Raw genomic sequence first — 144,179 nt, forward strand, 5'->3', positions numbered from 1 at the left:
ATCCTGCTCAGTGATACTCACCTTCAACGTCTATAAACAGAGATGAAGCATATAACTCTGATCCCTGCCTGAATTGGCTCACCTACTTGATAAAAACCTCACCTCCCAGGTGGCCTTTGGAAATTTTTAAAACAAACAATCATTTGAATGAAAAAATATGTCAAGTGTACAAAAATGTACTAAGATCTCCAGCTAGATTCTAACTAGCTAAATATGTGCAATAAAAGAGTGTTTTCTCATTTAAAAAAAAAAACAACTTCTTTTATAGAAGTAATGCAAATAAATGCATTTCTCATCGAGGAAAAATCACAAGTGCTACAATCTAAACTGAGATCTTTGTAGATGTGACTTCAATTACAGTATGTGCAAGGTAATCAATAATTATAGAAGGCAACTTCTCTAAGGCAATATTGGGCTTCAGAACTAGGATTGAGATTTGAAATTTAGAACACCCTCTACTCATCCCCTGGAGTTAATTCCACATGCAGGGCATAGACTTTGGTCTCAAGAACGAACAGGGAGCAGAAAAACACTATTTTACTTGCACAAGTTTTAAAGAGGAATCACGTACAGGGTGGATGGATATTTTTTATTTATTGAATGTTCTCAGCATTTCTCATTGGTGTCTCTAAGCAGCAGCACTTAGATCAATAGGAAGGCATAAAGTTGCAAGATGGGAATGAAAAATGAGATTAAGAGTAATGTTTGTAAAAATACTAAGATAGCTGCTTGAGAGACAGTGGAGGCTGCGTGACTGACTCTTTCAAGCTCCCTCACTTCTTGCATGATGGCACTAATGCTGTGGACTCCTTAAAGGAGCTCTTTCTAAAGTACAGAATAATATATGGCATTGTGGAAAGTGAGACAGTGATGGAATGCGATTTCAAGGGAAATGACCATTTGGTCAAAGTTGAGATATTTGTCACTGTCCTAAATACGTCTGACTATAAAGTAATCTTTTCTTTTCTTTTTTTTTTTTTTTGGCTTAGGTCTGGTTTTTCACAAATATGCTAATACATCCAAATTAATGTTTTCATTCAAAATAGTCACCTTAACAATGTGTGCATGATAACATAGTGGCCATTGCTTAAAACATCTTTGGGATTGTCTTTATTCCTTGAATATATTCAGAACTAATAAACATGTGTCTGTTGATTTCTGGAAACTGCCACAAGCTTACAAATGCCAAGTTTGGTGAATAAAGTCATGATTTAAGCAAATCATATTTTTTCTTGTTTTCTTTATTGTACAATTGCTAATTAAACATGGAAAGTCAATGTAAACTAATGGAATTGATATTCTTATATGGTTCACAAAACGATGCTGAAAGCTTAAGAAAGAGTTGAACACTGACAACAGCAAAAATAGAACTTCTGAAGGTGGCTATTATGAAGGGTCTAATATTCAAGTACATTTGGTTATTTTTGCAAACACACACATATATATACAAATCCACACAGAGCTTGCATACAGGTTGTACTATTTTCAATTGTCTTAGTTGTGTAAAAAAATTTAAGTTTATATGATTCAACTAAATATACATTCAAGACTGGTGAAAGGAAGATGGCGGCGTAGGAGGACGCTGGGCTCACCGCGCGTCCTGCTGATCACTTAGATTCCACCTACACCTGCCTAAATAACCCAGAAAACCGCCAGAGGATTAGCAGAACGGAGTCACCGGACCCAAGTGCAGACGAGAGGCCCACGGAAGAGGGTAGGAAGGGCGGCGAGGCGGTGCGCGCTCCACGGACTGGCGGGAGGGAGCCGGGGCGGAGGGGCGGCTTGCCAGCCAAGCAGAGCCCCCGAGCCTGGCTTGCAAAAGCGGAGGGGCCTGACGGACTGTGTTCTGACAGCAAGCGCGACTTAGCGTCTGGGAGGTCATAAGTTAACAGCTCTGCTCGGAAAGCGGGAAGGCTGGAGGACAAAGGGAGGGTGAGCTGCGGAGCCCCGGGACGACAGAGCTCAGTTTGGCGGGGAACAAAGGCGCTCGCCAGCGCCATCTCCCCCGCCCATCCCCCAGCCAAAATCCCAAAGGGAACCGGTTCCGGCCAGGGAAATTGCTCGCTCCGCGCAAACACCCAACTCTGTGCTTCTTCGGAGCCAAACCTCCGGCAGCGGATCTGACTCCCTCCGGCAGCCACAGGGCCCCTCCTGAAGTGGATCACCTAAGGAGAAGCGAGCTAAGCCTGCCCCCCCCCGCCGCCGTGCACCTTGCCTTCCCACCCCAGCTAATACGCCAGATCCCCAGCATCACAAGCCTGGCAGTGTGCAAGTAGCCCAGAAGGGCCACGCCACCCCACAGTGAATCCCGCCCCTAGGAGAGGGGAAGAGAAGGCACACACCAGTCTGACTGTGGCCCCAGCGGTGGGCTGGGGGCAGACATCAGGACTGACTGCGGCCCCGCCCACCAACTCCAGTTATACACCACAGCACAGGGGAAGTGCCCTGCAGGTCCTCACCACACCAGGGACTATCCAAAATGACCAAGCGGAAGAATTCCCCTCAGAAGAATCTCCAGGAAATAACAACAGCTAATGAGCTGATCAAAAAGGATTTAAATAATATAACAGAAAGTGAATTTAGAATAATAGTCATAAAATTAATCGCTGGGCTGGAAAACAGTATACAGGACAGCAGAGAATCTCTTGCTACAGAGATCAAGGGACTAAGGAACAGTCACGAGGAGCTGAAAAACGCTTTAAATGAAATGCAAAACAAATGCAAACCACCACGGCTCGGATGGAAGAGGCAGAGGAGAGAATAGGTGAACTAGAAGATAAAGTTATGGAAAAAGAGGAAGCTGAGAAAAAGAGAGATAAAAAAATCCAGGAGTATGAGGGGAAAATTAGAGAACTAAGTGATACACTAAAAAGAAATAATATACGCATAATTGGTATCCCAGAGGAGGAAGAGAGAGGGAAAGGTGCTGAAGGGGTACTTGAAGAAATTATAGCTGAGAACTTCCCTGAACTGGGGAAGGAAAAAGGCATTGAAATCCAAGAGGCACAGAGAACTCCCTTCAGACGTAACTTGAATCGATCTTCTGCACGACATTTCATAGTGAAACTGGCAAAATACAAGGATAAAGAGAAAATTCTGAAAGCAGCAAGGGGTAAACGTGCCCTCACATATAAAGGGAGACCTATAAGACTCGTGACTGATCTCTCTTTTGAAACCTGGCAGGCCAGAAAGAATTGGCACGAGATTTTCAGGGTGCTAGACAGAAAAAATATGCAGCCGAGAATCCTTTATCCAGCAAGTCTGTCATTTAGAATAGAAGGAGAGATAAAGGTCTTCCCAAACAAACAAAAACTGAAGGAATTTATCACCACTAAACCAGCCCTACAAGAGATCCTAAGGGGGACCCTGTGAGACAAAGTACCAGAGACATCACTACAAGCATAAAACATACAGACGTCACAATGACTCTAAACCTGTATCTTTCTATAATAACACTGAATGTAAATGGATTAAATGCGCCAACCAAAAGACATAGGGTATCAGAATGGATAAAAAAACAAGACCCATCTATTTGCTGTCTACAAGAGACTCATTTTAGACCTGAGGACACCTTTAGATTCAGAGTGAGGGGATGGAGAACTATTTATCATGCTACTGGAAGCCAAAAGAAAGCTGGAGTAGCCATACTTATATCAGACAAACTAGACTTTAAATTAAAGGCTGTAACAAGAGATGAAGAAGGACATTATATAATAGTTACAGGGTCTATCCATCAGGAAGAGCTAACAATTATAAATGTCTATGCGCCGAATACCGGAGCCCCCAAGTATATAAAACAATTACTCATAAACAGAAGCAACCTTATTGATAAGAATGTGGTAATTGCAGGGGACTTTAACACCCCACTTACAGAAATGGATAGATCATCTAGACACACGGTCAATAAAGAAACAAGGGCCCTGAATGAGACATTGGATCAGATGGACTTGACAGATATATTTAGAACTCTGCATCCCAAAGCAACAGAATATACTTTCTTCTCGAGTGCACATGGAACATTCTCCAAGATAGATAATATACTGGGTCACAAAACAGCCCTTCATAAGTTTACAAGAATTGAAATCATACCATGCATACTTTCAGACCACAATGCTATGAAGCTTGAAATCAACCACAGGAAAAAGTCTGGAAAACCTCCAAAAGCATGGAGGTTAAAGAACACCCTACTAACGAATGAGTGGGTCAACCAGGCAATTAGAGAAGAAATCAAAAAATATATGGAAACAAACGAAAATGAAAATACAACAATCCAAACGCTTTGGGACGCAGCAAAGGCAGTCCTGAGAGGAAAATACATTGCAATCCAGGCCTATCTCAAGAAACAAGAAAAATCCCAAATACAAAATCTAACAGCACACCTAAAGGAAATAGAAGCAGAACAGCAAAGGCAGCCTAAACCCAGCAGAAGAAGAGAAATAATAAAGATCAGAGCAGAAATAAACAATATAGAATCTAAAAAAACTGTAGAGCAGATCAACGAAACCAAGAGTTGGTTTTTTGAAAAAATAAACAAAATTGACAAACCTCTAGCCAGGCTTCTCAAAAAGAAAAGGGAGATGACCCAAATAGATAAAATCATGAATGAAAATGGAATGATTACAACCAATCCCTCAGAGATACAAACAATTATCAGGGAATACTATGAAAAATTATATGCCAACAAATTGGACAACCTGGAAGAAATGGACAAATTCCTGAACACCCACACTCTTCCAAAACTCAATCAGGAGGAAAGAGAAAGCTTGAACAGACCCATAACCAGCGAAGAAATTGAATCGGTTATCAAAAATCTCCCAACAAATAAGAGTCCAGGACCAGATGGCTTCCCAGGGGAGTTCTACCAGACATTTAAAGCAGAGATAATACCTATCCTTCTCAAGCTATTCCAAGAAATAGAAAGGGAAGGAAAACTTCCAGACTCATTCTATGAAGCCAGTATTACTTTGATTCCTAAACCAGACAGAGACCCAGTAAAAAAAGAGAACTACAGGCCAATATCCCTGATGAATATGGATGCAAAAATTCTCAATAAGATACTAGCAAATCGAATTCAACAGCATATAAAAAGAATTATTCACCATGATCAAGTGGGATTCATTCCTGGGATGCAGGGCTGGTTCAACATTCGCAAATCAATCAACGTGATACATCACATTAACCAAAAAAAAGAGAAGAACCATATGATCCTATCAATCGATGCAGAAAAGGCCTTTGACAAAATCCAGCACCCTTTCTTAATAAAAACCCTTGAGAAAGTCGGGATAGAAGGAACATACTTAAAGATCATAAAAGCCATTTATGAAAAGCCCACAGCTAACATCATCCTCAACGGGGAAAAACTGAGAGCTTTTTCCCTGAGATCAGGAACACGACAGGGATGCCCACTCTCACCGCTGTTGTTTAACATAGTGCTGGAAGTTCTAGCATCAGCAATCAGACAACAAAAGGAAATCAAAGGCATCCAAATTGGCAAAGATGAAGTCAAGCTTTCGCTTTTTGCAGATGACATGATATTATACATGGAAAATCCGATAGACTCCACCAAAAGTCTGCTAGAACTGATACATGAATTCAGCAAAGTTGCAGGATACAAAATCAATGTACAGAAATCAGTTGCATTCTTATACACTAACAATGAAGCAACAGAAAGACAAATAAAGAAACTGATCCCATTCACAATTGCACCAAGAAGCATAAAATACCTAGGAATAAATCTAACCAAAGATGTAAAGGATCTGTATGCTGAAAACTATAGAAAGCTTATGAAGGTAATTGAAGAAGATTTAAAGAAATGGAAAGACATTTCCCTGCTCATGGATTGGAAAAATAAATATTGTCAAAATGTCAATACTACCCAAAGCTATCTACACATTCAATGCAATCCCAATCAAAATTGCACCAGCATTCTTCTCGAAATTAGAACAAGCAATCCTAAAATTCATATGGAACCACAAAAGGCCCCGAATAGCCAAAGGAATTTTGAAGAAGAAGACCAAAGCAGGAGGCATCACAATCCCAGACTTTAGCCTCTACTACAAAGCTGTCATCATCAAGACAGCATGGTATTGGCACAAAAACAGACACACAGACCAATGGAATAGAATAGAAACCCCAGAACTAGACCCACAAACGTATGGCCAACTCATCTTTGACAAAGCAGGAAAGAACATCCAATGGAAAAAAGACAGCCTCTTTAACAAATGGTGCTGGGAGAACTGGACAGCAACATGCAGAAGGTTGAAACTAGACCACTTTCTCACACCATTTACAAAAATAAACTCAAAATGGATAAAGGACCTAAATGTGAGACAGGAAACCATCAGAACTTTAGAGGAGAAAGCAGGAAAAGACCTCTCTGACCTCAGCCGTAGCAATCTCTTACTCGACACATCCCCAAAGGCAAGGGAATTAAAAGCAAAAGTGAATTACTGGGACCTTATGAAGGTAAAAAGCTTCTGCACAGCAAAGGAGACAACCAACAAAACTAAAAGGCAACCAACGGAATGGGAAAAGATATTTGCAAATGACATATCGGACAAAGGGCTAGTATCTAAAATCTATAAAGAGCTCACCAAACTCCACACCCGAAAAACAAATAACCCAGTGAAGAAATGGGCAGAAGACATGAATAGACACTTCTCTAAAGAAGACATCCGGATGGCCAACAGGCACATGAAAAGATGTTCAGCGTCGCTCCTTATCAGGGAAATACAAATCAAAACCACACTCAGGTATCACCTCACGCCAGTCAGAGTGGCCAAAATGAACAAATCAGGAGACTATAGATGCTGGAGAGGATGTGGAGAAACGGGAACCCTCTTGCACTGTTGGTGGGAATGCAAATTGGTGCAGCCGCTCTGGAAAGCAGTGTGGAGGTTCCTCAGAAAGTTAAAAATAGACCTACCCTATGACCCAGCAATAGCACTTCTAGGAATTTATCCAAGGGATACAGGAGTACTGATGCATAGGGGCACTTGTACCCCAATGTTCATAGCAGCACTCTCAACAATAGCCAAATTATGGAAAGAGCCTAAATGTCCATCAACTGATGAATGGATAAAGAAATTGTGGTATATATACACAATGGAATACTATGTGGCAATGAGAAAAAATGAAATATGGCCTTTTGTAGCAACGTGGATGGAACTGGAGAGTGTGATGCTAAGTGAAATAAGCCATACAGAGAAAGACAGATACCATATGGTTTCACTCTTATGTGGATCCTGAGAAACTTAACAGGAACCCATGGGGGAGGGGAAGGAAAAAAAAAAAAAGAGGTTAGAGTGGGAGAGAGCCAAAGCATAAGAGACTGTTAAAAACTGAGAACAAACTGAGGGTTGATGGGGGGTGGGAGGGAGGGGAGGGTGGGTGATGGGTATTGAGGAGGGCACCTTTTGGGATGAGCACTGGGTGTTGTATGGAAACCAATTTGTCAATAAACTTCATATATATAAAAAAAATAAAAAATAAATAAAAAATAAATAAATAAATAAATATACATTCAAGGACACCATTACTCCCTGGTTATAAACATTACAAGCTAAGTCAATTCTGAGTTTTCTCTATTTCTAGTCTAAGCGCCATCCAGTCATAATTTCTGTTTTTTCCTGGGGCTAATCTAAGCTGTGATGTTTCAACAGTCTGATAGCAATAGAGATGGTATTTACGTGTTGGTCTTTACCTGTCCTGCACTGGTTTCTCCTGAAATATGCAGTTGTCCTATTTGGTCTTCCATGCTGCTTCATACTTCTGTGCCCTACCATCAGACTGCAGGATCCATTTGGGGACACTTGTTCTCTCTCTTTCTCTCTCTCTCACACATTCTCTTCTCTCTTTCAGAGCTAACATCAGTATCCTGAAAAGGTAAGGAAGAAGCAAGAGTCAGTGTACCTCCCACACCTTTTGGAGTGTTGCAGACTTGGAGAAATCTGGGACCCTCTACCCCAGGCATCCCATGAAACCATTTAGCTCCACTGCTGTCTTGCTTTAGTGGTGTGGGGGAGGAAAAAGCCATATAAAGATGTGCCTGCCCCAAAACAAGGATCCCTATGAAACCACTGACTGAATGAATGCAGATGTTGTTTCCCAGAGTTCCAGAAGGGAAGTAGGGAATATGTTTTCTCTTCTTTTGGATTCCCCAAACTAAACACAGGTTCTACTCTTTTCTGCAATCTCTTTGTAACTATTTCTGAAATGGGAATAGAGGGAAGAGGATGAGGGCCCTTCTAAGAAACCTGGAAAGAATAATTCTAGATCTCCAAGGACTCTCTGGATCAATGTAGTCATTTGAGGAGGCTGCCAAGAGTCCCATCTTGTTTGCTTAAATGATACTTACCTTTTAAGGTCTAGATGAGGTCTATCCCTTAGTTCCCCTCTAGACTGTATGTTCCATGAGACTTTTCTGTTATTATCACCTTTGTATTACCAGGTACTGTACTTGGCATATGAGCAGCCAATACATATCTTTGAAATAATTAATGTAAATATGAATAACTGAACTATTTGAACCAGTATATTTGGACATTTCAGAGAGTTGGTGGTATTTTCTAGATTTGGTAGTTCAGTTATATAAGAAGACTGGAATTGTCTTAGTCCTGGCTACATCTTTGCAAATCTGGAGATAGTGGATTAAGAGGGAAGTGTTACTATTCCCAAGTTAATACCCCTTATTGAGCTCAAAACTCAGGGACATGATCCGGTTTTAAGATGCCATTTATTTAACTTTTCAGGTAGTTAGTTAACAAATTTATTTTTGCATACATTTAAGGTCTTATTAGAGTGCTCTGGGACAACTTGAGATCTGATAAAGTCAGTAATCATATGTAAATTTTTGGTTATATAACCAACAATCCATTTCTTACAGTCCAGATTCCTCAGTGACAATAAATGACTTTGAAAGGAAGAGTAATCCTCACCAACTAGTACAGGGAAATCTCCAATGGACACTTTGCACAGTGAAGATTAGGAATGGCTGGTAAATCTTTAATGGGCAATTGGCTGCGCTCTTCATGGGTTTATGAAGAACAGCTGCACCACGCTTACTAAATTGAAATGTTCTGCATTTTGCTAAGAAGGGTCAACTTTTGTCTTTCTTCCCTCCTTGGTTTCTTCTTTTCTTTCTCCTTCCCTCCTTTCCTCCCTCTAGTTTTTCTTTCATTTGTTCCTTTCTTCTTTATTTTTATTTTCCCTATCATACTTGTAGCCACTGTGTATTTAGCCTAGCTAACAAGATTTGCACAGAAGTAATTCTACGTGATTGGCATATGATGGGGAGAGAATAGTGCTTATTTCCACTTGTTTAAACCACATCCATATTCAACTCAGCTATACATGGGAGCTAAATTTTTTTAAGGATAAAGATTATATTTCAAGGAAGATACCTGTTGTCTGGGAATTTCTTCCTTTTATCAGTTACCAAAGTCAGAGAGTTATTATGTATCCTCAGAGTGGGTCAATCACAATGACACAGCACAGTCAACATGAAGGATGGGAATTAGATGTCAGTCCTTTATCTTAGATTTGGGAAAGATTATTGAACTATAGTTTTGAAATCTGGAGCTTCTTTCACTGGGGCAGACATGCATTCAATTTTTTTTTTTTCTTATTTCTTTTCCCTTAGTTTTGACAGAGGATCTACCAAGGAGATGAAAAAAAAAAAAAAAAACAAACCTGGATTATCAAGAAGCACCTTTTAGGCTACTAATTATACATGTCGCTGACATACTGATAATATTTATAGCACATTTTAAACAAAAGTTTTAGTTTGGAATATTTTAAACATACACAAAAATAGCGAGGATGGTATAATGAACTCTTATGCACATAATCTCAGCTCCAATATATATCAACTGATAGCCAAATTTGATCGATCTAAATTCTCACCATTTCCCCTCACCTTAAGTTATTTTGAAGCAAATACTAGACAATATGGCATTTCATCCATCTGTATTTCTATGTGGATATTTAAAAAGATAAGAATTATTTTTTAAAAATCACATCATGTCAATGTTATACCTAAAAATTAACAATATTTCTTATATTATCAAATATTGTCAGTGTTCAGTTTACCTCATTTCTTTATATTTGTGTATTGAATCGGGATCTAAGTAAGCGCAAACACTGGAATTGATTGATATGATTTTTAACTTTCTTTTTAAAACTTTTATTTTGTTGTAGTAAGAACACTAACACGGGACCTATCCTCTTAACAAATTAAGTGTACAATACATTATTGTTGATAATTGGTGCAGTGTTTGACAGCAGATCTCTAGAGAATATTCATCTGTTTAACTGAAATTTTATGCTGATTAATAACTCCCCGCTTCCACTTCCCTCCGTCCCTGGTAATCACCATTCCATTCTTTGTATTCTATGAGTTTGACTATTTTTGATACTCTATCCCATTCTGTAGGTTGCTTTTTCATTTTGTGTATAGTTTCCTTTGGTGTGTAGAAATTTAGTTTAATATGGTCCCGTTTGTTTATTTTTGTTTTTGTTACCTGTGTTTTTGATGTCATTTCCATAGAATTATTGCCAAAACAAATGTCATTAAACTGTTCCCATGTTTTTTCTTAGGATGTTTCACAGATAGAGGTCTTACATTTAAGTGTTTAATTCATTCTGAGTTGATTTTTGTGTTTACTGTAAGCTAAAAGTCCAACTTCATTCTTTTGCATGTGGATACCCATTTGTTGAAGAGACTATCCTTTTCTCATTGTTTGCTATTGGCACCCTCGTCAAGGATCAGCTGATCCTAGATGTGTGGATTTATTTCTGGGCACTGTACTCAATTTCATGGGTGGGAATACTGTGGTTTTGTGACATATTTTGAAACCAGGAAGTGTGATGCCTCCAGGTTTGTTCTTTCTTTAGTTGGATTTAGCTATTGATGGTATTTTGTGTTCCAGTAAATTTTAGATTTTTTTTTCTATTGCTGTAAAAATTGCTATTGGGATTTTGATAGGCATTACATTCAATAATATTAAGTTTTCCAATCCATGAATATGTTATTTCTTTCCATTTGTTTATTTTTTGTTTAATTTTTTCATCAATGTCTTGTTTTTAGTATACAAGTCTTTCCCTTCCTTAAGTTTATTACTAAAAGTATCTTATTCTTTTTTTGTTATTGTAAATGGGACTGTTTTTCAAATTTCCTTTTCAGATAGTTTGTTGTTAGCATATGGAAACAGAACTAATTTTTATTTGTTGATTTTGTATCCTGCAAATGTATTCAATTGGTTTATTCTAAAAGTTTTTTTGTGGAGTCTTTGGGATTTTCCATATATAAGAGCATTCCATCTGTAAACAAAAACAGTTTTACATCTTCTTTTTTGATTTAGATAATTTTATTACTCATTCTTTCCTATTTGGTCTGGCTACAATTTCTAATATTACATTGAATAGAAATGGTGAAAGGGAGCATCCTTGTCTCGTTCTTGATCTTAGAGGAAAAGTTTTCTGTGTTTCACCATGAATTGATGTTATCTGTGTACTTTTCATATATGGCTTTTATTTTGTTGAAGTAATTCCTTTCTATTCCTAGTTTGTTGAGAATTTTTATCATGAAAGGATGTTGAATTTTTTCAAATGCTTTTGCTGCTTCTTTTGAGACAATCATGTCATTTTCATCCTTTATTATGCTAATGTGATGTATCAAATTAATTCATTTTCATATGTTAAAGTATCCTTGTATCCCAGGGATAAATACCACTTTGTTATGGTGACCTTTTTAATGTTGCTCTTGGATTTGTCTTGCTAGTATTTTACTGAGGATTTTTGCATGTACATTTATTTGGAATATTGGCCTGTAAATTTCTTTTTCTGTGCTCTTTGGTTTTGTTGACAGGGTAATTTGGCTCCATGAAATGAGTTTGACGTATTCTCTCCTCTGCAAGTATTTGAAAGTATAAGAAGCATTGGTGTTAATTCTTTAAATGTTTGGTGGAATTCACCAGTGAAACCATCTGGTCCTGAGCTTTTCTTTGTTGGGAAATTTTTGATTACTGATTCAACCTCCATACCAGTTATAGGTCTCTTCAGACTTTCTGTTTCTGTATGACTTAGTCTTGGTGGATTGTATGTTTCTAGAAATGTATCCATTTCCTCTAGGTCATCCAGTTTGTCGGTGCATAATTATACATGATAATCTCTTATTTTGCCTTTATTTATGTGACCCCATAGTAATGTGTCGGTGCATAATTATACATGATCATCTCTTATTTTGCCTTTATTTATGTGACCCCATAGTAATGTGTCTTCATTATTTTCCCTGGCAGAGGCATCTGCCTTACTGTAGGCAATTGTTGCTATGAATTCCCCTTTGTGCTGCTTTTGTTGCAATCCCTAAGTTTGGGTATGTTGTGTTTTTACTTTCATTTGTCTTGATATAGTTTCTAATTAAAAAATTTTTTTCTTTGACCCAATGGTTGTTCAAGATTGTGTTGTTTGTATAACATGATGTATAAAATTGTCAAATCATTATGTTGCACACCTAAAATTAATGTAACATTGTGTGTCAACTATAGTTTAACAAAAAAAAGACCTTGTTGTTTAATTTTTACATGTTTGTGAGTTTTCCAGTTTTCCTTCAACTATTGATATCTAGTTTAATTCCATGCAGTCAGAAAACATATGGCAAAACTGTAATCATTTTTAAATTTGTTAAGACTTATTTTGTGACCTAACATGTGATCTATCCTGTAAAAAGATCCACATGTGCACTTGAGAAAAATGTGTATTTTGCTGCTTTTGGGTTCAATGTTCTGTATAGGTCCAGTTAGTCAATAGGGTTACTCAACTACTTTGTTTCCTTATTGATCTTGTGTTTGGATATTCTATCCAGTATTGGAAGTAAGGTATTGAAGTATCCTACTATTATTTTATTGATGTCTGTTTTTCTTTTCAGTTCTGTCATTGTTTGTTTGATATATTTAAGTGCTTTGATGTTGGGTGCATATATATTTATAGTTGTTATATCTCTATGCTGAATTGACCCTTTTTTCACTATGAAATGTCATTCTTTGTTTCTTGCAACAGTTTTTGTCTTAAAATCTATTTTGACTGATATATGTATCGCCATCTCTGTTTTATTTTGCTTACCATTTGCATGTAATATCTTTTTCTAATAGACAGCATACAGTTGCATCTTGTTCTTTATCCATTCAGCTTCTCTATGTCTTCTGTTTGGGGAATTTAATCTATTTACATTTAAAGTAATTATTGAGTAGGAAGGATTTGTTACTGTCATTTTATTTTTTTTTTCTGTCAGTCTTTTAGTTGTCTCCTTGTTCTTCTCCTGCCATATTCTTTTGTGTCTTGTTGATTTTTTTATATTGATATCTGTCTTTTGCACAGGACAAATAAGATAGTTGAATGAGGATGTGTTGGTAATCACCACACTGTGTCTTTCAAGTTCTTGATTGTGGCTCTAATTTCTTCAGTTCCTCCAGGAATGTAGTATTGCATTTGGTTTACTATTTTCCTCCATAGAGGCCATTCTAATGGTTTCCACTTGGCATTTCTCACCATAAGAACCCTTTCTCTCCAAATCATAGACCTAATGTGGGCCTTATGCCAGCTGGTAAGTATGTCTTTTCCAATTATGCATTCTGGTACTGGAGAAATACCACAGGATGGGCTTGGGGACTCACAGGACCCACTGTGAGATAGACTTGAATTATAAGCTCCATTGATCATCTGGCATCTGTTAGTCCCTACTCTGTCTTGTGGGCCAAAGTGATATTTTGGGTCTCTTGGAGCAATCAATTCAAAGTCAGTATCCAGTAGTCCCCCTAGTGTGTGAGTATTTCCTTTTCCCCCATGTACAAGTACTCTGGTAAAAGGTCCCTTTTTGGGAGAGCTGGAAGGGAGGAAAATTAACAGTGTTGCATTTCTGTAGTGTACTGTGGTTCTGTCTCAAGGGGACCTGGACTCCCCTTCATCCAAGTTCTTCTGAGTCCGTAAACTGGCTTAAGCCTGAAAACTGACTGAATGGCTGTGACTCTCTGTTTTACAATCCAGGTTATATTTTTGTTCACTTGACCTAGAATTATAGAGGTTGAATATGTATTTGGTATTTAATGTATAAGAACATCATGAGATCAGTTACTCAGTGCCCCAATTGTTCAGGCTATTACGATTGTCACTTTGACTCTGCTGTCCGTTATGGTAACTATGCCCCTCTTGTCTTTGGTGGCTGAGTGCTGCCAGTTGGCCCCTGACATGCTGAAACCCAATCACTCCTATCACATTTAGGTTTCCCAATGACAGTTCTCACTGTAGATTTTTACCTCCTGAGAAGAGTGATCACAGAGCCCTTCAAGGATATTGGAGCTCCCTCATAAACTTATTTCTCATAGTATCGGTGAAAAGTATGTATCCTGGATCCTTCCACTGTGTGTGAGTTGGTCTTAAATGACAAATCCACATTAATATTGCAGTCTCCCTAAGCCTTTGAATCCCTTCTTACACATTAAGCCAAAGCAGGCTGTACTTCTCCAGTTTGTTCACTATGGGCCATATTTGGTTTGTGTTTCAGCCAACTAACTGAAGAAACTGTTATAAAGCCTTTTCTAACTTTCTGAGATGCAACTTTCTGAGATGCAACTTCCTGAGATGCATGCAGAATCTTGGCTGAGTGAACCCACATCAATAAATTCTACCTAACCTGACTTTATATTCCTTCTATAATTGTCTCATATCCTTAGTGTCCATAGCCACAGATGTGTCCTGATTTTCTGTCTGTATAAATTAGAAAACTCATGTAGTCCTTCTGGAATGTAGTGCATCTCTTCATGGGATACATATTGTACCTCATCTTAAGGGGTCTACTGGTACTTGATATGCTTATAGACTAGAAGTAGAGAGGGGCAGTAGGGCAGGTCTCGAGGATGCTCAGCATTAGCTTGCAAAGAAACTGCCTCAGGGGAGGCCATTGCAGTTTCTTCAGGCAATGCGGACTGAATGGGAAACGTCAATGCTCTTATGGCTGAAGAGGTTGATTCCACTGAGGGTGGGGAGAAGCCCTCTTCCACTGGCAAAGACTTCAGAATTTGTTTCAATGTCCCCAGTTTCATCAAAGTCTTCCCACATGTCCCCATTTCAGTCTACAGGATCTCATTCTTTCCCAATAAATGCCCTCACATTAATAGTAGACACCCTGTGAGGCTCTGAGTTCCACTTGCTTTGTAACTCAATCATCAAAATCACAGGATGATTCTGCATTTGATTTTCAGCAATTTCAGCTCTGCAGCTACAGAATATAGGGGACTCCTTTGGGGGACATAAAGAAACTCTTAGGTCATTTATTGGATGCTTTAATTGGGAATTCGAACCTCTTAGCTCATCTTTTTCTTGTACTACTTTGTCCAGCAACATTAGGAGTAACCAACCAACATCATTATATTCATTAGTTTTTCAAAAATACTAAAAAATATCGTTACAGAGTTACCTCGCTTCTTGATTCTTATAAGTGGTTGATTAGGTGTATCCTGTGCAGATGTTTTGGGTAGGTCATGCTGTGGACTATCAGTGTTCTCTTTACTATTGGAAACAGAGTCATTTGCATCTTTAAATCTAGTCAGGTTAGAGAGCCAATTCCAGAAAACCTGGGATCAATTCAAGAAACTCATTCTTAAAATTCTGTTTCTCTAGAATCACTTTCAGTACTAAACTCTTTATTAGTCAGGGTTCTGTCGAGAAACAGAGCCAATAAGATATACATATGGAGATTTGTTATGAAGAACTGGCTCGCACAATTATGGAGGCTGAGAAATCCCACAACCTGTTGTCTATAAGTTGGAGACCCATGAAAGCCAGTGGTGTGATTCCAGTCCAAGTCCAAAGGCCCAGGAACCGGAGGTGCAATGGTGTATATCTCAGTCTGAAGGCAGGACCAATGTTCCAGCTCAGTAGGCAAGTAGGAAGGGAAGGAATCCTCCCCTTCTCCTTTTGTGTTTAATGTAGGCCCTCGATGGATTGAATGATGGCTATTCACATCAGGGAAGACAATCTACTTTACTAAGTCCACTGGTTTAAATGTTAATCTCATCTGAAAACATTCTCATAGACATGCCTGGAAATAATGTTCAATCTGGGCATTTTGTGACCCAGTCAAGTTGACACATAAAATTAACCATCACAGTTTCTTTCCATCTTATATACTGATTATCTGTATGACATTCCAACTCCATTTATAATTCAATTATGAGTACTGAGGAAGTGAAGACATGTTAATTGTGTATCTGGAGAAATTCCAAATTCCATGCAGTCTTGTTATGATGAATCAACAGGGCCTTTTTGTTCTGATAAATGAGATTTCTACTTCTCCATCTCTTCTAGCTCCCAAATTGGAAGAATTCAGGGTCTGGTATCAAGGTGATTGTATTAATAATTTTATTTTCAATAAAATAAATAGGAAAGGTGGAATCCTTTTAATTTTCCTGAAATAATAGTGAGGAATATCATATTAATTAATACATATCTGTGAATGGTTTGGGGAGTATAGGAGATGTCCAGTAAATAATTGCTGGTTAAAGAGGAGGAAAAAATAGTAGGTAACTAATTTTTATTAGTCATAGAAAGTATGGTGAAGTACTGTGAAGAATATGTTCTTACCCTATTATGCAGACGTAGAAGCTAAGGCTCAGGGAGATTAAATGACTTGTCAAAGGCTGCTCAGCTACTTGCATATGGATACTTAGTTCAATTCCAGTCCTAATTTCAAAGTCTATGTATTTTTTACCCTACCAGCATTTCCAATGTATAGAAAAGATCAGTGCTGAGAAGTGTTCTCTGAGTAACAGATTGTGTGGCTACATGAATTTAGAAAACTCTGGATAGAAAACTTGTTTCTTAGCAATTCCCAATGTGCATAATAACGCTTCTGAGAAGTCCTGAAGAAATCAAAGTAAATTGTTTGCTAAATCTAGCATTTGACAATGGACACTTTCGCTCTTTCATAATAATTCTTTGGGGATTCCATACTCTACTGAGCTAGACTGAGAGAAGTCATGGAAGCTTTATATCTATATCTATATCTATATCTATATCTATATCTATATCTATATCTATATCATCTATATCTATATTCAATCTTCATCATCTATATATCTACATCTATATCTATCTATATGTACATATATCTAGATATAATCTAGATATTATATCTATATATATTATAATTATACCTAGATATAATGTCTATCATCTATCATTTATCTATCATCTATCTATCATCTGTCTATCTCTACAGAGAGAGAGAGAGAATGGGAGAGAAAGAGAGAGTGTTCCAGCTAGCAGTTGATGCTGGCTACTGGCTAGGAGCCTCTGTTCCTCTCTATGTGGACTGTTTCATGCTGTCTCTCTACATGGGCTACTTTGGGCTTCTTTGGAGCTTAGTAGCTGATATCCAAAGGCAAGTATCCTCCCGTCCCAAAAAACAAAGCCAAACATAAATCCTATTGCCTTTTATGACCTAGCCTCAGGGACTACACAGCATCACCTACACTGACTTTCTTTGTTGAGGATGTCAGAAAGTCCTGTCTATATTTAAAAAGAGAAGAAATAGGCTCCATCTCTTTATGAGAAGTAGCAAGATCCTAGAAATTCACCTGCAACCAAAAATGTTGTTGTGGACATTTTCGGTTTAAAGTTGAACAGATATGTTTTAGGCAAAGGGCGGTGGCAGGAGCATTTCTGGTAACATGAGAAAGTGGCACAAGAAAATTACTGAAGTGTGAAACAGCACAGCTTATTCTGAAAACTACAAGTAGTTTGGACTTTTGACTGGCACAGTTGTTTGACTGGAGTGCAAGATGCAAGGGCAGAATAATATGACAGATTTGTGATTCAAAAAGAATACTCAGTCAGAAATATAGAGGATAAACTGGTGAGAACTAGATGAGTTAGCCCAGATTGGACTATCTATATCTATACCTATATCTATTTATCTATATCATCAATTATAGATATACAGAGATAAATGCATATATATAGAAAGAGAGAAAGAGAAATATGTATATGTATAGAGAAAGAGAGATATGATATGCATATATATGTATATCATATATATGTCTGTCTGTCTGTATGTATATATGTGGAGATAATATAGCTCCACAAAAATCTCTGCCTTCATGGACCATATATTCCCCATAGCCTTGTGGCCGTGTATAGGAAATAAGGATATTATAGTAAAAGAGATGTCCTCAATGAAGCAAGAAGAGAGGAAAGTATCCTTTCACATAGATTTACTCATTAATGTGAAAAATCATTTACAGTTTAGCATGAATTAGAAGAGAAAGCTGGAAGGAGAGAAGCCCTTGGATTTTTTCCACCTGCTCATCTAGCCAGTGAACTTCATGGACAGTTATGCATTCAAGCTTCTTTGTAATTTAAGCCTTCTCTCGTGTGCTGCATATGGCGATCTGGGCTAGCCGTATGGGATGTGACTCCTGCTTCAAGAGTAATGCTGAAGTTTGTAGCACTCACTGCCGTTGTGGGAAGCAGACTGTTGTTGAAGTGTTATTATTAATGAGGATTACTGCTGGACAGCTTGAACTAGAGGATAATTTATTCTCCGTGAACTTCTAATTGCAGTAAAATGGTTCATTCACTGCCACACTTGTCCATCTTGTTTGTTCCTGTCTTTCAGGCACGGTTGGCTGCAATGAAATAAGGCAGAGCTGCACAGGCTGCACAAGAAACAAAAGTCTGCATTTCTGGAGACACCGTGGAAACTGGTCAGAGAGGCTTAGCTCATTTAAGAGAGGCATGGGAAAATGATGAAAGGCATGCTGGCATTCTCAAGGGGGTGATAATCAATTCCTGTGAACCAAGGCACCTACTATGTGCAATACATTATGCTAAAATGGGAAATGAGTTTCCAGATGGCCTTCCTCTGATCTCACTGTTGAAGCTCACACTTTCCCTCTGGCATTTCCAATCGAGAGCTCTTTCTCTTATTTTAAAATTTAGCATACCCTTTCCATTCTCTCATTTTGCTTCAAGAGATTGCTTTGGGAAAATGAAAACTGTCCATGATGATGACATGTGTACTTTCTTGGTAGTATCTTTGATGTTATGGTGACTTCCTCCTGATTTGTGCTGAATTTCTGCCTCTCACTGATTCCATTTTTTCTCCATCTTTTATCCCTGGTAGAACTATAGCCTTGCTCTTTGCATAAATGTTGTTAAATGTGCTCCTGGATTGCTGCTACCATGGTAATAGACACTTGTCGTAGACTCATTACTGTATTTATAAAAGATTTGCTCACTGGTGGTTTAGCATGCTTAAGAAACAACTGGATTCCCAGCCAGTAGAAGGAGTCAAACCTGTCTAAGATGGATGAAAGATTAGGGTTTGGGTGCTATTATTATTTGATAGTTAGCAAGCTCTCTGAGTGGACTAGTGACAGTGTATCACCTAGGGAAGTGATCTGGGCTGTCAAATAGCATCTATTCTACTGTAGGCAATCTTACTGGGACACTCAGCTAGAAAGAGACAGAAAAAGACAAGGTATAAGAGACAGAGAAAGACAGAGACAGAGATAGGTAGAGAAAGACAGAGAGATTGAGTCTTGCCATCACTATCCTTGATTATCTTTGACAATTTCACACTTACTAGATAACAAGCCTGGAGGAATCCTCAAAATCTATACAGATGCTAAGGAAGTGGAGAGTCTAGTTGACCTCAGGTTCCAATCTTGACCTAGCAAGGGATGTTTTATGTGAGGAACAGATGGCTCACATGTGATTTAAGGATCACTGGGAAAGTAGCCATACAATAGTTATTAGATAGATGTACCAATCCACTGCCACAGTGCATGAAGTTCTTTTTTTTCTTTTTTCTTTTTAATGTTTATTTATTTTGAGGGAGAGAGAGAGAGAGAGAGAGAGCATGAGTGTGCGTGCACAAGCAGGGGAGGGGCAGAGAGAGAGAGAATCCCAAGCAGGCTCCACGCTGACAGCAGGGAGCCTGACTTGGGGCTCGACCTCACCAACCATGAGATCATGACCTGAGTCAAAATCGAGAGTCGAACACTTAACCGACTAAGCCACCCAGTCTCAGTCCCCTGAAATTCTGCCCATAGAATCATGCCTTTGGGTTTAAGCAGAAGGCAGTAATTATTCACAGAGGGGGAGGATGAGAGCACAACTTAGGGGTGTTAAAAATTTCTCCTTAAGAATCAATCTGGCAATTACCTATGGAAGAAGTCATATTCTTATGTGTTGGGACAGAAAAGACTGAGATCCATTAGGCTAAGGCATTGCCTTCCCTGGAATCCCCTTGAGATTATTTAAAAATCTACTACAGACAACAGCTATACTGAGAGGCAGTATACAGAGAAGGCTAGACCCTGGATTTTGTAGCTAGACTCTCCAGGTCCAAATTTTTACTCTGTCCACAGTATATGTATAACCTTTGCAAAGTCATCACCTTCTCTATGCTTCCTATTTCTTATCTGTAAAATGGAGTTAATAATTGTACTTACCTCATAGAGTTATTATGATGATTAAATGAACTAATATACCCAAAACACCTAGAACAGTGCCTTACCCTTAGCAAGTACTACCGGAGTCTTCACAATTATTAATAATATTTTTGGAGGTAAATTTGTTTTCCTCGAATTGTTTTCTAAGGCAGTTTGGAATGGATTGTAGCACATCCAGAGCATTTTGATGAAAGAAGGAAAGGATGTTTTTGAGCCCAAACCCCTGCCCCCATGGTCACTCTGGGTCTTTTCAGTGGGGTGCTTCTGACACCCTAAGCTCCACATGAAGACAACACATTGCTCCACAGAAGCTGAGTGAGGGGGAAGAGATGTTAGAAAGATCCCTGTTTTTTGTTAACCATTTTGTCAGGGTCTCTAACCCCGCCATGGTCTTTCCTTTCATTCTTGTTTCCTTTTAGATGATGTAGAGAAGTGTTTCGCCTAAGCGGTTGGGGATGTGCCAGTGTTGGTGACATTATGAGTGCTGTTTGTAGAAGGAACTGGCACTTTAGAGACAGATAGACCCAGGTTCAAGTTCTGACTGTGACATCTACTATCTCTGTGAGTCTGGATAAATTACTTAATGTCTCAGAGCTGCAATTTCTCATTTATAAAACAGGCATGCCAAAATGTGCCCACCTCCCAAAGGGGTGGCGCTAAGCAAATGTGATGATATGCGTGACACCAACCTATAAACTGTAAAGGGTGACATAGATGTGAGTTGTCATTAGTCGTGGTTCCTTTAATATCGCTGTTCTCTACAAGCAGACCTACATTTCACACCTGCATTTCAGGTGTGCTGTCATCGCTTGGCTGTTGATTTTATTTGAGGCCTTCACTCAAATGAGTGAAGTGAGTCTGTGACTGGTAGTTGTATGCAGCTTCTCTTGCAGTGGAGATGGTATATGCCCACTGCTGGACCCGTTCAGGGAACTAAGGCTGAAGCTCTGTGTCCATAAAACAATGAATCCTGACAGTGTTCAGAAGGGGTGCTTTTCTTTCCTCAATTTGTGAATCGCATGATATTGATAGGAAACTTTTTGGAATCATGAGCTGTTCTTTTTGGTGGTACTGTTACTCTGATGGTCGATAAAACAAGTTCAGAAACCAAGAGAATCAGAGGTTGGCCGGGGTGGAATGAATGCTATAAATCAACATTACCTGAGGGGATATGAGAGATAAGGGATTAAGTGGAGTAAAGAGATAACAAGGGGGAAATATCCAAGGAGATTGGAAAAATTTAACAACTTGCAAGAGCAGATTTTTGGGTATTATTAAAAAAAGTCATTCTGGTGGAAACACTTTCACTAGCAAATTCGTGAACTAAGGATATGGTTTTCTTGATGTTGAGTTCAATGTAGTGGCTGCGTTGGACTGAAGTGCTACAAGAAAAAATGGAAGAGGAAAGAGATGTCACTGTTGTGGACAGAATCAGATGGGGTCAGACCTGTGCTCTGCGGGCCACAGAAAACATTTTCAAATACCTTGCCTTTCAGGTCTCACTCATGGACAAAAATAGAGCACAGAAGGTGCTTTTTAGGGAAGACTTCATTTTCTCAATCTTTCACAACTGAAAAATGGAGCAAATGAGTGTCTGGGTACAGACCCTTGGCACCAAGTGACTGGGAGTAAATGGAACACTGCAGGGACCCAGAACTTTGCCCGCCACTGAGCATATTATGGGAGAAATACAGTACAGACCCAGCAGGCTTCTGCAAACAACACATCCCTTTAAGTTAATTGGTGTTATATAGAAGCTGAAATGCTCCGCTTATTTACAAAGCTACAGATTTATGTAAAGCAAAACCAATTACACTTAATGCCTAAACTATTCCAGGTGCTCAATGATAATGTTGCTAGGCTCTAGAGAAGAAACTGCCGTGTGAATGTATCCTGTTCCGAATGGAAGCATGTGTAGTTACTGCAATTTAGCTAATCGCAAGTGTCAACCCCAATGTGAGAATTCTAAGCTCTTTTGGTGTTTGCTTTGGGTCAACTTTATAAGTCTGTAGATCTCTTTTCATCTCTAAGGAGGAGTGAAAGCGTAATGAGCACTTTTTTCTATTACCGTGTAGAAATTGGGGAAATGAAGGCAAATTTTTTGGGGGGGAAAAACACAACATAACAAAATAAAACAGACCCTTTTTTCTAATAGTGGGAGAGACTGCCAGAGCTACTCACTTTGTACTAAGGTGAGGTGTTCAAAGGTTTCTTGATATTTTGGATGTTCATTAAACCCAGATTGCAAACGTGACATTTAACCTTTGCAGCAAAAAAAACCTGTAAGACGTATCCAGGGGTTGGCCTCACTATTTTTTCAGATCTCACACACACACACACACACACACACACACACACACACACACAAATAGAGAGAGAGAGAGAGAGAGAGATTTGGAAAAGTTACAAGGCAAGAATTTATGTCTGCAAGAGCTAGTCGTTTTATTTGTCCTCCAAACAAACAAGCAAACAAAAAATTGAGTATGAGAAACACCTGGTGCTTTACAGCTGCTCTTTTGCAATTAAAAATGCATATCATATCTAATCAAGATGAATAAATCTTTTATTCTACAGATCTAAAATATTTTAGGTATACACAAGGGAAGGTGCTTAATTGCAGAGTCGTTTGCAATCAGCTGATAAACCCAGCTATCCTATCCGCTGTGAACTGTCCTAGAAAGCAGTGGCACTTATACTTCAGGGAGAATGAGAATGATTGGGGTGTGTTTGTTAAACCCACTGATTCCTGGAAAAAGATTTGGGTTAAAGCAGTCTTTGGTAGGAGCCAGAAAGATTCTCCTAAAGCAGGTGATCCTCAACCAAACTTTGACAAGCATTGCTACAAAGGTAGGGAGCATTAGTTTTGTTTGATATTGGTTTATTATTTTTTATATGAGTTTCCACATTTCTTTGTTGATTCAAGGGATAAATGTTATTTATGTCTTTTGGAAGACGATCTTCTGAATATATCTGAATTGGTAGCATTGAAGACCAAAAGGTGTCATTTGAGTTAGGGATCCTCTTTAAGCTTCTCTATTTGATTCATCAATTACTCTCTCAACACTCATTTAATCTTCCTCAATTTTCTTTTTTCCTTTAATCAGAATAATTCCGTCACTTACCTTTATTTTATAATGTCTTCAGGATTGAATATCCTTTCTTTGTTAAGGGCCTCAGTTTTAGTTAACATTGCTTTTTAATTTCGAGAAAATTTCCTTTATATCTTGATAGGATAATATGAAGATCAAATATAGTAAAATCATATATAGATTTATTATTTAGTCAGATATAGATGGCATATGATCACAAGGTCTGGCACTGTAATAAGTGCTCAATAAATGTATAGAAAGGAGGAATGTTAACATACTATTATTTTGATTCTATTGGCACATTAAAACTAAAAATAGCATTTATATTGCTTTTAATGGCTGAACCACCATTGTAAAAAGTTATAAAATATAGTAATGTTTAGGACCTAATCATTTTGTTGTCATGGAGGCAACACAGACTTTGAAATTACTTTATCAATTGTAATGTATAATGTGTTAATGCAAAAGCATAATAGTTCACCAGAAGAGTCATGATTAGTCTTTATAAATAAAGTACACCGATAATATTCCTAAAGTCACTGCCATCCATATTAGTTCTTAAACTAAAATGCATAAGGTGTTCAGGTGAAGAAAACGTGAATACTTTGCTCATAGGATGGGTAGAGTCAAATGTAGTTTCATAGGGCTGTCTCCCAAAGATCAATACTTGAAGAAAATTCTTGTGTACTGCCATAAAATTTCTGAGACTTTTCATGGAGGAGAAGTGTTTCTTCAAGATTACTTCCACTGATGTTCTGGGCATTAAAATGATTTAGATTACAATACCTAAAAAAGAAAGAAAGAAAGCTTTTTTTAGGACCAGATGTAGATGACTTGATAAATCATTTGCTTTCTTCCTGTGCTGTCTACCTTTTATTACGGGTCCATAGATACTGGCACAACAGTGATGATTATTTAAGAGCACTGCGTACCAGAACAGTCTTTATAAAACGACAAAGGGAGTTTCAGGAGATGTTAAGTTGTCTCATAAGGACCTTTAGATGGCGCTGTTTTACAACTTGCACTGACTCTGACAGAGCGAGATGGGGGAAAGTCTGAAACCCTATCAACTTTACAGTTTTCATGGAGACCAGGACTCATGAAATACTTCAGATGCACAAGAGATTTGTAAATTCAGTGTTGAACCCATGTAGAAAACACTGTTGTCAAACAATCCATGAATACATTTCTAGAATGCATACCCTATACTCCTGACCCAAGGAACACGTGGCTTTCCTGAGTGTCTGTCTTCTAAGTGCCAGGCATCATGCGAGGGCACTATACCCACCCTCGCTTAGTGAATTCTCACTACAACCCTAGAAGGATGAAATCATCCCCATTTCACAGATAGGGAAACTAAAATTCTAAGAGGTTAAATGACTTCTTTGGGGTTCATATGAATAGTAGTTGGCAGACCCTAGGCTGGGAACTCTCTTATTCAAAATTCTGGCCTTTTCTCCCTGTAGCACACTACTTTTAAAGACACATTATTTTCTTGGGGCACCTGGGTGGCTAAGTCAGTTAAGCGTACGACTCTTGATTTCGGCTCAGGTCACACTCCCGTGGTTTTTGAGTTCAAGCCCCACGTGAGGCTTTTTGCTGTCAGCACAGAGTCTGCTTTGGATCTTCTGTCCCCCCTCTGCTCCCCCCCTGCTCGTGCTCTCTCTCTCTCTCTCTCTCTCTCTCTTAAAAATAAATAAATAAACAAACATTACAAAAAAAGACAAACACTTCTGAGAAAGTTTTAGGAGGATAGGAATTTCAAACTGCTTTATTCACTGCTGTGTTCCTAGTGCCTGGTGCATAGCACATGCTCAAAAATATGTGTTAAATGAATGAGTGAATATGGGCTATAAGTTCGGTTTTATCAGATACATGTAAGCTTCTGAGGTCAAACATCTACTTCTGATTTGTGAAAGTTTCCAAAGTGAATTTTACCTGCTTTTCCCTCTCAATATATTGCTAAAAGTAACTGTAAGAGAAGAATAATGCTTGAATAAGTGGTCTTTTGTCTCTGGTTTATGTTGCTTTCAATAATTATGACAAGTTATGCACAGAAGACTATGGTATCATTGACAAAGTTGGGGCAATGGTATCAACTTTAAGATGTGTTTTACAGAGGTGCCTTGGTGGCTCAGTTGGTTGAGTGTCTGACTTTGGCTCAGGTCATGATCTTGCAGTTTGTGAGTTTCAGCCCTGCATCAAGCTCTGTGCTAATAGCTCAGAGCCTGCACCCTGCTTTGGATTCTGTGTCTCCCTCTCTTTGCTCCTCCCCTGCGCGCTCTCTCTCTCTCTCTCTCTCTCTCTCAAAAATAAATAAACGTTAAAATTTTTTTTTTAAAAGATGTGTTTTACCACACTGGAAGGACAGTGGTGTTGAGATAAAGACAAACACCCTTTTGCCCTCCCTCCCTAAAACATCTGTAATATCTTTTTATTTCAGCATCCAATGTGGGATATATATTTTTATCCAGCACTATAGAGATGTTTATGTAATACTTTTCAGCTAGGGAAAGACATTTCATCTACCTACATCCTTCACCCCCAACCTGAAGAGCCTCAGGTATGACATGTTACCATTGCTACTTTTAGATTTGATTGAGGAGGACTCTAAGACAGACAGAGGCAGAGGGCTATTTTTTGTTTTGTTTTGTTTTTTTACAAATGAAAAATAAATCTTGCCTGATATTCATATATAATTCCTAATGGTACTCAGGTGATATCTGAGTGACCCTGGCAAGATTCTTTTTTTTCTAGGACTTAAACTCGGATTGTATCACACTAATATAAAAATCATGGTGGGGGTACCCTCAGGTGCCAACAGAGACCTAAGGTCAGCTGTGTGTTGGTGAAGATGCTGTTTCATAATTAATATGCTGTTCTCAAAACTTTAAGAACAAGAATAACTTGGGACTGTCTTGTTCTTGATAGATTTGTCACTGTTATCTGGCTCTGAACACCATTGGGTTTGGTAAAAATTGAATTGTGATGAAATGTTTATTGCAATCAAACACTGACTCCTAAATAATATGTTTCAATAATACTGTCTCTAGAACACCTGTGTTTTCTCCTGTTTCTTCACATACTTACTGTTTGTTAGTGTTTGACAATCACACAATCAGTATAGAACTAAATCAAAATCATTCATTCCTCACTAGAGACACTGATCTCCTACCATAAGTTCCATATAGTTTCTTGCCTAACTTCTGGCTTGGACCGTCCCACCCCAATGGGCAATAGATACCCAGGGTAATGTGTGACTTTGCACTAATGTAGTTGGTTTTAGCTGCTTGATCTCTGCTGGCAAATTTTCCACTCTCTTTTCTTCTGATATGTGACACCCATTCTTTCCCGGTGGAGTGGCTGATCGGCAGGTGATGGTGGGTATGGTTACTTTAACTGAAGGGATGGGTTTCTTCCCTACCCATCAGAGTCAAGGGGTTGTTATAGAGTAGGTAGAGAGCTCTTCTGTGGCACTTAGAAACAGTATGCTGGTAGGAGAAAGTGTGTGAGCTTTATAAAGATACACACATGGGTTTGAATCCTAGGTGTGTGAACCTAGTCAATTTACTTACCTAGATTCTCACTTTAGTTTTCGTATTTATAAAAAGTGATAAGATTTCTGTAACAGGGAGGTGGTAGAGATTACATGAGGTTATGTGTGTGTGTGTGTTGCATACTGCCCAAGATAGGAGTGCTTAACACTTGGAAAATTAATTTCCTCCCTTCTTGCTTTGTTTTATCCTGTCTCTATTATTCCCCCTGTCCTCAAAAAGTAAACAGAAAAAAAGGAAAAGAAAATGTAGGGAAATAGAGGATTTGCTAAGAATCAGATTTATTTCTCAATAAATCTTCTATTATCACTTAGTCCCTTCCCACTTTTGGTTCCTCCAATATTTGGTGCTTTGTACCATTTTATTCTTGTCTCCTTCTCTGCACCCCACTCCACCATCTGTCACTTCTTTGTAGTAACTCACTTGTTCAACAATCACAGAGAAAGAATCACACTTAAATAATTGAATTTGAGTACTAAATAGTAGCTCATATAGACTGGTACTTTGCTGTCTTCAGTTTTTTTTTTTTTCTAGTGCCTGGAACAATGCTTAGTATATTGAATGAATGAGTGAATGAATGAATGAATGAATGAGTAAATCCCCGAGCTAATAGAGTCTGGTTCCAGTGCTAGTTCTTCCATGAATTCAGCCCATAATCCTGGTCATTTTTGCCACACCTCTGCATGAGTCTAGAAGAAGAATTAAAAAGGAGGAAGAAGGAGGCATAAGGCAAAGCATGAGGTCATTATTATTACTATTGCTAACACTTTTGAGCATTTACTCATCCTCACAACAATTTTACGGCACAATTGCTATTCTTACTGTTTTCACTTTACAAATGAAAAAAATGGGCTTAACAAAGTTAAATAGCTTGCTGAAGTTTCTACAGCCAAGTAGTGGAAGTGGATTCAACTGGGCTGACTAAAAAAATTACCTTTCAAACTACTTTATGAAAAGACAAAGGTCAGATCTTACAGTGGGAGAAGATGTAAGAAGTGCAGGGTTTATGAGAACTGGAAGATGAGCACCACTTATGTGTTTGGAGGCAACGAATGGAGGGGAAAGAGGCTTTGCCTTCACCTTCGGTTTTCATCGATGACTCTATTTTGCTCCAAAACTGAGGATATTCCCCTTGGATCCTTCTGCAAGACTCTTTGATATTCTAATTTGGCTTTCAATTCAAGAATGAGATAGGTATTTATATTGTGGAGGATCAATTCAACAACTTATATACTTTGGAAGGTAAGAAATATAAAAATTCAGGGAGCCATTAAAACTTTTGATTTTGTCATTAATTCTGCCTTGCATGAAATTTAAGTGCCTCTCTTTTATACTGAACCATAAGCTCCGTGAGAGCAGGAACGTAATGGCACTAAACATTTATTGACTTACTGACTTTGTGTCCTTCTAGTTTACTATCACATGTAGTACCTACCGCATGACTGGTGTTCCAACAGAGATTTATTCAATGAATGAAAGAATGATTTAGGCAAGGGAGAAGTGACAGTGATGAGATAAAATATGACTAAATAGATAAGTGAATAGAGGGAAGTGAGAAAAATAAAGATCTCTGTAGTTGACACAACATGACAGGTACTGTGCTCAGCCCTTTACCAAAATTCATATGCCTAAAGCCCACAAGATGTTGGTTTTCTTGATTTTATTTTACAAATATAAGAACAGAGGCTCAGAGAAGTTATACAATTTGCTCAAAACTACACAGTCATCCAAAAATACATCAGTGAGAGAGAGAGGTGGGCTAGCAATGGATGGATGGTAGATGATACATAATAAGCCACTGACTGGTCTCAGGTGACTGACTAAATGATTTTGCAGTTTGTTATTGACCTTGAAATGGTCACTGCTGATTGAAAGGCCTGAATGGAATCCAAATCTTAAGCATCATTAGATTTCTAGCTATTTGTTTAATGATATTTGCTTTTAATGATAATGACTCATTCATTCTTATTATCAATATGGTTATTTCTAATTCTAAAGTGGTGCTATATAGTGGAGAAAACATATCTTCTTTCAGAACATGTTTTAGAATCGAGTAAAGCACTATTTTATTATAAGGATCAATGGCAAAAGTGAAGTCTAAATTGAAATTTCTTGCTCTGAATAATCTGTTAAATTTCTCTAATATGCTAATTTGTCCAGTCATGGCATACAGGATTCCCGTTGGCTCAGTGATAGTTCCCAGATCAATATTTCATGGACTCAGAAATTGCTCATCTTACCACAAACTTACCTTTGTGAAACACTCCAGAATCCCAGGACGTTCAACAACGTTAATGATGCCAAAAAGAAGAAGAAGCTTTCTAAATTGCCTTTGTTTAATGTGTTTGGAAACCAATTGCCTGTTTGGAACAAAAGTAATTGTTATTCAACTGCAGAGTTGTAAGTTTTTGTGAATATTTTATCATTCCACTATTCATAGAGATTTATTCGCTTCAATAATATCTACAAAGCAAAAAAGCTCATCTGAAACTCATTGTCAAGACTCGTTTAATTCTGTAATTAATGGTAAAATAACAAGCAAAGTACCACAAATATTTTGAAGGTCAAAAAAACCTTAATTTGTATAACGCAATATAGGTTCAGAAGAACTGAGCTATAAAAGTAACCCTGATTATGCTAACTTAACTGGAACCGTGTACCTATCTTATTCATCCTTATATATCTAGTACCTAGAGTGCCTGACACATAGGAATTATTCAGTAAATATATATTGAATAAATGTAAAATATTTACCACAGCCAGTTCTAGCTGTAAGGTTAGTGACATAATAGACGTAGATGCCAGATGTTACATTATTTTGACATCTTAGATAAATCTAATATTACGTTATTATAATATCACAGAACCTATTTATCAAACTACTTGAAATCTCTAGTTGACATGAAAGTACTTTTTGACCTGATAAGTAATTCCTTCAAATTAATACTTCTAAATCAGATATCCCCCTCTTTCTTATGATGTCAAACTTCTATACACAAAACTATTACATCAGTATATATGAAACTATTTAGGATTCAAGGTAATTGCTCTTACTTTGCTCCTAAGTTTTAACTTTTGTTTTGGATCTTTGCTATAATTCTCTCTCTCTTTCTGTACCCAAATCCATATCTATATCTATATGCATTATCTCTATTTCTACACACACTCAATTTTCCTTCAGTGGGTTTTGATACATTATTATTTAATACATTATACGAAATAATGCATTATATATGCAGCACTTATTTTTTGCAGTACTTTTAAAACAACAATAGAATATTAGTATTAACAAATATGTTATAGATACATAGTATTACAGAATATTAAAAAGATTGTTCAAAAGGCAAAACCTATCACCATGGACAAAACTTAAATTCAGTGGGAGTTCTGAATGGGCAGAGTCTTCCCCCAAAAAGTTATACATTATGAGAACAGGAATTGATCTTCTTTGAGCAGTCAGATGCCAAGGTTTGGGTATTTTCTTGCTTTTTTATAGAAGTTCCTACAGTGGGTTGTAAAGAGAGGTGTGGGACGAGAGCAATCAGTCCATGCGCTGATACACTCCATCTTCAGTAACATCTTTGGCACATGGGTTGTGAGTTGCTTCCTGAGCTAGAAAATGGTTCTTGGCCTCTCCCTTGACAGTGCATACTTTTAAATGAGATTTGAATTAAATGTTCTGTTCAGGGTTGATAGTCAGCAAGTACATAAGTATGACAGCTGTGATTAATTGTGCCACTTCCCATTTAAAGCCGTTTCTCTTCTGTCATTTAACAATGACTATTATTACGGACCAACCATGAAAATTAGCTTGTGTCTTGGACCTATAATTGAAATCTGGTATTGAGTTTAAAGCTCTTTGGCAAGTTCTACTTCCCCATTTTATTAATTTGTGTTCCATTACAATAGAAATGCATGGTGTTATTGCTATATTGACATAATGCCTTCATCTGATAGGAGTAGTTTCACACAACGTTTCCGTCTGTGTCTGTCTATTGGGTATTGTGTAGCCCTCGTGTGTGTGTGTGTGTGTGTGTGTGTGTGTGTGTGTGTGTGTGTGTGTAGAAACCAAGCATTTGATTGTACTTGAATGGGGGTAGTTCGGGTGGAAGTCAAGGTAAGGTGAGATAACATCACACATGTTTTCAGGAAGAACTAAACCACCCTGCTAACCTTATTCAAACGGTCCTATTTCCTTATTTCTCCTGAATTAATATCCCAATCATATTTCTGTCCTTTTCATTTCACATCAGCACTTTGCATGTGATGCGTTTAGACCATTTTATCACTGTGTTTCTCTGGCTAGAATGAGAGGAGTTTGTACAGAGTATGCGAAGCCTCAGAATTAACATGACATTAATTCTTCTTGGAGCATGAATTTTGGTCCATAATAAGTAATTGAAAAGGCTATCTTTATATTATAACAAAGTCAGATGAGGGAGAAGAATATAAATTTTGTAAGATCTTTAAAGGTAAAACATAACATTTCTAAAAAATTATGCAATTACAGCAAATACCAGCCTATCAGGATAGGCTCCAGCCCATCAGGATAGCACCAGCTCCCCCTGCATGTGCCATTGTATCTGTCACTGGGTAAGGGGAACAATCACCTGAATTGATAGCACAGGACACACACTAGCATCAAGTTGGACAGAGGGATACTTCATGAAATCTAAAATTTGTTTTATTTATATAGAGATTTCACCCAAAGGTATCTCTTTACATAGACTGATAGAAAGAGAATGGGCTTGGGGGTGGAGAGATTTTGAAGTCAAATATTGTCTCTGTTATTTAATAGTTTTGTTTTTGGGCATTTGTCCAATTGAACCACTTCAGCCTCAGTTTCTCCTCTCTAAAATGACAGCAACACCTTTCTCACTGAGCTGTTATGAGAAGTAAGGATGTCAAGGGTTGGACACAGAGGAGGCGCTCCATAAACTTTAGATTATCACTCCCACCCACACACACTTTAGAAGTAGCTCATACAAAATCATGTAGCCTGAACTTGATCTCGGGCCCATTTCCTGTCAGATATTTCTTCATGTTCTGTGTGCCACTTTTTTTTTTTTTATCATTATCCCAGGACTGGTTGTAAAATGTTCCATTTAACATTGTCAGTTGACTCAGCTCTTAGGTACTATAACTTTATTTTAGTAGCTTATAAACTTTTATTGTCGTAATTCACATTTGTGCCATTTTTCACCTGACATTTCTAGTAGCTGATTGAAATCTGGAGCATCCTTGCCAAAGGAGACAAAGAGAAGACTTTAGGTCTAAAATGGAACAAACTAAACTTCTCCAGATCTTAGCTTGGGAAGGTAAGGAAGTTTAACAACATGAGAAAAGAATGTGCTACATAAACAGTGGTAAGTGCCATATGTTAATGCTCACAGTGAACCCAAGTTAAGTACTTTAGTAGAATAACCAGCTAGTTAGTAATGAAAGTTAGACCACTTGGTAATAGAACAGTCACGAAGTATTTAGCATTGCTCAGAAGTTCTCCACATATTTCTTGTTCAGTTAGATTTATTCGTTCATTTGAAAATCATTTGTTAAGAAATTTTCATGTATCATAAAACGGGCATTTCAAGTTGCTTAAGAAAAAGAGCTCATAGATTTGTAGAAGAGACATGCAAATAGGTAATTACTCTGGAGTATTAGACCTTATAGACACTAAGTAAAATGTTTTTATTTATTTTAAACTATCATGGCCATTTTAGAGACAAAAGGACTATAGAATTATCTAGACTAGTTCTTGTATTTTACAGATTAAAGAGTGAAGGTGCAGAGAGGTATGTTGAGGCATTGCTCAGTAGAATCCTCATCTTACAAACTGCACTACTAAAGCCCCAATGATGCTAATAGAATTATGTTACTATAAACAGCACAAAGTCACTAATATGAAAGAAGAAAATGCTTTATTCTTGTCCCATATTATGCCTTGTATTGTAAAGCCCCAAATTTCATATGCTGTCTTTATGTCTTTGAACCTCACAGGGCCCCAAAGGCCTAACCGCATAGTTCTTTGCCCTTTCAGACATACTCCTCACCCCAGGGGAAGGCCTCCCTCACCTGGTTAGTTCCCCTATTAGTCAGCCCAGCTGCCTGCTACTGGTATTCACCCTAAAGCTCTCACCTCCTTCTCAGACCTCAACATCAAGCAAACAGGAAGTCACATCCTCCTGTGGGATCCAGGAGTCACTCCCTGTTTTGTTACTACCAGGCTCACCCTCCACAGACCTTTGTTGCTCTATTCTCAAGTTAGTCCCCATATGGCCCTGTGTGACACATTCTCCTCCCCTGACCTGTGAGTGTGTCTGACTAATAAGCTGCTGTCAGCCCATCTCTCCAGTGTCAGGTGTCATATTTTCAGCCACCTTATCCTATTTAGGTTAAGGACCCCTCCCACACTGACCAGGTGAAGAGGAGGTGATGAGAACATGCCCCTACACAGAAATCAAGGTCAGTTCTACACAGAATTCTAGTAGCTTCTGTGGCTCTGATGCATGATTACTGTTTTGGGGAGAAGAAGGAGCAGTTCCATATTCCATTCTAACCAGTACCCAGTACCAAGTAGCTCTGCTTCTAAACTACATCAGGCAATATGACTCCTTTAAAACAGAAGACAGGAAGTAGTGGGTGCATGGCAGTCAAGGCACATTGCTTTCAGGTAGCGTAGCTCCCAAAGAAAAGCATTATAGGTGAATGTGGGCGCTAGGGAGCACTCAATAGTCATGTATGCTTGAGACCAGTTTACAATCACATTATTTGATCAGATTATTGGACAATAAGAAAATGGTGTCAAATTCTCACTCCAGCCCAGCAGTTTGCTTATCACGATTACTTGGGTTTTAATGGGGGCACTTTCACAGAAAACTTCATTAAAAATATGGAAAGGGACATAGGCTAAGGGAATCCATACACATTCTTAGTTGGTAAATAGTGCCTGTCAGTAAATTTCTCCTATTGAGGATGACTAAATACAAAAAAGGTCAAAATGAAGAAGGAAAAGGGACTGTATACATATTACAACTTTTGCTTATGAAAAAACACCCCTAACACACAATGACAAAAGTTCAAATAACAATAATGATAATAATAATAATAATAATAATAATATAGGATATCATAAGGAAGAGACAAAAATTAAAAAATAAAAAATACTAATTTCAGGCAAAGTTGAATTCAAAGGAAAAATAGTGTCAAAGAGACACTGAGGATTTTTTTCTATTTATAAAAAGCACAGTCCAAATTGAAGACAGGTCAATGAACATCCTTTAAGTAATGAAAATATAACAAGTCTGTTGGAAACTTGGATAAAAACAGGTAGATCAATTTTTGTGAATGACTGTCACATTTTGGTCAAGTTTTGATAGAAAAAGCAACAAAGAAAATGATGTAGAGGATTAGAATAATGTGATTGATAAGAGTTTAATAAAGATTATACTATTGTTTAGTAAAAAAATACTCTCTTATAGAAGTTTAAATAACATCAATAGCAAACCAAATCTCCTAGAAATTAAGATACTGCCCCTACATAATCATTTGGTCAAAGAGAAAAATGAAACCCACAACCACAAAGTATTTGAAAATGAAGTGATGAAGAAATTGCATTTATAAATTTAGGGATACAGATTTAAATTCTATTCAGAGGTACATTTAAAGGCACATATTTTTTCAGTTTGAAGGAATGCAAATAAATGAACTAAACATTCAGCACAAAAGAACCCTAGAAAATAAATAAGAATTATAAGGAAAGTCAAAGAAAAAAATAAAGATGACAGCAGGAAATCAATATATTAAAGAATATTAGATTTAATAATTCTAAGGCCTGATTCATTGCAAGAAAATGTAACAACAACAGAAACCCTGACAAATCCAAAGAGAATAGATAACAAAAGAGGGGCCATAACAATATTTATTTATAAGTGTGCTATATTAGTTTCAAAAATCTTATGGAAGAAGGAAGGTGTGGTGTATACGTGTATGTGTATCTCATTATGTATATGATGGAATATTACTCAGCCATAAAAAAAGAATGAGGAGCACTTGGGTATCTCAGTGGGTTAAGCGTCCAACTTCGGCTCAGGTCATGATCTCACAGTTTGTGAATTTAATTAAGCCTCTGTGCTGACAGTGCGGAGCCTGGAGCCTGCTTTGAGTTCTGTGTCTCCCTTTCCCTCTGTTCCTCTCCCACTCACACTTGGTTTCTCTCTCTCTCTCTCTCTCTCTCAAAAATAAATAAACATTTTTTAAAAAATGAAATCTTGCCATCTGCCACAGCACGGGTCCATCTAGAGGGTCTAATGCTAAGTGAAATAAGTCAGCCAAAGAAAGACAAATAATATGATTTTACTCATATGTGGAATTTAAGAAACAAAACAAAGGAATAAGGAAAAAGAGAGACAAACTGAAAAACAGACTCCTAACTATAGAGAACAAATAGATGGTTCCCAGAAGGGAGGTCGGAGGGGGATTGGTGAAACAGTTGAAGGGGATTAAGACTACACTTGTCCTAATGAGCACTGAATAATGTATAGAATTGTTGAATCACTATATTGTACACCTAAAACTAATATAACACTGTATGTTAATATAATTGAATAAAAAAATAAAACTAAAAAAGTATATTATGGAAATGGGATGATTATCTAGGAAAACCTTAATTATCTAAATTGAACCAAGAAAAAAGAAAAAATCTTACTGGCAAGAAACAGTGGGGAAAAAGTTACCAGGAAGTATCTTCAAAAGAGATAATGCATCCTGAATGTACCTTTTAATTTTCATGGAAGAGATGACTCTTTCCCCTGGATCTTTCTAGAAAAGCAAAGAACCATCAAATATTGCTACTGCCAGCTGTTGTCTATCTCATGTATGTGAAGATGATTTAATATTGAAAAACCTATTAATTAAATATACTATAATATCAGGAATAGTAAGAAAATCGAGAGGTGATCTCAAGAGCTACTTAAGAAGCATTCAATAAAATTTACTCTGATTTGTTTAGATCTTAGAAAACAAGAAATAGAAATTTTCTTATGATAAAGAATATCCTTTAACATTATAGACCTACAAATATGTTTAAAAAAATAGAGATTCAAATTAAGATTATGAACAGGGTAAAATGTGACTGTCTTCTGGTATTAACACTGTTCTGAAGTTCTTTGTCCTGATAAAGGTATAAAGCATCAGAGTTAATATTGGAAATAAGGATTTTTAAAAATTATATTTAAGATTAGATAATTTTTCTGTAAACTGAAAAAGATAAATACTCTCATAAATTTACTAAGAAAGTTTAAGAAGTTGGATGTAAGATATAGACATAAATATTAATACTCCCCCTATATGATACATAATTATTATCTCAGTGAATTTGGAAGGAGGGAAAGGAGTCAGTTCATAACAGCAAAATGAGAAAGAGCATAAAATGCCTACAATAAGTCCAACAGAAATGTTCAAGACATGGATGAAGAAAAGAAAATCTAACTGAACTGAATTTTTTAACATTGAATAAATAAAAAAGTTATGTTATCTACTTAGAGGGAACACTAAATATTATAAAAGCATTTATTTATTTATTTATTTATTTATTTATTTATTTATTTATTTTTAAAAAATCTTTTACTTCTTTTTGAGAGAGAGAGAGAGAGAGAGAGACAGAGTGTGAGCAGGGGAGGAACAGAGAGAGAGGGAGACACAGAATCTGAAGCAGGCTCCAGGCTCTGAGCTGTTAGCACAGAGCCGGACACAGGGACCATGAGATCATGACCTGAGCCGAAGTCAGAGGCTTAACCAACTGAGCCACTCAGGCACCCCGAAAAGCTTTATTGTTTTAATTAACAAGTAGTACTTATTTCATTACCATAAACACGAGATTTGGGGAAAATTGATAAAATGATTCTAAAATTCACCTGGAAATGTACACTATAGGAAATAAGAGCTTTACAAATGAAGAGTAAACCATAAGGAGAAGTATGACTAGCAATAGTTGATATATATCATAAAGTCATAATAATTAAACAGAGGGTGATACTAAGCTAAAATCAAGAGGTAGCTGACAGGAACAAAATAGACAGCTCTAAAATAGCCCTACAATAGCCTAAGAACTAAGAATATATTAAAGTATATATTACTAACTGATTAGTTTCATTCCACTTATCCTATGGCTATGAGGTATTTATGGTTTAAGTAACTTTTTCACAACAAATATCAAGTTATGCTGTGAAATTTGGTTATTTGAAGGAAATGTGTATTTACCTAACATAAAAAAGTCCACATGGATAAAAATATGATTTTCAAAATATTAAACTACTAAAATTTCCATAACCATAGATAAATGCAATGATATTGCATGTTCACAATGCATGAACATGTTATTCATGTTCACAATGAAAAAGGTTAATAGGTTTGATTACCTATATCAGCAAAACTTGTGCAGACCAAACTCATCTATGAAACTAAAATGTTGAGTTAAAATAGGACAATATTAGCAATATATTTGACTAAGTGATAATATCCTTAAGGTTTTAAAAACATATAAATCAATAGGAAAAAATGACAAATAGACCAAAAGAAAAATGGGCAAAGAATATGATCAAGCATGTCATGAATGAGTAAAGATAAAAGTGTTCATACATTAAAAATTTCAATTTTCCATTCTGAAAAATACAAATTAAAGTAATAATGGAATATAATTTTTGCCAATCATATTCACAAAGATCAAAATACTATTATGCTCAGGGTTGCAATTAACATCTTGAGACAAGTATTATTCTATCACAATGGTGGTATAATTGATGCAGCCTTTTAGAAAACAATAGTCTTTAAAATATTTATCCTTATTGAATGAGTAATTCCATTCCCAGGATTCTGGAAATAAAAAGAGTCTTTTTGTTTGTTTGTTTTAGAAATTCAAATGACACGGAAAGATCCTCATGATATTTTCAAAGGAAAAAAAAGTGGGACTTGATATAATTTTTTATTGAGCATTCCTCAGAAGTTATTCAGACTACAATTTTGTTTAAAATATCTCTGTATATAATTTTTTTAAGTTTATTTCTTTTTGAGAGAGAAAGAGAGAGAGAGAGAGCAAGCAGAGGATGGGCAGCGAGAAGGGGACAGAGGATCTGAAGCAGGCTCTTGGTGGACAACAGTGAGCCTGATGTGGGGCTTAAACCCATGAACTGCAAGATCATGACCTGAGCTGAAGTAGGACGCTTGACAAATTGAGCCACCCAGGCGTCCCTCTCTATATAAATTTAATACCCCCTCCCCACATGCACACAAATTAAAAAAAATTGGAAAAAATTTACCCCAATAATAATTGCCATCATCTTTTTGGCCTTTTCCCCTCCTCCTTTACAGTTTGGATTTATCTGGTCATACATTACCTTAGCAGCAAAAAATAATATTTTAAAATGATTTCCTCAAGCATACTTCGGGAAAACTCTGACTTCTAAAAATCATTTCTGGTTTATTATCAAACAACAGAAAAGGGTGGTTTTCTCTCACAACCTACTCTTCTTCAGCAATTGAAGTATTGAATAGCAGCCTGGATGTTGTAACTTGGAAGTTATGTGCTATTTATAAAACTGTCCTAAGATATCATTTTGGAAATCATAGTATCCCAAGTAACAATAACCAGTCTATTCTGAAACCTAAGATTCACTCACTTCAGTGATCTGTCACTATATTCCCTACTGAAATCCTAGATTTACCAACTATCTCAAATATACATGGCATTATTTTAAGGGCTACGGCATGTTGCTTTTGATGAGAGGCAGATTTCTGCTATGTCTTTTTGGAGAAAGATTCAATATTTCCCCTTTTTACCAGCTACTGTTTTATTTTGAATGTAGTGGACCTTTGAAAATATTAAATGGTGCCTTTTGGAATCTCTTCAAATTAGAGTTGAGCACAGTAAGCAATTATTTTCCCTGAGACTTTGGCAATATATTTTTAAAGTTATTTTTTGTAACACTGGTGATGTGGTAAACCTCCAAAATTGTTGAGACAAAACTGAAATGGCTTTTATACCTAACTTTATCTTAGGCACATCTATCACTTCACTATGTGCAAAGAAGTATGTAATTAAAGACATGTAACAGTCATTCTCCAGGGTGGATATACTTCTGTGCCACGGGAAATAAACCCTGTGCAGCAAAAAGAGCTTGGGAATCAGGAATCCACCACTGTTGTAAGATTTGGACAACTTATATAACTTTCCGAGTTCATTTTCCTTTTACATGTGATGGGGCTACAAATATCCACCCCCAAAGAATTGTTGTGAAGATTTAATGAAATAATATCTTTGTGAAATACATATAGCAAGGTCTGCATATAACTGACACTTAATAAATGTTAATTTCTTTCCTTCCTCTATTCAGTAACCTGATTTAAATGCTTCATTTGAGATTCATAGCTCTCCTACCTGAGTTAATTTTTAAAACACATTAATTTTCATGATACCTGAAGGAAATAATATCTAACAACTATATTCTACTCTGGCTTTTCTACCACCTTTTCCTATTTGTCGAATAAGTACTCAAACTATTATTAGCTTCAATTTACAGACGAGGAAACAGAGGCATGGAGAGGCTAAAGTGTCTGCCTGAAGTCATGTAAAGGAGACAGAATAATTATTTGTTGATCGAATGGGTGAACTGAGGTTGGGCCCCAAATCTGCACGTACTCAGTTCCTGGCTCTCCTAACAATGTCTGCATGGAGACTTTAATTTGCATTTGTTCTTCCTGGGAATTGTGAATAAAAATGAAGTTAGGTTGCTGTTTCCAGGAAGGGATGCCGTGTCTTTCAAAATTGTAGAGAAAGCGCTATGTGCATTGTTCACCTGATCTGCAAAAAGAATGAGCATGGGATGATATTTGGGAAAACACGCTTTCTTATAAGGGTGAGTTCATTCTCTTGAAGAGCACTGGGAGGTAAAAACCCATCAAGATAGTGTGTTCTCATGATGATTTCAATGAATTATCATGGAAATGAGTTTTAGAAGAGAGGTAATGCTTTGTGATAATAGCCCGATAATGCCATTAGCTATGAACTGTAATTGTAATAGCATTAGTCAAATGAATATATCTGATATTAATTTGAGTGTCAAATATTTCTATAAGATTCTTCTTGTTAATTAAACATCAGCCGTGGTATTATTAATTCACTATCTAGCCAGTGCTCGCACATAGTAGGAACCCAATACGTATTTGTGAACTGAATTTATAAGTCAACCTCGAAGTGGAACTGTTTAAAATAGTAAAATACTGAATTTAAATAATATCATGGATAGGGGCGCCTGGGTGGCGCAGTCGGTTAAGCGTCCGACTTCAGCCAGGTCACGATCTCGCGGTCCGTGAGTTCGAGCCCTGCGTCAGGCTCTGGGCTGATGGCTCAGAGCCTGGAGCCTGTTTCCGATTCTGTGTCTCCCTCTCTCTCTGCCCCTCCCCTGTTCATGCTCTGTCTCTCTCTGTCCCAAAAATAAATAAACGTTGAAAAAAAAAATTTTTTTTAAAAATAATATCATGGATATAGCAGGAACTGATTTTTCCCAATATCTGCTTATTTGTACAGTCTGTTCTCTATTGTAACTTCAGTTAGCTAATGATGTAGACTTGTTTATTTCAGAATTTGAAAAGATATCCACCCCCCTCTTGCATATTTGGAGGGAAATCACATGTGAGGTTTACTTCAAATTGCTTTAATTCAAGAGTACGGTTTGTGCCTTTCTTCCTCTCTTGTGGTTTTCAGACCATTTTAAAATCTACCAGACAGCTTCATAACTGCATTGGATATCTGACTATCACTGGACAAAATCATGCTTTAGGTAGTTTGGTATTGCTCTTTGTAATGACCAGTATCAACTGGGCCTTCAACACTGATGGCAATCCTAATTTTCTTCTAAATCATCTCTCGCTCCTGTGACAACACGTTCTTAGCTCCCTGCTCTTCCTATTCCTCATTTTCATCCTAATCCCCCTCTGCTCTCATGAATGGCTTGCTGCATATGTCATAAAGAAAACTGAGAGCCTTGAACAGTAGGAGTCAGCATCTTTCCAATACCAGGACCACACCTCCCCATTCTCTCTTCTGTTTTAGTGCAGGAAAGAAGCATCCACCCTCCAGTAAGAAGTCAATCTCTCTTCTTTCTCTTGCATTTTTAGCTTCTCCATCTACACCAGATGTTCTTATCGGTTAAATATGGCCAAGTATCTCTGGAAATAAAAAAGTATCTTGAACTCACACCTAACGTCCCAGATAAAACACAGGACCCATCATTAAATTTGAATCTCAGAACAACAACGAGTTATTTTCTAGGGTCAGCTCTGTCATAAATATCGTACAAATAATTTTTTGGTGTAAAGTATGCTCACAGTATTGCGTGAGACATGCTTATACTAAAAGCGAAGTATTCATTGTTTACCTGAAAGTTCAAAAGACTCTGTGCTTTTATTTATTAAATCTGGGGGCGCCTGGGTGGCGCAGTCGGTTAAGCGTCCGACTTCAGCCAGGTCACGATCTCGCGGTCCGTGAGTTCGAGCCCCGCGTCGGGCTCTGGACTGATGGCTCAGAGCCTGGAGCCTGTTTCCGATTCTGTGTCTCCCTCTCTCTCTGCCCCTCCCCCGTTCATGCTCTCTCTCTGTCCCAAAAATAAATAAACGTTGAAAAAAAAAAAAAATTTAAATCTGGCAAATCTACCCACATGCTCATCTAGCCACCACTTTGTCTTTTAAATCTTCTTTAGTGCCAAGTTCCTCAAAAAGGTTGTTAGAATGTGATACCTTTAATGTTTCACTTACTAGATATTCTTCACCCTATTCCAAACTTGTCTTCATTTCCTTCTTACCACTGAAATGACTCTTATAAAGTTTTCAGTGATAATGATGTTGCCAAACCTGCAGATACTTTCCATTCTTCATTTTTATTTGATCTCACAGTAGGATTTTACCCAGTTTACCATTTCCTGTTTGAAACAATCCATATATATATATATATATATATATATATATGCATATTTATTTATCTATGGTTATGGAAATTTTAGTAGTTTAATATTTTGAAAATATTAGAAATATTGAAGATACAGAACTCAGGAAGGGAGTAAAGAATTTAGCTGTTTGATTCCCATCAAGATCATTTTAAGTTAAAAATGTGATCTTTTAAAATTCTCATTTAAATATCTGTGATTATTGAGACCACTGACAGCCGTGTTGCCATGAAACTCTGAGTCGCTCGTGAAACAGGAATTTGTAGTTGCAGTAAACTTGAAAGAAAATATTTATGCATCTGGAAAACTATTTAACTGGATCCCATAAGTCCATGCCTATTTTCTTAAAGATATGTTTCTTCAAATTCATATCAGTGCCTCAGGTCCAGCTTCATCTGGGTTTTGAAATGAGATTTTTAGACCTAGGAAGGGAAAATGGCCTGCTACCTCATAATTTATCTTTAGCCAGGCCATTCTCTACTTGTCTGTCAACTGGTCTAGTGCCAGCGCTCCCATAGCTTACTTGGTGGGCCCACAATTCTCACAGGCAAATCGTGCTCATGGTGTTCAGTCAGAATTAGATTCAGAATCCTCCTTGTACAATGGGGGTATGTATCTCAGATATAACTTGTTCTACATCCTCAACCTTTGGCTCCACAGAGACCTTTGAAGCTGCTCAGAGGCCTTAGAGTTCATAACAATATCAGGGCAGAGTTCAAAATATCTCTTAGACGATGGAAAGAACTATCCATTGTTATTGGCTCAAAAGAGATAGAAAGGGCAGATCTTTGAGTCAGACAAATCTGAAATTCAACTCAGTTCTTAATAAGCTGTGAGACCTTGAGCACAATACTTAACTTTTCTGAGTCTCAATTTCTCCTTCTCTAAAATGGTGTCACTAATAACTTAACTTCCAAGATTTCTATGAGAACTAGAGGAAATAGATGTAAAGCACCACATTGATAAAAGTACACAAAAGTAATGGTTTGTATTGTTATTGTACATCTACAATATACAATCAAACGGCTAAATTCCTTACTCCCTTCCTGAATTCTAAGAGGAAGGACTAACAGGGACAAGAAGATGTATTCCTTGACTTCTTGATTCTGCCCAATTATCCTTTTTCCCTTAGACGTTTTGCTTTGGATCTTTCAATCATCTTCACGTCCATAACTAAGATGTCACTTTTCACTGAATTCTATTTTGTTATTTTTTTTTTCAAAAGGTAAGCTTAGACTCATGAGTATGAGAAAATTGATCTGACTGCTAATGGCATATGGTGGAAATAAGCAGTTTGACTGACTTCTTCACTCCCTTATATTAGCATTGCTACTTTTAGATAAACTATTCCTGAAATGATTAGTGTAGGAGGATGGGTTTAGTCTTGTATCTTCTCCTTTAAAGCACTCAGAGTTAGAGATCCCAGAAGGATCAGTTTTCTCACTTGTACTGAAAATGTCACTCTAACAGTTATCTGTCTGCACAGTCAAGTTTTGAGAAATCTTTTGAATTTACCACATTCACACCATTCTCCATCATGGTGCTAAAAATGACTAATGCAGCTTGGAGACTGGGAGACTGTGATAGCTGATCGTCTCTTCCAATCATACACCAACACTCACACACACTCACATGCACACATGCTCAGCTGACATGAATCCTTAAAGGTTTAAAATATCTTATATGCTAAATGGAACGTGGAGGCATGTGGGATGCTTAAACACATAGTTACAGTGTTGGGGTCTTTATGGTCGGCTCTGTCATAAAAATTGGTCTGGCTGTTTGACTAAAAGACTGATCTTGTTTTAACCAAACAGGCCATGACAACGTACGACTTCCTTTATATTTAAAGTAAGCTCTGGCATTAAAATTATCATCATCTCTGAGAAAAGTGGAGTGCAGCACTCCCTTTTTTAAATAAAGGGAAAGTCTTAGAGAAGATAATGACCTACCCAATGTCATCCATATAGGATAATTCTTTTTTAGGGGCCTTAATTGGTCACATAAGCCAATTTAGGGTCACAAGACCTAATCCTCTAAATAAACTTCACTTCCTTTCTTGATGAATGCTATTCTGATGGCTAAAGGGAGTGTCACAAACACAGATATATCCTGCTCCCAGAAAAACATATGACAGTCTCCTGTGACATCATTCAGGGAATGATGAAATGCATGGGCTGAATGATAGTAATTAGATGAAGTGGGAGCTGATTACATCCAAAAGAGGAAGATTAGTTGATAACTTGCAGTGAGATCTTTAGGAACTTTCCATAAGGTTCTATTTTTGGTCCTGTCCAATTCAACAATTTTTTCAATTACCTGGAAGAAGTCTAGGAACTTGCTTACTAAATTTGCAGATGACACAAAGCTAGTAGAAGAGTAAAGATTAGTAACTCACTGGGTGACAGAATCAAGTTTTAAAATGTCTGTTATTTAAGATGGTGAATTAACATTTATAAAGGATAAAGTCCTGAATTTAATTAGAAAAAAAAATTGTGATACGATGAGTGAAACCGAACTGAGAGCAACTGCTTAAAAAAACAAAACAAAACAAAACAAAACAAAACAAAAAACACCTCAGGTTTTAATTGACCATAAGCACAATGCAGCTACTAAAAAAGTCAATGCAGTCTCTGTTGGCATTCAAAAAGAGAGAGGGTGAGAGAGTCACCAGGTTGATAAAAGTAACAACTTGAGTATTGTGTTTAATCCTAGAAACCGTAATACTAGACCATAACCATCTTTACTGAGCACATATTGTGTGTATTACGAACTTAACCCTGATAACAACACAATGAGCTATGTATTGTTGTTATTGATATGGAAACTGAGGACACATACCTAGATTGCCTGGATTTGAACATTGTACAGCATTATTTCTCCAAATCTTTATCAGATGTTGGAAGAGTTGATATGTGGATAGAAAATCACCTTTATTCTGTGGAACATAGTTGTCAGCAGATGGGCAGACTCAGGTTACATCTCAAAGCAGAGAATTTTTCTGGGTGTTAGATGACGCTGGTCCATTTAGTCTGGGGTACAATGTTAGACTAGATGGGCTCTGACATAATATCCAATTGTAAAATTCTAATTTATTGGGATAAGACTTGATGCAAAACAATATTATTATGAACAACAACAACAAAAACCTTTAAAGAAAAAGTAAATTGAATTAGTGGTAATTTAAATGGTGTTCTCTTGACTATAAGTTTAGAGAGCACCCCACTCACATTTATGTGGCGAAGACGTCCTCACCATTTGTCCTTGGTAAACCTCCTTTCATGGGCACCAAACTCTGATAAATTTATATCAACTTGTTTATTCATCTTTTGCTATGTCTAGAATATTATCAATGATATCCTACATGTAGACCCTTATCCAAGGAGGTTGTATTGCAAAATAACAAATGTCTTTAAAAGGCTTTTACACTGGGTGACCCCTAATAGTTGTTTGGTGTATCAAAAGCAATGTTGATGTTGGTGTTAGAACGCTGAGAGGGTCAGATCTCTGTCATACTAGTTATGACCACTGAACCATTTTGCTTTCGTTTTTCTGTTTCAATTATTACATTTCAAAAATAAGGATAATAATATTGCCTTTATAAAATTCTTGCATTAAATACAATAATATACCATTCTATTCATATTCTCAACAGAAATTTAGGTTTTCAGTGAAATAGATTGCAAGAATAATGGTGTGGAATAAAGAGTTTGCCTGGCCTTTGTCCTCGATTCCTGGTTGGTAAACACCAAACCCTTTGAGTTTTCTGAGTAACTGGAATGTCTTTGTTATTCATGGTGGTTCCCCAGGAGCCCCACCTGAGAGCTTATGCTAATGAGCTGACACCTAAGGGGCCTGGCCAGCCAGGAAGACCCAGCACTGATTAGATGGTTGGGGCTTTGAGCCAAGTAAAAGCCCAACCTCTGGAGGGAAGAGAGGCAGGAGACTGTGTTTAATCATATGGCCAATGGCTCAATCAATCTTGCCTACATAAATAATAAAACTTCAATGAAAATTCTGCATACTGAAGTTTAAGTAAGCTTCCCTGGTTGGCTATATTCTGTATATTGTCACACTGGTGAGCCAGTTGGCCACTGCATCGCTGAGGATGAAGGTGCTTTCACTTTTGGAACCCTCTTAGACCCTGTCCTGATTTGTATTTTTTTTTCTATAATAAAGCTGTAATCATAAGTGTTGTGCTTTCCTGAGTTCTGTGAGTCTCTCTAGCAAACTGTCAAACTGGAGGGGATCTTGGGGACCTCGACATTTATTATAGCCAGCTTATCAGAAGCAATGGCAGTCCTGGGGACCTCTGAACTTGTGGCTGATGACTGAGGTTAGCACAGTCTTGTGAAGTTTGGCCTAACTGGGTAAGTTCCTCAAACATGCGTATGAAAAATGTAGATTTATGTAAAAGATAAACTGATAATAATATTTGACTTTGTAATTCTTCTAGAATATGTCAAGTGTGGTTTGATTATAGACCTTTTTTTAAATGTTTATTTGTTTATTTTGAGAGAGAGAGAGAAAGAGCTCAAGGAGGGGAGGGGCAGAGGGAGAGGAAGAGAGAGAAAGAATCCCAAGCAGGCTCTGTGTTGTCAGCACAGAACCCATGGTGGGGCTTGAATTCACAAACTGAGATCATGACCTGAGAGCCAAAATCAAGAGCTGGACGCTCCACCGACTGCGCCACCCAGGTGCCCCTGATTATAGACATTTTTTAAGCAAATTTTCAGAGACATCTTCAATGAGTAATGCTGAAGAAAATAAATATATGCTGAACACATGTGTATGTAAAGATATAGGTAAGACTTTCTCAGGTTATCCTCTAAAACTCTAATACCAGTGCTTTGTTCTGTGTTTATATGTATAAAGAACCTAACCACCAGAGAGTTAACAGCTTGCTGCCGTGTACACGTGTTGTTATGACTGGTTGGATTTTTGTCCTTTGAGAAATGGAACCAAATCTTAAATAACCCCATATAGCACAGGGCCTAACACACAGTAAGCATTCAACACACACTTGTTGAACTTTCTCAGTTAACTAAGAAAAAGGCAGGGTTTGATCTTATTAAGAACCAATCAAGGGTTGTACATTTGCTCCCTAGAACTCTACTATACCTATCATCAAATTTATCACTCTTCATTTTATTGCTTCGCTATACCCGTGGAAACACTGAGAATGTGGAAGTGTGTATTTCTTTGCCATGGTGTCCCCAGTGTTCAATATGATGTCTAGAACAGAGTGGGTCACCTATAAATATTTTTGAATAAAAATAGTGTTAAAAGGAGTTTTTCACTCATAGAAATTAATTTTTCCCTAGTTTGAAAGCAAGTAAATTAAATTTGTTTGTTGCAAGCCAATGCTTTCTTTTAAGCGCACAACTGTATTTTTCAAAGTAGAGAAGAATAAGCTTGTAAGATTTTCATAAAATAAGCAAAATTAATTTCAAAAAAAAATGTGAAGCCCTATTAACATCTTAGAACAAATAAAGGAAAAAGTCTGTGGATTTAAAATACAGCCAGAGGTATTTCACCATGATATCTAATTACTGTTGTCATCCTGTTGATTTTTCTACCAGCACATATGAGTTGTACTTTTTTGTTGCACGTGAATTTTTCAGATGGGTTGTTTTTCCTAATCAATTTGTATGGGAAAAATTTTCCAAGACCATTTGCTATTCAATTTACAATTTCTCTTTGGTTGCGTAGACATGATTTCTGGGCAATCACAAGGAAAAAAGATCATCCAGATACTCCCCCTCCTCCTACATTTACATAGGACTCACCTTTTCTGAGGATTATGTATGCCAGCTGTGAGACATTATTGAATATGCCCTCATTGAAAGATCTAATAAGAATATAATGACCGATTTGTTTTAAAATACGCTAAAGAAAGACAGCAGAAAGGGTCTCATGAGAAGTGACATTCTGTAATTACCTCCTCCTATCAAAAGAAAAACAATTCCCAGAAATTAATGAATACAGCAAGAGTCTATTTCCTATCTTAATTCTATCTTAATTGCAAAAGTGGATCAATTAAAAAAAAGACTACCCTGGCAAAGCCCTTCTCTTAAGGTTTTGTCTCCCAATTCTCTAGTCATCAAATCAATATATATATATATATATATATATATATATATATATATATAAGCATACCGTGAATCTATTTTTACCTTCTGAGATGAGATATACCAACTCCACCAGCAGTGCCCCCATGAAACAACCAAATCCATTGAACAGTGTCAAAAGATTCATACAGGTTCCTCTGATGGTACTTGGAACAAATCTGTGTATTACAGAGACTGAGAGGAAAAGAGGTCAAAATTTAGAACATTCACTATAAAATACTTTCATAGATATTATTCAAATTCGTGTTGATCATACCTCAGAAAAAGTTTACTGATAAAGACAAAATTTGAGTTAGACTTTGTTAAAGTTACTATAGTAAGGCATTGTGATGTTAGAATTTACGTATGTCTAAAAGGAATAAAATATGGCAAAATATACTCTTGTACAGGTACATGGAAAATTTGGTTACTTGGTGGTTTCAGTGTCCCAATATATTCACCCAAATTTTACTCCTTTTTGAATATTTCTTACTAATTTTAGATTGAGGTGAGGATTATACTAGGTAATATGACAATGTAATAATGAGGTCTACCACTCTGTGAGTGTATATACATCATTAGTTTCCGTGCAGAAAACTTGAATTTATCATATAAAATTAGCATGGAGATTAAGAGGATGGGTTCTGGAGTTAAACAAGATTATGCTAAAATCCTAGGTCAACTATTTACTACTTCTGTGATTTTAAGTATGTTACTCAAACTTTCTAAGCCTCAGTGTTCTTCTCTATAAAATAGGAATAATATCATCACCCACTTGCAGAGGTCCTGTGGCTCTTACTTGCTGTACTGTATGTATAATACTCTATTAGTAGGAATGGAATCAGATTGGCTATTTTTTAACAGTATTAATCTTACCAAGTCAAATGTCCTGTACTTCCACAAAGCCCCTTACATGCATTTAAATTATCCTATTTAAGGAGAGGTTACCTAAAGAGAGACAATAGCTTAAACTTTGGGTCTCCAAAATGGTTATCTTTTTTCCCCACGTCATTGTTGGGGTAATGGTGGCGAGAGGTTTGGAAACAATCATGGAGAATTTTTTTTTAATTTCAATTACAAATAATACATTTTAACAGACTCTAATTCTAGAGAACACACTGATGGTTACAGAGGGGAGGAGGTGGGAGGTGGGTGAAATAGGTGATGGGGATTAAGAAGGGCACTTGCCATCATGAGCACAGGGTGATGTATGGAAGTGCTGAATCACTATATTGTACACCTGAAACTAATATAACACTGTATGTTAACTAACTGGAATTAAAAACTTAAAAAACCCCCCAATTTTTTTCTGATATCAGAAATAGATGAAAATGAGTATATCTGATTTTGTACATACGATATTAACTATCTTAAAATATGCATCGCATCCTTAGGGATACATGCTAAAATATTTACAACATTTATCATAATAGGGTATCTGGGATTTGCGTCAAAATTATACAAAGAGGAGGAAGAGAGTGTGCAAGTGAGAGTAGAGATGAGACAGGTTTGGCTAGGAGTTGAAAATTATTAAAGCTAGAATGTGAATACAGCAGGAGTTCATTACACTAATCTCTCTCTTTTGCATATGTGTGGCAAAAAATTGGAAGGGAATACATTAAATAACGTGAGCAATGTTAGCTCTGAGTGGTTGAATTATCAGATTTTTAATTTTCCTTCTTCTTACTTTTTCTGTACTTTGCAAATTTTTCTGCAATGAGAGATCATAAATAAACATTAAAAGGAAAGTGGTTATAGAAAACCTATATACTGTAAAGGCTAAACCTTTAGTTTCCTTTTCTATAAAAAGAGATCTTATCATCTCTTCCCTTCTCTCTCAGGAAAATTTCACCCCTGATTTACTTGTACTTTAGCCCAGAAAAACTGTGCATTTGTTCAGCACTTTAAAAAAAAATACTTATTTTTGAGAGAGAGAGAGAGAGAGAGAGAGAGAGAAGGGGAGGGGCAGAGAGACAGGGACAGAGGACCCCAAGCAGACTTTGTGCAGACAGCAGACAGCCAGATGCGGGGCTCGAACACAGGAACCACAAGATCATGACCAGATCCAAAGTTCAACTGAGCCACCAACTGAGGCTGAGCCACCCAGGCAGTCCTTCCTGTTCAGCACTTTGAAATAAACTTACTAATACATAATGTAAATGTATTCATGCTCCTTCCTGCCATTCATTTAACATTTCTCTTTTGTTTTCTGCATGTTTTTATTTATCATCCAATAAACATTTAAACGAATCCCTATCTGTGGTCCAGGAAATGTGCTGAGTGTCGAAGGCATGAGTGGAAAAGGCGCCGGTGCATCTTTCCTAGATTTCCAACTCCAGGCAGGCAGAGAGCAGAGATGTGCACAACAGGAAGGGGAGTGCTAAACAGGCACTTAATACCAAAATACTTATTGGAGGTGAAGATAATGATGGTGATAAATAAAATACTGTGGAGAAGGGCTTCAAATGTTGGCTGCAAGGGGCCGTATAGGTACCCTAGCTCTCTTGTGTAGTGCAAATCACCAGCAGGAGCCTGAGGCCAATCTCACAAGTTTCTTTCAGGACGATCCAGCGGAGAGTGGGAGCGAAATGCTGAAGAGGCTTTGGGAAGAAATGATTCACAGTTATAAAAAGGATTTGGCTTATGAACTTTCCTTTCTATAAATATGAGGAGACAAACAATGGGCAGAAAGACTAAGTAGGCCGATTTCTTTCACTGAGAAAAAGCAGAACGTACAAGCCCATTATTACTCTGCTAGTTAATTATTAATCCTATGCTTTTCTCTTGCTAGAACTTCTGGTGCGGTATATAATTCATGAGCACACTTTGCCAGCTCTCTGCCTGCTGGTTAATCTCTCTTTGGTGTCATTTTAGTCGTTTTGAAAGCCTCCGGTTCCCTTTTAGAGGACTTAGCTTTTCAAGCCCTCGGATCTCCATTTTCAGGAATCTTACTTGCATGTTCTGATCTCTTTCGACTTTAGTGATAATCAACCTGATTTTTTAGACTCTGTGGTACTTGTTTTAGCACATAATGGTATAGATAGTAGCAACAAGTCTGCCTCTATTCCAAAATTCTCATTTTACTATGAAGACACAGTAAAAAATATTCAGTGTATGTGAAAGCTGGTCTTGCCAAGGAGAGCTGAAATGTGCCTCCAGGTGGAGGCTGGTTAGTGTTTGCAAAGATGCCCCATCACAGCATCTGCGGAATCTACAAACCGTAGCGTTGTAATCCCCTTCCCGAGGCACCTGGTATTGGGGACTCATTGCTGGAAATTTCTTTTACTCCAATTGTTCTTAAACTGTTAAAGGTGCTTATTATGTCTGGGGAGAAGTTATTTTGTATATGTGCAGCGGAAGCTAGCACAGGGGAGAAGTTATTTTGAACATGTGTAAGAGAAGTACCATAGTCCTAGAAAATGGAACTTTATTCTATTACTGCTTTCAGATCATCATTCCTTCCACATACTGAAAAGCTTCAGCTTATTGTTTCTGATTATATCAAAGTTATCTGATTGTATCATCTAATACTTCTCTTTTGTGATGTCATCTATCAATCTCTAGGACATTTTCCTCTGTTATTCAAAGTAATCAACTCCTCTCTCCTGGTCCTCTGTCCACTTCTATTCCTGCCTTAGTTCCTGGCAATTTTACCATATACATAGATCATCCTTCCAACCTCCCTTCTTCCCAAATCTTGGTTTTTCAGTTCCTTTCAAATATCTAATGTCTCCTAACTCTACATTAGCCACTCATACCCGTGGTCACACCCTGAACCTTGTCCCCCAGACCAGGAGTTGGTGAACTACCATTAGGTAAGGTTCAGCTTCCACCCATTTATAAATAAAGTTTTATTGGAACACAGCCACATCCATTCATTATATATACCTATGACTGCTCATACACCACAATGACAGAGTAGTTGTAAGAGAGACGGTATGAAAATCGTAACTATTTACTGTCTACCACTTTTTGGAAAAAGTTAACCCATACCTTAGACCAGTAATGGTAACCACTCCATAATCTCAACTTTGTGCATCCTCTGACTACCACCTTCTGTCTTCCCAGTTTACTGTGTGCTACTCAACCACAAAATGCTTATACTCCTTCAGGACCTCCACTCCATTGCTTTTTTCATTATTCCCACCTCTTTGATGCCCTTTATGTTCTTACTTCTCTTTTAGCCAAGTTCCATAGTCAATTGGTATGATCATATTCTTTTCTATACCTTCATCCCCTTGTCTTTCTCTTGCTTTTCTGGAAGTTCATTGGCCAAATAATTCACTCTCTGCCATCTCTGCTCTTAGATCCATGAAGCCTAGTGTTTCTGGAAGAAAACAGCAACCATGTTGACCAACTCCTTTGAAATTCCTGACCACAAACCTCAAATGGTCTCCTAATACTCCCTGCCATTATTCTATATCTCCTTAGTTCATTCACTCTCTCATCGTTTAGACAACGATTTCATACCTCTCCCATCTCCTCAAACCCCCAAATATCCTGCTTCACCCTCACTCAGAGTCATGGCCTGGAATCCTACTTTACTGAAAAAAATCAATTACCAGAAGAGAATTTCCACAGAAATCTCCACATCATATATATGCACCTATGAATTTCTGTACCCACATACTCAGATCTCTAAACTGTTACCATTGATGAATTATTCTTGCCACATTCTCAACTTGTAAATTAGATCTCAACCTCACTCCCTCCAGTATTTCCCACTCCCAAATACCATCAATTTTCCCTCTTTCGAGTCATTCCCACCAACATGCTATATGATGCCATTATCTTTCCCTCCTTAAATATATATAAACAACTCTTTCTTAGCCCCAGTCTTTTGTCAGCTACCGTCGTTCCATTTGTTTTATCTCTTTTGCAGCAAAATTCTTCAAGTGAATTATCTACAGTTCTCTTCCTATTATCCTTTATTCATTTTTTTTAGTTTCTTTATTTAAATTCAAGTTAGTTAATATACAGCATAGTATTGATTTTAGTAGAGCCCAGTGATTTTCACTTAGATATAGCACCCTGTGCTCATCCCAACAAGTCCCCTCCTTAATGCCCATCACCCATTTAGCCCATCCCCCCTGAACTTTCCTCCAGCAACCCTCAGTTTGTTCTCTGTATTTAAGAGTCTCTTATGGTTTGCCTCCCTCTCTGTTTTTATCTTACTTCTGCTTTCCTTCCCCTATGTTCCTTTGTTGTGTCTCCTAAATTCCATATATGAGTGAAATCATATCATATTTCTTTGACTGACTTATTTGGCTTAGCATAATACACTCTAGTTCCATCCACGTTGTTGCAAATAGCAAGATTTCATTCTTTTTGATCACCTAGTAGCATTCCATTGCATGTATATACCACTCCTTTTTTTTTTAATTTCATTTTTTTAAAATTTACATCCAAATTAGTTAGCATATAGTGCAACAATGATTTCAGTAGATTCCTTAATACCCCTTACCCATTTAGCCCATCCCCTCCAGTAACCCTCTGTTCTCCATATTTAAGAGTCTCTTATGTTTTGTCCCCCTCCCTGTTTTTATATTATTTTTGTTTCCTTTCCCTTCTGTTCATCTGTTTTCTCTCTTGAAGTCCTCATATGAGTGAAGTCATATGATATTTGTCTTTCTCTGACTAATTTCGCTTAGCATAATACCCCCTAGTTCCATCCATGTAGTTGTGAATGGCAAGATTTCAATCTTTTTGATTGCTGAGTAATACTCCATTGTATATGTATATACCCCATCTTCTTTATCCATTCATCCATCAATGGACATTTGGGCTCTTTCCATACTTTGGCTATTGTTGATAGTGCTGCTATACACATGGGGGTGCACGTGTCCCTTCAAAACAGCACACCTGTATCCCGTGGATGAATGCCTAGTAGTGCAATTACTGGGTCGTAGGGTAGTTCTATTTTTAGTTTTTTGAGGAACCTCCATACTGTTTTCCAGAGTGGCTGCACCAGCTTGCATTCCCACCAGCAATGCAAAAGAGATGCTCTTTCTCCGCATCCTCGCCAACATCTGTTGTTGCCTGAGTCCTTAATGTTAGCCATTCTGACAGGTGTGAGGTGGTATCTCATTGTGATTTGATTTGTATTTCTTTGATGATAAGCGACGTCGAGCATATTTTCATGTGTCAGTTGGCCATCTGGATGTCTTCTTTGGGGAAGTGTCTATTCATGTCTTTTGCCCATTTCTTCACTGGATTATTTGTGCAGGGGTGCCGAAGCGTCCAACTCTTGATCTCAGCTCAGGTCTTGATCTCAGGGTCATGAGTTCACGCGCCACATTAGGCTCCATGCTGGGTGTGGAGCCTACTTAAAAAAAAAAAAGAAACTCCACGGACAGAAATTTTCATCTTTTTTTTTTTAATTGATGCATCTTAAGGTTCTAAGTAGTGTCAGGGATATTATAGGCATCCATGCAGTATTTTTTGAATAAATAAAACAAACACAGATTATGAGATAGCTGGCATATACATTGGTATAATCAAAACATAATTTGAAAAGTTTTCTATGTGTTTTTTCTTTCTTGTAGATCATCTCTAAGATATAATATGACTTAGTATGGGAAACAATGTCCACTGAAATTTGGAATGTAATCCACTGTGTTTCCTTGCTCAATGTCATCAATGTAAGACACTGACAGTAATTTGAATATGTTTTATTGTGCTCACATAGAAATAGCTATAGATTTTATTAATTCATTTGTTTATTCAAAATGTAATTACTAATCATCTGCTCTGTACATGCACTTTTAAGGAAGGAAGAACATTAGAACATAAGGATGGATAATGAGGATAAGAATCTTAACTTAAAGACTGCACATTCTTATGGTAAGAGGCAGGCAATAAAGATACACATATAAATAAGATACTTTAGATCCTGACAAGTGCTATTAGAAAAAATGGAACACGGTAATGGTATAAAAGTGATAGCATCACCAGAGAAACCTCTCTGAAGAGATAATCTTTGAGAAAATTTGATGATGAAGTGAAGCCAGACACTTAAAAACAGAGGAAAGGGGATTCTAGGCAGAGAGAAGAGCAAATACAAAGGCCTTGGGACAAAAATAAGTTTGACACTTTAGAAACACAGAATGAAGGTCATCACATTTCTAGTGAAGTGGTCAAAGAGAAGAATGTTATAATATGTAGATGGAGCAGTACAAGAGGCCCAATCATGTGCAGTCTCATTCACCATTTAAGGAATTTGTCTTCAAAATCCTACTGTGAAATGGTAGAGGAATGGTAGGACTTCTTCTGGAAAGAGTATGATAGCTGTTTTGAAGAGAATGGACTCACGAGGCAAGAGAAGAAACAGCAAGACAAGTTAGGAAGCTCTGAAAGAAATGGCAGTAGAGACAATGGTGACAATGTAGACCAAGTGGGTAGCAAAGAAGATAATGAGACATGGCCAGATTTAGATTCTATTTCAGAGTAAAGACTAAATCTTGCTGTTGGATTAAAAGTGAGAAGTAAGGGCAAAAAAGGGATCTAGGATGATTCATGTGAGAAAGACACAATTTCATTCACACTACCAGATCCCTTGGTGTTCAAGTTGTGGTAGGTTTGGTAGAAAGAGATATGAGCAGGACATTGGTGCGTGAGTCCTGTCTTGCCCTATTAATTCATGTGAAATATTAGAATAATAATAATAGCAGCACACATTATAGCTGCTAATTTTTGAGTTCTGTCTTATACCAGATACCTTGCTTTTTCCTCTACATAAAATATTTCACTTAGTCCTTACAACAACCTTTCCCCAGCTTATAGATGATGAGAAAGGCTCAGAAATGCAGAATAATTGAGAGTCACACATTTAGTCAATGGAAGAACTGGGGTTTAAACTCAGATTTGTTTGATTTTAAGGCCATAGATATTAACCCCTATGCTGTACTGCCTCCTAAAAGAGTAGTTTTTTTGTTTTTTTTTAAGTAATTATTGAATTTACAGTTCAAAATACCCTTTCACATGTTGTCATTTAATTCTCAAGGAGTAGTCCCCATTCCCATTGATTCTTACACTGATGTTGTGATATAAAGAAGACTTATAATTATTTCCATTTTAAAGTTCAGGAAGGTGCTTCAAGTTTACTTGAATTATCAAGGTCACAAATATAAATGACAAAGCTGGAAATCAAAACAAAATCTTCTTGTCCCTACCTTATGGTCTATGTAACAGATCATACCATTGACTTAGTTGGTTGTCAGTTTCTTTATCAGTAAATCAGGGAAGGGTAGATTGAGTGGTTTATATTACATGATCCACCTTTTTAATAGTCTGTTGTTTTAAGTAACTTTCTGGCTTTTACATAATGAACCACTATTGTTAAGTTGGCTGGGAATTTCCTGACTGCATTCACTCATCATCCACATTCATTACCTTTTTTCACTTCTAACCTACAACATTTTGGCTACCTCCAACAATTTTCTGCCAACATCAGGGAAGTCACAAACGTTTGTGTAGTGGCATTTTTCTTCATGGTTCTTTTGTGTTTCGTATAGTGTCAAACAGTGATATCCACATCTTAGACTCTCATAAAGTAATTTGTTTATATAAAATGTATTGAATGGAATGATTTAAAATTATAAGAAGAAGTGTAATACACATATATGATTATAATTCCACTAACTTACTTACTTTCTTTTTTCTTTCTTTCTTTCTTTCTTTCTTTCTTTCTTTCTTTCTTTCAGGCAGATTACCACATGCAGTGCCTCATTTGGGTGTGTCTGGGGTCTTGGAAGCTTGACTACCCTAAATTCTCCTACAAATGGACCCTGAGACCTTGTTTGGAGGTTCTAGCAGGGGAATGCAGCTACTCATATACCCTTGACCAAAGAATGTTCCTCCTCTATGGGGAAAGTCATCTTCCTTGACCGAGTGTGCAGCTCTGAGAGAGAAGTACATGGAGCAGTGAGGGAGGAAGGAGACATATGCCTAGCCAGCCAGATCAGCTGAATGAACCCTGATGATCAATGGGGTGACACATGTCACAGCCAGATTATTTTCACATCCTGCACAAACTTTATTAATTGACTTTATTTTTATTACCTTTTTCAGTGAATTGCTTTGGTATCACATATATATGTGTATGTGTGCATACATATGTATATCTTTATTAAATATGTATATTTAATGAATTTTGAATAACTGAAGATAATAGAATAATTAAAGACTTTAGACAAGTGAAATTATCAGAGATATCATTTAAGATGATTACCCTAAAGGTCATGTGTTGGTTGATTGAATGGGAGAGATAGCGGAGGTAGGAAAGTAGGAAGTTAAAAAAACTAATCTTTGTAAAGTATAATGGGTGTTTGAGTTATAATCATGGCTCCCACTGCAGGGAAATAAAAAGAAGGTAAAAAATAATTGCAATAGATTACACTGATAAATACACACACACACATACACACACACATACACTGCTGTATTGCAAGAAGTTACTGAAATACCTTGATGAATTTTAAAGTGGCTAGTTTAATTAATATCAGCAATCTAGATAATCCAGAAAACCCTTGATATTTAATAAAGTTACTCTGAACTCATCTTATGAAACACTAGTGATCACACTTAATTTAGTGAAACTTAATTTAAAGACATTGAGTTATCTGGAAAATTGGCTCAAATTTTCATTTCATTTGCATGTTTATACACTCTCAAAGTACATTATAAGTGTCATTTTTGGAAGGAGTGTATATATGTGAGTTTTCTATGAGTGAGAAGGGAGGAGGTGGGAAGAAGAAGAGGAGAGTTTTCATCTGAATATATTGGACTTCTAGGTTTTAGCAGTTTTTTTTACTCTTGTTGTGTATCTGACCAAATAGTTACTGCCTTTAACAAATTCATAAATCTTTTATTCCATATACATTCAGGAAGAACTAATACTTGTTCTGTATCTGGCAGAGGAATGAAATGAAATTAAACACTTTTTTAAAACATGATAATAAAGGGTATGTGGTGGCTCAGTCGGTTAAATGTAGACTCTTGATTTTGACTCAGGTTATGATCTCCCAGGTCATGAGTTTTAGCCCCTTGTTGGGCTGTGCACTGACAGCCTGGAGCCTGCTTGGGATTCTCTTCTCTCTCTCTCTCTCTCTCTCTCTCCTTCCCCAGCTTGTGCTCTCTCTCTCTCTCAAAATAAATAAATTAACATTTTAAAAAAAACATTTGTTAAAAAAATGAGTGTAATTAATAGACTTGTCCTCAAGCATTATGGGAAATCTCCATGGAGTGAATAGGTTGCCAACCCCTTGAGGTGATGTGTTCTGTGTAAATACTCAGGGTATTCTTACATGAGGTGATGCAGTCTTTACTCACAGGCTGGGTTGACCAGTGTTTCAGCCACTCCAAGTAAAACGTACTGAAGAACTAGGTGGAAACAGGGCATGGAAGAAACGGTGAGAACTTTGCCTGAAAGAGGCTGCTCCATGGGAGGGAAGTGTTTTCTGTGTATTTCAAAGAAGCCAGCTACCATCACAGACAATGCAGCAGAAAGATTTCCAGTGACTGAAGGAAAATCAGGCAGGCAAAAAAAAAAAAAAAAAAAAAAAAGAATGAGTGAGCCCCCAAACCAGTGTATAGGCCATAGTATTTCTTACACATTGACACTAGGAGATGTTTCCTCAACATTTTTTGCCCTGGGAATATCCAGATGCCCACTAACTGTGTTGACTATACTGTGACTATACTCCAGTCTTTCAAAAATAGCTGCTCTGACTCGCTATTTCCTGACTTACTGCTTAGATGGCCTCTGGAAAGTTATTTAACCTCATTATCACTTTCCTCAGCTCTAATATGGGGTTAGTGATGCTGACTTTGTAGGGTGACAATGATATTTAAAGCAGAGACTATATTGGTATTATTATAACAGTTCCTGGTAGCAATAGGAACCAATTATTAAAAATAAAGCAATAGTTTTGAATTTTTATCCTCAGATAAGATAGATTGGTTTTGATGATTTTTAAAATTTATATGAATCAAAAATAGTTTGGAGAAAATTTAAAATAAAATTATCTCTTCGTAAGGGTTGAATCATTTAAAAAATGGTTTTGAAATAATCTATAAGTATTTCCAGTCCTCAGTTTTCTGACATTTCTGTAATCTTTTCAGACAAAGTAAAGCAGCCATTAGAGAATTAAAATCTAGAAACTTTTGTTTAGAAAAAGAGATAGTAAAGGTGAATTAGCTAGTAAAGAGTGTAAATGGAAGCAATTATTCAAAAAGTAGCCTACCTCTTCTTTTCCTTTTACTCTTGAGGAATTAGCTACAGAAGTTTGGTTGAAAATGAGTAGGGATTCTGTTACAATTTTGTTACAGGTTATATCCACTGCAACCATTCCATTTCTCAATTTATCATTCATATTACTGGACTTAATCCCATCGTTAGAGCAGAGGCAGACTTTAGCTTGATGGAGTTTACTTGAAATTTAGAGATAGTCACATTTTGCTAACTTGCATAAAATTTCAGATAAGGCAAAGCTTTCAATTCAAAAAAATCAATCTAATGTTTAAATAGCTTAGTGTTTGTTTTGGTTGATAGAGAAACTGGTAGGTAAATTTTTTGATTATATCTCAGCATTTAAATGTATCCATAAAGTCTGCTCTTTACTGAGACCCTGAGAAATAGAAGGTGTAAAAGGGGGGGGGGGATCTGAATAACAAAATATTTGAGGAATTTTTAATTCATTTTTATTTTAAATTAGTTCCATAAAGGCCCATTCATAGTGAAGTAGAGATTTTGGTTCTTTAAACAGCTCATATAAAAAGTTTGAATTTCAGATCTACTTTTATACTTTTCAGATTATCTACTTTTCAGATCACATTCACCACACAATTGCATTTATTTAGGTTACTTGGCACATTACAGACTCATCAGAAAAAGAGCTAATATGTCAATTCAATTTAATATTTACTCTCTTCTTGCTATATGCAAGGCAGTATATTAGGCACAGCTGAGGATACAGGATGAGAAAATATCTGTTCTTAGCCATTTCAGATTCATATTCGGTTGGGGAATGTAGGAAAAACTTATTTCTAGTTGGGAAGGTGAGAGAAATAATTTTATGCTTTGAAGAAAGAAAGGCATCCATATGAAGAGGTGATGGCAGCATCATTGGCATGAGCAAAAGCACAGAGTTGTGAAGAGTCAGATTTTCAGAATAGTGAGAAACAAGTTATTTGGGAATCAAGGGACAAGATAGATTGAGGTCAGATCGTAAGAGGCATTAAATATATTTTAAAGGAATTTCTAAATTACTCTGAAGATAATGGAATCATTGAAGATATGAGACACAAGTGAAATGATTATAACTGTCATTTGGGATGATTACTCTAAAGGCTACATGGTAGTTCATAGGATGGGAGACAGAGTGGAGGCAGAAGATAGTTAGGAAGTTTAAAAAATAATCTTGATAAAGTATGGTAGGGGCTTGAGTTATAATCAGGGCTCCCACTTCCAGGAAACATTGCGAATAGAAACGTAAGAATCAGTAGATTCCACTGATAAAACCATAGCAAGAGCAAGAAAGAAGCAGATGTCAACGTTGAATATGAATCCAGTTGACTAGAAAGATGATAGTGCCAATAATATAAATAAGATCCATGATAGATAGGCATAACATGAATTTGATTTTGAGTTGAGTTGGAGATACAAAGAAATAATTTAAAGAGGAGTGCTCAGAAAACAATTGAAAATGTGAATCATAGGTCAGAAGCCTGGTTGAGTCAAAAGATAAAGATTAATGAATCATCTACATGGAATTGAAATTTAAGGTCAGGTGAAATTAAAAAATGACTGGGGAGAGAAGAGAACATCTAAGCAATGCCTTCAGACATATTTGCATTTGGGGGCAAGAAAAAGAGCTAAAACCACTGAAAGAAAGGTCAGAAAGATGGGCAATCTCTAAAGGAAGTTTTCAAAGAAGAGGTTACACAAAACAGAACTTTTGATCTTTCCTTACTTCTTTATTCTTCCCCATCTCTTCCAGTACCTTCATGCACTCAAGGCAGAAATTTGGGATCCTCTGTCTTTCCCAAATATATTATTAAGTTATCCAGATTCTATTTGAAAATATACTGTGAATGAACCTGCTTCTCTTCATAGCTACTGTCATCATTGTAGTCCAAGTCATTATTATTTTGAAACCAGACTATGTGCAATAGCATGATTAATGGTCTTCCTATTTTCACTCTTGCCCACCTGTAATCTATTAAGCACCTAACATTCAGGGTGATCTTATATAAATGCAAATTCAATGTTACTCTTCTGCTTCAATTCCTTCTCTAGGTTTCCATACAGTTAAGATGAAATCCCAAATCTTTCACATGGTCTTTATGATCTTTCTTGTACTTATCGCTTCACTCTCATTGCTTGCTACTTTCTCCTCTCGGACCATTTTTCAGCCAATTTTTTTGTTCTTGACTATCTTAAACTCTTTCCCATCTTAGAGATTTTGCTTTGCTCTTCACTCTATCTGAAACATTTTTTCCTACTGTTTACTTGCCCAGTCTCACCATTGATATTCAGTATATTACTGAAAATCCTAGCCAAAACAATTAGGCAAAAAGAAGAAATAAGAGCCATTCAAAGCAGGAAAAAAGTAAACAATTTGTTTGATTTCATATGTAGAAAATACTAAAGAATACATACACACAAATTGTTAGAATTAATCAACAAGTTCAGTAAAGTTTCATGATACAAAATCAACATAAAAAATCACTTGTGTTTCTACACACTAACAATGAACTATTTGAAAAAGAAATTAAGTGGGGTGCTGGGTGGCTCAGAAGGTTGAACATCTAACTCTTGATTTGGGTTCAGATCATGAACCCAGGGTCGTGGAATTGAGCCTCATGTCAGGCTCTGTGCTGAGCATGGAACCTACTTGGGTCTCTCTCTCTCTCTCTCTCTCTCTCTCTCTCTCTCCCCCCCCCGCCCTTCTCCCCCACTCACACATTCTCTTCTCTAAAATAAAAAAAAAGAAAGAAAGAAAAGAAATTAAGAGAATGATCCCATTTGCAATAACAACAAAAAGAATAAAATACTTTGGAATAAATTTAACCAAAGTGACAAAAGACTTATACACTGAAAGCTCTAAAACATGGATCAAAAAAATTAGAGTTGGTATAAATAAATAGAAAGACATCATATGTTCATGGATTGGAAGAATTAATATTGTTAAAATATCCATATTACCTAAAGTGATCTACAAATTCAATTCAATCTTCATTAAAATCCCAATGACATTTTTTTATAGACACCAAAGTCAACAATTCTAAAATTCATATGTAACCACAAAAGACCCCAAATAGCCAAAGTAATTTTAAGCAAGAACTACCCTGGTGCCCTCACACTTCCTGATTTTGAAATATATTACAAATGTACAAAAATCAAAGCAATATGGTAGTGGTATAAAAACAGACATATAGACCAATGGAACAGAATAGAGAACCCAGAAATAAACCCATGCGTATGTGGTTATCTGATCTTTGACAAAGGTGCCAGAAATATACAATGGGGATAAGATAGTCTCATGTGGTATTGGGAAAACAGAATATCCACCTGCAGAAAAAATGAAATTTGACCTTTATCTTATATCACACAAAAAATTAAATGAAAATGGATTAGACTTAAACATAAGACCTGCAACTGTAAAACTCCTAGAAGAAAATATAGAGGAAAAGCAATGGTCTTGGTGATTTCTTTGACATGATACCAAAAGCACAAGGCACAAAAAAAAAAAAAAAAAAAAAAAAGCAAAATTGACAAATGGGACTACATCAAAGTAAAAAGCTTTTTCATAACAAAGGAAACAAAATGAAAAGGAAATCTATGAAAAGGGTGAAAGTATTTGCAAACCGCATATCTGATAAAGAGTTAAAACCCAAAATATGTAGAGAACTTCTACAACTCAATGTCAAAAAACTCAAATAATCTGATTTAAAAATGGCAAAGGAACTGATCAGACACTTATCCAAAGACAGAAAAAGTCAACAGGTATATGAAAAGGTACTCAACATCACTAATCATCAGACAAATGCAAATCAAAACTACAATGAGATATCAGCTTACACCAGTCAAGACAGCTATTATGAAAAACAGAAGATAACAAGTGTTGGTAAGGGTGTGGAGAATAAACTGGTATAGCCACTATGGAAAACAATATGGAGATTCACAAAAATTAAAAAAGGAACTACCGTATGATCTAGCAGTCCCAACTCTGGGTATATATCCAAAGGAACTGAAATCAGAATCTTGAGATATCTCCATTTTCATGTTCACTGCAGCATTATTCACAATAGTCAAGACACGGATGCAAACTAAATGTCCATGAATGGGCAAATGGATAAAGAAAATGTGTCATAGACATGCAACAGAATATTATTCAATCTTAAAAAAGAGAGAAATCCCACCATTTGTGTAATGTGAATGAACCTGGAGATCATTACACTATGTGAAATAAACCAGACACAGAATGACAAATACTACATAATATCACATATATGTGCAATATAAAATAATCATGCTATGAGCTTAAAGAGGCAGAAAGTAGAATGAAGTTGCCATGGTCTGGAATGAGGAAGATATGGGAAAGTATTTGTCAAAGGGTACAAAGTTTCAGTTATTCTAGGTGAGGAAGCCCTGGAGATCTATCATACAGCATAGTGCCTATAGTTTATAATACTCTGTTGCATACTTAAAATTTACTAAGAAGACAGAGCTTGTGTTCTTATCACACACACAAAATTATAATTACTATCTATATATTTTATTTTATAAATATAATTATATTTTATCACCTATAATAAATATTATACATAATAATATATTTTAGAAGTCTAATATATGCTTTATATTATTATTACAAATTAATAAATAAAGAAGGCAGAAGGAAACTTTTAGAGATGATCTACATGTGTATGGCATAGATTATGTGATGGATTCATAGACGTATACTTATCTCCAAACTCATCAAACTGTAACCATTATATATGTACAGCTTCTGTGGGTCAATCGTACCTCAATAAAGTTTTTTTTTTAAAAGAGACTTATTGGATTATTTTAGGAGGATCCAACAATATTGTAATTAATAGGAGTTGAAAACAAAAATACAGAGAAAATGAAGGAGAAGAAATTCTATTTTAAAAATAAAAGAAAATTTCTCTGATTGAGAGAACAATGAGAATACCTGGTGAATAGTGTGATGGTTGAAAAGACCTTTACCAGGGCACAATAACATGGCAACTTAGAATATCACTTATAGAACACTCCACTTAGGAAAAGAGGTCATAAACACAGGAAAGAGCATCGGAAGGGCACGAGGCCTTTCAACAGTCCTTCAGGTGTGTGGATCACAATAGAGCAATAGCTTTAAAATTCTGAAGAAGGGTGCCTGGGTGGCTCAGTCGGTTGAGCAGTCGCCTCTTGATTTCAGCTCAGGTCATGGTCTCATAGTTTGCAGGTTCCAACCCCACATCTGGCTCTGTGCTGAGAGTGTGGAGCCTGCTTGGATTCTCTCTCTGTTGCTCTGTCTCTCCTCTCCCTGACTTTATTTCTCTCTCTGTCTCAAAATAAATAAGTAAACTTAAAAAAATTAAAAATAAATAAAATTTTGAAGAAAAATTCTTTTCAACCTATAATTCTATGTACAGTGAATTAATCAAGGGTAAGGGTAAAAAGAAGGCTTTTCAAGCCATATAAATTCTTGGAAAACTTGCTTCCCATATACCTTTCATAGGAAGTTGCTAAAAGATAAATGGTAATGAAAAAGGAAGTAAGTCAAGAAAGAGGAAGAGGTAATTAGAAATCTAACAAGAAAGAGCACCATGCTGCTGTTCCTAAGGGCCACAGTCAAGACAGAATGAGGACATAGAAGTCTGTGAGAAGATCACCAGAGGAAAAAGAGCCTTTAGTATATTACCTTATATGTTTTAGCACTGGGACAAAGCTGGTGATGGGATGATGAAATTGGTAGAGCAGTTTGAGAATTAACAAAACGATTTTGGGGGCACCTGGGTGGCTTACTCGGTTATGTGTCTGACTTCAGCTCAGGTCATGATCTCGCGGTTTGTGAGTTTGAACCCCATGTTGGGTTCTGTGCTGACAGCTAGGAGCCCAGAGCCTGTCCAGGCTGTTTAAAAAAACAAATAATTAAAAAAATTTTTTTGATGTGTTTTATTTTATTTTTAAGAGAGGGAGAGAGAGCATGAGCAGGGAAAGGGCAGAGAGAGAGGGAGACACAGGATCTGAAGCAGGTGCTTGACTCTGAGCTGTCAGCACAGAGCCCCATGCAGGGCTCGACTCACAAACTGTGAGATCATGACCTGAGCTGAAGTTGGACGCTTAACCAACTGAGCCACCCAGGTGCCCCTCATATACTTTTTAGATATAGAAAATAAATGTTTATATAAGACAATTTAATTCTTTGATTTTGCCATGAGTGTGTGTGTGTGTGTGTGTGTGTGTGTGTGTGTAAAACTGATTGCTGATTTAAATAAAAATATTCTATAATCATATTATTTAGCAATATTAACTTATACAAACAACACCTAAAGATCTGCCTCTGGGAACCTTGACTGGATGGTGGAGAAAGCCAGAGCTAGAGACCAGTACTTACTATTATAAGGCTTTCAGTATTATTTGTTTACTAACCTACACGTTTCCCTGAATCAAAGATAAATTCAACTCTAAGAAGAAACACTTTTTTATGTATCATTGAGATAGGAAGAAATGCTTATGTAACACAATTTCAGAGATGACTTTATACATATATATGGTATTGCCGTGGACTGAATTATGTTCCTTCAAAATTCATTTATTGATGTCCTAACCTCCAATGTGACTATTTGAATACAGGTTTTTAGAGAGCTAATTAAGGTTAAAAGAAGTCAGAAGGGTGGGGCCCTAATCCAATAAAACTAGTGTCCTTAGAAGAAGAGGAAAAGACATGATGTCTGTGCATGAGTAGAGGAAAGGCCATATGAAGACATATCGAGAACAGGGCCATCTGCAAGCCAAGAATAGAGGCCTCAGGAAAAACCAAATCTTCCTACACTTTGATCTTGGACTTTTACCATCCAGAACTGTGAGAAAAAAATTTCTGTTATTTAAGCCACCTTAATAAGCCACCTGTGGTATTTTGTTATGGCATCTATAGCAAACTAATGCATGTATGTTCAGGCATTACATAAAAATTCAGTTGTTCAAATTGCACGAATTATATTGTCCATGATAATCATGTCAACTGTAAAGAAAGTGTTGAGGTAGGTAAGAATAAGTTTTCAAACTTTCTTGTTTTAGAATTTGAATTCTATGAGAATCTTCTATGATACCCTTCATCCTCACTAATTTAGGATCATCCGAGAAAAAAACATCATGTCCGCCCCCTCACTACTCTTTTTTTGGTTATCTCCTTGTACTATGTAAAAAAGGTTATATTTTATTCAGAAAAGTTTATAACATTAGAGGCAATAGCTTAGACAAGATATTAGCAATTTTTTTTCTCTAAAGGCTCAGTAATAAACATTTTAGATTTTGTAAGGCAAAGGGCAAAATTTTGGAGATACGTCTGCAACAAGAGATAGAATATGTTTCTACAAATTTTCTATTGATGAAATTCAAAATAATAATTCTTTTGGGGAGGTGATGGAATTTCACTTAATTGGTGTTTAGTTATCATTTCTTAGGGCACCTGGTGGCTTAGTCAGTTAAGCGTGTGACTCTTGATTTCAGCTCAGGTCACGATTTCATGGTTTGTGAGTTTGAGCCCTGCTTTGGGCTCTGTGTTGACAGCGTGAAGCCTGCTTGGGATCCTGTCTCTCTCTCTCTCTCTCTCTCTCTCTCTCTCTCTCTCTCTCTCTCTCTCTCTCTCTCTCTCTCTCTCTCTCTCTCTCTCTTTCTGCCCCTCCCCTGCTCTCTGTCTCTCTCTCACACAAAATAAATAAATAAACATTAAAATTTTTTTAAATGTTATTGTTTCTTTTCATGAGATGAATAGCAAATGTTCATCTGTGAAAATAATTCTTAGTTTGCAGGCAGTGTAAAAACAAATGGTGGGCCAGATTTGGCCCTGGATTAGTCATCAGCTTTTATTGTCTACTCTGGCCTGATGAGAAATTGGGGCAGTTTTCCCTGGGCTCCTGCTGCCTGTACACAGGCATGAAGCATGACAGAGTGGTCTTTTGGTCTCTTTCTCTGTCCTTGATACTCAAAGAGTAGTCTCTGGCCAGCAGCACTTGGTATTACTTGGGAACTTGCTAGACACACAGAATCTCCAGCTCCACCCTAGAAGGACTGAATCAGATCTGTGTTTAAATAAGAACCTCAGAGATGCCAGTACACATTAAATTTTGAGAAGTATGACTCTAGCATAAAGCACTATGAGACCTAATGTAGCAAAATCCAATGAAAGACGGTTCTCCAGACAATTTTGAGCAAAACACAAATATTTAACTCATTTACCCAGATATTTTAGGGCAAAGCATATTTTTACCTGAAGGATCTAGATAACTACATTTGCTTTTTATTTGCCACTGCTCTCTGATGCTAGTGAAAAATGACTTTCTTAAAATTCAAAACAAAGTTTGATTCTAACCTAAATTTAATCCATTCCATTTTATTCTTAACTTGTATGAGATCATAACTCGTCTGAAGCACAGTGCAGTTTATCAGAATGTACACATTTAAAACTTCTAGCAGATCTGTATTTACAAGATAAAGCACATGGTTCCAAAGGAGATATTATATTCAGATAAATAATGTATGTTTTAATATTGGCTGTGTGGTTGTAGACAAGTCCATAAGAGTCTTGAAGCTCTTATAGTTTATTCTATTATCCTGCCATGTAATAATTTTCCAAATTAGACAACAATGAAATAAAGGAAAGTCAGAATTTATTCAAACATTGCCATTTCACACTGAAGCAAAATCTAATACTAAAAAACAGATATGTTAAGTTTCTTCAGTTATTGGTTAAATTTACTGACTGAGGAAACTATGGGTGTTTTTTTATGGGTAGTCTGATATATGAGTCTCTGATATGTAACACAACTGTGTGTATGAAATTCTATTGAGCCTTGATCCATGATTTTGGCAAATTTCCAGAATAAGAAATTTGCTCATGTGAGGACATACTGGTGTCCATAAACCACTCTCACAGAGACAACTATAATTTTATTGTCATATGTATCTTTTGCCTTTGCAGAAGATATTACTTACCCACTGTAAGAATGGCATGTTTTTTACATTTATTGTTCCTATTACTGGTATGTTCCTATATTTGAATTGAGCTACTCATATGGTGTCTTTTGTTGCTCTGTAGACCACTGGAACTCAATTCAGGAGATTCAGCTTCAGTTTGTGTTTTAATTTCTAAGTATGGAGCAGGTAACTCATTATATAGAGATCAGATATACAGATATGTATAGATATGTATCTATTAAGATATCAATTATCACTTCAGATGGTGTATTAGATGGTCTATGTTACCTCAAATATAATCCATTGTTGATGTCCACTCTAAAGGTAAGAACGTGAGAACATTAATGTGTGTTATTTTTTTTTTTTAGAGAGAGAGAAAGAGAGCATGAGTGGGGAAGAGGGGCAAAGAATCTTAAGCAGGCTCCACACCCGATGTGGAGCTTGATCCCACGACCCTGGGTTATTTAAAAAAAAAATTTTTTTTAATGTTTATTCATTTTTTTGAGAGAGAGAGAGAGAGACAGAGCATGAGTGGGGGAGGGGCAGAGAGAGAGGGAGACACAGAATCTGAAGCAGGCTCCAGGCTCTGAGCTGTCAGCAGAGAGCCTGATGTGGAGCTTGAACTCATGAACCGTGAGATCATGACCTGGCCAAAGTCGGATGCTCAACTGACTGAGCCCCCCATTTATGAAACAAATGAACAATCGAATGAATGAATTATTCAGGCTAGATATTTATACATTACTTCTTTTAGTATTTACAGTTCCTCTCATCAGGTATTTTCAATGAGTATGTACTGTGATTGTTTTGAAAAACATGCATCAGTTCTAAAACTACAACAACAAAAATGTGGTTTTGCTAAAATAATCCTACTTTCAATGAAGGTGATTGGACCCCTGACTCAATTTTTAATTTATCAAGTGCTTTGGCTCCAGTCAGAAAAGGAGTCTTTTATCACTGCTAATTATTAGAACAAGTAGAGTCACTGGTTATGTAAAAAGTGACCAAAACCTTGGCTGTCCCTACATTATAAAGGACTTGGAGTTAATTTGAATTTTCAAGTTTTTATTTTAAGGAGCAAGGTCTGGGAGATATTTGAATATACTTCATCCACATTTCAAATTAAATGTTATTTAAAAGCCAAGATAATTGCTACCTACTGTGTTGCACACTTCTGCTTTATGTAAGACTTAATAACAATCTTAATTAGGCTAATTTTAGTCAGATTAATACTTGTGTATGTCAGCACTAACTACTAAATACCACATACTGCAGGATTTTAATTAATGCTAAGGAAAGGAAATACTCACAGTGTAAACATTTTTGAACTGAAAAAGGCTAAAATGAAGTACGTCCAATTATGACGAGGATAAATCACAATATCCCTGATTTTAGATTTTAGGTAAATTAAGGTTGACTTTTAAACAGATACATCTGCTCACATGTCGTGTTAGGAAGATACAGAGGAAGATATTAGGAAGATAAAACTCAGAGCATATCAAGCCTTTGCCTTTCACAGTTCCGGAAGGGTTGGAGATTTTTTTATTGTTAGTACTGTGATATACTTTTTGATGGCTGTAGGTGATAAACTCAAGACTGTCGTATCTTGAATCAGAAACCCTTCTTTCGTTGCATTGTTTATGAGCTAGATAGAGAAAGTAAGTTTATTTTTTTCCTTTATTAAATTTCTAGCTTGACCAACTGAGATTTCCCCATCCCTCACCCTTGTCCTGGGCTGTGATGATCCACGTCAAACATGAGGCATCTGCACTGTCTGTACCATCTGCCTCCTTCAGTAGGACAGTCCTTTCAAGGGGAATGACTGGATGTGAAAGAGAGTGGGGTGTCTAAGCAGTAACTGCCCGTTGTAGTGATGAAAGGGTTTTTTTCATTCATATCATAGCCTTAATTAGAAATAGCAGTAAGGATTCCAAATTAACAATGGTAATGTAACTACTATAATCTAGCAGTCATTTATAGCTCGTAAGTAGAATAATAATAATAATAATAATAATAATAATGGCCTTAGAATTAGAAGACTTGAATTCAAATGGAACTTACTCTCTTTGAGACTCTTGATTTATTAAATGACGGTTTATCATGAGGCTAAATGGGATATGTATAGGAAGTGCCTAGGTTCAAATTAAGAACTCATACACATTTGTTCACAATGGATGTACTTATATATTTCACTCACATTTTCAAGGAACTTGGGTTTAAAGTGAAAGGAAATTTTAATATTAGACTAACTCAGTTATGTACATTACCACAAAAAAATGTACCCAAGACTTGTGCTTGTATGTCCTGATAAAACTTGTTAATCTTCCATAATCATAAGCAGAAATATGGAGAACTTCAGCAAACATCTAGTTTTAAAAATGCATATCATCACACTTTTTTTATACTCCCATAGCAAAATATTATGCAAATAAATGAACAAGTATGTAAATGAACAAATGAATGGAGCCTGGCTTAGAAACAACTGAATTCAGTATGCTGTACTCAAAGGAACATATCTTAGTTGTTTTTTTTTTTTTTAATGAGTCTAGTTTTTCCTTTTTTCCCATCCAACAAGTCTGCTACCAATCTTGAAGGGGAATATTTAGTTCATATACATGAAATATGTTAGATAACTCTGCCTAACTTTCCTCCATCCATAAAAAACATACCCCTTTTAAAGAATAGACATGATTAAATATGCAAGAGTGGAGAATTGTCCAAGAGAAATTTGCTCATATTTAAAATGAATTTAAGATATCTTATTTTCAGGAAGGACTTCTAACGTAGTTCTTTCAGCCATGTTGCATAGCATATTTTCCTAAAATGGCCCAATTTTTTTTAATTAGTAATTAAAAAAATAATAATTTGGGAGCTCAGACTGGTTTTACGTTATACTAGACAAGACTGCCAAAGTTTTTGGCATTTTGCAATATAAATTTATCCCCATTTTGTCCTGTATTCATTCTGTTTTAATAGTGTACTTGCTGAAGGTATGTACAATCTCTTGTTTCTTGTTTTATCTTGAAATAGTGTTGGGCATTCACTAAATATTGGTTTTGGAATTTCTACATTGGCAAACCAAAAAGCACTTTTTAAGATTTAAGGATTGTCAAAACCTATTAAGATGTATAGTTTGCCTAAACCTATTACAATAAATAATGTTGGGGTTAGCCTCTTAAGAACTAAATCAAAAAAAAGGTTATTTGCTAAAGGCCTCTATAACTGGAGATAACAAAATAAACCAAGGTAAATTACAAATCTACCTTGACATGTGATCTGAAGTGATCTTGTCGATGGCTTTGGTAAATAACAGGAAGCATGCTCCCTAAAAGTAACTTCTACAAACAGAGAAACAGCTGAAAAATATAGTAACGGATTACTAAAAGGCTGCATGGTCTCCACTGATCTCTAAAGAGGAAGAATTATTAATAAAAATAGGTTAACCAAGAGAAGAGAATCTTCTAGATGCCTGACCCTGAATAGTTCAATGGAGTTATTTCTTAAGTAGACACTAAAACATTAGGTTACCATCATATGATATTTCTTAAGAGTTTAAAGTGCCTTTGCTTTCTGTTTTTGCCCACCAATTAGGCCTGTCCCCTACACATGATGATTCAATACTAGTTAACATTTATAGAACTTTCACTATGTGTCAGGATATGCTTCAGGCACTGATGTCATTCAGAGTGATTCTGAAAGTCTTCCAGAACAAAGGGACCCCAAATTTATGGAGGATATGCCCCTCAGTGAACGAAAGAAGTAAACTAGAGGACAAGAAAGGTTAAGTGGATTTTCAAGGTCGCCCACGTCTAGCTTAGCCACAGAGCACAGGCTGAGACCCAGATCTCCTGTTCTGGGGTTCAGCCTGGTTTTGCTGTACCAATGCCTCTTCCTGTTTCATGGCAGTGCTTGAGGGACAGGAGCAAGGCAGAGGAGCGTGTGATCTGAACGGTCTTCATCTCCTTCTCTCCCACTGCAGTCGGAGAAATTTAGTTTTATGGTTCTACTGATTGTGTTCTGGGTAAGATAACCTAATTTTTTTTCACTTTAAAAAATGAGAGTAGAACTTTAATGTTCTCACCATAACAACAAGAAAGCAGCAGTAATGTGAGGTAAAGGATGAGTTAACTAACCTTATTGAGGTAAACGCTTTGCAATATATCGATGTATCAAATCATTACATTGCGCACCTCAAATTTACACAATCTTATATGTCAAGTGAGCTGGAAGATCAATAAAACTGGAAAAAATGTTTGAAAATTATTGCTATATACCTTACTATTTGAATAAGTGTTATGAGAAGCTGTGAGTCACAGTACTAATCTTTAGGAAATTTTGCTACTGGTTCACAGGCTAATGCCTCCCAAGTTCAGCCAGACATTATTTTTGGGTTTCATTACCTGTGTTATTTTTTTTAAAGCTTGTTTGTTAATTAATTAAATAATTTTAACTATTTAGTTTTGAGAGAGAGAGTGAGAGAGAGACAGCATGAATGAGCATGAGGGGGGAGGGGAATGAGAGAGGGAGACAGAAGACCCAAAGCAGGCTCTGTGCTGACAGCAGAGAGCCCAGTGCAGGGCTTGAACTCACAAACTGTGAGATCATGACCTGACCCAAAGTCAAGAGTTGCACACTTAACTGACTGAGCCACCCAGGCACCCCTTCCTGTGTTAAGTTTTAAAAACATAGTCAGCACTGATTTAGAAATAAAGACCGCCTCAATTGAGGAAAGATTGACCATTCGGTGGTCTTGGAAGTTTCACCATGCCTTTATATCAGCTGTGTCCTCTGAGGAGGTATAAAAGGATGGGAAGAAAATGGGGCACTGATGTCCGCAGAGAGACTTGAGAAGCTGCATGTTATGACTCTCTCATTCACTTTCTTCCCAATTTGTCAAAATCAGTCTCTACTCCGCAACGTATAGCTAGCTTAGAACTTAGCAGAGTGTTGTTTATTTTACAAAGTTGCAAACAATTCACCTGAGATGGTCAGTTGTACTTACTAATGCATGCCAACAGAAATGATCCATCTCTCTTAGACGGAAAGAGGCAGGTACTGAAATACTCCATAAAAGGAGCCAGAACTAGTAGTGGGAGAATGCTGACGACATTCATTGCTGCAATTGGCAGGAGAAATCCATCCAAATTCAGGTTAGAATTCATGGTCTGCACATAATATCCTGAAGGAATCTGTATTTGAGGGGGAAAGGAACTGCATCAAGATAGTGATTTAACTTTGCAGACAGCATCCTGCAGATGATGTCCCTGCCCCTTGCACATACTCTGGGGCAGATGAGCTGGATGTTCCCCAGATCTTCAACGTCCCAACTATGAGCTGAGAAAAGGCAGCATGAGTTCTATTTAGTCTTTGGCAATACTACTGATTCTTTATGGAGGAAGCTTTTGTCCTTCAGTCTAACTTCTTACTTCTGCTATGGAAAGTGCTTAGGATGACACATAAGAAATCAAATGACGTATAAAAAATATATAATTTTGCATATAAACAAATAGACTTTTTTTCCCAAACAACAAACTAAAAACCAGTAGAAAGTATTAAGGATGTTTCTTTTTAACCTGATGAAAAAAATTGGGGGCTAGAAAAAAAATCCTTCAAATAGCATGTAGTTTGGTGACAAAATAGATAGGAATGATTTTTACTAAGAAGAGGGGCCCAGGGTAGAAACACAGCACTCGTAGCAGGTTGTCTTTGTGGGTTCCTTGGATTGGTTTCACTTCTACAATGAGAAGAGAACACAAAAAAAGAGAAAAAAATATATACTTGTGTTTACACTCTCGTTTTAAACTAAGTATGTGACACTGGAGGACCACAAAGGGAGCTGCATGAAAAAGATCTGCATAATAAACTAGCAGATAAGAAATGAAAACACAAACAAAAACCCCCAAAAACCAAAAAGCAAAAACAAAGAAAACTTCTACCCCATCCCAAACACTCAGTGTAGTGTCCGAATTTCTTCATTTTTAAAATAACCCTGGGACACCTGGGTGGCTCAGTTGGTTAAGTGTCCAATTTCAGCTGGGGGTCATGATCTCACGGTTCATGAGTTCGAGCCCCGCGTCGGACTCTGTGCTGGCAGCTCGGAGCCTGGAGCCTGCTTCGGATTCTGTGTCTCCCTCTCTCTCTGCCCCTCCCCTGCTCATGCTCTGTCTCTGTCTCTCTCTGAAAAATAAATAAACACTAAAAAAAATTTAAATAACCCTAATAATTTTCACTGAAAGCCTAACCCTAACTTGGAGCCTGTTCACATGTTCCAAACCTCTTGTTAATAAGCACAGTGTCACAGGAAAGAGGGCGTCTCTTCACTTTTCTAGTTTGTGAACTTTGTTGCAGTCACTCACTATTATCATTCATAGTGCATAGTATTTCTTTAATTCCCACTGGAACACAAAGCTGCTAAGTGGCTTGGAGAGGAAGTCACCCCAAATCTTGTCCTTAAGAAATGGATTCTCCAAACCTTTTTTCTGGCCGTGCATTCACTGCAGTAAGAGTTCTGCCTTATCGCTGTATTGGGAGAACAGCACTACTCAAATACCCGAATGATAACTTCCTGTTTGAAACTTTCACTGACTCCTTCTCTGTTATCAATTGCACTATTTCAGAGGGCAGAAGAGTCAGAGTCATAAGTGCAGCTGTTAACGAGCCCACGGCTTGTAAAATGAGCCTATTGCAACGTTAACTGCCTAAACCCAGGAATGGACCGTATTTTCAGGGACATTCTTTCTATCTCTATAAAATTTGTCCTGGTGATAATTTATCTTCCAATCTTTAATTTGACCTTTAGGATTATAAACAAAGATTGCTTTGGTTGAATTCAGATGGCAAGACTGAAGGGAAAAATTAGCTAGCTCTGCCCTAGTTTAATAAAATTATTAAGCACGTATCCCCCAATCAGAGGAAAATGAAAGATGTTTTTTAAAAAAAATGCTGGCAGCAGATCGGCTCTAAGACTGAAAGGCTCCCAGCATAACTTGGAAGTTTCTGTTACTGATTTCAAATGAGAATTATTGTTAATAGGAATAAAGTTATTATCGGCATGAATCACAGACACAGAAACCTGTTAACTTAATAATGTGGTGAATGTACTATTAATCTTTAGTGAAGCAATATTAATATATTGCCTAATTTAAGAAAAGGCTCCAGTGTCTTGAAAGCTTGAAATCATTTCTGCTTCTGCCTCAAGTTCTGAAATCATCCCCTTTTAAAATTTTAAATACTTTTATTTCATACAAGCCTCTGAGTATTCAGAAATAATTGCTGTCAATAGAGATTCATTTTCACCTTTGAGTGGCCAGTAATGTCAAATGGCAACATCATGAGCCTTAATATCAACATATTTTAAATGTATGTCTTGGAACTGAAGGTCAATAATGGCTACTAAATTTAAAATATGGAATTTGAGGATGTTTTATTCTTGGTGCTTTGATCGCCTTTATGCTGGTGATTATTTCATCTGAAGGTAAAAATCTAATTTCAGCCTGTCCCATTGGAAGTTTCCTCTGCCTCCCTTGAGAAATACATTCTAAACTTTTTTGAAAAAACTTTCTGGCATAATATTACTGTGTATAATTTTGGCACCTGTACGTCTGTGTCAGGGATTTTTAACCCGGCTGCAAAGGAGGCATTGTGGGGAACAGCAAAGCGTGGTTGTTGATCCCAGCCCTGAGTTGAAATGCCATTTTTAGTAGGGTGACTGTAAGCAAGGTGCAAGTTACTTAATGTCTCTGAGCCTCAGATTTAACATCATAATATCAGCCATCGTAAACTTGCTGTGGGAATTAAATGAGATACTATGATGTCATCTTTTAGGAGCTGTGACACATATAGGTGATCAATAACTGGGCCTCTAGATTTAGTAAGATAGTTAAAAGTTGGTTTATTGAAATATATGGTAATTTTTGTCAGATTAAAAAATTATGTCAGTTTGCAAAAAAGGCTTGAATTTAATAAAAAAAAATCAAGTGTCGCTGCGTTATGAAGATAAATTTGTGCTGATTGCATAGAAGGTTTGAGGCTAGCTATGGACCACTTAGTAATTTTGTACTTATTATTAATTTTATCATTTTAAGATGTATATGATATTAATGATCATTTATATTGGTAATATTTTTGTCTTTTTGTGCTAGTTCCTACTGTGGAGTCAGGAGGGAGGCTGAATCTACTAAATCAACTTAGCTTTCATGTATTGTTTACAGCAAGGGTTCTTGGGAAACTTTTTGCAAAGGGCCAGACAGAAAAAATTTCCACATACTGATTCTATTGAAACCACTGGACCCTGCTGCTTCATACATAAGGAGACATAGAATGGCTGTGTTCAAATAAAACTTTATTTATTGACCCTGAATCTTGAATTTGATAGAATTTTCATGAGCCATAAAATAGTTTTTTATTTTGATTTTTTTCAAGCATATGAAAATATAAAAACCATTTTATCTTGCATATAAAAAAATTTTATCTTGCAAAAAAAAAAAAAAAAGCGGTGGGCTGGATTTGGCCTGCAGGCAGTAATTTGCTGACCCCTAGTCTATTAGAGCAAGCATTATACTAAGAGCCAGCAGGTAGATTTGTTTTTCCTTTCATAATTGTGTGACTTAGCCATCCCTTCCAAAAATCGCTTAATTTTACTGAGCGTCAGTTTCTTCTTCAACAAATGAAGTAGTTGAGTAAATTAGTCTCTAAGTTTCTTTTCAGCTCTATTGCTCTAGGATTTATGAATATAACTCAGATCATTACCCATTTAAATTTCAAGTTGTGGGCTGACAGCAAATATAGTCCTGAATTTCTTCAAAGACTTTATAATCATTTATATTTCTTCCTAAGAAAGTTAGTCTTTGACCATTATCACATTGGAATTATTTTTTATCGCATATATTTATAAAAGTTACTTTGGCCTTGCTGTTTTTCCCTTTCATTTCTCCACCGCATAGGGACTGAATCACCAAGGAACTAAGGGTGGGTGGGGAAAGAATCACTTGTTCATTAGCACATGTACTTAAGAGTACAGTGGAGGTGGTACTTCAATCAGTCAAGTTAGCTACATGTGAGTACTGGCTTTTAAAGGTTTAATGAAGGAGGAAGGCAAAACCTTTGGTTAAAAAAAGGTGGGGGAATTGCCCATAGATTTCATTTTTTCATGCATTGCTCTTATGCCTTGTGACTATGCACTCCGAAATATCGTCCACAATTTGTGGAAGACATTTCTAGTTTTACATACTAGGTTCTCCTCAGGTATACCTCTGCCTGACCCCACTTGTCTCTTCAAATTAGAGCCTGTAATGATGAGAAGCATTTATGGGATAACTGCCTGACAAAGTATATGAGAAGAGCTTGTTGGGATGAAAATAGTTACTGGTAAGGTTCACATGCAATCATTTTATTGTTTTGGGGGCAATATTAATTACCCCTCCTTACCTGCATGATGCATATTCTGTAAAGGAGCTGAAAAATGAGGAGAGGGAGACAGGTGAAGAAAAATTTTGTATCTTCCACGTGAAGCTCACTGTAGCAACCACCATTTTTTTTCTTGGCGTGGTCTAACCAGCTGGTCACATCTCTGGCAAGACGGCAATATTGCAGACAGCATGTTTTCAGTGCATTAACAAACACCCCAAAGGTTGTCAGGAGGGAGTAGCCTGCAATGAATTTGAAATGTTATGTATTAGTAAAGGAATTGTTCTTCAATTTTCCAAGATGTCAATCAGAAAGATGACAATTGCAAGGATGAAGGGCAGTAAAGTGAGCGAGAAGGTTTTAGCACTCAAGGGGCTGAATTCAAAGGAACAAGCTTCTGACAAGGGTTCTGGCATCCTGGTGACCAGCCCAAGGTGGTGCTTGACAGCTGATGTAAAAAATGAAAAAGGTAAGATCAATGGGAACATACTAAAAAGGGAAGAAAGGTGACAAAATAAAACACCAAAGTAAGAAATTCCACAATCTCTTAGAAGTCTAACTCATTAATGAATAAGACAACCAGAACTTTCTTTTACAGCTTAACACAAAGAACTATTACTATTTTTTTAATATAAACTCTTATATAAATAATCCTCACTTGTCAGGTAGAGGGTGGTTTCTTATTTTGACATGGAAATGAAGCAAAATGTATTCTCTGCTTTGACTTTATCCTTGAATTTCAGATGTAAGGTTAAACTTTGAACCCTTCAAATGACTTTATACATGTTGATAGTGTCACTAAAAGTTCAGATTGGATTAGCTGGCTTTTGACTTTTCCAGTAGTTTCCTCTGGGTTTATATGGCTGTCACTTTGGCATCAGAAGCATTTTATTGCTTCAGATGTTAGCAGTCACTTACTGCTCGTGATTTGCAACCTCATTGTTGCTTTTTTTTTTTTTTTTATGATCTTTCAGATTCCACCTTTTCTTTGACTCCATTAGGACTTCCTGATACAAAACAGATAAGAGACTACTCCCCCTCCCCTCTGTTTAGTTAGCAATTCAGTGCGCCATCATAATTGTTACAATTTTTCATAGTACTCCCTTGACCAAATAAACCCTTCCACAAATTACATAGACACCAAACCATGGTTGAGCGATAAATGATATAATAAATGTAAAAATGTTTGAGTTTCTCCCAAGAAGGCCACTGTAAAAACTCAGAGTATAGTTTGATTGTCATTTTGTTTATGTTCAAGTTTCCCACAATGAAATGCTAGATGAAATACATTCTAACCAAATTCATTTAAATGCCATAGACTATTGGTTTTTATATTTAAATAAAGAATATTTATTAATATTTCTTTTTATGGTTATAGAGTGATTATATTGATTTGATCTCTTTTAAGAGTTGTAATAGACCTATTATGTCAGGCTTTGATTAATTGAGGAAGCTGGGGGCCTGGTAATTGAATATGGAACCTTTAACCTCTAAGTCACTGAATCAAATCCAGCCCAAATTGGTAGTGACCAAGAATGATTACAGCAGTGGCTCTATGGTGGCCTCTGTGAAGTGTGTTGAGGTCAAGTGGAAGTATGTCGGAATAATTGCATCTCCTATGAGCTCATATCTGTAGTCACTATTGCCAGACACAGATGAAAGCCCAGGGACTGAGAGGGCCAAGGGGACAGAAGCACCTGTGAGTGGTTGTGTCTCTTAGGAAAGAACAGGGACATCTTTTTATTATTGCAGGAAGAACTGCTCTATTATGAGACTTTCCTAGCTATTTCAATTAGTTGAGTTAAGATTTTAGTAAGACGAGAGCTGAGAATGTCTTGATGAACAGCCTGAAGACTGAATTTGAACAGTTCTGGGTGAGGAGGCTTAACTCCCTGACATTCCCTTGTGATCTCGCCTCTGTTGCTCATCAACCTGTTCTCTGCTCACCTTTTACAAAACAGTGCTGTGCAGATAGTAGGGTTATTACTGGCATTAATCCAACATGTTCTATGCTTTCAAATAGGCTTTATGATGAAATGATAACTATTCACAAGAAGAAAGAGTATTTCCAAAAATATTCTCCCTAATTTTCTGTTTTTTAAATTCAGGAAATTACATTAAATACGTTTTGAACTCATTCCTTTTTTGCTTAAGTAAGTCACTATTTGTTGCAAGATAAGCTTGCATCTGCTCTTAATGCATGGTAAGTTGATACCTGCAGTATTATTAAACAGTTAAATATCTTTATCATTTCTATTTTTTTTCATTTTTAAGAGTTAGAGAGTGCAAGTGAGGGAAAGGCAGAAAAAGAGGGGAGCAGAGCATCTGAAGCAGGCTCTGTGCTGACAGCAGCCCTCCCGATGTGGGGCTTGAACTCATGAACTACAAGATCATGACCTGAGCTGAAGTCGAATGGTCAACCGATTGAGCCACCCAGGTACCCCGCATATTATTTCTAAGGAGAAGTAGTTTAGATTATTGCTTCTTAAACTAGTTGTGTTAAAAAAGGTTTTTAAAAAAAGTCTCAACTATTATGGTCAATACATTTTTAAAATATAATGAAATGGAATACCTAAAGAATAAAACAAAGACATATAAAATATAAATCCTGATATTTTTATTATTACCTTCAACAGACATAAAATCTAACTTTCTGTAAATATTCCTACATGTTTTCTCTCAGTGTCTATATTTATTTTGTTGCACTCCAGTAACAAACAGTTCATTGATCAGCACTTCTCCGCGGGCAAGGCTTTGAGTAGCACTGGCTTCAACTGAATACGCACTTTGAAAAATGAATTTATTTAAACAAGTAAAATTATATCTGATAGGGTGATATGAAACAACAAAAACAAAATGGTTAAGAACAAGAAATGACTGGGGCGCCCGGGTGACTCAGTTGGTTAAGCATCCAACTTTGGCTCCGGTCATGATCTCACAGTTTGTGGGTTCGAGCCCCGTGTCGGTCTCTGTGCTGACAGCTCAGAGCCTGGAGCCTGCTAGGGATTCTGTGTCTCCCTCTCTCTCTGCCCCTGCCCCGCTCATGCTCTGTCTCTGTCTCAAAAATAAATAAAACATTAAAAAATTTAAAAAAAAAAAAAGAACAAGAAATGATCGATAATGAATGAGGTCTAAAATTTTAGCTAGGTCAGCAAGGGCACATAATTGATTCCAAACAAATGTGAATGCAATAATTCATTCATTCAACATATTAAGTACCTACTATGTGCCCAGGGCTTTCATTCTTGAGAATATAGTGGTGAACAAGACTCACAAATCCCTCAGTTATCTTTCTGGTGGGGGAGACACTAGCCAAGCAGAAAAATATCAGGTGAATTCAATGATGAAACCAAAATGGACTGATAAGACAGACACTCATTATGAGATACAGAGACAATCAAAAGAGTGGAAATTTGAACTGAGGATTGAATGACTGGAAGTAGGGAAAAGACATGGAGGAAGCATATGCCAGGCATGTCATACGGTAGAAATGAGCTGAGAGAGATTCAGGAATGGTACAGGTCGATGAGGCAATAGCTCAGTTAGTAAGAAGATTGGAAGGAAGTGAGGCCCAAGAGTTGGTCAGAGATCAGACTTTACAGGCTAAAGTATGGAGCTTGGAGTTTCCCCACCTCAGTGTTATGGGAAACCATTAAGAAATTTTATGCAGAGGAGAGATATTATAGGATGTGTACTTGGATAATACATTTTGGAAAACAAGAAGGGAAGCTGAGAGAGGGCGAGAGGTAGTGGTGACTTGGACGTAGTGATAGCAAAGAAGAGAAGCAGACAGAATAGGATGTATGTTTGAACAACTGGCAGTATTTTCTGATGTGGGGGGAGTTTGAACAAAAGAGAAAATTTGAGGATGACTACTTATTTTTCTCCTAAAAAACTGGGTGTGGGTGACTTACACTGAGACAGAGAACACAAGAAAGGGCTCGGTTGCAGTTGAATGAATCAGGAGTTGAATTTTGGTCAGGTTAGTTAAGTTTGAGAGGACCATTAAAAAACCAAGTTAAAATGTTGAGCCTTGTCTTCAAGAAATGTACGAAAATCTCTTATCTTCTAATGACTTATTTTCTATTCATTTTTGAGAGCTCATATCTTTTTGTTTCTGTATTTGATTTTATTATTATCTATTTTTATTTTTTTTAAGTAAGCTTCATGCCCAGAGTGGAGCCCAACACAGGGCTTGAACTCACAACCCTGAGATCAAAACCTGAGCTGAGATCAACAGTCGGATGCTTAACCAACTGAGCCACCCAGGAGCCCCCTTTGTATTTTTATTTTGATGAGGTTTTGAGAGATAGCAATAAATGCATGGTCAATCTACAATTTGATTAGAAGTCTTATTTCTGAATTTCACAATACATACATATGAATGGAAAAGGGAGAGAAACTGTGTAGGAATGTATTAAATTGAAAAAAAAAAGTTTTCCACCATAAAAAAAGGTCAAATAGAAGTTGGATATGTGAGTTTCAAGGTGAGGTCAATATGAACTTGAGTGTTTTGGTGTATAGTTGGTATTACAAGCTGTGGGATTAGCGATCACTTAAGAAAAGAGTGTGGGAAGACATGGGGTCCCTGGAATGCATCCTAGGGCTCCACATCAGTTAGAAGACTATCATGGGAGAAAAGTTAGCCTAGGCAATCGAGAAGGAGTAGATAAGGTACTATACAGGTTTTAAGTCAGAGGGAAAGAAGGCAGGGATGTAGCAAGCCTAAATTGATCAGCTGGACTGGGAGGGAGTCACAAGGTAGCTAGAGAAGGCAAGGGAAGGAACTGTACAGCAATCTGTCTGCCCAAGGAGAGCAGCGGTTGTCCCATCAAACCGTGGAGTTATCCCCGAATGTTAGGGATATCCTGTTGAAAACATCTACGTCTAGATATCACACCATCTTCTTGGATTCATCCATTAGACTTAATAGAAAATTCAAGCCTTCTGTACAAATAATTTTGGGTGTCGTGTAGACTCAGCTTTTTTAAAAAATCCATTGTCATTATAATTTTCAAATTGCTTTTCTGCACCAGGAGCAGAAATGGGAAGTTGAAAAAAAAAACTGGAATGAAAATACAATGGAGACTTCAAGCTCTGGTTCAAATGTGCATGGCAAACACACCAGGCGTGCACATTTTAAAATAAAACAGATGAGCTATTTTAAATGTTTTATTGCAAAACTTAAAGATTGTAGCTATTACTATTTAAAAAAAACTTTAGAAAGCAATTTTTCTATTCTTTGTACCTTTAAGTCCTTGGCTCTGATGTTCTGCTCCTCTGACCTTGATCTAATCATGAATATCTATGCTACTTAATTATAATAAAAAAAGCCTACATTGCACTCTGATGGTAGATGCACATTTTTTCTTCTTTGGTCACCTGCCAGTTCTCAAAATTATAGCAGTGGGAAGAAATGCAAATGAAGGCCGTGCTTGACAGCTAAACATAATGGAATGCATGGTCCACATTTGAAAAGTTACCTTAAAATAAAAGGTAGCATATAAAAAATCATTTCTTTAAGGTCACCTATGGCTTTGAATTACAGCTTTGAGGAATTTCCAATTTAGTCATCAGAGAAGAAGAAGCCAAAATAAGGATTATATACTTTTCTAAGAGGGAAGACAGAGTTTTACCACATCATAGTTGGGTGATCTTATAACTCGAAAATAGAAAACAAAACAAAACTAAAAACAACGAGGTATTCACTTTATAGAGTATTGTGTAAAGTAAACTACCCGCGAACATTTTCTATTATACTTTTGGTTGCTGGTAATAAAATTTTTCCTTGTAAATTTCCAAAGAAGGGTTACTTTATCATATGTTAAAATATGTAACATATGGACTACAAATAGATTGGCGGTGAACAGTTGATTATATGTATCTGTTCTTACTTGAAGAATTGCATTTCTTAATTCAAATAAGTATATTCTCAAATAAGAAATCAGGAAGTAAATGGGTGGATGGTGTATCGTTATTTAGAAAATTTTGAATCTAAAAATGTTATGTATAAATAAAGTTTTAAAAATTGTAAAGATATATATTCACAAAAATCCAGAAGTATTTGATAATTACACACTCCAAAAACGGCTAACATTGTCTTTCAATAAAACTCTATACTTTCCATTTTTCTCTTTTTTGCTATCTGGGGCTGACAAAGACTGTCTCTCAGCTTTTTTGCACATTGAACCCTTTCCACAGATCATTAGGAGGATGTGCACTGCTTAGCTGTGATCCACAGACCATAGGACTCTGACAAACAGGGGCAGGGGCTTCTGTGTATGATATTTTCCATGCTCCCATATGTAGTATAATAAAGTGGGCTCCGGTCTGAGAAAAATAAGCCTTGGGTTCTGGTTCCACTTCAGCTATTTTCCACGAGGTCCTTGGTAAGTCATTTTATTTAATTATGCCTCAGTTTCTGCACTCAGTTTAACGATAATAGACACTGAACATTTACCATATTCCAAGCATTTATCAGACACGGGAATACCCAATTATAATCATAAGTAGATAGTTTCAAAATAATATGGTAGATAGGGGCGCCTGGGTGGCTCAGTCGTTATCCAACGTTCGCTCAGGTCGTGATCTCGCAGCCTGTGAGTTTGAGCCCCACTCGGGCTCTGTGTTGACAGCTCAGAGCCTGGAGCCTGCTTGGGATTCTGTGTGTGTCCCTCTCTCTGACCCTCCACCCACTCATGCTCTGTCTCTCTCTCGGTGTCAAAAATAAATAAACATTAGAAAAAATTTAAAAACAAAATAATATGGTAGATAAAATGGTAAAGATACGAAGAGGTGCCACTTCACATACTGCAGAGCAAAGCATATGGAGTCTGAGCTATGAGAGGATACATGGTACCCACTCTGCCCACGTCACAGGTATGGGGGAGGGGAGGATGAAGTAACATTGGTGAATGTATTTAATTTTTAAAAATACAACTCACTGCATCATTCTTAGTGATAGCAGCTGTATAGACAACTATACAGTAAAAAAAAATGTTAGAAATTAAGGCCACAGTTAGACAAGATAGATAAATAAATTGTCAGACTGACCAAAGGAACAGAATAGAAACTTCAGCAATGCAAGTGGCTGTATACAATGAAGGTGACATCTCAAATTAGTGGGGAAAATGTAGACTTTTAAATAAGTGAGGCTGGATAAATTGAGAGTTACAAAGAAAAGTGATAAAGTTGAGTTCACTCTTAAAACCTATTTTAATATACTTCGAAATGGGTCAGAGATACAAAGGTAAAAAAAAAAAGAATATGAAAACTGAAATAAAACATGAGAGCATTTCTTTATAATCTGAAAGTAAGGAAAACTTTTCCAACATGATTCAAAATATAGAAGCAATTAGGGAGAAGATTGATAAATTTTGTTATAAACATAACCACTCCCCCCAAAGAAAAGACAAAACAGACTTAAAAATCTTGTGCATGGAAAATAACACAAGAATGAAAGTTAAAAGATATTTGATAAATGGGGAATAATATTTATAACTTTTATCACATACAAAGAGTTAACATCTCCACTATAGAAAAATCTTCTAAAAAATCAAAAGTGCACAATCCTATAGGAAAAAAAATGGACTAGATGTATGAAAAGATAGTTGACTGAAAGAAATACAAATTATTCTAAGCATTGAAAAGACGTTGGTTCAACTTTTCTCATAATAAAGGAAATGTCAATTAAGACTTTAGTGAGATACCATTTTCCACACTCAAATTAGTAAAAATTGAAGAGTTTGACATTACTCTGTTGTAGAGACTGTGGGGAAATGGGCATTCTCATGCATTTTGGTGGAAACACATATGGTACAACCACCATGGAAGGGAATTTGCCAAAATATAGCAAAATTGTATGTAAATTTACTTTTTTGGCTTAACAGTCCTTCTAAGTTAAGCTAGGGAACAAATGCAAAGAGAGGATTGCATCAAGCTATTCATTAGATTCTACTTAACAGCAAAAGCAAAAAAAAGAAACCAAAAACAACCCAATGTCTGTCAACATGAGATGGGTAAAATAAACAATGGCTTACTACACCATGGAGTGCCAGGCAGCTATAAAAAGGAATGGGGCATATTTTCATATACAATTATGACACGATCCCTAGGTCATATTAACTAAGAAATCAGGTGAGAAAAGTGAGTAGTAATACACTACTGCTTATATAAAGAGGGGAAAATACATACATGGAGACATACACACGCATACAAAATTTTAATATTTTCCCTTATTGCAAAAATGGAGGATAATTCTTTTAAAATGTGTAAACAGGGGCACCTGGGTGGCTCAGTTGGTTAAGCGTGAGACTTTGGCTTAGGTCATTATCTCATGGCTCATGGGTTTGAGCCTGTGTTGGGCTCCGTGCTGACAGCTCAGAGCCTGGAGCCTGCTTCGGATTCTGTGTCTTCCTCTCTCTCTGTCCCTCCCCTGCTCCTGCTCTGTCTCTGTCTCTCAAAAATAAATACAAAAACATTAAAAAAAATTTTTTTAAATGTAAACAAACACCTAAGGGAATAGGAAGGGATATAGGAATATAAATAGACCTTGTTTTGTACATGAATTTAAGATACATGAAACTATTTCCATGACTTAAAACAAAATTAAATTTCAAAAATATGTCTAAGTATGAAGAAAAATGGAACAAATACAGTTAATTGTGTATAAAGTTAGTGACATAACCAGATGGAGAGAAACTATAATAAGTAACTTTAAAAATAATAATTTTGGGGGCGCCTGGATGGCGCAGTCGGTTAAGCGTCCGACTTCAGCCAGGTCACGATCTCGCGCTCCGTGAGTTCGAGCCCGGCGTCGGGCTCTGGGCTGATGGCTCAGAGTCTGGAGCCTGTTTCCGATTCTGTGTCTCCCTCTCTCTCTGCCCCTCCCCCGTTCATGCTCTGTCTCTCTGTCCCAAAAATAAATAAAAAACGTTGAAAAAAAAATAATTTTGGTGTACATTCCTAGGGTTTATAACAAAGAAAAAAACCTGCAAGAGTATTGAAACTATTCTCAACAACCATACTGGTGGTGGTAGTGTCAGTCTAAGATTACTAAGGGGGCACCTGGGTGGCTCAGTTGGTTGAGCATCTGACTTCAGCTCAGGTCATGATCTCACCATTTGTCAGTCTGAACCCTGTGTCAGGCTCTGCGCTGACAGTGTGGAGCCTGGAGCCTCCCTTTGGATTCTCCCTTTCCCTCTCTCTGTCCTTCCCCTTCTCTCTCTCTCCCTCTCTCTCTCTCTCTCTGTCTCTCTCTGTCTCTCTCTCAGAATAAATAAATAAACTTAAAAATAAAAACAACTAACAGATCACCTATGGAAGATATTGAAGCTCAACTCATTGATTTGAAAGTCTAAAAATAGAGGAAAAAATTGAACATTTGCTTTCTTTTTCTTATATAAACTGTACTTATGTATAATTAGTTAATGAGGAGACATTTCTCTTTATAGAATTATTTCAGCTAATAAAGGAGGAAACAGAATATCACCACCTTGCAACCTACAGTGGAGTATGGACTTGAGCAGAAATTTTCAGTGGGGACTGTTACTGCAAAAGCAGAGATAATCAGACATCACGCCTCTTGGCCAAAGTACATAACACCATCTATGAAGGAATTTTGCCCCCACTCCCAAATCTTAATGTGATCAAGCATCTAGGTCTTTCAGACAATTTACAGGAAATAAGAAGGAGAAACGTCTGTGACATGTGGATGTAATGAGAGAAATCGAGACTATGAGAAATGCTCCGTGGAATGTTTAGATTTCTTTAATAAATTGAAAAGAGACAGAAATGAAAGAGGAAGAGACAAATGAAAGGTGATATAGTAGATTTAAGGAACGTATTTGCCATTTGGAATGTACAAACCTTATTTGGATTTGATTTGAACAGAACAAAATATAAACAAATTTTTAAAATGGAAACAGAGGGGTTCCTGGGGCTCAGTTGGTTAAGCGTCCAACTTCGGCTCAGCTCATGATCTCAAAGTTATCAAGTTCAAGTCCCGCATAGGCTCTGTGCTGACAGCTCAGAGCCTGGAGTCTGCTTCTGATTCTGTCTCCCTCTCTCTCTCTCTCTCTCTCTCTCTCTCTCTCTCTCTCTGCTCTTCCCCTGCTGTGTTCTGATTCTCTATCAAAAATAATTAAAAACATTTTAAAAAATGAAAAATAAATAAAAATTAAAAAATGACAACAGAGATTTTTAACAGTGACCAGATATTCAATGGTGTTAAATTCTCTCTGTGTGTCTTTTATTGTGTGTGTATGTAATAATGACATCGTGAATATTTTTTAAAGTATGTAATTTACACACATATGCACAAATGAAATGCTATAATGTTTCATTATTGCTTCAAAATTACCAGGAGGGATGGGGAAAAGAGTGAGTGGAGTTGATAATAATTGAAGCTGAGAGCTCGATAGAGTGGTTACATGATTTTTTTCTACTTTTGTTTATGTTTAAAAATAACCCATTAGTAAACCTTTTTTAACAAGGGAAAAGTAAAAGAAATTAGAGATTGTTGATATTCTTGGAGACTTTGTTGCTCTCAAGTGTAGTAATTGGTAGAATCTACAAATTCTGTGGTTGAAAGAGAAGTTACCGGGGATCAAAGAGGAAGAAATGAGTCGAGAAAACCAAAAAATTAATGTAGAATGTGGTTTACTTACATTTTTCTGGCTGATGAATCAGGTTACAGTGCATCATATGAAGAGTTATCATAGCCATAAGTGTAGACATAGAAGGAATGAGTAAAACCAGGGTCCAGGCCCCTGAGTGCTGAATGTAAGATATTCCCAGAAAGACAATGGTTGCTTTCAGGTTCATGATCCAACAAAACCTGGGGTGCACAGATGGAATTAAGAATACCATTCAGTTACCTCAGACAACCATCACAAATTTTAATGCTTTTATATATATTTCTTTTTAATTTAACTTTTTATTTTTCTTAAATTTACTTCCAAATTAGTTAGCATACAGTGTAACAATGATTTCAGGAGTAGATTCCTTAGTGCCCCTTACCCATTTAGCCCATCCACCCTCCCACAACCCCTTCCGTAACCCTCAGTTTGTTCTCCATATTTATGAGTCTCTTCTGTTTTGTCCCCCTCCCTGTTTTTATATTATTTTTATTTCCCTTCCCTTATGTTCATCTGTTTTCTCCCTTAAAGTCCTCGTATGAGTGAAGTCATATGATTTTTGTCTTTCTTTGACTGACTAATTTCACTTAGCAAAAAACCCTCCAGATCCATCAATGTAGTTGCAAATGGCAAGACTTCATTCTTTTTGATTGCCGAGTAACACTGCACTGTATATATATACCACATCTTCTTTGTCCATTCATCCATCGATGGACATTTGGGCTCTTCCCATACTTTGACTATTGTTGATAGTGCTGCTATATACATGGGGGTGCATGTGTCCCTTTGAAACAGCACACCTGTATCCTGTGGATAAATGCCTAGTAGTGCAATTGCTGGGTCGTAGGGTAGTTCTATTTTTAGTTTTTTGAGGAAATTCCATATTGTTTTCCAGAGTGGCTGCACAAGCTTGCATTGCCACCAACAATGCAAAAGAGATGCTCTTTCTCTGCATCCTTGCCAACATCTGTTGTTGCCTGAGTTGTTAATGTTAGCCATTCTGACGGGTGTAAGGTGGTATCTCATTGTGGTTTTGATTTGTATTTCCCTGATGATGAGGGATGTTGAACATTTTTTCATGTGTCAGTTGACCATCTGGATGTCTTCTTTGGAGAAGTGTCTATTCATGTCTTTCACCCATTTCTTCACTGGATTATTTGTTTTTTGGGTTCTGAGTTTGAGAAGTTCTTGATAGATTTTGGATACTAACCCTTTATCTGATATGTCATTTGCAAATATCTTGTCCCATTCCTTTGGTTGCCTTTTAGTTTTGCTGATTGTTTCTTCTGCTGTGCAGAAGCTTTTTATTTTGATGAGGTCCCAGTAGTTCATTTTTGCTTTTGTTTTCCTTGCCTCTGGAAACATGTTGAGTAAGAAGTTGCTGAGGCCAAGATCAAAGAGGTTTTTGCCTGCTTTCTCCTCAAGGATTTTGATGGCTTCCTGTCTTACATTGAGGTCTTTCATTCATTTTGAGTTTATTTTTGTGTATGGTGTAAGAAAGTGGTCCAGGTTCATTCTTCTGCATGTCGCTGTCCAGTTTTCCCAGCACCACTTACTGAAGAGACTGTCTTTATTCCATTGGCTATTCTTTCCTGCTTTGTCAAAGATTAGTTGGCCATATGTTTGTGGGTCCATTTGTGTGTTCTCTATTCTGTTCCATTAATCTGAGTGTCTGTTCTTGTGCCAGTACCGTACTGTCTTGATGATTACAGCTTTGTAGTATAGCTTGAAGTCTGGGATTGTGATGCCTCCTGCTTTGGTTTTCTTTTTCAAGATTGCTTTGGCTATTTGGGGTCTTTTCTGGTTTCATACAGATTTTAGGATTATTTGTTCTAGCTCTGTGAAGAATGCTGGTGTTAGTTTGATAGGGATTACATTGAATATGTAGATTGCTTTGGGTAATATCGACATTTTAACAATATTTGTTCTTCCTAACCAGGAGCATGGAATCTTTTTTCATTTTTTTTTGTGTGTGTCTTCTTCAATTTCTTTCATAAGCTTTCTATAGTTTTCAGTGTATAGATTTTTTACCTCTTTGGTTCGATTTATTCCTAGGTATTTTATGTTTTTTTGTGCAACTGTAAATGGGATCAATTGCTTGATTTCTCTTTCTGTTGCTTCATTGTTGTTGTATAGGAATGCAATGGATTTCTGTGTGTTGATTTTATATCCTACAACTTTGCTGAATTCATGAATCAATTCTAGCAGTTTTTTGGTGGAATCTTTTGGGTTTTCCATATAGACTATCATGTCATCTGTGAAGAGTGAAAGCTTGACCTCCTCCAGCCGATTTGGATGCCTTTTATTTCTTTGTGTTGTCTGATTGCAGAGGCTAAGACTTCCAATACTATGTTGAATAACAGTGGTGAGAGTGGACATCCCTGTCTTGTTCCTGACCATAGGGGGAAAGGTCTCAGTTTTTTCCCATTGAGGATGATATTAGCGTTGAGTCATTCACATATGGCTTTTATGATCTCGAGGTAAGCTCCTTCTATCCCTACTTCTTGAGGGTTTTTTCAAGAAAGGATGCGGTATTTTGTCAAATGTTTTCTCTGTATCTATTGAGAGGATCATATGGTTCTTGTCCTTTCTTTTATCGATGTGATGAATCACGTTAATTGTTTTGTGGATATTGAACCAGCCCTGCATCCCAGGTATAAATCCCACTTGATCGTGGTGAATAATTTTCTTTCTCCAACAATACATTTATTGTTGGAGCCGGTTGGCTAATATCTTGTTAAGGATTTTTGCATCCATGTTCATCAGGGAAATTGGTCTATAGTTTTCCTTTTTAGTGGGGTCTCTGTCTGGTTTTGGAATCAAGGTAATGCTGGCTTCATAGAAAGAGTTTGGAAGTTTTCCTTCCGTTTCTATTTTTGGAGTAGCTTCAAGAGAATAGGTGTTAACTCTTCCTTAAATGTTTGGTAGAATTCCCCTGGAAAGCCATCTGGCCCTGGACTCTTGTTTTTTGGCAGATTTTTGATTACTAATTCGATTTCCTTACTGGTTACGGGTCTGTTCAAATTTTCTATTTCTTCCTGTTTCAGTGTTGGTAGTGTATATGTCTCTAGGAACTTGTCCATTTCTTCCAGATTGCCCATTTCATTGGCATATAATTGCTCATAATATTCTGTTGTTATTGTTTTTATTTCTGCTGTGTTGTTTGTGATCTCTCCTCTTTCATTCTTGAATTTATTTATTTGGGTCCTTTCCTTTTTCTTTTTGATCAGAATGTCTAGTGCTTTATCAATTTTGTTAATTCTTTCAGAGAACAAGCTTCTGGTTTCATTGATCTGTTCTACTGTTTTGTTTTTTTTTTTGGTTTTGATAGCATTAATTTCTGCTCTAATCTTTATTATTTCCTGTCTTCTGCTGGTTTGGGGTTTAATTTGCTGTTCTTTTTACGCCAGCTCCTTAAGGCATAAGGTTAGGTTGTGTATCTGAAATCTTTCTTCCTTCTTCAGGAAGGCCTGGATTGCTATATACTTTCCTTTTATGGCTGCCTTTGCTGCGTCCCAGAGGTTTTGGGTTGTGGTGTTATCATTTTCATTGGCTTCCATATACTTTTTAACTTCCTCTTTAACTGCTTGTTTAGTCCATTCATTCTGTAGCAGGATGTTCTTCAGTCTGCAAGTATTTGTTACCTTTCTAAATTTTTTTCTTGTGGTTGATTTCGAGTTTCATAGCATTGTGGTCTGAAAATATGCATGGTATGATCTCGATCTTTTTGTACTTACTTAGGGCTGATTTGTGTCCCAGTATATGGTCTATTCTGGAGAACGTTCCATGTGCACTGGAGAAGAATGTATATTCTGCTGCTTTAGGATGAAATGTTCTGAATATATCTGTTAAGTCCATCTGGTCCAGTGTGTCATTCAAAGCCATTGTTTCCTTGTTGATTTTTTGATTATGATCTGTCCATTGCTGTGAGTGGGGTGTTGAAGTCTCCTACTATTATGGTATTACTATCAATGAGTTTCTTTATGTATGTGATTAATTGATTTATATATTTGGGTGCTTTCACATTTGGCACATAAATGTCTACAATTGTTAGGTCTTCTTGGTGGATAGACTCCTCGATTATGATATAATGCCTTTCTGCATCTCTTAATATGGTTTTTATTTTAAAGTCTAGATTGTCTGATATAAGTATGGCTACTCCAGCTTTCTTTTCTGGCCATTAGCATGATAGATGGTTCTCCATCCCCTTATTTTCAATCTGTAGGTGTCTTTAGGTCTAATGTGGGTCTCTTGTAAACAGCATATAGATGGATCTTGTTTTCTTATCCATTCTATTACCCTATGTGTTTTGATTGGAGCATTGAGTCTGTTGACATTTAGAGTGAATACTGAAAGATATGAATTTATTGCCATTATGATGCTTATAGAGTTGGAGTTTCTGATGGTGTTCTCTGGTCCTTTCTGATCTTTGTTGCTTTTGAGATATATATATATATATATATATATATATATATATATATTATATACTATAATATATATATTTATATAAATATATATATAAATTTTTTTTCATCTTTTCTCCCCTCATTGAGTCCCCCTTAAAATTTCTTGCAGGGCTGGTTTAGTGGTCACAAACTCCTTTAATTTTTGTTTGTCTGGGAAACTTTTATCTCTTGTTCATATTTTGAATGACAGCCTTGCTGGATAAAGAATTCTCGGCTGCATATTTTTCTGATTCAGCACATTGAATATATCCTGCCACTCCTTTCTGGCCTGCCAATTTTCTGTGCATAGGTCTGCTGCAAACCTGATCTGTCTTCCCTTGTAGGTTAGGGACTTTTTTTTCCTTGCTGCTTTCATGATTCTCTCCTTGCCTTAATATTTTGTGAATTTGACTATGATATGCCTTGTTGATGGTCTGTTTTTTTGAATCTAATCGGGGTCCTCTGTGCTTCCTGGATTTTGATATCTGTGTCTTTCCCCAGGTTAGGAAACTTTTCCGCTATGATTTGCTCACATAACCCTTCTACCCCTATTTCTGTCTTTTCCTCTTCTGGGACCCCTATGATTCTGATGTTGTTCCCTTTTAATGAGTCACTGATTTCTCTAATTCTTAAATCGTGCTCTTTTGCCTTAATATCCCTCTGTTTTTCTGCTTCATTATTATCTGTAAGTTTGTCCTTATATCGCTGATTCTCTGTTCTGCTCATCCATCCTTGCTGCCGCTGCATCCATCCGTAATTGCAGCTTAGTTATAGCATTTTTAATTTCATTCTTACTATTTTTTACTTCTTTTATCTCTGCAGAAATGGTTTCTGATCTATTTTCAACTCCAGCTAGTATTCTTATTATCGTGATTCTAAATTCTGGTTCAGATATCTTGCTTGTATCTGTGTTGGTTAAATCCCTGGCTGTCGTTTCTTTGTGCTCTTTCTTTTGGGGTGAATTCCTTCATTTGTCATTTTGAAGGGAGAAAAGGAATTAATGAGGTAGAAAAATTAAAATTAAAAAATTAAAATTAAAAAATATTAAAATTAAGTAATTAAACACACACACACACAAATCGAATAAATGATGCTAGATCTTAGGTGTTTTTTTGTCTGGGTGTTGAAAGTGGTTTGACAGATTAGAGAAAAAAAGTGGGGTGGGGGGGGAAGAAAGAGAAAAAAAAAAGGAAACCATTTGAGAATTTGAAAAAATGAATACACTGAAGTAGACTAAAATGAGAGAATGGAGGTAAAATAGCATTTGAAAAAATATACACAGAAGTAGAGAATACATAGAAAAAAATTAAAGAAAAATATTTTTATCAAAAATTAAACATAAAAATAAATTTTTCTTTTTCTATATTCAAGAAAAAGAAAAGAAAAAAGAGAAAAAAGAAAAAAGGAAAAAAAGAAACCGTTTGAAAATTTGAAAAAGTGAATACACTGTAGTAGACCAAAATAAAATGATGGAAGTAAAATAGAATTAAAAAAATTTACATAAAAGCAAAAAATATAGTAAAAAATTAAAAAATATTTTTAATAGAAATTGAAGGTAAAAATGAAGTTTTTCTCTTTCTGCATTCAAGCAAAAAAAAAGAAAAGAAAAAGAGAAAAAAAGAAAAAGAAAAAAAGGCGATTGTTTGAAAATTTGAAAAGGTGAATAAGTGAAGTAGACTAAAATAAAATGATGGATTTAAAATAGAATTAAAAAAATTTATACAAAAGTAAAAAATATAGTAATGAAAATTAAAGAAAAATATCTTTAATAAAAATTGAAAATAAAAATGAATTTTTTCTCTTTCTGTTTTCAAGAAAAAGAAGTGTAAAAGAGAAAAAAAAAAAAGAAAGAAAATTGAATAGATGGACCTGCTAACAGATTGAAGTAGGACTGAAATTACTTATTTTTCCCCTAAAAGTCAGTCTAGGTATCGCTTTATAGTCCATATACTAAGTAGATGGTGAGACTTGTGTTCTTGAAGAGCAAGGTTGGCCCAGTTGGGCGGGGCTCAGTGTAACGGCTCTGCTTTCCACTAGATGGCGCTGCTAGCCTACTGAGGTGGATTATTGAAGTGCCTGTAGGTGCGTATGTGCATGTGCCAGAGGGGTGAAAATGGTGCCACCCAGCTACCCAGTCTGTTCTCCCAGATCAGCAATCACGCACCTGTCATCTGTCTTCAGCTTTCGTCCACTCCCTGCTTTTTCACTCTCTGTGACCAGGCCCCAGGCAGTACCTCTCTCCAGAGTTTTGTCTCATATGTGGCTGCTTTCCCAAGCCCCTTACTTCTGAAGGACTGCAGCTTTGACCCATTCTGCCCCTCTGTGGAGGCTCTTACTGAGCAATGGCCAAATGAGCAATGGCCGAGTGTCAGCTGCACCCTGGAATGCTTGCTGGACCCTGCTGCTGCCAGTGCCCCGAGACTGCAGCCAGGTGCCAGCCTGACCCCAAAAATGTTCATGAGATGGTGTAGCAGCAGCTTTTCAGGGATTATGGAAGATCACAACACACATCTGGCACCAGGCTTGACCCTTAATGACATTGTTCCAGCACCAGAGAATGTGGCTGCCTCCATCAGTGAACCATTTTTCCCCATGTGGCCCGAGATCCTCCTGGGTCCCACTCTGTTCCTGGTGATTCTCCCTTCCCACCAGAGCACCGCCACGTATGGAGCTGCGGAGTTGCAGACTCTGCACTCCCCTTGTTTACAGTCTTAATGGAATTTAAACCTTCTCCTTTCTCCTTTTTTTAGTTTAGTCCCTGCAGCTGTTTCCAATTTTCTACCTTCTGTCCAGCTGCTTTGGGGAGGGGTGCTTTTCCCGTATTCTCGCCCCCCCCCCCAGTCTCCGTCCTCTCTCCACTGGCAAAAGCACCTCCCTTCCTGCGCCTCTCGCTCCCCATGTTCACTTCTCCGCGCCGTGTACCTACTGAATTCTGTGGTTCAGGTTGTGCAGATCATTGTGTTAATCCTCCAGTCAGTTTTCTAGGTGTGTAGGAAGGTTTAGTGTTGGTCTGGCTGTATTTCATGGATGCGAGACACACAAAACACTTCCATGCTGTTCTGCCATCTTCACTCCTCCCGCTTGTATATACATTTAAGCTATAAAATTGTGGCATGTTGGCTAAACTAGAATTTTCTTTTTTTTTTTGAAATTTTTTTAACGTTTATTTACTTTTGAGACAGAGAGAGACAGAGGATGAATGGGGGAGGGTCAGAGAATGAGAGGGAGACACAGAATCGGAAACAGGCTCCAGGCTCTGAGCTGTCAGCACAGAGCCCGATGCGGGGCTCGAACTCATGAGCCGTGAGATCATGACCTGAGTCGAAGTCGGACGCTTAACCGACTGAGCCACCCAGGCGCCCCTGAACTAGAATTTTCAAATATTGTTTATTAGATTTCTTAGTAAGTGTATACATATCAGCTATGGAGTCTTAACCAATTTTGTCATCTGTGTTTCATTCCTTTTGAGATTACATGTGGAAAGAATGTGTTCTCTTATCTAAAGTAGAAGTTGACAAACTTTTTCTACAAAGGGCCTCATAGTAAATATTTTAGGCTTTGCAGGCCATATAGTCTCTACAGCAACCGCTCATCTATGTGTTGTGGTGTTAGAGAAGCCATACACAACACTTCACTGAATATGCCTAATGAATCCGGAAAAGGCTGCATGGTTAAAGAGTTGAATCTTCCTATTTATTCCACTTTTCAAAGTATGGGCAAACTCAGGTTATATCTGGACAATGCATTAAACCAAAGACACGACTGTCATTTGAATAAAAGTTTCGGTATTTCTTCCCAATGAATAGTATTACAAATAAGTACCTAAACTAGCAGTCTGGTTTGCTAGTTAATCTCTGCCTGTCAACCTTCCATTGGGTCTAATGAATTATTAGAATACATTGTTAGAATCACATTGAAGAGGGGGGGTCTTAACATTAAATTAAAACATTTACTGAGGTAGAATTAAATACAGTAAAATACCTGTTTAAATATATAGTTTTATGAGTTTGGGTAAATGTTTCAATTGGGCAAACACTAATAGATCTAAGTTTTAGAACACTTAACATTATCATTAAGATTTAAAGGGCCTCCCTGATTAGATCAGGCCTATGCAGGATTCCGGGATAATCTCTTCTTTGATTAATTTAAAATCAAATGATTAGAAACTTTAATTACACCACACAATCCCTTCACTTTTGCCATATAGCAACATAATCAAGGATTTATACCCTGTCATCTCTGCCATATTCTGTTGGGTGGAGTCAGGTCACAGGTTGTGCCCAAACTCTGGGGGATGGGTCTGTCAAGAGTATGACCACTATGGGTCATCCTTTGGCATTTCCTCTACTTGTTCTAATTGATCCACTCTTCCTTCCTTTTCCCTCCCTCCCTGTCTCCCTCCTGTTTTCCTCCCCTCCCCCCGCTCTTGCCTCGCCTCTCCTCTACTTCCTTTTTATCCCCTCTAAGTGAAAAGAGAGTCACCAGGCAGGACTGGCTACGGGAAAGGGATATTAAAGGTCTGAAGAGAAAGGAAAATGTTAGAACTAATCTAAAGGAGGAGGAGAGAGAGAAGACTGGATACTGGATACTTGCTATAGGTAATGCCAAGGGGGCCACACAGCTCTAGGCCCACAATAAAAGACTAGTAAATAAGTATTTGATGAATAACACAGCATCTCATAAAAAAATCAACTGATCAAACAACAACATAGAACAATAAACTGAATAATTGACCTGGGAAAGTAATCGAACATGAAACATGGCCATGCTGAGGAAACTGGTTCACTATCGTCCACTAATAGAAACTTGTCACGATGCAGGTGAGACACACAGAGTTTTGTAGGACAACTGGGGAGAGTCCCTAGGCTCAGCCTCCGGTCATCCTTTCACGCTGCACACTTGAGCTGTGGCTGTCAGCAACCGAGAGAAGCTGGAGCCACAAGCAGTGTTATATTTCTTTCAATCTTTAGGAAACCCCCCCTTTTTTTAAATGTTAAATGTTGCTGAGAAAATCCAAGAAGACATCGTGTGGCTCTTCTAAACACCACATGGTGATGTAAACGAAATTACTCTAAAGAAGGTCAAAGAAAATTACAATTATTCCAAGACTTAAATCTTGTGAAAGGTAGTTAGAAACAAAAGAATTATAGTGCTGAATATCTAGGCATAGGAAGAGATTTCACATAAAGTACTCCATGTATTTTAACAGATGCCATCCGACCTATTTGATTGTGTAATTTTCTGAAAGAATTACCTAGTACAGGCATGTTTTATATATGTCTTTATTGATCCATGGACAGGATAAGCCATAGATAATTAAGGGGGAAATTGTATATGTATCAACTGTAAAAAAAATAAGAGAAATAAAAATCTACCGTCTTCAAACTCACCATTAAGACTCCTTTCATCTCATAGCTCACTAGCAAATTGAGTATATAAAGCACCTCTCACACAGAAAGTCAGAGAGCAAAGCACTAAAGCAAAATAAATACCAGTGATTAAGGAAAATTGAAAGCAGCAGTAAAAATATGTTTCTTTAGTCTACTTTTAAATACAGACTGGGAACTGCAAATAATGGGGAGTACATAGAAATCTGATTTTTTTTTGTCTTCATGATCCTATGGTATTGAATACAAATAAGGGGGGAAAAACTTGTTGCTAAAACTTCAGCAATCCTTTTGAGATTATTTCTTTTAAATATTTGCCTTACCTTATTTAGTAATCATTATTAGAGTCGCTCGAATATTTTGTCATGTCTTAGACGGACCAAGTTTCACCTACTTCAGAGTTATTGTAAGTGATTTTAGGGGAAATGGTTTGAAATGGTTTTTCTTAACCTGAGAATATACCAAGAGGGGAGGAAAGCTTTCAGGTGTTCATGGTGGTAGTGGACAATTTACGGAGTTCAGGGAGAACATTTTATTCTGTACTGAACAATATTGAGATAATTCACCAGGGGATTGGTGGCTCTTCAATGGGATAGAATTGAACTGTTCGGAAGCGTCAAGGAAACACTTGGGCACTGAAACCCTGGTGGATGGCTGTTGTCAAAGTTTGCTTCTTTTAGTAGAAACATTGGCCCATTGAAGTACTTCAGAGAACACTCTGGTAGCCATGAATTTGGGGAAAGAAGTATCAAATGGAATTTTTACAGGTCTTATTGTTTATCCATACTTTTTTTTCAATGCTGCAGTTAAAGAAGAGGAAATTTAATAAAGGAAGATATTGATTTTGGTGAAGAGATAGTATGATTAAAGTAAAAGGTATATTTTTAAATAAGAAATTTAGGAGAATATTTCACTCTTTCTCTCCCTGCCTCTCTTTCTTTTAACTTACTCTCATTCACAGTTGCTCCTGTGTATCATTTTCTTATTTCCTTAAAAACTTTAGACTATCGCATATTTACTGATGGAAATAAGTCCCTAGTCATGTACCTACTAATTTTAAATGCGACCACTCAGGCTTTAAGAGAAAGCAGGAGCAGTGAGTCATGTAAGAAATTTGTCTTTCTTTTCCTCAATATTCTTTGGTTTCCACAATTGTATGTTGGAGAGGAATTCTGAGTGTATTTCCTGAAAGCTTACAACTTTGGCAAAGTTAAAGGCGGTGCCTATTGTTGTAAGAGTAGGTGGGTAGCATTTGTTAAACTTGAGTAGGACCCGTGCAAATAGAAGTTTGGAAGATTTCTTTTGTATATTTTTTAAAAACTTTATTTATTTATTTTGAGAGAGAGAGCATGCAAGTGTGCAGGGAAGGGTCAGAGAGAGAATCCCAAGCAGGCTCCACTCCGTCAGCGTGAAGCCTGATGCAGGCTCAAACACAGGAGAACTGTGAGATCATGACTTGATCCAAAGCTGGATGCCTAACCAACTGAGCCATCCAGGCACCCAGTGATTCTCTTAAAGCTATTTACAGGCTATTTCTCAGTATGTAACTCACATGATATTTTGAATATTAATACAGTTATTCCACAAACTGCTTTGATTTTGATGGCTGAAATGTACTTCATAAATTATGATTTTACTACTGCAGAATTCAGTAGATTCATATTTTGTTTCTCTTCTCAAGGATCATGTGGATTTTCTCACTCAGATAGATTTTTAGGTGTGGTGAAAAATTGCCATGAATCATCAAAACTTTCCAAAGCCGCGTGGCATCCAGTGTGTGTGCTCAATGTTTAGTTTCATATCTTTGCAAGGTATCCCTAGACCACATTGGAATTCCTTTCCCTCAAACTTCTGGAATTGTTTTCACAATTCCGAAGCACTTGATAAATGTGTACATTCCCTAGCGATGCTTTCAGGAAATTCTGATCTAAGTGGTTGTGGGTGGGGTCTGGAAAACATTTTTAAATAAAGCCCTTAAGTGATTCTTAAAAGTAGGCAATTGCTTGAGAGCAGTTGTTCTTAAACCTGACTACTTAGGCAGCTTAAAAAAAAAAAATTCTGGTCTCTCAGTCTCACCTCAAACCAATATATTTGTAACCTTTGATGTCAAGGCCCAGGAATCAGTATTTCTTTTTTTTTAAGTTTATTTTTGAGAGAGAGAGAGAGAGAGAGAGAGAGAGAGAGAGACAGAGTATGAGTGGGAGAGGGGCAGAGAGAGAGGGAGACACAGACTCCAGGCTCTGAGCTGATAGCACAGAACCCAATGTGGGGCTCAAACTGGTAATGGTGAGATCATGACCTAGGCTAACATCAGAGACTTAACCAATTGAGCCACCCAGGCGCCCCAGGAATCAGTATTTTTAAGATTCCTCAGGTGACTTTTATGTACATCTAGGATTGAGAATCGCTGCTTTCAAACAACACTCAAGTAAATATTAAACAGCTTCCGAAAAAACATTCTGTGGGATAACAAATTTTTACCTCTGGTGTTTCCCTAAGATAAAAGTTATTAAATTCAAGTAAGTATTAACATCAGAATATTTTAGTGGGAAACAAATATTATATAGAATCAATATGAGTACTAGATATTCAAAATTTCTGGGATGGAATAAGTCAGTCTCTAGACTTTTTGAAGAACTCCACCAATATTCTATTTGGACTTTCAAATCATGTATAATTCACTCTGGTAACTGGTTAGCAACAGACTATGATATGCAGATAGGATGCAAATTATCAGGTGAAGTAACTAGAGAAATGTGGAAGCAAGATTTGAAGTTAATTGCAGTAGAATTTAAAATTATGGTTATAGACAGACTTAATTATCCACCTTTCTTTTTGCTTCCAGAAAAGATTCTGCACAGGTGTATTTACCTAGATGATCTCCAGTGTGGTAACTCTTAATTGCACACCTCAGATTTTGGAAAATGCTGGAAGAGCCAGGTTCTAATCTAGATAACAGCACAAGAATGTTGGCAGATTAGTATGCCTCTTGATTTCAGGGAGTTTAGCTATATTCTTTCAATAAGGTACATAGTTGAGGAAGATCCAGTACCAGATGGTGATGTTGGCTGGGAGTGGTTTTCTCACCTACACTTGGCAGCTCCACTCGGAAGTGGGGCTTTCAGTGCTCGAGACTTCCAGTCTATACTATTTAACATGATCATTGGGAAGCTTTAGGTGGTATAGATGCAATGACACGTCTCATTAAAGGTCCTGTAACTAGGAACATCTGACATCTGTGCTGAAAATAGAACTGGATGCAGCCTTCAAGTGGTTACAGATTCAAGTGGTATGCTGGTTTTTAAAGATACTACTGAAATTCATTATATTAACGAAGCTTGTAATTTCTCGACACACTTTTGACTTGGAGAAATAGATTTTAAATTAATGTGCTGCCCATTTAAAGATGGCCTCCTCCTAAACAGGTTCCCTCTTACCCAGAATTTAGACAACGATTTTAGCTGAGGACTTACTCGTCATTTAATTATAGTAACAGCTACCCTAATTTGAATACCTGTGATGTGCTAGGGTACTTTATATCAAATAAGCTATAAAACAGCCCTCCAAGGTAACCCCATTTTGTGGATGAGGGACTGGTGCTCTGAGAGGTTAAGGGACCCGCTGAAAAGCATAAAACTCCTCTGACAGAGCCAGGATCCCATCAGTTTGCCGGCTGCCCAGTTGGATCCCTGTCCATCTTGCCACCAGCCCCCGCAGTATATACAGCAATAGAGTTAACATTCTTTTCTATGAATTACAAAAAGCAGTTGCTCATGGTTTTCCCGTAGCTTGGTTTTAGGAACTTAAAACCAAAAAACTGAAACAACCAGATTCAGCCTTCAAGAAGCTTACCTTCCAGGGGGGTCCTTTATAACATGAAAGAGTAACACCTTGATTCCTCATGCACATTTCTAGGTGCTTTAACTTTAGGTTTTAAAGATTCTACATGATTCTTTCTATTAGAGATTTTAGTGAAATTAGGAAATAATAAGAAGCCAAATTGAAATGTGTTCATCCTAAATTTGGCCTTGCTCCTCCCGGCTGCAGAAATTCATTTTCACCCTGCTCCCCATCCCCCTTTTAAAGGCCTAAAGTACAAACCCATTGGGAGTCCCCCCCTTTCCCAAAGGAAATATTTCATTCATATAATGTCTCCTTTGTAATCAACACTGAGAAATGTCACTTTGATTAAACACAACTCTGAATGACTAAGACCACAGTACAATAAATTCTCCAGAGCTATCTTTCAGAACAACTGATTGCTCTCCAGTCTTAATCCTCCAGAGTCTTATTTAATCAAAATGATGTTGCTAATTAAGGATTAAAACCTCCGAATAGAATAAAAAAGAAGGATTTTTCTTTCTCCTTTGGGCAGGTCAAGGAGGCAGAATTTGCTATAAGGAAGTAAAGAGTCCCTTCCACCCTTGGTAAAACTGCATTTTTTTCTGACGTTTGGACTGAATCCAAAACAGGCCTGAGTGCTTTGTAATATTAATATAACTGGGAAGAAAGAAAGAAAGAAAGAAAGAAAGAAAGAAAGAAAGAGGGAGGGAAGGAGGAAAGGAGGGAGGAGAAAGAGAGAAAGAAAAAGAGGGAGGAAGGAAGGAAGAAACTGCCTTGGATAGTTACATGGTTGTATATACCTAGATTATTGATTCTAAATTTTTTCATTTAATGATTTTAATATGAATTTTCTTTAAATGTTTTGTCTGATTCTGTCTGTACAGAATCTGTCTGTCTGCTTTTTCCCCTTGCTAACATTGATGGAAAGACAGAATATTTAGAAAAAATGTTGGCAAATCATTTCACAGAAACAGGGGAACAAAAGAATGTATCTCAGATCTACTTGATATTCCACTGATGAGTAATAATAACAACAAAATTTGCTAGTAAACGCTGAAATGCTCTACCTTAAGATCCAAATTTTATTTTTTTGAATCTGTATTCGATAACAAAAATTGATTCTAAAACCACATAAAGCTGTGTAAGAACTCACTGAAAGAGAAAAAGATTTACAGAAAGTAGTTAGATTTTCATGGAATCCAAACTCTTTTAGGTGTTAGGGGTGAAGTGGATGCAAGACAGAGGTACTGGTTGATGTTTCAACAAGTTGTAAAATATAATTCAACAAATTGTATTCAAATTGTGTTCAACACATTTAAAAAATTTACAATTTGTAAAATACAAAAATTGTAAACTGCAATTCAACAAATTGTAAAATACTTTTTATCTTCTCTGCACTAACCTGTGCATTTATAACCTCTGCCACATTAGTCTGCTACAGTGTAGACATAACTAACAACAGCTACCATTTATTGACCACCTACGATGTGCCAGGTTCTCTGCCCACAATGCACACATTATTACCTCTAATAAAAACCCAAGAAGAGGTATCATTATAACCCTCCATAAATGATTAAACTGAAACTTATAACGAATAAATGACTTGACCAAGGTCAGATAGCTTGTGTTAAGTAGAGTTGAGACTTCTACCCAGGCCTGTTTGGCTCCAAAGCCACCTTGTATTTAATATGATAAGCCACTTGTTTATTTGGAAGATTAATTTATCATTGCATTTCAGGAAGATGCTGGTAAGCTGTGGTGGTCTGTACCTGACTCATAGGCTCCCACAGTTCCTGGCTGAATCATTGTCACAGGCATTGTCACGTCCTCACTTACCCAACCCAGTCAATGACAAAAACTGAATTACTACCATCAACAGGGTACCAGAGAGCAAACAATGGGAAATCTCAGGAGGGAGAGGAACATCATAAACCTTGTTTCTCTTCTAGCCAGTGCTACTTACCAGTTAAAAAAAGACATTTGTTTCTGGGATCCATACTCCTGAAGGCTATAAGCATCCGGTGGACAAATGATGGCTCGCATTCCTCCTGTGCCAAGGCAGATGAACAATAGTGCCATGTAAAACAGCCTGTTCTGCTCCTTTGTTGGTATATTGTTAATCATATGGTGTGTGCCTATATAGAAATCTTCCAAGGGAAAAGCAACCACAGATAATAAAACAGTGCCTGTAGAGAGAGAAAAAAGGAGAATAAATATGGCACAGACCAACTGAATCACCAGACCATGTTATAAATAAGGCTTTAACTCTGAAAGTAGCATCATTGTGTGATTGTCTTATCAAAATATTTGTTAGTCACTGCGATTCTGGAGATAGCATGATTTTTCTAAATGTGAAAACTCCCTTCAATATGTCTTTTAATGAATCCAGAGGCCTAGTTCTTTCCCCTCTCAAATTTGACGTATCTTTTCTCTCAGATGTATAAGCAAATCATGTCCATTTTAACAGAATTTGGAAATATGTCATATGAGAAGCTAGAGATGGCTGTAATCTCACGCCCCAGAGCCAACCACTGTTAGTAAGGGTTATTTGTTCTCGGTCACTAGAGTGATAGAAAACTCGAAGATCTCAGACATGTCAAAAGCCTGCTAAAGAAAATGTTTTAAGGAGAACATTATCAGAATTGTAAGAAGAACAGAGTCTTTTTTCCTTTTCTACTCTCTTTCTCCTTTTAATGCCCTTTGATTTCTCTCACTTAGGCAGCTGGGCAGAGCCATCTCGGCACACACAGAGGTAAGAAGGTGAGGTGGGTGAAGCAGTGCAAGCCTAGAGGAGGGAAAGACAGGAAGTGACAGGGCTGGGGGCCAGTCAAGCCTTCTCACTTCCATCTCTCAGGGACCACACTTGAGCACTTTCCTTGTTTGATAGAAATTTCATACTTTTGCTAAGCTCTTTAAATTCTGCAAAGCAATTATATGTATTATATTGTTTCATCCTGGAAAAGCTTTGTGATGTCAGAGGTAGATTTTCTCTTATTCCAATTTTTCAAAAAAAATAGATCAGATTTAGTGAGGTTAAGTGACTTGCCCAATGTTACAGAGTAACCGTGATGTTATCTGCCTCTTTTTGTAATTCCCATCAAGTGGTCAAATCATCTTATTTATTTATTCATTTACTTATCAATTTGATTAGTGAAAAATGCTTCTCCCTGTTACTTTTGTCTTCCATTTTTTAGATTAATTTGGCTTTCGTATTTTTGGTATAAATTTTTACATGGTGGTTTTGTGTGGTTAATTTTCTCAATTAGACTATAAGCTCCTAAAGGCAAAACTTAGGTCTAATATTTTATCTCCCTCTTACAATGGCTTTTATAATGTGAAGAAAAATGCACTCAATAGCTGCTTGGTAACAAATTGATTTATCATGAGAATGGGCCCTTTAGATTACTGAGGTTGAGATGTTTCCTGTCAAGTTTGGCCAGATGTGATACCAACTGCTTTTTCTCTGCCACTCAGTCCACTTGTCTCTGGAAGGGTGATGTGAGGCCTGGCTAGGCTAAGGACACCCAAAGGGGATGGGCAGAGACGTTACTTCTTGCAGCAACCATATATTTAAAGACAAACACTTTTAAAAATATACATTTGTTTACTTATTTTGAGAGAGAGAGAGAGAGAGAGAGCACTCACAAGCAGGGGAGGGGCAGAGAGAAAGGAGAGAGAGAATCCTATGCTGTCAGTGCAGAGCCTGACCCGGGGCTCAAGCTCACAAAGCATGAAATCATCGCCTGAACTGAAATCAAGAGTTGGATGCTTAGCCAACTGAGCCACCCAGGCGTCCCTAAAGACAAAACACTTTTACCTTTGTGTACATTAGAAAGATGCTTTGCTTCCATCTTTTGAGAAAATGTAATATGTTGATTTCATTGGATCAAAACTTTATTTTTATCTGTGGTAAAATTGATGTAATAAAAATACAAGTCTATTACACGTATGATAGAAAGTCTCCTCTTTGATGTGTGCTATTGTGCACTACATAATCAGCACACATACTTCACAGGTCTTTGTAAAACACCAAGATGTGCTATCTCCTCTGCTAGGTCGTGGGGCCCCACTGGATTTCCTCTCCAGAAGCTAATGAGTCCATCAGAGAAGACAGACGTACAGGTGGAAATTATATTATAATGTGCTAAATGAAATTATAGAGGTTTGATTAGAGTATGGGTGAGCACAGAGAAGGGAACAACATGGGTCTTGAAGGAAGGACAGGATTTTTCAAGTCTTGGATATGGGGCAGAAACATAAAGGAAGGTTGAAAATTTCAGACATACAAAAAAGCATATGTAAAATTTTTAAAGAAGGGTAGTAGACAAGAAGTTCAGCATGGTTGAGGTCACATATTGACACAAAAGCCTGGAGAGGTAAATTTGGGACAGATTGTAAAGGTTCTTTTGTACTAAGTTGAATTTTGTTTTTTTAGATAATACAGCCAATATATAGATTTATTGGCTGAGGAAGTCAATGTTGTTAGTAGAAAGGTATATGGATTGGAGTCATACTGATAGACCAGTAAGTAGGCCATTGTAATGATCAAGAAAAAGCAATCTACAGTTCTGAGCTAAGGTTTAACATTGGAAATAAAAGACACATTTTTGATAGAACCTCTGATACTCAGTGACTGGTTGGAATTTGATGGCAGCTGTGAGTGGGGGCCGAGGAAATAGCTTTTAGTAAGAAAATGAATGGTTATGGAGTTGACGTAGGTCTTTTGTTGGTCAAAATCTAAAATTGGGACTTCAGTCCTAGTCTGATGGCTTACACAAGAATTTAGACTGATAGGAATTACCATGTTAAATAAGAAGTTACCAAAATCTATGGGTGTGGTCTCTTACCAAATTCAGAAGAGAAACCATTCAGATGCTTGCCTAAATGTCTCCTTATCAGAAAACATTCCCAGATACAGAATAGTAACCATGTCACTGTTTAGTCTCCCCTGTCCCCTTACTGAGCAATATTTTTCATCATAACAATACTGAGCACCTGGCATAATGTCATTTGCTTGTTTACATTTCTCTTTCTTTGGAAAGTCAACTCCAACAGAGAAGAGACTGCATTCCTCCTCTGTTGCATTCCCAGATCCTGGGACAATGCCTGGCACAAAGTGGTCACTGAGGAATGTTTATTGAATGTTGACTGAATATTTGCCATGCAGTGGCTTTGTTTTTATTTAACAAAACTGGAGCAGTGAAGAAGTTATAAGTTTAAATCACACTCTATTGGATGAATGGTGAAGGTAATTGATCACCTGCTGGAAATTGGGTGATATGTTGGATACCTGATATTCACCCCTTCCTCATTTATCTCCTCCCCTGTTCCCCCAAACCTGCATTTCTGCTACACTTCTCAGTAATGGTGAATTACATACTACCTTCCTAAGTTCCTCAGCTCAGAAACTTGGAGTTAATGTTTGTTTTTCCATCATATTTGTTCTCTTATTTAGTAGCCAAGTTTTGATGTTTTTTTTTTCCATGTTCTCTCCTGGATTGACACTTCTCCTAGACTGTCCTCTGAGGTGTTCTGGTCTCCCTGTATAAAACCTGTCACTGTGATTGTCTATCCTTTTTATTGAAGAAAAACATTTCACAACTGTTTTAATTATATCTTCAGTGACTGTGTTGTCCAGAAGAACAACATAACTTTTCAGCCCCAAGTTCCAGACTGTTCATCAACTTATTCTCTATACCGTATCAAACAATCTTGATATCTCCCCAACATTTCTCACAATCTCTTGACTCCCAAACTTGTGTAGATTATTTATTTTTCTCTATATAAAGAAGCACAGTGTAGTGCTTGAATTCATTTGTTTAGCATATAGCCATAGTTCATAATATAGAAATCATGCCTGCATATGCAATCTTAATTACTATATGGCTAATTAAAAACCACCTTTTGATGAAAACATCCTCAATTACTCTACGTGAACTTCAAAACCCTTCTTAGCACATTTCATTGTAGTTATGAAGCAAGTGAACTTCAGGTTTCACATAGAATTTGTCACGAATTTGGGCTTGGGGCAGGAAGGGGGAAAGGAGCGCATTTGAAGCACAGAAGACAGACACATAAAGAGGTAATTATTATAAAAGATAATCAGTGCAACGATATAGGTATCAAAGCATCCACACATCCACACTCACACATACGCACAGATGTTTGCTAGCATCCCTCAAATAATACAAAGAATAGTATAAATTGAAACAATACTCTTCATTTATCACATTTTAGGCTAACAGCAAGATAAGGATAATAGAAAGTGAAAACTCTACCAAAAAGCTATTCAATTAAGTTGCAAAACAATCCAGTCAGAAGAGGACACTCACCTAGAAAATGTAGACATAAGCAAACATATACCAGTTTGTTTCTTCTTAGACGGACATCAGCAAGCCATCCCACAAACACAGGGGTAAGTATTGAAGTTCCAATAAAACACAAGTTCAAAATGGCTGCCTGGTAATTGAGGTAGCCAAGCTTGACAGTGCAAAAGGGGATCATATTGCAGACGACTTCAAAGAAAATGAACCTCTCACACAGCTCCACCAGAAACAAACAGATTCTAACCCGAATTTTTTTCCCAGAGTATGATGAAGAGAAATAACCAATATGTCTTATAGTTTTCTCCTTCTCAGTGCGGTGATTTAAGGATATTTCTTCATCCGTTATTTCAAAGTCTGTAACAGACATGACTACCCCCCTTGAATACAACTTTTGTTAGTGTTTTGAACTTGGTGATTTTTTTTACTCCCAACCCTCTAATGAAAAAATAAATAAGATCTTTGCTTTGAATTTCACAACTCCACGCTGAAGTTTCATACTCTTTTTGCACATTAATGTTGTTCATTTTGATGATCCGGGAGCATGGGAGAGGAGACACAAGTATTTAAATGTTCATGGTAGACCAGCGTAGCCAAATCTGATTTGTTTGTCTAATTATTTAGAGGCTAATTAGGCTTTTCCTCCAAACTTATATTGTATGACATGAATCCTGTTGCATACATGTAGAAACTCATCTGCCTCACACTGATAAAGGTTTAAATACTGAGGCAAAAGAAGCAGTTTTTCAGGAGAATTTGAGTACTAGATCAAGAAATAATTTGAGTCTAATAATTTCTGATACTTTAATTAAACAAGCCAGAACAGCACCAAGAGATAAAGCGCGAAAGGAAATCTATTTTTGAGGGGGCAGAATACCTTATCATTATTACATTTCTTGTTATTTTTGGTTGAAATTCTGATAAGAAAGCTAATTAGGTAACAAAAGTCTGGTACATTTAGGTAACAAGCAGAGTTTGCAAGAAAGTAATTTAAGTGCTCTAATGAAAGGAGAAAATATTAAACAAAAACCCTTTTCCTTTAAGTTGACCCCATGCTTGTAGAACAGCCTCTCGGAGGAAATCAGAATCAAAAGGTGCTTTTTGACTCCTTATTATTAGTCAGCAGCAGGGATACAGCAACCATCCTACACATGCTTTGGGGAATATTGGATCTGGTATCACCCTGACCCTCCTCCAGCTGGGTGAATGGATGTTAGCATTCTATGTTGGAAAGCAGGAGGGCACCAATTAAGCGAAAAAAGCAGCAGTAAAATAGAACACTTGAACATGTAGGGATTTAGCTGCAAGGACATAGGAAGACAAGGAGATGGAACTATTGGGTTAAAGTCATAATAATTCAACACATAGGCAATGAGTATAAGAATGTTAATTTTATGGTGGAGTCAGAAGCAAAAGACTGATAAGGGCTTTTGACTCTGATTCTTATCTTCCGACCTGAGAGATTGGGAGCAAACATTTTGCTTCAGCTCTTTCTAATAGTTTCATTCTAATGGTAACTATTTTCATCTGTTCAGCATCGCTTCGTCTTCTTTGGTAACAATGCCCTACTTTTCCTTTGTGTAGGGTGATCATGCAATTTATTATCCAAACTTGGCCTCTTCGGTGAGTGAAAATGAAGCTATTTATAGTTATTCCCCAAAACAGATATAAACTAGACCATCTAGGGCAAGGCCCAACATACATCTTACCTTTGGGAAATAGCTCCCATCTATTATGTGAGATCCTGGTGGAGTTTTCTTCTGGCTAAAGGAATCAGCACATGGTCTCAGGCAGCCCTTTCATATTTTCCCCCCAAGAATTTTAATCACGAGTGAAATGACTGAAATTTGGACATGGAAACTGAGTCATTCAGATGGCAGTTCTCAAAAAAAGGGATTGTTCAAGAGGTTCTGATGGAAAATTCAGGGCCATCCTGGTTGTTATCCTTCAGGAGGCATGATTAGCTTTTCTTCTGTAAAGGACTCACTTTCCAATCAATTTTGGTTGTTTGGTTCCTGTGGTTTACAAAGAACCCTGAGTGATCTTTATCTTTTTGTTTACCCCAGATGCAAGGGAAGAGTCTTTCCCCAGCCACTGGGTGTATATTTAACCAGCACCTGACAAAGGACTCCTGCAGGATTATATCATAAGAAGGGTAGCACTAATGATAATCATGTTTGAATTCTTTGGCTAAAATGTGTATCCTTGCCCCAAAACAGGCTACAGGTATTAGAAACCTGTGTTGGAGATGGTTGACTCAGGGAGAGCAACAACATTTGCTGGCGAGAGTTAGAGCAATAGGAAAACACCTCTTTTTCGTTATTATTTCTCGATACCAAGCTCAGAGGGAGCTTAAAGGACAAGTACAAATTCCACTTGAGAATAACACTTGGCAGGGAATATTGAATGCCATCCTCTGTCAACAGACTTGAGCCCTTGAGTGGGGGCCGATGCATACTTGAGCTTCATTCAAATTTCCCCCCACCCAAACCTTGGGCTTGTTCTCTTTCTTCCCCCACCTCCCTTAATAACATGATATTTTCCCTCCATTTTAAGAGCAATGTGTGTACAGTGGATGCAATGTGGAAAATATCTAGAAATAGAAAAAAGTGAAAATTGATGCAGAATTTATTTTGCTGTTTTCCCTCATGACTATTTTTTATTAATAGGCTTTAAATATTTAAATTACATAATTATATACAACTACTGTATAATGCATTTTCCATTCCTTTTTTAGGTAATTTAACATTCCATTATGAAGTCTTTGTGAACATAAATTTTTATGGTTGTATTCATAGATACATCATTCCTTTAACTATTCCTCCATTTTTGGTTAGTTACTTTTGTCTCAGATCAGTTATAAGCCAAATTTTCTTTAACTTTTGATTACAAATCCACATCTAAAAGAAAAAAACACCTTTATAAATAATGCTGGAATGATTATATATAAAAATTCCCTCAGTCCCACATTATATTATTTTTTAAGTTTTTATTTAAGGGACAACTGGGTGGCTCAGTTGGTCAAGCGTCCAACTCTTGATTTCAGCTCAGGTCATGATCTTGTGGTCATGACATGGAGCCCTCGGTTGGGCTCAGCACTGACAAGGTGGAGACTGCTTGCGATTTTCTCTCCTCTCTCTTTGCCCCTCTCCTGCTTGTGCACGCATGCACACACTCTCTTTCTCAAAATAAATAAGTAAACTTAAAAAGAAAGTTTTTATTTAAATTCCAGTTAGCATACAGTTAATATTCATTTCAGGTGTACAATTTAGTGTTTCAACCCTTACATACAACACCCGGTGCTCATCACAAGTGCCCTCCTTTATCCCCATCCCCTATATAGCCCCTACCCATGCCCACCTCCCCTCTGGTAACCCTTAGTTTGTTCTCTATAGTTAAGAGCCTTTTCTTGGTTTTCATTCCCCCCCCCCCCGCCCCGATGATTGTTTTGTGAACAAAAGCCAAGTTATAGAAAGAGCCCAAATGTCCATCGACAGATGAATGTATAAAGAAGATATGCTGTATATATTACACACACACACACACACACACACACACACATGCACGCACACACACACAATGGAATATTAGTCATAAAAAAGAATGAAATCTTGCCATTTGCAACTATGTGGATGGAGCTAGAGAGTATTATGCTAAATGAAATAAGCCCATCAAAGAAAGACAAATACCATATGATTTCACTCATATTTAAGAAACCCATGATATATTCTTAGACCAGTATTTAACAGTATTACTGAGTTAAAATGTGGGAAAATTTTCAGACATGTTGACATATGTCAAATTGCAGTACAAACTTCAGGCATTTTTTTTTTTAATTGAAAAGCCCATGTTGTTTTTGGAATGCAAAGACTATACTTAACACTAGAATTCTTCACTGGAAAAACAGAAGTCATAAGTCATTGTGTGGGGTAACAGTGTTGACCATACTTACAGGTATTGGAAAATGTATCTTACGTAAGATGGAATTAGTCAGAAGCTCATTTGAGGAACCAATGATCCTTCATGGTTTTTTTTTTCGTTTTTTATTTATTTTCCCTTCATGGTTTTTACTAAGCATCCAGAGCCTTAATGCATCAGATCTCATGAGGACTGCATTGGGAATGTACCAGAAACAGAAGCCCTGCTTTAAGGAGACTATTTTTAGCAATGCAAGATTATAAAGTATTTTTATAATCTCCAAGTTGATTATAAATTTTGAGAAAACTGTAGTATTTTCTAAAGTGGTTTTACAATGTGTTACTGTAACACTTTCAAATTTTATGTGCATTTGCAGAATGAGTTTTCATAGGTCTTCTACACTCTTAATAAGCATTTTTTAATGGAAGAGCTTTTCTAGCTCGATAATTGTCTGTATGTGGTAAGGACAAAGGCCATTTGAAGATATTTATTCTTTTAGGTCTATCAATTCTGCTTTATTTCATTGACTATGAAGTTTGGTATAAAACCTGGTTTGACCGTTATCAAGAACATAGAAGATTGGTCTTAACTATAATTTAATTACTAAAAATTGTGCACCAAAGACTTGTTGGAGTGAAATTTCTGCTCCATTGTTCAAGCTGTAAAGTGGAAATGGAAAGGGACGTATTGGGCTGTAGTTTTGTTTTGGGAAAGACATTCTCTGTATTAATCCTTACTACTCCATTATATAGAGGCTTTGGCAATTGTATGTATTTCTATCCTGATCCTTCTGTCTAGTGTGAAGGAGAATTACTTCCAACTCCAGCAGGTAATAGCTCAAGTAGTCCCAAGAACACAGAAAATGTTCCATTCTTCTTTTTCTGAGGACAACTAAGAATGAAGGCCATTGCACTCCTAAGGGGATTTTCTTCCATACTACTAATGACTATTATGAATTTTGCTACTACATTGAGCTCTACATGCAAGATATATTTGTATAAAGTAAGACAAGAGTATGCACACACATACACTGTAATAATTTTGTGTGTCAACTTGGCTGGGCCACCGTGCCCAGATATTTGGCAAAACAATATTCTGGAATGTTTCTGTGAAGGCATTTTTGGATGAGATTTACATTTCAATCACTGACTTTGAGCAAAGCAGATTGCTTCATCCAATCAATTGAAAGCTAGAATAGAACAAAAAGCTCACTCCCCTGAGCAAAGGGGATCCTCTAACAGATTGCCTTTGGACCTACATCATCAGCTCTTCCTGGTTTTCCAGCAGACTGCCTTTGATCCAGAACTGTAACTCTTTCCTGAATCTTGAGCCTCCCAGCCTCCTTGATGAGATTTTGGACTCACAAAGCCTCCACAGTCAGGTGAGCCAATTCCTTAAAATAACTCTCTTACTGTATAAATCCATACCTTGTTGATTCTGTTTCTTTGGAGAATTCTGACTGATAGAGACACTATCTAAACCATCCCTATTTTTCTTTCTTTTCTTCCTGTTTCGTTCATGAAGGAAAAACAGACATGCTTAAGAACATGGAATTGAGACGTGCCTGGATGCCTCAGTTGGTTAAGCGCATGACTTCAGCTCATGTCATGATCTTGGAGTCCCTGAGTTTGAGCCCCATGTTGGGCTCTGTGCTGACAGCTCAGAGCCTGGAGCCTGTTTCAGATTCTGTGTTTCCCTCTCTCTCTGCCCCTTCCCCACTCATGTTCTGTCTCTCTCAAAAAAATAAATAAAACTTTTAAAAAATTAAAAAAAATAATAAAAACATTAAGAAAATTTTTTTTTAATTTAAAAAAGGAACATGGAATTAAAGATTGATAGCTTCCAAATCTCCATGTGTACCCAAGACATTTGTCCTGAGTTGCTGGTAAATTAATAGACATGTCCGTCTAGATTTTTACTGAAAAATTCAAACTCCTCACATCCTATGCTAACTCATTATCATCTTTCTGGGTCCTACTTCTCTTGCTCTACTTTCTTTAACATCACCATCTACCCAAATATTCAAACTAGAAAACTATGAGATATCTTAGACTTTTTCTTTGTTGTTTCCTTACCTGTTTTATTTACCTTTTCATAGAAAATATTTGTTGAGTTCTTACCACATGCCAGGTGCTATCCTAGATTTGGGGATCAAGGAAGTATTGTCAATTCAACCTTCTAAATATTTCATAAATCCTTTTCCTTCTTCACCTTTTCTACTCTGATCTTAATTTGAACTCTTAACCTTTCTCCCTTTCTCAATGCCTGCATCTAGTATCGCTTCTTTTTATCTCAATCCTTCATATATATATTATTTTCACCGATTTGCCATACCTGTGTATTCTCTGAATTTTTTGAAGTTTTCATGTTATATTATTTCCTTAGGAGTATTGTTTAGAATAATTTGCTCTTTAAAGTCAAGTAAGTCTATTTAACAGGAAGTTTTTTTTTTTTAATGTTTATTTATTATTGAGAGACAGAGCATGAGCAGGGGAGGGGCAGAGAGAGGGGGAGACACAGACACAGCTCAGGCTCTGAGCTGTCAGCAGAGGGCCCGACACGGGGCTCGAACTCAGTAACTGTGAGATCATGACCTGAGCCGAAGTCGGAGGCTTAACTGACTGAGCCACCCAGATGCCCCTTAACAGGAAGTTTTAAATTATTACTATACGTGGTTTCATTTGCCATAATAGAAGGTAAAAAAAAAAAGGGGGGGCACCTGGGTGGCTTAGTCATTAAAGTGTCTGACTTTTGATTTATGCTCAGGTCATGATCTCACGGTTCATGGGATAAAGCCCCTCATTGGGCTCTGCACTGACAGTACAGAGCCTGCTTGAGTGTCTCTCTCTTCCTCTCTCTCTGCTTCTCCTCTGCTCGTGCACACTCTTTCTTTCTCTCAAAATAAGCAAATCAACTTTAAAAAAATCAGTATAATAATACTAGTTAAAAATAATAGCTAACATTTATTAAATGCTTTTCTGGTCAGGTTCTGTTCTAAAATTTAATTCATTTATCTTTGTAACCATCTGATGAGGTAGATACTATTTTTATGAACCTCATCTTACAGTTATGGAAACTCAGGCACAGACTACAAATAACTTATTCAAGATAATTAATAATAGAGCAAAGACTTAAACCTAGGTGCTCTGACTCCAGAACCTACACTTAACAGATGCTTTTTCTTTTATTAACAAAAACATGGAAAGAGAATATGTAAAAAACAAACAAAGCAAAAACATCTCCCCCCCCAGAATTCTACATCATTCAATGCCCAAACTACATATCACTTGAAATAATTTTCAGTTCCAAGATATTGGGAAACACTCTTCTATTTAAGTCTCCTTAAACCTTCCAGAGACTTTTTTTTTTTAATTTGAATTTGATTAATTTACTCCCATGTTTAAAGTCTGTGAAAAACTCCTTTAGACTAAGAGATTAAATTAAAAATTCCTTGCTGGCACATAAGGCCTCTGATGATCAAGTTGCTGCCTTGTGACAAGAATCTTCCCTTGCCAGTCTGCCATGGGGCTGGTTAACACACTCACAGTTTCATGACTACGCTATGCTCTTTTATCTTTTCATGCTTTTCACATGCTATTGCTTCTGCCTGGAACCCTTTTGCACTCAGGGAGTCTTTTCTCATTCCTTAAAACTCCGCACAAGTATCACATCCTCAGTGAAGGCTCCTCTGATTCTCACATAGTCTTTTCTATGCTCTTAAAACACTATGTTTCTCTCTCTTTCTTTTAATACATATGCTATGTTATATTAATTAGTTTGCCTGACTGTTTTCCTCACGAACTATGAGATCTTGGAGAACAGGAGCAGTTTCCTACTTATCTTTATCCTCCCACTGCCTAGCACCCTGCCTGGAGTGTATTAGTTGTTTTGGTCTGTGTCTAGTAACTGAGGGTGGCTGTGCCACGTGCTATACTGAGTCATAAATAACATTTATGCAAAGTTCTGCAAGAAGTGCTATTTGTGTAGTTTTCCCCAATATGTTACCAGGATCTTGACTCTAATAACTGGGTAAAATCTACTTGATATCTATGTATTAAAACATTTTAAATGGATAAATGGGTAGTTGACTTCCTGAATGAATAAATGAAAAAGATATGGTTTAAGATCAGATGTTCTCAGGACATTATGAAGGAAACAAAAGCATTCATATGCACCAGTGGACTTTATCTGACTATGACCAAATATTTATTAAACACCTAGTAGGAGCCAGGCTCTGAGGATCCCGTAATGACAAAATACCAGCCTTGGCTTTCTGGGGCTTACAATGTGGTAAGGAATATCAACAATAAAGCAAGAGCTAAGGTCCAGTGAGCGATGCGCCATGATGGAAGAAGAAGAAAGTCCCTCAGAGCATACAGCAGTGCTTGTATCACAACCTCAGCAAGTTCACAAAAAGGTTTCCATTGAGGCAATAGCTATGCTTGGGTGTCCTTTACAGGGATAGAATTCAGCTTGGGGAGAATATGTAAGGTAAGCGGTGTTCCTAACAGAGAGCATATTCTCTGTCATATAGAACATTTAGTCTTGAAGGACCGAAGACGTTGTTTTTAATGGTTCTATGCAGGAGCAGATTCAGCAGGTCTGGATCAGGGAGTGACAAGGATCTGGGGAGAAATGAGCACTGGCGGTGAAAAGATAAGAAAAAAACAGATCATAAATGACTTTATGAGACAGAATTTTGACCGTTTCTCAAAGTCATTTTTCTTCTATATGCCAGACTTATCTAAGTAGAATGAATTTCTACCATAAAGCAAAGTACAAAGGACTAGGTATTTTCATACCAAATAATTTTTTGTTCCTACTCAAGATCAGAGGTATGGGCATCAGTTAAGAGGTGCTGGCAAGACTCAGTAATTTCTAGCTACTTTTTTTCTCCATCACCACCGCCATCAAGGATGATGTGTAGGTTTCTAGTGTAGACATCTCAGTGGATAATGGTGTTATTCGGCACAAAGGAACAGCTCTGGGGTAAAGGAAGATAACTTTACAATGTGACAGACTGAGTTCGAGACACCAATGGCATATTCAATAGGTGAGGAAACAGAGGAGTCAAATTCCCTCTTTTGGGGGGTGTGGAAAGAGTCACTTCTTACTCTGAACTGAGGTGAAACATATCTTCCAATGAAACTTAGTGTAACAATATTAAACATTCCAGAAGCAAAGAAAGCTTAGAACATTGCTTACTATTTAAACCACCTCTACTGGGGCGCCTGGGTGGCGCAGTCGGTTAAACGTCCGACTTCAGCCAGGTCACGATCTCACGGTCTGGGAGTTCGAGCCCCGCGTCAGGCTCTGGGCTGATGGCTCAGAGCCTGGAGCCTGTTTCCGATTCTGTGTCTCCCTCTCTCTCTGCCCCTCCCCGTTCATGCTCTGTCTCTCTCTGTCCCAAAAATAAATAAACGTTGAAAAAAAAAAATTTTAAACCACCTCTACTGAATACCATTCAAATTTCATGAGAATTTATGGGGCACTATGCGATTCCTATGGAAAGTGCCTAGAGAAGGTGTAGGAGACTGCAGCCAATGCTAAATATAAACTGTAGAACAATCATCTTTTTTGAGAAAAAGTTTTTATTAAAATAGGAAAATGGGTATGCTTGTTTTAAAATTAATTACAAAATACAAATCTAATTTACTTTTAATACTTTGAGTGACTTCCTTTTATTTCTTGAGGTAATCTAAACAATGTGGATGTTATTTTAACACTAGATTATATTTCATTAAAAGAAAAATGCAAGCAGTTGGATCACGTACTATGTTAATCAATAAGGAGGTAAAACTAATTCCCCGTCCTTGATCTCAGATTTGGGTTTTGCCTGCACCAATTTGGGGGAAAATATACAGGAAGAAATAATTAACCTCTATAGCACTGGTCTTGAAAACTTAAAATAATGATGAATGTTAAAGCCATCTATGCCCTTTTAAGCCAATCATTTGCTTAGGGACTCCTGGGTGGCTTAGTCAGTTAAACATACAACTTCGGCTCAGGTCATGATCTTGAGGTTCCTGAGTTCCAGCCCCACAATGGGGTCTGTGCTGACAGCTTGGAGCCTGGAGCCTGCTTCAGATTCTGTCTCCCTCACTCTCTGCCCCTCCCCCACTTGACTTCTGTCTCTCTCTGTCTCTCTCAAAAATAAATAAACATTAAAAAAAGTGCTTTAAAAAACCAATCATTTGCTTAGAATATGAGCTTGGCCATAAGTTAACAGACATGTAAAGGAATGATGGCTCCTTTAAGGAAGATAACTTGTTATAGGGAGGGGGGAGGATTAGAGATTGTGGATACGCAGATAGGACTGGTGGTATATCATTTTAGAAACCCACAATTTTAGGGGTGCCTGTGTGGCTCAGTCAGTTAAGCATCTGACTCTTGATTTCAGCTCAGGTTATGATCTCATGAACCGTGAGATCAAGTCCTTTGTTGGTCTCTGTGCTGACAGCAGGAAGTCTGCTTGGGATTCTCAGTCTCCCTCTCTCCCTGCCCCTCCCCTGCTTATGTGTGCCCCTTCTCTCTCTGAAAATTAAATAAATAAACTAAAATATAAAAAGAAAAGAAACCCCATAATTTTAGACTAACTATCCCCTAATTTCAAAATTGTATAATTTTAGATTTGGAAGAGGGTATTTTGGCTAAGCTCCTTGTTTTACAGTGTTTTACAACTGAAGGTCTGAGAGGTGAAATGACTGGTCTAAGCTATTTTAACTAATTAATAGCCTGTCCTGCCATAAATTCATGTCCTTTTGCTGCCAGTCTAATTGTATTTTTATAACATTGTATTTGGGTAAAGTTTTCCCTTAGAGCTTTGAAGTTTGAGTACTTTGAAAATTAGAAATTGACCTGGAACAATCAATAGAGCTTATGCTTAATCAAATCTATAATATTGTAGAAATGCTTTTAGACTCAGTTCTTCCACTATCTACACAAACTTGTACAATAAAATTTTTAGGGCCCCAGTTTTCTTAAACAGTGACTAAGGGCCTTGGATTAGATATTTAAGATCCTTTCTGGTTCTCTGATTCTCATTTCCCTTGTTAAAGACCTTGAAAATTTACAAGAAATATATCCCTTTCAGAATGGTAATAGAATTGTCTTCCTATAAATTTTTCTTTTTGTATATGTAAACTATGCAGAGGGCATAAGTAAGATTTAACTATTTTAAAGGATGCAATTACCTTGGTTATGGCTAGATTTCTATCTTTGTAGTACAGTCCCTATGGATCCAATTTGACAGGTGGGGAAGATGGAAAGCAAAGGAAGAGCTACTCCATCGCTCTCTTTCTCTGGATCCCAGAGTTAAAAATTATTATCCCTGCCCTTTCAAAATTTATACAGGAGAAAAAAACCCAGAAAATTTAAAAATATATAGCTATAAATAGCACTTGGGTCCTGATTTTATTGTTTTTTCAAACTCTGCAAATTTTATTCTGGGAACTTTATTTGAACACATGTAATTACCTAAGCTAAGCAGTTTTTCATACTTTGAAAGCTCTTGCATTATTGCACCTGTACGACGGCTTTATAATTCAGTAGTAATTGAACAGCAATTATTTTTCATGATGCATGTACGTTTTTATATCAGATTGTTGGCAGATATTCTTTATGATGATGTCGTTTTCACTAATGAGGAAATTAGAGCGAGTTATCTCATAGAGTGAAATGTCTTTCTCTGACTCATTTCCTAGCTCTTGATACGGATTTCAGAAAAGTTTTTGTATTGTAAAGCAGCATCCACAAATGGGAACAATGTTATCTTTGAATGCATGGAGGGCAGAGGGAGTGTTGAACTATTTTATAGGACTCGTGAGATCTTACCTGTCTTGTTCATGTGATGGACTCTGATACTGAACTTATATATGCAGCTATGTGTATATTTAGATTATAAAGTTCCAAAAGAACAAAGACCAAACCTTTTAAGGTTTTCACGGTATCTTGCCCAATTTTGGTCCTCAAATGACAGACTGACAGACGAACTTACTGATAGTTTGGCATAGAACAAAAGAGCAGAGGGCTGGCATGGTTTTCTAATGAATTCAGGCACCAAATCAACTCAATCTAGAGCATTTAGGACCAACAAAAAGTTAACATTTGTTGAATACTTTTTGTATGTCAGGCATTTTTCTTGATGTTAGGCATTCAAAGGTGAATATGATCTGACGGTTAACTTTCAATTTCTTCCAATGAGTATATATTTTAGATATGACATATATACATATAACTATGACAAAATTACTTCATTCAACCAAGATATATTTACTTAATATTTGTCGTGTGCTAGAAAACTATAATAAGTAGAAAGGACCCAGGGGGGAAAAACATAGATCTGGCCTTCAAGGAATTCATAGTCTGATGGTACAGACTGAAATAAAAATAAAATTAGAAAACAGTGGCAATTGTTCTCAAAGAAGTGTGCACAGGACACTATGGGGTAACAGATAAAATACACCTTAACGAGACTATATAGAAAAAACTTTGTGGAAGAGGTAGGCTTGAATGAAATCTCAGTGAGGGGCAATGGGATATCCAGGCTAAGAAGGAAGGGAAGTGTATTCTGGGAAGAGGGAGGAGTGAGCCACAGGCAATGAATAGTATGTGAAACCAAACAGAGTGAGAACTGCAGGAATTTTGATAGTACGAGAGCACAATGTAAAGAGAAGGGGTGGTGAGAGATGAGTTAGATGAGGTGAAATTGTGGAAAGTCTTTTGTCATGATAAAGAGTATAGATTTTATTCGGAACTGCGTAAAATGCCATCAAAAGTGTCCACCTGTGGATTGAATGTAGTCAGAACTACATTCTAGGGAACAATGAGGATCACTTTTCTAGCAGCAACGGGGAGAATGGACAGGAGGCCATAGAAACTGGCTAGCATAGAAACAATCCGGGTGATAAGTAATGGGAGTGTTTAAGGGTTTAAAAAAAAAATCTTTTTATACCAAGATGCCTTTTATTTCAGCAAAGCAGTTTTATTCATCTGATATTAATATGTATAGTAATAGAAGTGGCTGGGTAGGGTTGGTGCATCCTGCGCTGCCCTTGACAGATGGCAGGGGGTGAGTGTCCAATCAAACACTGAATCCTGAACTCCCTGGTGCTGAGAGCCCAAAAGCCAACAGGTGACTGGCAAACTCACCATTACCGAGCTATATAGAGCACATGTGCATTCATGCAGGGGACTCCAGGGTGTGCTCAGTACAGAAAGAGCTTCGTTTCCTCAGGACCTACCAGGGGGGTGCCGCAGTGGCTACTGGACAAGGTGAAGAAGCATCCAGTGTGGGAAATTCTCCCTGTCCCCATCCTAACCGATGGGAATGCTTCCTCCTCGTTGTTTTGAGGTTTCTAGGACTTTTTTGTTGTATTGAAGTATAATTGATGTACAGGTTTATATCGGTTTCAGGTGTACAGTATAATGATCCCACATTTCTGTACATTACTTGGGGCTCATCACCAGTGTACTCTTAATCTCCTTTATCTATTTCACCCATCCCCCCCCCCTCACCTCCCCTTTGATAACTACCAGTTTGTTCTCTGCATTTAAGAGTCTGGGTTTTTTTTGTTCTTTCTTTCTTTCTTTCTTTCTTTCTTTCTTTCTTTCTTTCTTTCTTTTTTAAACACATGAGTGAAATCATATGGCATTTGTCTTTCTCTGTCTGACTTCTTTCACTTAACATTATACTCTTCAGGATCATCCATATTGTTACAAATGGCAAGGTCTCATTTTTTTTTATGGCTAAGTAATAGTCCATTTCATATATGTGTGGTGTCTGTATCGTATAGTAATAGTCCATGATACATCTTCTTTATTCATTCAGAATAAAGGATGGATGGACAGTTGGGTTGCTTCCATATCTTGGCTGTTGCAAATAATGTTGCACTAACTATAGGGCAGCATATATCTTTTTAAATTAGTATTTTTGTTTTCTTTGGGTAAATAGTAGTAGAATTACAGATCATATGGTAATTCTATTTTTAATTTTTTAAGAAATCTTTATCTGTTTTCCAGAGTGGCTGCACCAATTTGCATTTCTACCAATGGTGCACAAGAGTTCCGTTTTCTCCACATCCTTGACAATACTTATTTGTCTTTTTTGATTTTAGCCATTCTGACAAGTGTCAGGTGATACCTCATTGTAGTTTTTATTTGCATTTCCCTGATGATTGGCGATGTTGAGCATCTTATCATGTGTCTATTTAAGAGTGGTTTTTTAAAAATTTTTTTTAATGTTTATTTTTGAGAGAGAGAGAGGCAGAGCATGAGCGGGGGAGGGGCAGAGAGAGAGGGAGACACAGAATCTGAAGCAGGCTCCAGGCTCTGAGCTGTCAGCACAGAACCCGACACAGGGCTCGAACTCACAAACCGTGAGATCATGACCCAAGCCGAAGCCAGACGCTTAACCAACTGAGCCATCCAGGCGCCCCTATTTAAGTGTTTTAATGAGAACAGAAAATGGGTTATAGATTAGTGAGTCATTAAAGAGGGAAAAGTTACAATTATTTTTGGCTGATTTAAATATTCGTACTAGGGGAGGAGAATTTGACTTCCAGGCTTCTGGCTGGAGAAATTTCACACTGATACTCCCTGAGACACAGGTTGGTGGAGGCAATTTGTGGTGGGAAACTTGATGGGATTGAGAAAGGTAGTGAACTAAATTTGTTATGATGCCTTTGGGAAGCCCATGGATCAGGCAGAAAGAGATATCCAGAATATTCTTATCTGAAGTTAAGAAGGCAAACAAGGACCAAAGATACAGATTGAGTCATCTACTTACTGATGCTAGATGGAAACATAAAAGTAGTTGAAGCCATTCAAGATGGGTGGGGAGAGAAAAACAAAGGCAATACAAAGCACCTTGGAGAATTCTAATATTTAAGACAGAAAAGGAGTTGTGTACGTGGAAATGTAGAAAGAAAATGGGAATAGCAGCAGGGGTGGAATTGCCCAGCAGATTTAGAAAGACATATGTCTTTTGAACGTCTCTTTGAATGACAAATGTCAAGTTAGATAAGAAATAAAATGTACCTATGTGACTTAATAATATCTTTGATAAGGGACAATTTCATGGTTACCATGAGTGCTATACTGCAGTTGTTTTCAAAATGCTCAAAGTATGTTGTTGATGCCTATATTAGGTGTTTCCATAAGGGGTGAGGTGAGGAGACGATTTGATGGTATTTGAGTTGGGCCTGAAGAAAGTGGGAACTTGCTTTGTGGGAAAAAAAAATGGAAAAGAATTCTATTCAGAGTATGAGCAAAACCCTGAAGTCTGATAAACATGGAGTATTTGGGTCCCCGTGTTTCTGGGAATAACCTGATCCTCCCTCTTCTCCAGGCTTCCAATTTTCTACATGTGACACTTACCTTGATCAGATTGAAGCAGAAGACAGTTGGTAAGGAAGCTTCAGAAACAGACATTTCAGAGGGCAGTCCCCAGTGATGCAGAGCAAAGTAGACGAAAAGTTAGGAATGAGCGAGGAATAATAGAGATGGACAGAAAGAGAAACTCAAAAGGTATGTCTTAGGTATTGATGCCTAAATATGCTGACTGGTTGGGTTGGGCCAGGGATACTGGTCCCAGAGGGATGCATAAAAAGTGACTTCATTCCCCCTGTCCTGGGTCCCCACATGCATTTGGGTGAATGATGTTTAACTGGGATGGAAATACAGAAGAAACAGCAGATTGGGGCCAGATATTTAGTTTGAATATAGGCATATTGTTGAAGTTACTGGGAAACATTCAGATACTGATAGAAGAAATACAGGCCTGGGGCACAAAAATATGAGCCATAATGATGTTGATTTGGGAATCATCAATGTATAGATTATCTTTAGAGCCAACAGAATAGACAAGGTCATCCAGGAAAGGTGTGTTTAGGAAGAAAAGAAGATCACCAAGGACACTTCCTTGGGGGGCTTGACAATTCTGGATTAGTTATTTGTAATATCTGTTTCCATCCATCATCCTTTTAGATACTGATGTCTTTGTTGCCATGGGTAGCCACTGTAAGTGGGTTAGTGAAGTGTAAAGCTGAGGTTATTATAATATTGCTAAGTATTCTAATATTTCTTTTAAAAAAGAACTTCTAGTCCTGAGAGAAAGAAAATTTGGGTTGTTGAATTCTTTATCTGTTTGTGTTTTTATCATTTTTAACATTAATAACCACATAGATGATTTGGGTTGACTCACTTGATTTCATCCTCCAATTTCCAAATACCTCCTTTTTTTGGCTTGTGTGTTTAGAGTCATACCCAGTTAATCGGCTTTAAAAAAAAATCTAGTTTGGGCCTTACTCTGGCCACCTCTACTGAGAGAAATCAATGACTATTTCCTGAATCTCTTTGTGCTGTGCTGACAGTCTCCATTTAACACCCAGAGAGCACAGAACATTTAGTTGTTGCATTCCCTTACATTTGCAATTCATTTTCTGTGTCAATTCATGTGGCTGATATTATAAAAATCATTTTAAACCTAGTTTAACTTTTCTTTTTTAACGTTTGGCTTATTCATAATTTTATGAGCTATAAATTTTATTGCATTGTGAATTGCCTTTCCCATCTGCAGATAACTCTGAGGAAGTCCTTGGAGGAATTGCTTAGGATGTGGTAAAAGATGAAAAGAAAGAGACTTCTGTTGTGATTTGGTTCATGTTAGGCCAAAATGTATCCTTGAGTAGAAAATGACCAAGAAGGAAAGATTTGGGCTCTGTAAATCTAGTTTTATTTGAAGTATTCACTCTAGCTGAACAGGTAAATGCTGTCCACAACATGCAAAATGAATATGAAATTTAATACAATTGCATGGTTTACTGAAAACAATAGCTCTAACTAATTCATATAAAGTCCTTTTCAGTGAAAGATTTTCTTCAGTGTGAATTATCCAGACAGGCTGTCAACCAGAAGTAAAATGATGATAAAACGCAAATTTTTAGGATTTGTGTGTGTGTGTGTGTGTGAAATACTGACCTAGGCTTGGTATGGGTTAAGCTGGGATTATAATGATCATACCAAATATTTGTGGAACATTTTGGGACTTCCACACCTATATTTTAGTATTAAGGTAAAGGCAGAAATATGTAGGAGGAAAATTATATTGATTGGGTTAATGTTCAGTTTATGTTGGGTTTATTTATACTGACAGGGGTTAAGTGACTCAAAAGATATTTAAAAAACAGCTACAATGAATTTGGGGTCCAAGTTCTTTTGGTTTGTTGATTAAGCACAAATGTAATTTTATATGATCACTAACTATTTAAACCTATTGTTTTTATATTTCCAATAATTTATAACTGTTCCTCTAGAGAGTCTGGAGAGGTCCAATATCAGAGTACTAAGAAGTAGTAGATTCTGGAGTCGCCTGGGTGACTCAGTGGTTTAAGCGTCTGACTTTGGCTCAGGTCATGATCTCGCAGGTTGTGGGTTTGAGCCCTGTATCAGCTCTGTGCTGACAACTCAGAGCCTGGAGCCTGTTTTGGATTGTGTGTGTTTGTGTGTGTGTGTGTGTGTGTGTGTGTGTGTGTGTGTTTCTGTCCCTCCCCTGCTGTGCTCTGTCTCTCTCCTTCTCAAAAATAAATAACAAAAATCAATCAATCAATCAATCAATCAATCAATAAATAAAAGTAGTAGATGCCGGATTTGAATATTGCTCTTTGGGCTCAGTCCTCAGTCTTATAATTTTGCTGCCTTGTCGACATTGTCTGCCCATAATATATATTTTCACTATGTCCATAAATGCTAAACATGTCACCACTGTAGGACCTTTTCAGTTTTTTCCTCTGTCTAGAATGCTTTTCCCTTAGATGTCTACATGTCTAACTTCCTCGCTTCCATCAAGACTTTGCTCAGATACCATCTTTTCAATTAGGCATATACTAAGCTTGCTCATTAAAATTGCTTTCTGTTTCTCCACTCCCACATTAGGGTGATCAACTTGTCCTGGTATGCCTGGGATTTTTCTGGTTTTAACACTGCAAGTCCCACATCCTAGGAAACCCCTTCAGCTCAATATGCCTTACTCTGCCTAAGTTTTTAACCTATCGTCCATCCATCCATCCATCCATCCATCATCTATCTATACACACAGATGGGACACACACACACTCACACACATATTTAATTGAATATTTCCCTATTGTAACATAACAGCAGGATGTTTTGCTGTTTTCCTCCACTACTGAAACATCCAGTGGCCTCAAAGTAGTGCTCAAAATACTTGTTCAATGAATGAAAAAATTTATATGTCAGGGCAGATTAGTAAAAATTAGAATAGAAAGGCCATGTTGATATTCCATCTGTCCAAATAGCTACCAGAATTATGTTTTGATTTTTATCATTTTCCTAGCTCACACTTACAGGTAAACTCTGAATGAGTCAGAATTTCCAAATGGCAGGAAATGTAATGCCTTAAATACTGGTAGTTTGAACTGAAAATTGAGATTTATATAATGAAAATGCTGATTCATATCAGAATTGTGCTACAGGATAATCAGATTGGATAGAAACTTTCAGTGTGTCTCAGTCTGTTGGAGACACTGATAGAAAAATAAAGAAAAGAGAAGGAAATAATGGGCCTAAAAGAACATTATAGAACTAGCTTGGCATCTGACTTTAAAGAAGGCACGGAACAGTAAGTATGAGCAGATTTAGATTCAAATTCAATCAACCAAAATGTGCTTAGGCATTTTTATATGTAGCATACAGATATATGTTATCTTGTAAAAATACAAAACAAAAAACCAGAAAACAAATATAATAAACCCAGATGTGTTATTAGATGGTGTTGGGGAGAAAAATTTTCATTTACCCTTCAAAGACTCTTCCCACTTGTCTAAGAATTAAGTTGAGCCAGACTAACAGAAAAAAAAAATCAAATTTAATTTCATGTGTGGGAATCCCACATACATTAAGGTTCAAAAACAGAAAGGCAAAATGAGGTATATATACTATCCTGACCTAAGGAATGGGACAGGGGACTGGGGCTTCAAAGGGGAGAAGGGCAATTCACAGGGCAATAAGAAGACCAGATGTTCGGTAATTAGATGTTCACTCTGCCTTACAGATGGCTTGCTCAGATAAAATTTATTTCTGGTAATAACTCTAATTCTGAAAAAGATGTCCAATTTATATTATTTTAGGTAGTGAAGGGAGGGGCAAAAATTTCTCTTGAGACTGCAAAGTCTCCATATTTGAGCCTTCAGGTCAAAATAATCCACATTTTTGGATATTTTTGCTCAGAATCCCTTCAATGGCATCAATGCAAATACTAAAAGTAAAAACGAAGGCATCAGCCCAGGAAAATGACATGATTTACCAGGATTAATCAGAGAGTCTCACTCTATATGTCTTTATCTTGTTTTCTTTTTAGCTTATGTTCCTGGCTCTGTGGCTAAGCATTGTTACTTTTCATTATTCCCCTTCCCCTTATTTAAACTTCTGTGGTTTGGGGTATTTCTCCTCTTTCACTATCTTTCATATCAAATCAATCATCAGGCTGTATCCATATTACCTTCAGATATTTCAAATTGCTCTTTTTTATCCTTAATTGTTGCTTAATCAGGTCTTTATTATCCCTTGCCATAATTATTGTAAGAGATTTCCTATTGATTACCTTGTCTCTACTTTGATGACGTTGCAATCCTTTCTCTATTCAGTTGCCATGGTCCTCTCCTTACCATGTCACTAAGATAAAGACCTTGCTCCTTAAGAAGACTCACATTACTCACCATAATCTGGCCTCTCTCCGTTTTTCATCCTTCAAGACTCTCTCTGCTTCAACCTTGAACTACTCATAGTTCCCAGCACAACTATGGCCTTAGTTTCTTTCCTTTGGCTTAAGCCATTTCCTATTTTGTGAACACTATCCTCTCGAGCTGGCTAAGTTTTCTTCATATTTCAAGATTTATTTCAGCCTTCCTGTCCTCTAGGAAGATGTCCCTATGCTTCAGCCCATGGCAGGTGACATGTTCTTTCTCCATGCTTCTGTATCACTGTACTTCAGGATATTACATTTATTATTATCTATTTATATCTCTTCCCCCCTCCCCCGCACTTTGTCCTTCTGTCTTGAAGGCATGGATGGAGTCCTATTCCTCTTCAAATTGGAGTCCTAGCAAAGTACTTGGTGATAAGACAACTGTTTATTGACCTATTGAATAAATGAATGAATGAATGTTTATATGACTTCATTGTTATCAGCATGACATCTATGGGCACACCTGAGTCATTCATCGATCAGCAAAGGACTTCCTTTTAACTCTCTTTTCAAAAGAATCTCTTTTGTTTCTCTTATGGAGAATCCTCTTTTACTTCGACACCTGACAAATGTGTCACACCTCAGCTGTAATGAAATTTTCCTTCTACTGCCAATTCTCTGTTCCTCATGGAAGGATCCATGTTAAAACTTTTTACTTTATTCCCTTCAGACTGTTGTAATAGTTTTTTGGCTGGTGTCCCAGCACACATAATTAACAGACTTCAGTCGGTATGAAATGTTGCTGCTAAAATCCAATCCAACACTGGATCAAATAAGCACATAACTCTGGTTTTTGTGTCATCAGAATTAGAGATGGAAAATTATTATTAGTTCCACATAGACCCATTCCTCTGGGGAATTAAGGCAAAATTATTCCCCTCTGGTGTTTTGTCCACTGAATTTAAGCGAAGCAAGCAACAGGTCCTCTACTATTTCCCTTGGGAGACTCTTTCACTGTCAAATAGAAGTGATTAAAAAGAAGAAGAAGAAAAAGCAGGAAAAAAACCCTTTAACTTATATTAGATTTTCTTAACTTTTTTCTTTCTAGCCACTGCTCAGTTGAATTGTGAAGCATCTGTACAGGATAGAGTATATCTTTTGGCCAAAAGGTTTATTTTCCTTTGTGACGCTCATTGAAGGCATTGCCTTTATAATGACCCATTTAATCCCAGTCACTTGGAAATGAGTTAAATACTGCCTCCTTCACACAATCTAAATTGGTTTAACATCTTTCAATGCAAGTTATTTGTGTAATTCTCTGCACATGCTAATGTGTATACCTCCATCTCACTACATAGACATCAGGTCCAAACAAATGATTTCAGGGGCCCAGGAGTGAATTACTGTATTGATCTATTAAATAGACCTAAAATGCTTGTTTGGATTTGGAAGTCACTTGCAATCAGCAGCATTTTATTGAAAGGCTTAGGCTGGGAATGACTTAGTAGTAGGATGCAAAGCCATGTTGCCTAACTAGCTATAGGGATTAGTATTGCAGAAGTTTCCCTAAAGGTTTTCACTACTAGCAAGCATTGCTATGAGATTTGATGTCAATTTTATCCATTAAAATAATGCTTGAAATTAGGTTACGGTAACATGGGAGAATTTTCCCATTCTATCTCTTCAGAGTTATATACTACATTCATTAGGGAGGATTTTAACACAGGGGAAAGGAAGCTTGCTAGAATTTGAAGCCAGATGGACTTCCATTCAAATACCAATTCTTCCACGTCCTAGTGAATCATTCAAAATGTTATTTGCCTTTCTAAATCTCTGATTTCTCATTTAAAAATTGGGAATGGCAATATAATACTCCTATGATTGTTGTGGGGATTAAATGAAATAATATATGTAGTATATCTTGGCACACGGTAGACATTCAATAAAATTTTTATTTCTTCCTCCTCTTCCATTTTGTCAAGAAGACTATTCTACTACACAAATCAATGAGGATGTGTTGGAAAATGTAGATAAACATCTGGGATAAATTTAATATGTATTTTATAGAACTAGGAAATCAAAGTACAGTTTATGTTTAATTATTAATAAACTACCACAAATGACATTAAATAGAAAGTTCCAGGTAGGTTCAAGATACTACTGCTACTACTAATATTATCCACTTAGTGATTTGTCACATCCCTTACTAGCTTCCTCTTCACCAACAGAGGCCTTTAAACTTTTTTTCCAATGTATCTTTCTGTATCCTCAAATATTATTTGGGGCAACTCAGACTTGCCTGTTGTCAATAGTATGTAAATGTGTTGTACTAGAAAGTCATCTCGTGTTCTGGAGGACTTTTTTTCCCCTCTTGTTTATGATCCATTGGTCAATAATATTAATTCAGTTCTTGGAGCAAGCAAAGCATGTGTGTGTGTATGTGTGTGTGTGTGTGTGTGTGTGTGTGTGTGTTTGTGTGTGTGTGTGTGTATTGTTTTGAGGAGGGTTGAGCAAAAAGTGAAAGAAATATGCCATTTAACTGGATCCTGTTTCCAAAGCTTCCATCATCCTCCAGGCTGATTTTTGGGGCCCTTGAAGCTTTATTATTTGTTTTGTATTACTGTATATCTTACTTTGTTGCTTAAATAAAAGGCAGTGGATTCTTTGGATTTAGGATGTCAGTGCGGTATGGGGATCCAGCATGAGTGTCCCAGCCTCAAACTACTGGATGGATTTCTTGTTAGTCTGGGCCAAGACTGCAGAAAGCCAATTTGGTGGAGGTCCTATAGAACCTGTGTGGATTGTGGTCTTGAGTGCATTAGCTGTGAAAAAGCTAGTGGTGTCGAGGATTTCTAGATTGTGTTTCAAGCTAAGTTATGATTCATTAAAGAGAATCCATCTTATATTTTGCTCTCTGATTTGTTTTCCCAAAATCAACCCTGGTTGATTTTGAAGAAAAATAATTCCTAAAGACAGATGTTTACTTTACTTGTTTTTATCTAGAAACCAGCTCTGATCCCATTAAGAGAAGTGCCACAGCAGTATTAATTTGGTTATTTTTACATAAACCTGCATTAATATCCAAGACCCTACTCCAGGTGTGCAAAATAAAGTAGCATTAATTAATTAACGTTACTTCTGTCAACTATATTCAAGCCCAATATTCAAAGCATGAAAGTGGCTGAAACACACAACAGGTATATAAACAAACCAATTAGAGCTTACTCATGCTTAGAGGAGACACACAAAGAAAGTTTGTACACACACACACACACACACACACAAAAGGAGGATGTCACGAATAGATACCCTCATATGTGTAATTGGAACCATGGCCACTCCCTTTCAACTCCTCTCTGCCTCCCCTACCCCAAAAGGACATGTCACAAATAACAATAAACACCCACAAGCTGGAGGGACAAAGAGCCTTAGTCAAGAACTTGATAAAGCCTCCATATACAGGTTTTCAAATTCTCTTATTATTTCAGCATATCTAAAAAGATATGACCTGCTCTCAAAAAAATCGGTGCAGAATTAAATGAGGTCGGGGTAGGGAGCTGAGCTTCTCTCCGTTAGCATATTGTGGGTGTGGGGGAGTGGTTTGAGAGGGAGGTAGAGGGAAGAGAAGGGCATGGAGGGAAGGAGAGAGTAACGAGCAGGTCTAAACAATAAGAGAGACTGAAGTTGCTGCAATGGCTGACTATGTACTTTGATTCACTGGAGTAGAGAATATTACACAGGGAGAGATTATAGAAGAAGAAGAGGGTAGAACTTTTGGGAGACATGGTAATGTATGAAAAAGAGGAAGAAAAAAAAAACCCATGGGAGAGATTAAAAGCAAGTTTTCTTTTTCCCAAATAAGCTCCATCTTCTTAACTTTCATAGTACAGACATAGCACATAGCTCATAGTGTGGTTACCTCCATCCTGGACTGTCACTAACACCTTTTCTCTGGACTTTGGAGAAAAATTGAAAGCAGTCTAATTTTTACCAATTTTTGTATTACATTCACATATGAACATCATGCAGCAAGTAAACCGAGTGAACTAGAGCCACACGCATTAACAAGGAAAAATCTCAAAAACACGAGGATGAATGGGAAAAATATGTGAAATGATATATCCAGTGTGACATCATGTATATAAAGGTTAAAAACTAAAAAAAAAAAAAAACAATAATTGTCATGGATACACACATATGAACGGGAATGATAAACAGCAAATTCAGTAGAGGTTATGTTCAGAGAGAAGGTAAAGTGAATGGGATTGGGCAGATGTTGATACAGGGGCAACATCTCTATCTGCAATATCATATTACACCCTTTCCTTTCTATAGGAATACAACTTCCCCCCGAGTTTAAAAGGCCACATGGCTGCCTGGCTAGAGATTACGTTTTCCAGTCGTATGCTGTTGTATGCTCATATGACTAAATTTTTGGTAGTGTGATTAGAAGTGATGTGTGTGATTTCGCAGTCACTTCCTTAGAGGAAATTGCTGTTTCTTCTCCTTTCCCAAGTATGGGAATATGGGCGTCATGCTGGCAATCTAGTCTTACCCCTGAGGATGTGGACAGTACTCTGTGGCAGGTGTCCTTGGGCCAATGGCCTCATTTGATTCCTATAGTAGTAATTCATTAGCCTTCACTCCTGTCTTATTTTAGTGTGTGAATACACCATGGTTTATCCTGTTGATTGACATTTAGATCATTTCCTGTTTGGGGCTTTTAAGAATATCTTTCTAGGGGTGTCTGGTTGGCTCAGTCGGTTGAGGGTCCGACTTCAGCTCAGGTCATGATCTCACTGTCTGTGAGTTCGAGCCCCGCGTGCAGACAGCTCAGAGCCTGGAGCCTGCTTCAGATTCTGTGTCTCCCTCTCTCTCTGACCCTCCCCCGTTCATGTTCTGTCTCTCTGTCTCAAAAATAAATAAACATTAAAAAATTAAAAGAAAAAAGAATATCCTTCTATAAGTCTCCTTCCTGATAGATTAGGGTTTCTCTGTGATATTTTCTGTCTTTGTCTGCTTGGGCTACTACAACAAAAATAGAATAATCTGGGTGGCTTTTAGACATATATTTATTTCTCACAGTTCTGGAGGCTGGGAAGTCCAAGATCAAGGTATCAGCAGAGTCAGTATCTGATGAGCACCCAGCTTCTAGATGACCACCTTTTCTCTGTGTCCTCACATGGCAGAAGGGGCAAGGGAGCTTTTTCTAGTAGCTTTCAAAAGGGTATTAATCACTGATAGCTCCAGCCTCATGACCTAAATCACCTCTCAAAGGCCCTGCCTCCTAATGTTATCACCTTGGGAATTAGGTTTCAACATATGAATTTGCAGGAGGCACAAACATTCAGACCATAGCATATATATTTAGGAATGGAATTGATGAATCCTAGGATAGGTCTATGGTCAATTTTCCTTAGTACCATCAGAATAAACTTTTTTCCAAGTGGCTGTGAATCTATCATCTATCTATCTATCTATCATCTATCTATCTATTTAAAAAAATTTAAGTTTATTTATTTTGAGAGAGACAGAGATAGCATGAGTAGGGGAGTGGTAGAGAGAGAGTGGGAGAGAGAGAATCCCAAGCAGGCTCTGCACCACCAGCACAGAGCCCAACACAGGGCCCAAACCCACAAAACGGTGAGATCGTGACCTGAGCTGAAACCGAGAGTCACACACTTAACTGACTTAGTCACCCAGGCACCCCAAAGTGGCTATAATAATTTAAATCATCACCAGCAATGTGTTAGAGACTCTTACCTTGTTTTTGGTTGAATTTAAAATTTTTAATTTATCATCATTATAATTTTCACAAAATTATTCATTTTTTTCCCTGTGTTTTTAATTTACTAATAAGGATAGGCATCTTGCATATGCTTTGGGCTCTTTGCCTTTGCTGTGAAATGCCCATTCACATTTTTGCCCATTTTGCTATTGCATTGTCTTTTTCTTATTTGTTCTGCATATAAATGCTTTGTTACAAATATGTGTAGCAAAAGTCTCCTGCTCTGTGATTTGTCTTTTTAACTCCTTATGTCTTTTGATCAATGCAAGTTTTTAGATTCAATTTAACAATATAACTATCTTTTATATTGTTTTTTTTTTTAATTTTTTAGCATTGATTTATTATTGAGAGACAGAGTGTGAGTTGGGGAGGGGCAGGGAGAGAGGGAGACACAGAATCCGAAGCAGGCTCCAGGCTCTGAGCTGTCAGCACAGAGCCCGATGCGGGGCTCAAACCCACAAATGCGAGATTGTGACCTGAGCCGAAGTCCAACGCTTAACCCACTGAGTCACCCAGGTACCCCATCAGTTTTATAATTGTTTAAGAAATCCTCACACTCTTGAGGTTGCAAAGATATTCTATATTTTATTCTATAATTCTATAATTTCTATAGTTTTACCTTTCATATTTGCCTTAAATCTACAACTAGTAATTTTTTGGGTATGGGTTAAGAATCAAATTTAATTAATTTCCATATAGATAACCAATTGTCCTAGACCCACTGATTTAATAACTATTATTTCCCCCACTGATCTCTTCCTGCTCCATGTTATTTGTGTGGGATTATTTTAGGACTCTATCTTCTCCATTATTCCACTTATCTAACACCATGCAAATGTTACATGTTCTTATTATAACTTTAATAGAAGTAAGTGTTGGTGGCAGATAGGCCAAATCTCCCTCTCCTCTTCTAATGGAAGATTATCTTGAAAAGTCTTGTTTCTCTGCTATTCTATCTTACCTCAGAGTCAGATTGTCGGCTTCTTCCACTGTATCTGTAGATTCCATTGTTCCTACAGATTAACCTGGGGGATAATTTTGACTTCTGTTTTTTTTTTTTTTTTTTTTTTTAACGTTTACTTATTTTTGAGACAGAGAGAGACAGAGCATGAACGGGGGAGGGTCAGAGAGAGGGAGACACAGAATCTGAAACAGGCTCCAGGCTCTGAGCTGTCAGCACAGAGCCCGACGCGGGGCTCGAACTCACGGACCGCGAGATCATGACCTGAGCCGAAGTCGGCCGCCCAACCGACTGAGCCACCCAGGCGCCCCTGCCTTCTGTTTTTAATTTGTTTTTAAGTTTACTTAAACATACTTCTTTTGCATAACTTTATCATAAGCATGACTTTTATACTTTTTTGTTTTATATAGGTTTTATGTAGGTTGTTTCAAAATTAGAGAAAGTAAAGAGGTAGTTGGGAAAGAATTGTTTAAAAAAGAAGAAGAAAGCAAAAGAGTTTTGGTTATTGCTTAAAGGAAAAATTTATACATTCAGGGGAAAAAACACCTTAGATGGAAACAATGGAAGTGCGGGTCGTAAAGGATAAACATGAGGCGCAAAGCATGTGCTTGATCTTGAAGCATGAGATAAGGAAGTAGGGGCCATGCTGGCTACCAGCTGGCCCAGATTGGTGTAGGATGGCTCAGCTGCATTTTGGAGCGCTCCCTGAGGGAGAGAGCAGAGGATCCTGAGGTAAATAGTGAGGGTGGGAAAGAATGAGTTCATTATGTAAATAATAGTTGCAAGCCAGATGTTCATAGCTTGGGTATACCTTACTTGCCTAAGGCAGTTGTACAATGCATTTTGAGCAAGTTTTCATATCCTCAGGGGTCGTGCTATCAAATTCCAAAATTACTCCCTCTCCTCAGACAGCTTTCCTCGCAACTGCTGAAAAAAGAAACTGTTAGGAGGGCTTCACATTGAGGAGATGTTGGTAAAGTGTGTTGCATGCAAACAGGAACATAGTGGGAATTAAACAATTCAGATAATTATTGTCATGAATGCTGGACTGTGTGAAAAGAAAAAGACTTTGCTTTTCAGTGTTTATATACTGAAGTACATAAAATGAAAAAAGAATGCCACGAACCTAATTTTTTAAAAAAACTGAGTAGGCTTTTAGCTGTTCAGATCCCATAAAAATCAAAAGGACGAATGTGACTTAAACTTGCTTTACTGAAGCAAATTTTCACAACCTGGCATTTAAATTGAGCTTTGGGGCCCTCAAATAATCCCACAGACATGTAAAATCTGATACTATATCTGCATCTAACTATTCTGCTCTGGGATTTGGAATCCCAATTGGCAACCTGGGAAAACCATATTACTTACACTTGCTCAAATAGTCTCTAATTAGTTCTTCTGACCCTCTTGTATACTAATAAATGGCCCATTACGGAACATTAAAACTGAATTCTTTCCATTAAAAATGATTTCCTTGCTAGTGAACATGATCTAGGCTTAATGTACAATGTTGGGTAACATTAGATTGTTCTAATGTACAGTGAATGCTTTCTAGTATGAAGTGATTGTAGTACTAATTAGGCTTTCTGGTTCAGTCAATTAGCTGAGAGGGGGATGAGTCGTCCTACAGTGGTCTAAATATTGCTTATATTCTTAGTTTGTTTTTGGTCTATTACGTTTTGATCTAAAGAGCTGAAAACTCTAATGTGAAATTGTATAATGAGCCTTGGAAAATTATGAGCCTAAAGAGACTTTTAGATCACCTCATCAGGTCAATTTTCAAGTTTTATTTGGTTAGTGGTACAAACAGGCTGATGTAATAAGAACTCCTTATTCTGACACATTCCTCAGACCATCCAAGGCCCTGTTGGCGCCTAGTGCAGTGTCCAATGACTACATGTTAGGTTAATGTTGTAAAATGCTTCTAAGTACTATTAATTAATATTTCTGACATTCTTATCTAATCAAGCAATATACAAATATTAATTGAGCACCTATATGTGGCAAGAATTGTGCCAGACAAGCCCTAAGGAAAATTTGAAAGATGCGTTAAATTTGGCTCTGTGAAACAATATCATAGGGATTATATTATATTTTATTCTTTTAGATAATTATAATGATCTTAGATTAGGAGTATCCCCCCAAAAAACTGGGCCATAGGCTTAAGTTAGAATGATGAGTAGGAGGTCAAGGAAGATTTTAATGCAACAAGCCCATTTTTTTTTCTGAGTTAATACATTGGGAGTTTCACTCACTGAACTAATATTTATTGAGCACCTGGCATGTGCCTGGTGCCCTGCTAGGTTCTAGGTACATAGATGAAGCGTTATATCTGCCTTTCAGGAGAGAACGGTCAAATGGAAAAGATGGAGACATGCAAACAAATATTACAGTTCAATGGAGTGAGCATGGCGATAGTTGTGATGGCAGTTTTGGACTGACGGACGCTACCTCCGTGCTGAGCTGGTCTTTGCTTATCCAGATCGAGAGGCAAGAATCCTGACTGGATAGGGATAGCAGGTGGAGCCAAAGGAATTGCTCAAGGGTGTTAGATAACTAGGACTGTACAGGAAATAGGAAGTTGATGAGGAAGGAGGAGATACTTGTTGAATGGCATGGAGTCGGCTAGAGCTTTGGGGACTTCGTTGGCACCCAGCATTGCAAGTGCTTCCTGACTGCTCTTCCTGTTTTCAGCCCGAGCTCATAATTATCAAGTGCATTTTTCTCAGGATATAGCACATTTATGACCCCCTTCAAAGGTCTCCCTATGTTTAAAAAAATTTTTAATGTTTATTTATTTTTAAGAGAGAGAGAGAGAGAGAGAGAGAGAGAGAGAGAGTGGGGGAGGGGCAGAAAGAGAGGGAGACATAGAATCCAAAGCAGCCTCCAGGCTCTGAGCTGTCAGCACAGAGCTCGATGTGGGGCTTGAACTCACAGACCTCGAGATCATGACCTGAGTTCCAGTTGGACACTTAATCGACTGAGCCACCCAAGTGCCCCGAAAGTCTCCCAATTTTTTAAGAAAATAAGCCCAATCTGCTTATTTTGGCTTTTGAAGTTATCTGCAGTTTGACTGCAACATGCAATTTTGACCTACAAAAATAGTATGTTTATACATTTCAACCACATACCTTTGTCTCTACCTTCTCAAAAACATGCTTAACTTCAGTCAACCTTGACTCCTTTATTGTCTCTGTGCCTTTTAAAAAATTTGCTCATTGCTAACAGCCCTTTGCTAATACTGCTCTTCGATGGTGCTCTTCCTGGTCCTCCTTCACTGCCATCCGCAGGGAGATTCTTCTTCACTTGAATACATACTGTGATTGATTTCTCTCTGTGGTATCTTCTGTTTTGTATTACAATTATTTATGTACATGTATGTTTTCAATCTGTTTGATTATAAGAGAATCTTATTGTACTCAACTTCTGGTCTTTCTTCTCACTCTGCTCATGAAGCCAATGTTCACCTCGTCATTTCAGATGAAAGAATAAACACTAGAGATCATATCACCCCAGGCACAGCTGGACCAACCAAGAAACCTATAGGAATGCAGCTCCACCAGCTTACAAGTTGCTAATCAGTCCCTAAAGATGTAGTCACCAGATATACCTAATGAAATCTCTAATGTAGTGAATAAAGGTCTTTTTCAGATTCCAAGTCTCCTGAGATGCAAAAAACACTTCTGGGGACCAGATGAAGTAGCACCAGAGCATCTGCTGACATGACCTTATGGACCTCCAATCAGTGGTGTCCACTTCTCAGAAGACTCCTGCCCCAAATTTTGCCCTTAAAAACCCTCATTTCCAAGTCATTAGAGAGTTCGGGACTTTTGGGCATTAGCTCCCCGTTCTCCTGGGTGGCGCCACGCCAGTAAATAGCCTATCTTTCTTCATTGCAAAAGATCAGCATCAGTTTCTATTGGCTTGCTGTGCAAGGGGTAGAGGAACCCTCGTTTGATTCAGTTACACTCACAGCAATGTGCATAATGTAAGACCGTGCATAACAGTTACAAAAGAAAAAATTGAGTGCCAGACAGAGTTGATAGTGAGAGACTTCAAAATCCCTGGCAGAAGATAGGAGAGATGGGAGAGATGTTGTGTTGTGCTCTGCCAGAGGACTGGTGGAAGAATCTTTCTTGTTCTTGCTCTCTCATTCTCTCTGTCACACGTGTGTGTGTGTGTGTGTGTGTGTGTGTGTGTGTGTGTGTGTTTGAGGGTCTTCTAAATATTTAAATCAAGATTAGGAAATCTCTACTAAAAGCATTAATAGCTGCAACTATGCAAAACCATTATAACCTCCGTATTTATTGTGTAATGAGATTGACAGCCTCATTTAAACGTTGTGAATAATGCAAAATGCCTTTGTTGAGGATTCTAATGTACAATTTTCCAACAGTTTCAATTAATGAATACAAATTATTTTCAATGCCAGCAATTTCTGAGAATGATTTGACCCTAAAGATTTTTGTCCCTTACTTGCATAATAATTTTATAAAGACATATTATATATATACATATACATATGTATATGTGTATATATATATATATTAAGAAAATTATTTAGAAGTGCAGCAGAATATTTGTGGATACAGACAGAAAATCTGGATTCAGTACTTGTATGATGAAATATATGTATGAAAAAAGTAAAAGGAAACATAAGGGAGAAATAGAACAGCATATTCAAATAAATAGTGCTAATCTATATCTGCTAACATTATTTCCAGATATAGCTAGCTTACAACTTATGGTGCTCTTTTCATACCTGAAGGAGATAAGCATTTTTTCAGATTTGGAAATAGTCCTAGAAAGATCAAGTAATATGTTTTTTGTTATTAAAATTTTTTTCTAAACTTACATCCAAGTAAGTGCATATAGTGCAATAATATATATAGTGCATATAGTGCAATATAGTGCAATATGCACTATAATATATATAATAGTGCAATAATGATTTAAGGAGTAGAATCCAGTGATTCATCCCCTACATATAACAGCCAGTGCTCATCCCAGCGAGCGTCCTCCTTAATGTCCCTTGCCCATTTAGCCCATTCCTCAACCTACAACCCATTCAACAACCCTCAGTTTGTTCTCTATATTTAAGAGTCTCTTATGGGGGCGCCTGGGTGGCTCAGTCGGTTGAGTGTCCGACTTCGGCTCAGGTCACGATCTCACAGTCCGTGAGTTCGAGCCCCGCGTCAGGCTCTGTGCTGACCGCTCAGAGCCTGGAGCCTGTTTCAGATTCTGTGTCTCCCTCTCTCTCTGACCCTCCCCTGTTCATGCTCTATCTCTCTCTGTCTCAAAAATAAATAAACGTTAAACAAAAAAAAAGAGTCTCTTATGTTTTGTCTCCCTACTTGTTTTTATATTGTTTTTGCTTCACTTCACTTATGTTTCTCTGTTTTGTATCTTAAATTACACGTATGAGTGAAGTCATGATATTTGTCTTTCTCTGACTGACTAATTTTGCTTAGCATAATACCCCCTAGTTCCATCCACATTGTTGCAAATGACAAGATTTCATTCTTTCTGATTGCTGAGTAATACTCCATTGTATATATATATAGCACATCTTGTTTATCATGTAATGCGTTCTAATTTCCTTTCTTTCTTGCTCTAGCTTTTGCTCTTGATTTCCTCACCATTTAAACAAAAACTCATCATGACTGAAGAACTCATTACTCTATGCTCATACTCTATACTCTTGCTCTATTCTATTTGCTGGCCAACATTTTAACCCCAGATTCTATTCTAAAATAGCAAATTGTTCATGAGTGACCGGGTGGCTCAGTTTGTTAAGCATGTGACTCTTGATCTCAGATCTTGTCTCGGGGTCATGAGTTCAAACCCCACATTGGGCTCTGCTGGGTGTGAAGCCTACTTAAAAAAAATAGCAAATTGTTCAGATGAGGACACTGTTACTGAAGTTAGGCAAAATTTCTTTGGTTTTAATCCCTTCTCTTTCTCTGCCATTCCACCTAGCAGCTCTAAAATACAGTTTTTATCTTCATTTAATCTAGGCTTTATATCTGTATTATTATTCCTGTTTTTCTGATAAGTAGAATGAGGCCAGAAAATTTAGGAGTCTTCCCCAAAGTCACCGGGATTCTTGGATTATAGGTTGAATTGTATCTCCCACCTCCTGCCCCTACACCCTTGCCTCCATCCATATGCTGCAGTCCTAACTAACTACTAATACTTCAGAACGTGACTTTATTTGGAAATAAGGTTGTTGCAGATGTAGTTGGTTAAATTGAGATGTGGTCATACTGGAGTAGGATGTGACTATGACTGGTATCCTTATAAAGGAGGACGCAGACACACGTACAGGGAAATCACTATGTGAAGATGAAGAGAGATTAGGGTGATACTTGTATTAGCCAAGGAATTCCAAAGATTGACAGCAAACCTCCAAAAGTGAGGGGAGGCACAGATTCTTCCCCATAGCTCTCAGAAGGAACCAACCATGCCAACACCTAGAGTTTGTACTTGGAGCTTCTGGAGCTATGAGACAGTACGTTTCTGCTGTTGAAGATGCCCAGTTGGTGGTACTTTGTTATGAGAGCCCTGCAAATGAGTACAGACTCCAACCCAGACCACTCAGGCCCTGTGACCTTTCTACTACATCACAATTCCATTTTCTGAAGAGATGTCTCTGACATGGGCCTTAAGATTAGGTTAAATTATGGGGAAACACAGAAGAGGAAGTGACTTCTTTTGTCTGGGTGTTCTACAATGTTTTACTGAAAAGCTATCATTTGATGCCGGCTTTGATCACAGCATTGCAGTCTATCATATACAGGCAGATTGGGGTGAGGTTCGGGTAGCAGAAACAACAGATTTCACATTCAAAGATAGGAAAAGGGAAGGAGAGTAGATTAGAAAAAGATTAGGGAAGGTAGATCAATTAGGAAAATGTCCTAAAGACTTCTAGGCATGCAGAGTTTTAATATTTTAAGAAAATTTGTAGGGGATTGATGTGCTTCAGTAAAAACAGTTCTGACCATGAGGATGGACTTAAAAGGAGGTCAGGGGAGGCTGCTCTCCCAGTTACTGCAGTAGACCCAAGGTTATGCATCAGCCCACATCCACCTAGCTCTACCAGTCCCCAAACCCTGCCACTACTAACTGCCTTTCTCCCTGGCCTAGAAGCCTCAGCTATGTCCCTGAGCAGTCTCATGAGCCTGTAGAACAGTCACAATCATTTCATCTCCTAATACCACCAATTGGCTCAACCTCGTCTAGAGCAAGGACATCCTCTGGCACAACCTTCATAACTGCGTGAGATACAAATCTCCTTTAAAGCTGTCTGTAACTTTAGGGGCTCCTGGGTGGCTCAGTCGGTTAAGCGTCCGACTTTGGCTCAGGTCATATCTCACAGTTCATGAGGTCAAACCCAGCCTCTGTGCTGACAGCTCAAAGCCTGGAGCCTGCTTCGGATTCTGTGTCCCCCCTTCTCTCTGCCCGTTCCCTCCTCTCTCTCTCTCTCTCAAAAATAAATAAATATTTTAAAAATTGTAACAAAGAATAAAGCTGTCTGTGACTTTAATAGTGTGTTTTAACTTGGTAAGGAGGTGCCCAAGCCTATCATTTTCTTTTATTAAGGCCTCCTATGCCCTCACAAATCCCTATCTTACACAACAGTCTTCATAACTGTCAATACCCCAAAGTATAACAGATACTTCCTTTCCTGGTAATACCTTGCTTTGTGTATGTATTCTTTCACCAATTAACCATAGGAGTAAACTTTAAGAACTGAGATCCTTATCCATTCTTATACCATCAGACCAGTGGGTAATTCAATGTCAAAATTCCATTCTGAGTCTGCTGCCTAATATTCCCCCTTATATAGATGTGCTAACCTATCTCAGAAACTGAGGCAAAATAGGCATGCTGGTGTTTTATTCTGGGGGTGGGAGAGGGAAATGAGTCATGATAGTCTGAGAAAGAAGAAGTGAAGGAAAAAGAAAGTGAAGTAGGAAATGAAACAAAGCAAATGTAAAGTGAACTGGTTATGATATCTAACAAAAAAACCAAAAACCCACAGCTGACTGGCAAGCCTGAATGGCAACTCCACTCAGAACTTGTCAAAAATAGAAAGCAGTTCATTTGCCAATTCTTCCCTGTCTTCTGTCTTTAATTGGCCAAAACCTGTGGGTGTTGATTCCCATTTACCTCTGGGTTGTGTTACCTGGCCCCTCTGGGCAGCTGAGGGCAAAGCCAAAGTCACCATGTAAGGTTGGTTCCCACTATAATAGGAGAGGATGTAAATACAAGGTGGGATTAGTTGTGCTGTTCTGTGACTTTCACCCAGCATTGTCCTCGATACTCCAGTACTTCCCTAATGGGTTTATAAACAGAGTGACCATGGTGGCAGCAATGGAGTCTTAAGATGAGTTCAACGATAGGGTCTTTCACAACTAGCCTTGTGGAATGCAAAATTCTCCAGCAGCTATGATTAACACCCTTTGTAAGCCACCAATTTTTTGGAGCCAGCCATATGATCAGAGACCAATTACATTGAACACCTTCCATCTTGCTGAAGACAGTAGCTCATCCTTACCAGAACTGATAATAGATTGAAGCATACAAATTTGTTAATATAGGACAATTTTTGTGCTACATAAATGACAATTTTATGTGGTTCAACAAAACGCATTATTCTGGATGTGGGTGTGGCAGGCAGAACAATGCTACCCTCTCCCCAAACACATCTATGTCCTTATTCCTGAAACCTATGAGTATGTTAGTTTACATGACAAATGGGAATCAGAGTTGCAGATGGAATTAAAGTTCCTCATTAATTAGCTGCCCTTAAAATAGAGAAATTATCTGGATTTTATAGATAGGCCCAACATTATAAGAGTTCTTAGAAGTGGAAAAAGAACCAGAAAGATGGCAGTGTGAGAAGGACTCAGGTCAACATTGATGGCTTGGAAGATAAAGGAAGAAGACCGTGAGCTAAGGAATGTGGGTAACTTCTAGAAACTGAAAAGGCAAGGAAACAGATTCCTCCCTAAAGCCCTCAGAAAAGAATTCATCTTGCCAAGACCTTGATTTTAGACCAGTGAAATCCATGTTGATTTTCTGATCTATAGAACTGTAAGATAATTAATTTGTGTTGTTGTAAGCCACTAATTGTGGTGATTCATTATAGCTGCAATAGGAAGCTAATATAGTGGGTTTCTTCTCCACCCCAGCGAAGTGCCCATGCCAGCATTACATTTCAGTCCTTTACAGAAAGGGTTATCCATTCACATGGTGTCTGACACAACGTTGCCTTGGTGTAAGAGAGCCATTGTTTGGC

At 37.2% G+C, this 144,179-nt stretch overlaps 1 protein-coding gene across 1 annotated transcript; it reads right to left on the reverse strand.

Annotated features, from left to right (window-relative positions):
• Positions 1-24,237: 24,237 nt before the first annotated feature.
• SLC15A5 (solute carrier family 15 member 5) lies at positions 24,238-108,875 on the reverse strand. The gene is made up of 9 exons (XM_030322062.1): positions 108,515-108,875; positions 104,146-104,368; positions 88,538-88,707; positions 77,892-78,112; positions 73,468-73,654; positions 58,586-58,774; positions 48,323-48,451; positions 29,405-29,513; positions 24,238-24,385 (listed from the first exon to the last, which is right to left on the reverse strand). Exons 1-9 carry the CDS (start codon positions 108,873-108,875, stop codon positions 24,238-24,240), a joined length of 1,737 nt encoding a protein of 578 aa, XP_030177922.1.
• Between the last annotated feature and the right edge of the window lie 35,304 nt (positions 108,876-144,179).

This window comes from Lynx canadensis, chromosome B4 (genome assembly GCF_007474595.2).
Source record: "Lynx canadensis isolate LIC74 chromosome B4, mLynCan4.pri.v2, whole genome shotgun sequence".
In the NCBI taxonomy this organism is placed as follows: Eukaryota; Metazoa; Chordata; class Mammalia; order Carnivora; family Felidae; genus Lynx; species Lynx canadensis.

Excerpts from the sequence above, each read along its gene's own strand:
- SLC15A5 (XM_030322062.1), bottom strand. The coding sequence starts at position 108,875 with ATGTCTGTTACAGACTTTGAAATAACGGATGAAGAAATATCCTTAAAT. Across the intron at positions 104,369-108,514 it reads CTTATGTCTACATTTTCTAG|GCACTGTTTTATTATCTGTG; the intron begins GTGAGTGTCCTC and ends CTCTCTCTACAG. Across the intron at positions 78,113-88,537 it reads GATTCATCAGCCAGAAAAAT|GCTACTCCCTCCTGACAACC; the intron begins GTAAGTAAACCA and ends AATTCATTGCAG.